Source organism: Xyrauchen texanus, chromosome 8 (genome assembly GCF_025860055.1).
Source record: "Xyrauchen texanus isolate HMW12.3.18 chromosome 8, RBS_HiC_50CHRs, whole genome shotgun sequence".
Classification (NCBI taxonomy): Eukaryota; Metazoa; Chordata; class Actinopteri; order Cypriniformes; family Catostomidae; genus Xyrauchen; species Xyrauchen texanus.
The window spans coordinates 5,489,599-5,633,777 of NC_068283.1; the positions used below are offsets into that span (position 1 = coordinate 5,489,599).

Genomic DNA, 144,179 nt, shown 5'->3' on the forward strand with positions numbered 1-144,179 from the left:
GTTATCTGAGTTACTGTAGACCTTGTCAGCTCGAACCAGTCTGGCCATTCTCTGTTGACCTCTCTCATCAACAAGGTGTTTCCATCAATAGAACTGCCTGTCACTGGATGATTTTTGAGTAAATTGTAGAGACTGTTGTGTGTGAAAATCCCAGAAGATCAGCAGTTACAGAAATACTCAAACCAGCCTGTATGGCACCAACAATCATGCCACTGTTGAAATCATTGAGGTCAAAATTTTCACCATTCTGATGGTTGATGTGAACATTAACTGAAGCTCCTGACCCGTATCTGCATGATTTTATGCACTGCACTGCTGCCACACGATTGGCTGATTAGATAATCACATGAATAACTAGGTGTACAGGTGCTCCTGACTTCCTATCCTTGAAGTCTTGTGAAGATTACAAACAGAACAAAATGAGTTTTTCACTCACAAATCAAATCATATCATTGATACGAATATGTAAACAGCTGTCACAAATGCCTTTTTTCTGTCTCTCTCTTGAATTTTCATAAATCATTGCCAATGCTTTTTCTAGGAATGATACATTTTTCATTTTTCTTACACAGGAAATGAAGGTGTTGATAGAATGTAATTTATCCTCATTCTTCAACAGTTGTCTGCTCCTCTTTTACTGATGTCTTGAGTGATCTACTTTAGTCTGGCTTAAATATAACTCTAATAGATTTTGCTGGGAGTGCAGCACACATACAGTACCCGTTCTTAATAAAATAGAGAGCAGCTGCACGGCTTCACTGCAAAGTGTTCAAATGACTCGTGCTTTAACCGCCACATCTTCAAGAGTTTCATTCACTTTGTTGTTGAATGAATGTATATATGCTCTTTGACAGTTTTGACCAAAAAATATCTTATTTTAGAGAAAGTTCAAGCACAGAATTCAAGCAAAACATTACATAAAAGACAATAGAAATTGTAAAATGATGCCTATAACTCCAGATTGATAAAAGCTATGTTCAAATCGGTCGCAAGCCACATCACTTGGCCATATGCACACTGGGAGTTGGTATATTATATATTATTTTTATTTTAATAACATTGTATAATTTGTAGCGTTCTGTTGCTTTGGATAAAAGCGAATGCTAAATTAATGTTTAGGCATCATGAACATGGGTTGGAGTGGACATAAAATTCTAATCGCTAACGCTAAGATTCGGACACAAGGCGTCCCGACTGTAAGTCTGTTGGGACGTGGGACAAGGTGTGTAAAATCAAGACTGTCCTTTACAAACCTGTAAAAATGTCTTTGTTCTGCTGAACACAAAGGAAGACATTGTGGAGCACCACTGACTTTGAAAACTAGCCATTTCCCCTTTGTCTTTTTCCTTTTTAAATATAAAATGAAACGGTCAACATCATTGTTTAGTGTCAAATCTTTGTACTAACCACCTCCTCAGATTTGTCTTTACGTTTGAATGTCTTCAGGTGGATTCTGGGAATGGAGTGTGTCAGGGGTCGTAATATTCCGGCTGCTCTACGGTGCGCTTTAGAGGAGGAACATTGTGAGGAATCATCTCTGACTCATGGAGTATATCTTCTCACCACCGGTATGCCTGATCAACACATGGTCAGTCAGACACTCAGGGTTTCTTTTCAATTCACATGCAAGACAAAGACTCTGCCAGTGGCACAGGTGATATGGATGACATCGTAGGCTGTCTCATTGACTTTCATGACTCGTGCACTTTACAGCGGACTACTACCCAATGGACAGACAAATTGCCAAGCAGATGCGTGGATGGATGGATGGCCTAATGGATGGATGGATGATTGGATGGACTGATAGAAAAATTGATGGATGGATGGACCTATAGACAAACGGATGGACCTATAGAAAAACAGATGGATGGACGATTGGATGGACTGATAGAAAAATGGATGGATGGATGGATATATGAATTAATGGATGGATGAATGATTAGATTGACCTATAGACAAATGGATGGATGGATGGACCAATAGACAAACAGATAGATGGATGGATTGATGAACGAATGAATGGATGGATGGACCAATAGACAAACAGATCGATGGATGGACCAATAGACAAATGGATGGATGAACTGATAGTCAAACAGAAGAATTAATGGATGAATGGATTGATGAATAGCTGAATTTATTGATTGATTGATGGATAGATGACTTAATGGATGATGATGGACTGATAGAAAAGCAGATGGATGAATGGGTGGATTAATGGTTGGATGGATGGATGGATGGATGGATGGATGGATGGATCATTCAGTTCTAGCCTTATCCAACATTGAATAACATAAAAATGTTTTGAATTAAAGTGCTAGATTACACTTTCAAAGGTTTTGTTCAAAGATCAAATCTTATTTGTTCAGTCTTTCATTCAGTTTTGTTTATCATTGTCTGTCTTTAAAATGGCAGAATACCTATTTGGTAATAGACAGACAGTTCTGCCATCCAGATTTGAGCTCTGTTAGTTTGACGTTTGTAAAATGTCCTGCTGGTTAATTTACTTCTAGTGTTTTGCTGCTTTTTTCTGGCATGTGTACAGCATGTGGTGTCCAGTGAGACTTGTGATTGCACGTCTTGTGTTTGTGTGTGTTTTCATGTGTGTGTTTGTGTGTATGTAATAGTGTGTGCAGTGGAAAATATGACCCTCTGCCTCGTCTTTCCCTGCAGGTGTTGTGGAGAGTGATGACATCACTGCTCTAGTTGAAGAAATGGAGACTGCCGCTAATTATTTTCAGAAGGTGAGATTACAGCAGTGCACGTGGGACGTTTTCTCACGTGACCTGTATTTGACCTGTGTCCATGGTGTCTAAATTATTCATGGGTCACTGAAGAGAAGTTTGAAGCAAAGTTTGATCAGCCATTGATGAGATAAAGGTTCATCCAGGTCCATGAGGTCAAGTCAAGCACTTCAAAAGCAACTGGATTTATTGAAGATAATGAATTAAAATGAAATAGATGTAACAAAAAAAACAACCCTAATACACGTCTGTGATGTTATGATGCATGATTCAACGGTTTATATATTTTCCTTTATTGATGTCATGTATGATTATCTTTTGCTTTATTTTGCATCAGAAAAAGCAACTCATTTGATCTACGCCAGCTTCAGAAAGCCTGTCCGTTTCTATATTTGTCTCAGTCAAATCCTCCTCAAATAGCCGACTGAATGTTGGGTTATTTATGTGACTCGTGCTGTATCAAGGGTTTTCAGAACCAATGTGTCACAGTCTTTTACATTGGAACATGGCAATTTAGGTTGGTGGCATCCTCCCTTTTAATGTATATATATATATATATATATATATATATATATATATATATATACATATAGATATTAATACTAAGAATGTTCATTTCTATAGTTGTGCAATATCTATCTATCTGGGTTATTCACCCAAAAAGGAACATATCTAATACGGAGCAGTGCACATATATTTTATGTGCAAAAGGATGTTTTAAAATCAATGTATCTCCTTTTTTTCTCGAACAGAGCAGGTATTGAGTTTCCGAAGTATCTGGCTCATAAATTGGGCGTTCGATTTAATCAGGCTCCTGACAGCACTGATAAAGCTCTGGTCAGAAAAATGCTGTCAGATCCCTGCAGTGCAGTACATGCATGCTGACTTTACCCTTTTTATTTAAAGCTCAACTGCCTTCTAAAAAACTGCACCTGAAAGGGAAAGACACAACACTTCTTTAAAACGGTTGCATTGCTGGAAGAATGTTTTTGCGAGCTCAATTTCTGCATAGGCATGGGATGCATTGATGGTTGTGTGTCCATAACAAAAGGATCCAGGGCTTCCCAAATTTGATGGGGATGATATGAGGAGACTAGCAGGAGAGACTGAGAAGCATTGAGGTTTGCTGGTGTGAAATGCTTGATGCTATTGTGGGCTCTTTTCTCATTCTGATGACTTGTGTTTTGTTTCTATAGGGAAACCATTTTAAAGTGGAAGAATCCAGAGGAAACATAGACACTGATCTCCAACGCTGTGCACATAATTACACCCATAACAGTCAAATCAAGACCTTTTTTCAACCAAACAAAAATGAAGTGTTATCTTTTATTTTGTAGAAATGTTAAACATCATATCTGGATTGAGTTACACTTTATTTGAACTTTCATTGTGTTATTAACAAGTGTTATAGATCAGGAATTTAGCGTGTTGTTTTCTCAAGCAGGGGTTTTGTATGTTGGTTTCACACATATTCACAACTGTCCTAAATGAAAATGTTTTTGTGAAATCTGTCATCTAACTAAAATAACAAAATCATAATTTTTTTGTAATAGCTGTTGGGTAAACAAGCGAACACAATTGAAGCACACTGGCATACATTCAAGGGTCAAATATGTAATCAAGGTAGATTTGAACAAAAAGGTTGAACTGTGTTCTCAGGACAAGGGAATATTTCATAAAAGTCAGGTTGTGCAAGTTGTTGCATGTTTATGTGTTGTTTCGTATAATTGATTAATAGCAATTTCATTTGGCCAAAGCTATTTAAAATTGTTGTTTATTCCTGCTGTTTTAATGAACTATTGTCACTACATTTACACATTGAATTACTTTATAAGATTACAATATTACATTTTTATTTAATTCATCTTAAAAAATATAAAAAATCCCCTTGGTCTGAGATAAGTTTTTATTCTCAAATCAGGTTCCCACTGTTACGGTTATAATTGTGACAACATGCCTCACTTATGTTCAACGAACTGTATGTTTTTATACTGAAAAAAACCATATATATATATATATATATATATATATATATATATATATATATATATATATATATATATATATTGTAAAACGAACCTAATGAGGCAAGAAAATTAGCAACACCAAGGTCATGTGTTCAATTCTCATGTTACACTAGATACATACATAGCCTGAAGAGTCATTTCAGTATTTGACAAAAGAATGAATGATTCAATGTGTAAATGTAGTGACATTATTCTATCAAAAACAGATTTTAAAATAAAAATTGAGGGAAAAGAAATCATATGAAAATAATTAAACTGAAATATATACATTTCTATAAATACTGCAGTAGTATTATGTATGTTATGATTGATAGATTAAAGATGATTAAAGTACAGCTCAACCAAACGGCATGAAACGCGAGCGCTCATTGGCTGTCGTGATGTTCTTCGCGTCTACTCGGTGTTTTACGGCAGCGCGCTGAGGTGAAGCGCAGGTGATGGACAGGTGCAGATATCAGACACACGAGCGGGATGACGCGCTGTACACACGGCTGACAGAACTCACAATTGACTATCAGGTAAAAGTCCTTTTGATCTCTGTATTTAAAGTTGATCAATTAATTTGTAGGCAACATGAAGATGTATCGAAAGAACAGGGAATTCAATTGTAATGCTATATTTTGTGTCACATTCTGACTAAGTGCATGCAAAATGTATGCAGCCTATTTGCTGTATATATATATATATATATATATATATATATATATATATATATATATATATATATATATATATATATATATACACACACACACACAGTTGAAGTCATTAAAAAATGGTTTAACCACTCAACAGGTTTCATATTTGCAAACTATAGTTTTGCAAGTCGTTTAGGTCATATACTTTGTGCATGACACAAGTAATTTTTCCAACAATTGTTTACAGAGAGATTGTTTCACTTTTATTTGACTATATCACAATTAAAGTGGGTCAAAAGTTTACATACACTAAGTTAACTGTGCCTTTATGCAGCTTGGAAAATTCCAGAAAATTATGTCAAGCTTTTAGATATTTAGCCAATTAGCTTCTGAAAGGCTAATTGGAGTCAGTTAGACATGTACATGAGGATGTATTTTAAGACCTAAATTCACACTCAGTGCCACTTTGCTTGAAATCATTGGAAAATCAAAAGAAATCAGCCATCAGAAAAAATAATTGTGGACCTCCTCAAGTCTGGTTCATCCTTGGGAGCAATTTCCAAATGCCTGAAGGTGCCACGTTCATCTGTACAAACAATATTACACAAGTGTAAACAGCATGGGAGCACGCAGCCATCATACTGCTCAGGTAGGAGACACATTCTGTCTCTTAGAGATGAATTTAGTTTGGTGGGAAAAGTGCAAATCAATCCCAGAACAACAGCAAAGGACCTTGTGAAGATGCTGGAGGACACAGGTAGACAAGTATCTATATCCACAGTAAAATGAGTCCTATATCGACATAACCTGAAAGGCTACTCAGCAAGGAAGAAGCCACTGCTCCAAAACAGCCATAAAAAAGCCAGATTACAGTTTGCAAGTGCACATGGGGAAATGTCCTCTGGTCTGATGAAACAAAAATGTAACTTTTTGGCCAAAGTTACCATCATTATTTTTGGGTGCTTTGCTGCAGGAGGGACTGGTGCACTTCACAAAATAGGTGGCATCATGAGGAAGAAAAATTATGTGGATACTCTTTTACACCAGTTCTGTCTGGAGGAATGTGACAAAATTTCCAGCAACTTATTGTGAAAAGCTTGTGGAAGGCAAACAAAGTTAAACAAATTAAAGGCAATGATACCAAACACTAACAAAGTGTATGTAAACTTCTGACCCACTGGGAATGTGATGAAAGAAATAAAATCTGAAATAAATAATTATCTTCTATTATTCTGACATTTCACATTCTTAAAATAAATTAGTGATCCTAACCGACCAAAGACAGGGAATGTTTTCTATAATTAAATACCAGGAATTGTGAAAAACTGAGTTTAAATGTATTTGACTAAGGTGTATGTAAACTTCTGACTATATAAATTCAGATCTTCATATAAATACACTATAAAAAAAAGTCCTAATTTTACAGAAAATAACTAATAAATGAATTATCTGTAATTAAATATGTAGCTCATTATATAAAGGTTTATGTCTATACTAACAATTTAAAAATGTCTTTGTCATTTTAAGGTAAATCTTATTACTTTTATGTTTATGTGTACTTTAATATTGAAACTCTGTAATTCTGGATACAAATTTAGCTAACTTTTTCATTACATCAAACATAATCCATAGCCTTTTTGAAGGAGTACAATGCTCGAGGTTGAGATTTTCAGTCATATATATATATATATATATATATATATATATATATATATATATATATATATATATATATTTATGTGGTTGGTGCTGTTTTTGGCGGCACAAGGAGGACCTACACAATATTAGGCAGGTGGTTTTAATGTTGTGGCTGATTGGTGTGTATATATATATATATTTATATATATTCAGTACTACAGCAATGTGTATTCAAGCTATGTATTATTTTATGTGGAAATCAAACCCTTGTTGCTTATTTTCTTCCCCCTAAAGTTCATTTTGTAATATTTTCTTTGAGAATTTGTGGCTGGAAATTTGAGACATACATTTTACAGATACATCTCTGCATCCACATAAGAACATAGCATCCTCATAGACTGATTACCAGATTCAAATAATAAAAGAGAGAGACAGAGACAGAGAGAGAGAGAGAGAGAGAGAGAGAGAGAGAGAGAGAGAGAGACTAAAATGCAATACAGTGATCATGAAACTGAAAAGTTACGATCTTAGCTTCATAAGGTTAGAGATGTAAAACTCTCAATAAACTCAAAGTTATTTAGAGAATGAAAGTGAGGAGGACTTCCAGTACGAACAGTAGATCAGATAAACCATCTTCAGCCCAACATGATATACAGAAAATAATGCAGAACTCTAATCAGATGTTTCATGCTGATGCTTCCCTAGCCAAACTATACCTATTGAATCTTAAAGGATCCAAACATGATCAAATAATATCCCACAAGATAAACTGAAATTCCAATAGGATTCATTGATTCTTATCTGATTCGTCGAGTCCTATTAGATATCGTGTTTCTATCAGTGTCTTGCTTGCTACTGGTGAGATTGTGGAAATCACACTCCATGAAGGAGTTTTAAAATCACAATAGTCCTTTTGGGAATTATATGAGCATATTCCTGTTCTTACTCTTATGAATGCCGTGGCCAAAACACCACACTGATTCCTGAGTACTTGAACAAACAGGCATGAGTTTGTGTATGAAGGAATTCTCTTGGATATCTGCTAAAGATGTTCAGTTTAGTTGTGCTACAGTTCAGTTTTGTCACAAGAGGAGAGACTGTAGAGCTGTGCAAACCTACAAGAGGTGAATTTAAAAAAGAGATGCATTTTCTTCAGGATATAGTACAAACGTTTCTTTAAAAGAGACATTTGGACACATGATTATCTTAAGGTTAATATATATTGAATCTATTAAATCTATTGAAGTATTAACTTATGGTTTAAAATGGTAAATGTGTGTTAAATGTAATGTTCTCTTTGTTACAGGTTTATAAAGGGGTTCATTAATGACTTACAAGTCATTAACAAATGCATTATAAATCATTAATATGCGGTTTTCACAACAAATAAAAGTGGGACTTTCATGCAACACCTGATGATTTCTTTACCTCACATGTTATAAATGCTTAATAACACTTAATTAACATTAGTAACATATGAAACTTCATACCTTAAAGTGGACACCTCTGAAGCATTTATTAGGGTTCCTCAACATTAGATACCTGTACAATACATACATGTTTAATAAGGTTTGATGGCTATCAGGCTTTACTGTATGATAAATGCTGTGAATGAAGACATGAGAAGTGTTTTTACAGAGGACTTAATTAACTAATAACTCATTAATACATTCATTTATACAAACACAAAATGACTGAAGTGAAATGACATAATCCCTCTTTTTAATCTCACTATAATAGTCTAGTTTTGCTACATTGTGACAAAAGTAATGAATTAGGGCATTCATTACATACATTTTACATATGTTTCTATACATGCTTATAAATTATTTATAATGCATTTGTAAATGACTTATTAATCATTAACAAATACCTTTATTAACCCTTAACAAAGAGAATATTCATGTAAAGTGTTACTGAAAATGATGGTATTGTAAAAATCTCATGTCTCAAGAATCAGTGAGCAGTTTTCGGTGCCGCTTTCGCAGTGCCTGACCATTGTGTAAGGAAAAGTTTGGCATCAGCTTCTTTACATGGAGAGGTGAATTATGCATTCATTCACTCACTCATAGGCAGATCGGTTTCACAGCGGCCGCTCATTCATTAGTCTCACTGTCTCTGATCTTCCTCAGACTGATGCAGTGGACGCATCTGAACCCAGTGTGCATTATGAAGGAGAACAGGTCCATGTGTCAGGTGGAGCAGTTGCCCTGTGCGTGCCTGCTAGACTCGGCCACTGGCTGCCACCGGCAAACCCACACCACTGGTGCCCCGATGAGATACAGAGCCAACGGTGCGGTCGGCGCCTTGTGCAACAGTCTCAACTGCGCGGTCGCCGCCAGACTGGAGGGCTCCGAGCGGGGTCGGAGTGGGTCAGGGAGGGTACTGGTCACTGGAGGGGCTGGATACTTCGGATTCAGGCTGGGTCGAGCTCTGGCCAGCCAAGGCGTCTCGGTTATACTGCTGGATCTCCACAAGCCACCTTGGGATATCCCAGATGGAGCGGTCTTCCATCAGGTAAAGTGAAATTGGAGAGTGCAGAGGCTGAAGTGGGTTGAGGGGCGTCGGGTTGTTGAGGGGCTGCTGGGCAGTCAGGTGTAACAGAAGCTGGAGGCGAGGCAGGTGCAGAGTACACAAGGTGAAGCAGGACAACAGCCTCAAGTTTCAGAGCAAGTTTTTATGACTCAATGCTGACGTGCTCGGATGTAACTGAGAGACCGTTAGGTCAACAGCCAGGTGAAACTGAACGTGAGAAAGCATTGTTTTGGTGATCTGTTGATCTTATGTAAAGCATTTTCGATATGTGTGCATAGACACCAGATATTTATGAACAAATCATAAGGATTAGCTACTCTTTTTATGTCTTTTGAGACTATGGCTACATGAAAGTGATCATTGATTCTTGCACACTAGGAGAAAACCAGACTGATCTCATGGAAAACTGGCGACTGGAGGTTGAATGTTTTGTCTTCTAACGGGTGTATGCTTTCCAAATTTCCAAACTGACCCTAGCAGTGGCCGAAGCTGGAACTACTGTTGGGACGTACTGCACAAGTGAAAGAACTTACTCCTTTGAATGGGTGTAATGTGAAAGGCAAAGCACGTCCAATTTCTGGAAGCATTTGAGTAGTAATTACATTAATTTACTTGTGACCCAAACCCTAAACCTTACCCTACTGAGACCAAAACAGAATAGAATTAGGCACATTAGGTTTGAAAATGGGTGACAAACATTTAGAACAAACACACTGAACAATACGGGCTACAGAAGAGATACCAAGGAATTTTTTAGGAAAATATGGTCTAAATGTCCAGAGGTATTTCAATTGTTTTGGCGAAACATGGAAGCGCAGCATAGTTCTAGCGGGAAGACTAGCAGCTGTACATCATCACATCATTAGCTGGGTAATTCCTAGCCAATCGCATGTAAGCCATTGCTTTATAAGTCTGCTCACAATGTTTCAGTGTGCTAACACGACAACCTCCACCACCCCACCACCACCAGTTGAGCCCTGTCCCGCACGGGGGTAGGCTCCTCGCCCCTGCCTCCTATCTCCGGCAGGACATGAAAGTTCCGGGTACAACTCCCTCGGACCGCCGGACGGGGCCTACGCCAAAGAGAGAGACATTACTTCCTGTTTTACATTTATCAAATAAATGGCATCTTAAACTTCACTCAAGCCTGCGTGTCTTCCCGATAGAAATACTGCTTCTTTCATGTTCTCATAATGAGTGTTTTCCCTTGCCTTTCACTAAATTTTTGTCAACACCGTCAGCTACCAAAATCATTCATACTGTCTTGACGAATATTTATTATACCCTAAATATGAACCAATCAAATTGTACTATTTGATTAAAAATAAATGGAAAATACAAGATGGTTTCAGAGTTACTTTAAGCTTCATCTGTTAAAGAAAATCTGACGGGGCTGACAGCTTACAGTGTTGACCAAAAAACAAAAAGACATTCTTTCCATATGGACATTAAATGCATAAGTCGGATAATGGTGCATACTGGTACAAAAGGTTTTCACAATGGGTGTGATGGAGTTGACGTTGATTGTTCCAAAGAAGAAGAAAAAAGAAAGAAAGTGGAAATCTTGCTATTTTCAAAAGAAATAGCAGGTTAAAATATGGGAAATGTTTTGTCCTAGATGTCAGAAATCTGTGATATGCAGCAGGAGGATGGAAAACCATCATGAATAGAGAGCAGAAGAGACGAGAGTTACAGTAGCTGGACCGATTATCAAAAAACAGGAACACCAGTCAGGAATAATGTGAAGTTTGGTAGTTCTAGACCAAAAAACTCAAACAAAATTACATGTATGGATTTTAATAATGTTGATTAAGAGGAAACGTGTATATAAACATACATATACATACAGTAAATAAACTGTATTTGTATATGAGATAATACATAATATAACCTTTGCATGGATTTTTTTCTTTAATATTAATTTGATTATATTTCTATTTTATACACATCAATGTGATTGAACAGACATTGTTATGATTCTGTATACGCTTGTGTATTACAGAGTGACATCCGGGATTATGATGCCTTGTGTAAGATCTGTGCAGGTGTGGACGTCATATTTCACACTGCTTCATATGGGATGTCCGGTCCTGAACAGGTAACAGAGACAGTTATGTTTCCTTGCAGCCTCATAAAATGCATAATATGAGAACTCTTGTTCTAGAATCTTTTAAAACATGTAATGAAAATGATAAATGAACATGTATAGCATATTGGCTTATAGCATAAATTAATAAAATTCTACTGATCATAGTACCATTGACTTATTTCAGTCATATTTATTATAATATCATTGCCATATAATTCATTAAATCTGTTCATTAAAACTTGATTTCTCTTTAAATTGTGTTTAGGGTTTGTAAAACAGGCTGTATCACTCAATTCATATTTACTTGGTATACTGTAGTATGCATGTCCAGATCTCAATTAGTCTTGTGGGTGATTATTCAATAAGGGGGAACATCAAAAAATCAGTCCAGCTTTATAGGATTTATTGTATTATAGCTTTAAAGGGCTTTTTCTTATAATTGTTCATAAAAATGGAAAGGTTTCATATGTCAGAATTGTTCAAGTTTAGGCTTGTTGTGAATTCCACGCTTTAATAAATGTAATGAATAAATAAATGTAAATGTCATACAATAATGTGCTGTACTGTATTAGGGCAGGCCAGTCATTACTAGTGTCATTACTACCCATTAGTATTGAGCATTTTAACTTGCTTTAACTTAGAAACAATACTTTTCTTGTTATTTTTAGACATTTTAAGTTAAGAAAGTGATAAATGTCATTACCACACAACATCAACTTCACACCACATTTGACCAAATTACACAATCCACCATGAACAAATCTTTCTGATGTATCATCCATATGCACAACACATTCTGCTGATCGTGTATGGAAACAAACGCACTAACAGACATTTTGAGGGGCAGGAGCTCTAAACCTTTTTGAGGGGTAGTCGCTTCAAAATGATCAGTTGACTTGGGGGTGGTGGTTTGTGAGGGGTTGGGGTGGATTGCTTGAGGGGGTGTACAATCTCTGTCAGACTGGGTGAGTACAATCTTGCCCAAAATTCTGGCTATAGTAAAAGTAAAGTTATGACATCTCTTATACTTATAGATCAGGTGGGGTTCATTCGGGGCCACAGCTCTACTGCTCACTTAAGGCAGGTGCACACTGTACGATTTTGGCCACGATTCTGTCGTCTGAGACAAATTTAGGGAATCCTAAAAAATTTCTCTCGTCGCAGAGCAAAATCGGCAATCTTGCAACGTTCAGTGTGACATGTTCACAGATGGCCGATTAATAGCCTTTGTGATGATCTTCAGACTCTGACGTAATTTGGGCAGTGTCATAAATTTAGCATCGCAGCCGTATAGTGTGACTGCTGTTACGACGGCCAAATGAGATATTCTGCTACTCTCTCGCACCATAATTCTGTTGGAAAGAAACCTGCTCTGTGTTTGCACCATAGCAGCATTTGTGTCCAGTTATCACTCTGTTTTTTCTTCTTTTCATTTCATATAAAAAGTTTTAATAAATAAATAAGCAGAAAATACTGCGATAAAAGTGTAACACGTCAGCAATATGAAGGCATTATTCTCTGAATTAAATACAGATCTTACAAAACGAAAATAAATAATTGCATTTACAACATTATTTTAATTACTATTTTACTTTTAATAAATTTATTTAAACGTCTGTAAACTTCTTTAGTTAAGATTCACACCACTCCAATTTTATTAATAAAGAAATAAATACAAATAAAATAGAAAGATTGAACATTTTATACTGGTAAGTATTTGTGGGATGTTTTAATCCAAATCAGCAAATTCAGTTGATACAATTATAGAAATCTATGTCATGTTTGATTATTCAATTCTGTAATCTATGCATCGAAGTTTGAACATAATATTGATGCATTTTACACCCCTACATACTATTATTAAGTGTAAAACAAATATATATATTTTTACATGGACAGGGGCTCAAGACCTTAAACCCCTTCTGCACATGCTTGATTGCTGTCATTACCTATTGAAGTGAAAACAATGTAATGCTGATCATGTATTTTGTTTTTCTACAGCTAAGGAGGAGGCAGATTGAATCGGTCAATGTTGGCGGCACAAACAATGTCATAAACGGTGAGCTGTCACCATTTGTATTTTAAAGCAAAGTATTTTTACCTAATAATAATCTAATAATAATAATATACTAACTTACCATTATTATCAGGCTGGTTATTCAAGAGTAGTGTGTGAAGTATCTCATACTGGCAGTTGCAGTCTGTGAGGAAAATTTCTGGGGATGTAAATATGTAAATCAGCATTGAAATATCAAAATAATTAAAGATTGCAGTGGGTTGGTGATCTCCTCTCCCTGATACCTTAAAATAAATATTTGTTACTACTGATGTGTAACAATCTTTTTGATCACCAACCCAACACTTCTCAATTCAGTAAATTAATGGAAACTATCACGCAGTGCCATCTACAGACTATGATCAAATATTTATAAATGAATGGAGGGCACCATTCCATGTATAGTAACATCTACTTACATATTACAGTATGTGTAGAGGAACTCAATGCTGCACTGCTTCATTTAATTGAATTTATATATGATGTTAGATATGTTAGATCATCCAATAACGTTTTTTTCATAGATATTCGATTGATTGGTTTGAATGGTTACCTCTAAAAAGGATTGGTTATACATTTGGAAGGAGGCAAATATAATTTTTGCTTCCATCTTTCATTATTCACCCCATTTTGGACAGAAGCAGAGGACATTGCATCATTTAAATATACATTTTTATTGGTCAGTTTACTAATGAAATGAGAGGAGGATTCATGCGTCAGCATTCTCTGGCATTCATAGATTCATACACTCCCTTAGACCTCTGCGCATGAAATTATAGCATGTCATTAGCTTAGCAACATGTTAATGGAAAACTCTATTGGAATCAATTGGGAGGGAGTCGAATCTCCCTTGCGCTTCATATGAGGAGTGCTATTTGTATGATTCAGTTGCGGTAGAGTGTTACAAATTAGTCATTTATGATGCTGTCTTAAGCCCACAACATACTTTGGTTTTGGCGCAAAAGCTTGGCGTGTGCGTACAGTGGAATGCTCCAGCCTTTCAAAATATACTCCATTTGACTGTGCACACATACACAGGCATTTTACGCATAAACACTATGACAACCATTAGATTCAGTACTATTTCTCTGCATCTTTACCACTGAGCTACCAGGCTCCCATAAAGATGCCTTTATAGTCTTTAAGACTTGAGTTATACAAATGCAGGTATCTCATGATCTCCACACACAAGTGTTCTTGATGTATGCACATCAATTTTTGTTGTTTCCACCCTTGTCTCACTTTGTCCCGCCTTTGGCTCACTGTTGTTCGCTTGCATTGACATTGTCTTCTTGCACTTCTTTGTGAAAGCAACAGCCCATCAGTCATTGTTCACCTTGTGGACCCACTAGCTAGTGCAAATTATTATACTTAAGTATACTTTGGGCTTAAAAGGGTAGCTGTTCATGTAAGCAATATGCAGCAAGGCAGCTCGGTAGGTTTTGGATCAGAGTCCATGTGTCTGAGTTTAGACCAGTAAGCTTTTGGTTTGTGTGTTTTAGTCTGTACAGAGCAAGGTATCTCCAGACTGATCTATACCAGCACAGTGAATGTGGCATTTGCAGGCCGGCCCATTGAGGACGGAGATGAAGATTCAGTTCCCTGTGTGCCACTGGACATGGTGAGATGCACATTGAGTATGTTTTGATTTTGCATTCAGCCTATCTCTGAAGCATTGTACATTCAGATTTTGGTACATCAAACGATTTTTATTAAGATGCATTCACATAGGACTCATTCTGCATTAAGCCTATTTATTCCTGCCCAATTTTTAGTCTGCTGTTATGTGTTGAGCACAGTTAAAGGCGCTGTTAACAATTTGAGCCATTCTGGAACTTCCACGAGACTAAGCCATTCGAATTAGACCTGCCCCCTCTTTCCAAAACAAGCCCTCCAAAGATAGCGTTGAGACTGTCACCTAACAGTAGAGCAGCAGTGTGTCTTCTTATGATTGTCAAAAACACCAGTAACAAAATAGAACCCTATTTTCCCAGTTGCCTTGCCTTTGGCCATTGAGGCCCCTCTGCTATCTTCCACAGAGGCCCCTCAGTTCCTTGCTCTGGTAGTCCTGGAGGTAGTTGTGACAGAGGTCCCTCCGATCCCTGCTCTGTTGTAAACCTGAGTCACCAGTTGCCTTGCCCTTGCCTGGGTCCCCAGTTGCCTTATCCTCGCCTGAGTCCCTAGTTGCCTTATCCTAGCTAGAGTTGCCTTATCCTCGCCTGAGTCCCTAGTTGCCTTATCCTAGCTAGACTTGCCTTATCCTCGCCTGAGTCCCTAGTTGCCTTATCCTAGCTAGACTTGCCTTATCCTCGCCTGACTCCCTAGTTGCCTTACCCTAGTTAGAGTTGCCTTATCCTCGCCTGAGTCCCTAGTTGCCTTATCCTAGCTAGAGTTGCCTTATCCTCGCCTGACTCCCTAGTTGCCTTACCCTAGTTAGAGTTGCCTTATTCTCGCCTGTGTCCCTAGTTGCCTTATCCTAGCTAGACTTGCCTTATCCTTGCCTGAGTCCCTAGTTGTCTTATCCTAGCTAGAGTTGCCTTATCCTCACCTGAGTTCCTAGTTGCCTTATCCTCACCAGAGTCCCTAGTTGCCTTATCCTAGCTAGAGTTGCTTTATCTTCCCCAGTCGCCTTGCCCTCACCAGAGTTCCCAGTTATCTCACTCTTGCCGGAGTCCCCTGGCCATCTGCCGCCTCCAGATCCCCCGGTGGTCTCCCACTACAGGTCCTAGAGCCTACACCTTGCCTGCCCTCCCCCTCTTTAAATTTGCCTTTGTTTGGGGGGGGGGGGGTCCATAACATATATGGGACTTCTCTAGCGGCAAGTAAGGGGCACTAGGTTATGTTACACTTTTATTCAAAATATAGTTTTAGGGTTCTTGTGTTGTCTCTATTCCTGGTTCCTTCCCTGATTGCTTTCTATCTGTCTTGTGAACCTTGTTGGTTCTTTTCCTTGTATGGCTGAGTGTTCTCATTTCTTGTTATTTAGCTTTTTAGTTTCTTGTGTTTTGTTTATATTTCAAATACAGCTGCTCTTAGATCTTAAAATCTTCACGTCTTACGACCCCATCTTTACATGTACACATCAGCTTTAATCATCAAAAATCTGATCTCTGTTACAATACTGAGTGTTTTGATCATAGGCATCAGATGTGAATGACTTTCACTAAGGATTAATGTGTCTTGCTGGAGAAAACTAAACCTTTTCTCCTTTGTGCTCCAGTTCACTGTGCTGTAGAACCACAGATTGCAGTTAAGGAAGGTTAATGGATTCAAGTTAGTTCACCCGACACCTCGCTCGCGTGAGGGCTACACAAGTCACCAGCTTTTGTCAACCTTCATACATGAATACATAGCATTTGATGAATCATACAACATTACAGATTAAAAAAAATCACAATTAATTGCATATTTAAACATTTGCTTTAAAAAAATTACATTGAAATTCAAAGACAATGACATACATTTTTCAGAAAATTAAAGTGTTGAAAAGGCAATTCAAAAAGCAAAAAGAGGCTTTAGAAGTCAATATTGTTTGTTGTATTTCCATATCATTGGCATAGAGTTCACAGCTATCCATTTTACAATCCACTTAGTCAATCTATCAGAGGTAGACTCCATTCACACAGAACGTTCTCTTGTATTCTGTCTGTGCTTTTTTTAATTGTTGGTCTATGTAAAACATGCTCTAGAGTGTTGCATCAGTCGTATTTAGGATGACGTGTCAAGTTAAAAACAGTTTAAAAATGCATCTAAAGATCCGGATCTTTGTTCCATTCTATTGCATTCTTTCAGTTTTTAACATAAAAAAATTTGAAAACACGCTTTGCATTTAGGTAGTACTTAAAAGGTTAATTGCTCCGATAGTAGGACAATTCTTTATTTACGTACAAGGCATAATTAAAAGCTTCAATGCGTTTTTGAATGTTATTGTTTTGTATTTTTTGGACATACTATATTGTCTGTGCACAAATTTTAAGAATTGATATCCAATAACGGAATCTAACTTTCGTAAAGTTTTCAGATGATTGTCAGGTCTTTTTGTTTATTGAAAGAATCATTATTTTGTTTTGTCCCAGCACATAGACCATTACTCCAGGACTAAAGCTATTGCCGACCGCATGGTGCTCGCTGCCAACGGACGATCAATGAAAGGTAAGGAAATGGAAACTTGCTGATCACTGAAGTCAATCCTGTTATTGCGTACAAGCGTACAATTTTGTACAAGTGCAAATATTATCATATAACATACATATATCATGTGTGATTAAATGCATGAATGTGTCCAGTGTTGCTGCAGTACTTAGGTAACGGCTACTATGGTAATGACCACAGCCTGCAACTCAACCTAAGCAGACCTACTGACACCATTTTAAATTTAGACCCAACCTTAACAATAAAGCCAAGCACTGTGTGTGTGTGTGTTTGAGAGAGGGAGAGAGAGAGAGTGGGTGTGCTCTGTGCTAATAATTGTTCACCTCCACACAGAACACATAGTGACAAACACTTGTGTCTGTGTTCTTCTGTCAGCAAATAATACTATTTCAATTAGTCTGAGAGCATTTCAATTTTTATTTTACTTGTTTGTTTGGTGAACAATTACTAATTTCTTAAATAGACAGATATAAGGGCCAGGCCAATTTATCTGCCAATATTTGGTAAGTGGTAAATGGTCTGCACTTATATAGCGCCTATTTAAGCCTTAACGGTATTCAAAGCACTTTACACTGCGTCTCATTCACCCATTCACACACCAATGGTGGCAGAGCTGCTATGTAAGGTGCTAGCCTGCCATTGGGAGCAACTTGGGGTTCAGTGTCTTGCCCAAGGACACTTCAGCATGTGGAGTCGTGTGGGCCAGGATTCGAACCACATTAGTGACCGACCCACTCTACCAACTGAACCACAGCCGCCCCATATATTTGTTGTTATTAGCCCGGCCGATAATAAGTATAGCTCTATGTGAGGAACATAGTGGAACTGAAGGTTTGAATTGCTCAAGGTAGTCACATCTCATTCCAAAATATACATCCAAACATTTACACGTCACAATCAGACATAAGGCATGCCAGCTCCAACATGTCAAAGCTGATGTAACGCGTCATCGAGAGATGCTGTTTAAAATTTAGCCTAAAAGTTGAATACGAAATTAGAGTAACATTTCAAATATGGACAAAAGGTGAGGTTTTAAGTGTGCAGACATAAAAATCGCCCAAGAGAAACTTTGTCATGAGAGTGTGTTCGACATACAGTAAGAGTATAGACAATGAGAGTACTATGGATAGCTCAGATTTCATTTCATTTATTGTTTATTTTTACAGGGACAATGCACAATTAAAAGTAATTGCACCAGAATTAGCTAATAGCTAGTTTACATCTGCTGTCCCTGGGCAGGTAAACAAATAAAATAACATACATTACATATACCCCACATAAAACATCACAATACATACATGTACAGACTATAAAATTTAAAACCAGAATATAAAACAGATACAGGTGAAACTCGAAAAATTAGAATATCGTGCAAAAGTTCATTAATTTCAGTAATTCAACTTAAAAGGTGAAACTAATATATTATATAGACTCATTACAAGCAAAGTAAGATATTTCAAGCCTTTATTTGATATAATTTTGATGATTATGGCTTACAGCTTATGAAAACCCCAAATTCAGAATCTCAGAAAATTAGAATATATTATGAAATCAATAAAAAAAAAGGATTTTAAATACAGAAATGTCGGCCCTCTGAAAAGTATAATCATGCATATGTACTCAGTACTTGGTTTGGGCCCCTTTTGCATTAATTACTGCCTCAATGCGGCATGGCATGGATGCTATCAGCCTGTGGCACTGCTGAGGTGTTATGGAAGACCAAGATGCTTCAATAGCGGCCTTCAGCTCTTCTGCATTGTTTAGTCTCATGTCTCTCATCTTTCTCTTAGCAATGCCCCATAGATTCTCTATGGGGTTCAGATCAAGCGAGTTTGCTGGCCAATCAAGCACAGTAATACCATGGTCATTGAACCAGGTTTTGGTACTTTTGGCAGTGTGGGCAGGTGCCAAGTCCTGCTGGAAAATGAAGTCAGCATCTCCATAAAGCTTGTCTGCTGAAGGAAGCATGAAGTGCTCTAAAATGTCCCGGTAGACGGCTGCGTTGACTCTGGACTTAATAAAGCACAGTGGACCAACACCAGCCGATGACATGGCTCCCCAAACCAACACAGACTGTGGAAACTTCACACTGGACTTCAAGCATCTTGGATTGTGTGCCTCTCCATTCTTCCTCCAGACTCTGGGACCTTGGTTTCCAAATGAGATGTAAAATTTGCTCTCATCAGAAAAGAGGACTTTGGACCACTGAGCAACAGACCAGTTCTTTTTTTCTTTAGCCCAGGTAAGACGTTTGACATTTGAAGCCCATGTCCAGGACCCGTCTGTGTGTGGTGGCTCTTGATGCAGTAACTCCAGCCTCAGTCCACTCCTTGTGAAGCTTCCCCACACATTTGAATGGCCTTTTCCTGACAATCCTCTCCAGGCTACGGTCATCCCTGCTGCTTGTGCACCTTTTTCTTCCACACTTTTCCCTTCCACTTAACTTTCTATTAATGTGCTTTGATACAGCACTTTGAGAACATCCAACTTCTTTTGCAATTACCTTTTGAGGCTTTCCCTCCTTGTGGAGGGTGTCAATGATGGTTTTCTGCACAACTGTCAGGTCAGCAGTCTTCCCCATGATTGTGAATTCAACTGAACCAGACTGAGAGACCATTTAAAGGCTCAGGAACCCTTTGCAGGTGTTTAGCTGATTAGAGTGTGACACTTTGAGCCTACAATACTGAACCTTTTCACAATATTCTAATTTTCTGAGATTCTGAATTTGGGGTTTTCATAAGCTGTAAGCCATAATCATCAAAATTATATCAAATAAAGGCTTGAAATATCTTACTTTGCTTGTAATGAGTCTATATAATATATTAGTTTCACCTTTTAAGTTGAATTACTGAAATTAATGAACTTTTGCACGATATTCTAATTTTTCGAGTTTCACCTGTAATGTACAACACAGTCATTAGTGGTTGCAGATCTGTTGTGATAGTAGCCAGTACTTAAGCTTATTTTGAAAAATTAAGAAGCTATTGAGGCTTCGAATGTTTGTAGGTAGGGAATTCCACAACCCCACTACTCTAACTGAAAAAGCTTTTTGCCCAAATGCTGTTTTTCTGTACTGTGGTACCAAATCTCCCCTGGCAGATGCTCTAGTCCTACCTGCACTTCCATTATGGGTCACGCATCCCTGAAGAGGGGGTGGAGCAAGATTATGAATAATTTTGTACATCAGGCACACATCAGTATAAAATACAAAATTATTAATATTTAAAAAATGTAACCTTTTCAAAATAGTACAATGATGGTAGTCCCTTGGTTTTTTATCTAACACTTTCATGACTTGTTTATGAAGGGAGTACACAGGCTTAAGTGTAGTTGCATCTGCTTGTGACCAAGTTGTTATGCAATACGACAAGTGAGGTAGAATCAGAGTATGTACTAAAAGAAGTGCAGCTGATTCAGAGAGCTGGTGCCTGATGCTTTTAAAATTATTCAAATTAAATTTAACATTATTTATAACCCTTTTTACTTGCTTTTTAAAAGACAGGTGTTGGTCTATTATTATTCCTAAATATTCAACATGCGTCACAAATTTGATTGCTTCACCATTAAATATGATATCTGGATTCACAGAGTTTTGTTTTAGTGCAGTGAAATACGTGCATACAGTTTTACTTACATTTAGAGACAAACAAGACTCATTCAACCAATTTGACACTTTCACCATTGCAGATGACAGTTTGTTTGCAACTAGTTCTTTAGTTCTTGCATGAGTAAAAAGCACAGTATCATCCGCATACATTATAACATCTATACCTGGACATACTTGAGGCAGATCATTAATATAAATACTAAATAAAATCGGTCCTAAAATTGACCCCTGAGGAACCCCCGTAGGACAGCTAGCAAATGAAGAGCATTTATCAGCCATTCTTGTGCATTGACTTCTATTACTGAGGTATGATTTCATCCACATCAAGGCAGCATCTGATAAATTAAAATTCTGAGGTTTTGACATTAAACAGTTATGATTCACTGTATCAAATGCCTTTGCTAAATCTAGAAACACAGCTCCAACAACACCACCTTTGTCAAGTTGACTTCTAATTTGTTCGACAAAATAACAATTAGCAGTTTCAGTAGAATATTTGTTTCGAAACCCAAATTGCATTTGGTGTAGATTTACTTCACTTTCGTTTAAATAAGAAACTAATTGATCACAAACTACTCTTTCTGCAATTTTTGATGCTATTGGAAGGATACTTATGGGTCTATAATTTGATGGAAGAGTCCTATCACCTGCTTTAAAAATAGGTGTCACTACTGCCACTTTCCAGCAATTTAGAAAATAGGAATTTGTAATTGACAGATTTGTCAAGTGTGTTAGAGGTTTGCAAAGAATTGATTTATAAGTTTTAAAAAATCGTGCATCAGTATCATAAACATCTTTAGACTTAGATCCTTTTAAATTATCAATTATTTTCAATACAGTAGATTCTGAAACATTTTCAATAGTGAAGACAGGCGTTTCATTGTTTATGGGTTCTATTACTCCAAATCTCGCACCAAATTTCCTAGCCAGACACTGTACAGAGTTCAAGAAGAAGGAATTAAAAATTGTAGCTATTTTTTCTTTATCTTCTATTAATTTCGATTGGTCCTGTATTATCCAATTTTGAACTGATTTATTCTCCTTCTTTGTAATTTTATCAATACTTTTCCAAATTAATTTACAATTTCCTTAAGTCAAGTCAAGTCAAGTCAATTTTATTTGTATAGCGCCTTTCACAACACACATCGTTTCAAAGCAGCTTTACAGAATATTAGCATTAACAGACGATAAGAACTGTAATGTCTATAAAGTCGATTAATCATCATTGTGTAATTTAGATAAAATACGAATTTTAATAGTGTTTATAAATAACTAAATTATAATTGTATTAATAACCCCAGTGAGCAAGCTGTAGGCGACTGTGGCAAGGAACACAAAACTCCATAAGATGTAGATTAATGGAGAAAAATAACCTTGGGAGAAACCAGACTCACTGTGGGGGCCAGTTCCCCTCTGGCTAACATTATGAATGTAATGTAAATATTAATTATGTATAGGTAAAATCATGGTTTAAAATTATTAAACTAAGTGATAAGGGTCATTGATTAAACATAGATTGTGTTTGAACTGTAAGATTAATGACCAAAGTCTTTGAAGTCCATCTTGATTAATTGCAGAAGTTCACATAGATGCAATTGTCCTTGTTAATTGGCTGATGAAGGCTTTTGTTGGCAATTGTTAGTCTATGCATTTCATTTCAGGATCGTAGTCCATAAATAGACCGAGGTGATGCAGGTTGGAGTTGGCATAATTTCATCCTCTGAAGTCCGTCATAATAGATTGAAGTGATGTTTGGCTGGCACGGCTGCATTTAGTCATCATCATTCTGCGACATGTAGCAGTGGAGTCCAACATGAAGCAGGAATGGTGCTGGATCCAGCCGGTTCTGGTGACCTCAGGATAGGAGTCCCGAGGTTGAGACAGGGAAACAAATAAAAAGATGTAAGCGTAGATGCCATTCAATTTATTGCAGAGTAAGAGATCATGCTCAATGTTTCTGGTTTCTGGTTCCGGCAGACCCAACTAAAGCAGCCTAATTGTGGGATAAATTAGGTGTATGCCTGGCTAAATAGATGAGTCTTTAGTCTAGACTTAAACTGAGAGAGTGTGTCTGCATCTCGAACAGTGTTTGGGAGACTATTCCATAGTTTAGGAGCCAAATATGAAAAGGATCTTCCTAATTTAGTGGATTTTGATATTCTAGGAACTATTAATAGGCCAGAATTTTGCGATCTTAATGAACGTGTTGGAATATAGCGTGTTAGAAGATCACTTAAGTACTGCGGAGCTAGACCATTCAAAGCTTTGTATGTAGTTAACAGAATTTTAAAATCAATACGAATTTAACAGGTAGCCAATGTAGCGATGATAAAATGGGGCTAATATGATCATATTTCTTGGTTCTCGTCAGCACTCTGGCTGCTGCATTTTGAACCAATTGAAGTTTATTTATTGATCTTGCTGGACATCCTCCCAGTAATGCATTACAATAATCTAGTCTTGAGGTCATGAACGCATGAATTAGTTTTTAGGCATCAGCAACCGAGAGCATATGCCTTAATTTAGCAATATTTCTTAGGTGGAAGAATGCTGTTCTACAAACATTTGTAATTTGATTTTCAAAGGACAGATTGGTATCAAATATAACACCTAAGTTCTTTGCTGTTGAAGATGATGTAACAGTATATCCATCTAGAGTCAAATTATATTTTAGTGGCTTATTTTTAGAGTTTTTTGGTCCAATAATTAGAACCTCTGTTTTGTCAGAATTGAGTAGAAGGAAATTTCTGGCCATCCAATCTTTTATTTCATTGATACACTCTGCTAATTTTGAGAATTGTGAAATCTCATCAGGTTTTGAAGAAATATAAAGTTGTGTATCGTCAGCATAGCAGTGGAAACTTATTCCACGATTCCTGATAATATCTCCCAGGGAAGCATATACATGGAGAAAAGCAGAGGCCCTAAAACTGATCCCTGTGGCACTCCATACTTTACTTTTGTTTGGTTTGACAATTCCTCATTTAAATAGACAAAGTGGTAGCAGTCTGCTAAATATGACCTAAACCATGCTAATGCCACTCCACAAATTCCAACATAATTCTCCAGCCTATTCAAGAGAATGTTGTGATCTATAGATGTCAGAATGCAGCACTAAGATCTAAAAGCACTAGAAGAGAAATGCAGCCGCGATCAGATGATAAGAGCAAGTCATTTGTAACTCTGATAAGTGCAGTCTCTGTACTGTGATGAGGCCTAAATCCTGATTGAAATTCTTCATATATACTATTTCTCTGTAGAAATGAACATATTTGGGAGGATACTACCTTTTCTAATATTTTTGACATAAACGGGAGATTTGAAATCGGTCTATAATTAGCCAGTTCTCCAGGATCAAGTTGTGGCTTCTTAATTTGCGGTTTGATAATTGCCATTTTAAAGTTTCTTGGTACATGTCCTAAGCATAGCGAGGTGTTAATGATATTAAGAAGAGGTTCTGATATTACAGGAGATACCTCTTTTAAGAGCTTAGTTGGTATAGGATCTAACAAACAAGTTGTGGCTTTTGATGTTTCGATAAGTTTTGTTAGCTCTTCATGACCTATGATAGCGAAGGATTGAAGTTGCACATGAGGGAAATTATTCGACACTGTTTTCTGAGGTGCTATGACAGATGATTGCATAATTCCAATTTTATTTCTGATTATTTCAATTTTATCTGTAAAGAAATTCATGAAGTCATTACTCTTGAGCTGTGGCGTAATATCTGGTTCGGTTGAGGCTTTATTCCTAACCAATTTAGCCACAGTACTGAATAAACATCTAGGATTGTTGTGGTTATTTTCTATGAGTTTACTAAAATATGCTGACCTGGCAGCTTTGAGTGCGTGTTTGTAGCTACAGACACTATCCTTCCATGCACCCTGAAATACTTCTAATTTTGTATTTTTCCACATAAGCTCCATTTTCCGAGCTGCTCTCTTGAGAGCATGAGTGTGATCATTGTACCATGGTGCAGGGCTTATTTCTTTAATTTTCTTTAATCGAAGTGGGGCGACAACATCAAGGGTGCTAGAGAACACTGCATTTAAATTTTTTGTTATTTCATCAAGTTCTTCTGGGCTTTGGGGTTTATTGAGTATATGAGATAGATCTGGAAGAGTATTAGTGAAGTCATCTTTAGTGGTCGAAAGAATAGTTCTACCTGAGCGATAGCGTGGTGTAGATTGAGTAACATTAGCTGATTGCAGCATGCAAGAGACGAGGTAATGATCCGAGATGTCATCGCTCTGCTGCAGAATTTCTATATTATCAACATCAACTCCATATGAAAGAATTAAATCTAGCGTATGATTATGGCGATGAGTTGGTCCTGTTACATTTTGTCTGACTCCAAGAGAGTTGAGAATATCAATAAATGCTAATCCCAATGTATCATTTTCATTATCTATGTGAATGTTGAAGTCACCAACAATTAAGGCTCTATCTACAGTAACTACAAGATCTGATAAAAAATTTGCAAATTCACTAAGGAAATCTGAATAAGGCCGGGTGATCTATACACTGTAGCAAGGGTAAAGGGCGACAGAGATTTTTATTTATATTTGTATTTGACGGTGTCACATTAAGCATTATCAGTTCAAAAGACTTACATTTATATCCTGTCCTCTGAGTAACACCAAAAACTTCACTGTAAATTGTAGCAACACCTCCTCCTCGACCCTTCAGACGAGGTTCATGTTTATAACAATAACCTGGGGGAGTAGATTCATTTAAACTAATATATTCATCCGGTTTAAGCCAGGTTTCAGTCAAACAGAGCGCATCCAATCTATGATCTGTAATCATTTCATTGACAATTAGTGCTTTGGTAGCAAGAGATCCTCAATGAATTTAATAAAATAATTAGCTTTGGCCTGTCTTAATTCTTTTACTACTTTATTTCGCAAATTCTGGAATGTTCTCTTATCATGTGGTAATTTAGATTTAAGAGCAGCCTTTAATGCCAAGTCTCTCTGCTTCATTAGCTTCCAAAGCTGTTCATTTAACCATGGCAGATGTACTTTACTCGAGTAAGATATATTTTTACTAAATTCATTTTTAGTCGTATTAACTCTATCCATCATATTGATAAATGCTTGTTCTGTGTCACCAGACTGCATAATATCATTCCAGTCCAAGTGCTTTAATTTCTCCTCGAATTGGCCGATTAAGGATTTTGGTATAATATTAAAAAAACTTTTGCCTTCTTGTCTGTATAAAAACCTTTTTTTTTGTCAACTTTCTTACGATTAAGGTCAAGTTGTGGTCTGACATACCTGTTACCAAATTAAATGATTTTGTAATTCTTTCAGGTTTATTGGTAAAAATTAAATCTATGTGAGTTTGTGTTGATTGAGTAATCCTTGTTGGGCCAAGGATCATTTGTGTAAGATTCAACTGATCTAATAGGCTTTGATCTGATAATTTGGTCTTGAAAGAATTTAATACAAAATGTTTGAGTTCTGGGGAATGGTACATGAAAAAGTAATGTAGTACCATGGTATTACCATATGACACCATCACTACACCATTGTGACATCACAAAACGATCCTGTCTGCATGGAAATGTGTTGATTATTGAAAAGCACATATTGATTTCCACTAGGCAAGAGTAAAACTTTTGGACATTCATGTTTTAGTTTTTTAAATATGGAGTAAGAAATAAATGGAGACCACTGATAGTTTGCTTGTGTAATTTGGTTGTATATTGTATTGTTGCTATAGGGGGTGGTATTCTCCACACATGTGTGCTGCGTCCGTCTGGGATCTACGGTCCTGAAGAGAGGAGGCATTTACACAGAGTGATGGTAAGTTTCTCTCTCACTCTATTTCACCTTGTACTCTTTCACACACTGATCTCAGACAGTTGTAGTCTTCAGCTACAGCTGTGCCAGTGTGTCCAGAGCTGTGCAATATTAATGGAGTCTGTGAGAAGCTCCCGTTTCAGCCTGTGCTGTCTCATGTATGTGTTGTGAAGAAACTCCTCTCTTTTCTTGCCATCTCATTCCGTCTACTCTTTTCTCATCGTGTCTCTCGTCTTTTTGTTTATTCTTGTCTCCTCTTATTTCTTCTTGTCTTGTATTCTTTCTTCCCATCTCATGTCACCTTATCTCATCTGATCTTGTTTTGTTTCTATTCATCTCACCTTATATTATCTTGTCTCATCTTTTCTCTAAGGTGACATGAGATGTTTCTTTTCATCTCATGTCACCTTATCTCATCTCATCTTGTCTTGTTTCTTTTCATCTCACCTTGTCTCATCTTTTCTTTTCTTGTTTCTTCTCTTGTCATCTCACCTTATCTCGTCTCATCTTTTCTTGTCTGGTTTTATTTTTTCTCTTCTCATATCGTCTCGTCTCTTGTCTTGTCTTGCCTCATCTCATCTCATCTCATCTCATCTTGTTTTGTCTCGTCTCATCTCATCTTGTCTTCTTGTCTTGTTTATTCTTATCTCTTCTCACTTGTGTTGTCTCTTCTTATATCTTTTTGTCCCTCATCTCTTTTTTCTTGTCTTTTCTCATCTTGTCTCTTGTCACTCATCTCTTGTCTCATCTCAACTTGTCTTGTTTCTTTTCATCTCATTTTATTTAGTCTCATCTCGTCATGTCTCATCTTTTCTTGTCTCTTCTCATCTTGTCTCTTGTATATTGTCTTCTGGTTTCTTCTCATTTCTGGACTCATCTCATCTTGTCTCTTGTCTTGTATCTTATCATCTCATCTCACTTAATTTTCTCATCACATCTCGTCTCTCGTCTCATCTCATCTCACTTTATTTTCTCATCACATCTCGTCTCTTGTCTCATCTTGTCTCATCTTTTCTTGTCTCTTCTCATCTTGTCTCTTGTATATTGTCTTCTGGTTTCTTCTCATTTCTGGACTCATCTCATCTTGTCTCTTGTCTTGTATCTTATCATCTCATCTCACTTTATTTTCTCATCACATCTCGTCTCTCGTCTCATCTCATCTTGTCTCATCTTTTCTTGTCTCTTCTCATCTTGTCTCTTGTATATTGTCTTCTGGTTTCTTCTCATTTCTGGACTCATCTCATCTTGTCTCTTGTCTTGTATCTTATCATCTCATCTCACTTAATTTTCTCATCACATCTCGTCTCTCGTCTCATCTCATCTCACTTTATTTTCTCATCACATCACATCTCGTCTCTTGTCTCATCTTGTCTCATCTTTTCTTGTCTCTTCTCATCTTGTCTCTTGTATATTGTCTTCTGGTTTCTTCTCATTTCTGGACTCATCTCATCTTGTCTCTTGTCTTGTATCTTATCATCTCATCTCACTTTATTTTCTCATCACATCTCGTCTCTCGTCTCATCTCATCTTGTCTCATCTTTTCTTGTCTCTTCTCATCTTGTCTCTTGTATATTGTCTTCTGGTTTCTTCTCATTTCTGGACTCATCTCATCTCATCTCACTTTATTTTCTCATCACATCTCGTCTCTTGTCTCATCTCATCTTGTCTCATCTTGTTTCTTCTCATCTCAACTTATCTTGTCTTGTCTTACTTTGTCTTGTTTCATGTTGTCTCCTGTCTCATCTCATCTTGTCTAATTTTTTCTCACCTCACCTTATTTTATCTCACCTTGTCTCATATTTTCTTGACTTATCTCATGTCATCTCTTCTCTCGTCATCTTGTCTCGTCCCTTGTCTTGTCTCTCGTCTTTTTGTTTCTTCTCATCTCTTGCTTCTTTTTAACTTGTCTTTTTGTCTAGTTTCATTTCATCTCATCTGACCTTATCTCATATAATCTTTTCTCATAATTTCTTGTGTTGTCTCTTCTTATATTTTTTTGTCTCTTTTTTGTCTCTCATCTCTTTTTTCTTCTCATCTGTTGTTTCAACTCATCTTGTCTCTTGTCTTGTTTTTTCTCATTTCATCTAATCTTGTCTCTTCTCATCTTGTCTCATTCCTTCTCATCTCACGTTATTTAATTTCATTTTGTCTCGTCTCTTGTCTTCTTGTTTCTTCTAATCTTCCTTTTTTTTACTTGTATTCTTGTCTTGTTTCTTTTCATCTCATCTCACCTTATCTCATCTTGACTTTTAATTTCTTGAGTTGTCTCATGTTGTCTCTTCCTATATCTTTTTGTCTCGTCTTTATTCTCTTGTTTTTCTTCTTGTCTCTAGTCTAATCTCTTGTCTTGTTTTTTCTCATCTAATCTCATCTCTTCTTATTTTGTCTCATCTTTTCTCATCTCTTCTCATCTTGTCTCTCGTCTCTTGTCTCATCTAAAGTCATCTTATCTTATCTCAACTCATCTTGTTTTATCTTTTCTTGTCTTGTTTCATGTTGTCTCTTCTCAACTCGTGTTGTCTCGTCTTTTCATCTCTTGTCTTGTTTCTTCTCTTCTCATCTCACCCTATCTTGTCTTATCTTATATCCTGTCTTAATTCATCTCGTCTAATATTCTCATCTCACTTTATTTAATCTCATCTTGTCGTCTTGTCTTGTTTATTCTTATCTCTTCTCACCTTATCTTGTCACATCTCATCCTGTCTTGCCTTTTCTTGTCTTGTTTCATGTAGTCTCTTCTCATATTGTCACGTCTTCTTTTTTCTTATATCTCTTGTCTTGTTTCTTCTCTAATCATCTCATCTCACCTTATCTTGTCTCATCTTGTCTTGTCTCCTGTCTCATCTCATCTTTTCTCATTTCTTCTCACCTCACCTTATTTCTTCTCATCTTGTCTTTTCTCACTTTTTCTTATCTTATCTCATGTCATCTCTTCTCATCTTGTCTCGTCTCTTGTCTCTCGTCTTCTTGTTTCTTCTAAAATCTTTTTAACTTGTCTTGTTTCTCATCTCATCTCACCTTATCTCATCTTGTCTTGTCTCATATTTTCTTGTATTGTCTCATGTAGTCTCTTCTTATCTCTTTTTGTCTAATCTTTTGTCTCTAGTCTTTGTGTCTTCTCATCTCTTTTCTCATCTCATTTTGTCTCGTGCCTTGTTTATTCTCATCTCACCTAATCTTGTACCGTCTCCTATAATCTTTTCTCGTTTCTTCTCATCTCATCTCTTGTCTTGTCTCTCCTCTTTATTCTCATCTTATCTCACTTTTTTTTATCTCACCTCATCTCTTGTCTCATCTCATCATGTCTCTAGTTTCCTGTTTGTTTGGCTTGTTTCTTTTCTTCTCATCTCATCTCACCTTATCTCATCTCGTCATGTCTAATCTTTTCTCATCTCATCTCTTCTTATCTTGTCTCTCATATTCTTGTTTCTTCTATCTCTTTACTCATCTCAATTTGTCTCTTGTCTCGTTTCTCATCATCTCACCTTGTCTTGTTTCGTTATGTGTTGTCATCTTGTCTAGTTTCTTCTCTTCTCTTATCTCATCACATCACATCTCTTCTCTTTCCTTTTCTTTCTTGTCTCATGTCTCCTCTCGTCTCCTCTCCTCACAGGTGAATGTGGAGAGGAGGTTGTTCAGCTTTTGTTTTGGGGATCCTAATGCGAAGATGAATTGGGTGCATGTGGATAATCTGGTGATGGCTCATGTTTTAGCAGCTAAAGGACTGACTGCAGAGAGAAGATTTGTGGCGGTATTTGTAAAACAACACAGTTACAAATGTTTCATTTGATTGCAATCAGCAGCTTTGAACGCACATTATTTGTGATGTATTAACAAGTTATTTGTGGTTTTCAGAGTGGACAGGCCTACTTTATCAATGATGGGGAGTCTGTCAATGTTTTTGAGTGGTTGAAACCTCTGGTGAGTAGCACTCCAACCAAATTTCTTTAATTAACCAGATTTATATATTTGAAAGTTTCCTCCTTGTATTGCTATTATATTTGTTCTGTTACTGTAAGATACTAAACATCTGTCTCTCTTCAGTTTGAAAGATTGGGCCACAATCGACCATTGATCTACCTTCCTGTATCTCTGGTGTACTCAGCAGGTGGGACCCTCAAATTAAGTTTTAATTAATAATTTAAAGCTGAAGTGTGGAATTTCTGCAGCACTAGTGGCACCATACAAAATAACAAAAAACAATGACTTTTCAAAATGGTTTCCTGGGCATTTCCCCTGTCTTTAAATAGATAATACCATCCCCAACTCACACGATTGCTTAGAGGAATGTTGCTGTGTTGGCTTGTCGTGATGCTCTTAGAAACAGAGCATTACTTTGAAAGTGTATCAGTGTTTACACTTTTTGGGGAAATCAACCTATGAAAGACTTCATTGTAATTGTTACTATATATTAAGTAAGGATAGGAGAAAGTATTTTAACATGTAAAAATATTACATAAAATAAAATGACTTATTCTTTTTAAAAAACATTTATGGTTAAAAAATGAAAACCCTTCTATGGTGCAATAATAATGATTGGAAGAATGTTACTAAAAACAGTATTTCTCAGTTGTTTTTTATATTTCTGTACCTGGAGACATTTAATTTCATGAAATATCTTTTTCATCTACATATCATCTTTAAATGAATGTACTAAATTTAATTTCACATCTTCCCCAGCAATTCTCATGGAGCGATTGCATGTGGCTCTGAGTCCTATAGTGGAAATTCCATTGCTTCTGACAAGAAATGAGGTACATTTTTTCCATTCATCCTTCATTTTGTGGTGTTTGCTAGGCAAGCATCACTACTACCATTGTTTACACTCAGTTGATGATTTGACCAAACAGATAACCCCAAGAATCAAACTTCAGTGCATAATTGCTGCTGTTTGCTCTAATTTCCTTTTCCTAATAAAGTTGTTTTAATGATATTTCTGTATCCCTCCACAATAACAGGTCATTAAATAGCTTTAACAAATTTACAAAAATATGGGACATCCCGGCTAATACAGGAAAGTTAGCAAACCTAGTTCACAATGACCCACCCCATATTTATAGATATATATATATAAACTCAGCAAATAAAGGAAAGTCCCTTTTTAAGGACACTGTGATTTAAAGATAATGTTGTAAAAATCCATATAACTTTAAAGATCTTTATTGTAAAGGTTTTAAACAATGTTTTCCATGCTTGTTCAATGAACCATAAACAATTAATGAACATGTACCTGTGGAACGGTCATTAACACACTAACAGCTTACAGACGGAAGGCAATTAATGTCACAGTTATAAAAACTTAGGACACTAAAGAGACCTTTCTACTGACTCTTAAAAACACCAAAAGAAAAATGCCCAGGATCCCTGCTCATCTGCATGAACGTGCCTTTGTCATGCTGCATGGAGGCATGAGGACTGCAGATGTGGCCAGAGCAATAAATTGCAATGTCAGTACTGTGAGACGCTTAAGACAGCGCTACAGGGAGACAGACTGAGGGCTTGTAGGCCTGTTGTAAGGCAGGTCCTTACCAGACATCACCGGAAACAACGTCACCTATGAGCAAAAACCCACCTTCGCTGGACCAGACAGGACTGGCAAAAAGTGCTCTTCACTGACGAGTCGTGGTTTTGTCTCACCAGGGGTGATGGTCGGACTCGCGTTTATCATTGAAGGAATGAGCGTTACACTGAGGCCTGTACTCTGGAGTGGGATCGATTTGGAGGTTGAGGGTCCGTCATGGTCTGGGGTGGTGTGTCACAGCATCATCGGACTGAGCTTGTTGTCATTGCAGGCAATCTTAATGCTGTGCATTAAAGGGAAGACATCATCCACCCTTATGTGGTACCCTTCCTGCAGGCTCATCCTGACATGACCCTCCAGCATGACAATGCCACCAGCCGTACTGCTCGTTCTGTACATGATTTCCTGCAAGACAGGAATGCCAGTGTTCTGCAATGGCCAGTGAAGAGCCCGGATCTCAATCCCATTGAGCACGTCTGGGAACTGTTGGATCGGAGGGTGAGGGCTAGGGTCATTCTACCCAGCAATGTCCGGGAACTTGCAAGTGGCTTGGTGGAAGAGTGGGGTAACATCTCACAGCAAGAACTGGAAAATCTGTTGCAGTCAATGAGTAGGAGATTCAATGCAGTACTTAATTCAGCTGGTGGCTACACAAGATACTGACTGTTACTTTTGAATTTCAAAGTTTCACCGCTGGATAAACGGTGAGCCAATGTTTTCCCATCTTTTGCTCTGGTGTGCAGACAATAATTACACAAGTTAAATGTTGAATTATTTAAAAATCAAAGCATCCTGAAGTCCTAAAACTTATATATATATATATATATATATATATATATATATATATATATATATATATATATATATTGTCCAGCCATACTGGTAGATATGTGTGTGTGCTGCTCTGCTCTGGTGCTATGGCTACTCTTATAGTGTGGCAGATTAGATTACCATCAATGCCTAGTTACTTTTAAGTCTCCTGTAAAAGTTAAGTTAGTGTAAAATCAGAAAGAGAGAGTTTAGTTAGTAGAGCTGGGTGTGGACTGCCACTGTGTCATACATTATTCATGAGAAACACAAGCCACAGACTGAAGGGGTGATTCTGGTCAGATGGCGGCAGGTTTGATGATTGTTTTCTGAATAAAACATGAGCACCAGCTCCTTGCTGGAACTTTAGGTTGAGACGGACAGGTGAAGTGGCACTGAGGAAAGACACACACAAAATCAGGAAATGAGCCTGTCAATCACACAGGCTCCATCTCAGTTTCAAAATCGTACACTTTTATATCCAATATCCGATACATATTCAAAGTGTGATACATTAAACAGAATGTTGTATGCATTAGGCTATACATATGTGTGTGTTGTAGTGTTCTGTCCACTAGATGGCACAGTCTGTTTTATACAGTGGCAGCTATTTTGATGCAAAGACCCCCAGATATCTTGATGCCTTTGTGAGGGACCCCCTTTCTAAAATATAAAGACAGCTGTTTATATTTTGATGTGTTAAGATACATTTATGTGTGCTAGGCTATTACGCAATATGTTGTTTGCAAAATTACATAATTGGCATTTATATTGTCATTGAACTAAAGTCTACAAAAATAAAGGATTGAAATATTAATCTAGAAAATATTTACTTTATTAGAAGTTATGAGAGGAGTTATTTTATTAAAGGAAGGACTTTTTCTCTGAAATTTTAAACAGACCACCTTGCACCCTCCTGCAGATAATAAGAAATGTCTTTGTAAATATGGGAAACATAGTAATAATGCTGCAAATATTACAATAATATATTACAAAAGTGATCAGATCACTCAAATCACATTTAAAGGTTGTTAGAAATGTATGAAAACACATCACATTTGAGCTGTAAACACTACAACATCCGTCTTGATGCATCCCAAACAGCAGCGAAGCACTGCCCCTCACCAGTCAATCAAACACTGTGCTGGTTTTGAGTGGCTTTAAACTGAAAAAACACCGGATCTCTAAATTTTAAAAAGCTAATTTTTGTACGTGCACAAAAACTGTACATTTCTTCAGTGTGTATGATATCAACATGCAGTGACATTGATGAGAAGCATGCACACTTTAAGCTCAGTTATGCAGGTACACCCCTACACTGTAAAATAAATCCTGTTAAATTTATGGTAAAAAAAAACTGGTAGCTGTGATTGCTAGAAATTCACTGTAAAAAACACAGTAACCACATTTCAGGCTTTACGATATGTCATTTTGTTGCCTGTATATTTTAAGATTCACGGTGCATTACTGTCGTTTATATTGTTAAATGCTAAACTTAATATATTAACCTTCTGAAACTGTAAAAATCTGCATTTTACTATATGTGTTGTTAATCACTGTAATAATATACATGAAGTTCATCAGTAAAGGCTCTTCCAGGAGCAATGACCAATAAACATATAGATGCAGCGCTCAGCGTCACTCACACAAACACATATTACCATCAGGGTAACACGTGTGACATTTAAATAACACAATAAACATTAACTAAACTGCATTAAATATAACACAGAACACCCCAATGTACATAACTGATGTTAAAAACAATAAGAAACATAACTATTCCCATAAAATATAAAACATATGATGGGTCAAGCAGGGAAAGGTTTTAAGATAATTCCTGTGGCCCTGGTGTATTGGTTTAGATAGCAGTGTTTTGGGTCGGGGGGTAAGACAAGACCTGCCCTGGCTCTTGGCTCAGTGGAGATTTTCCATGTAGATACCCAATCTGTAGGCTGGGAAGGGGAGAGAGGCTGTGGCAGCATTGCATCATGCCAGAAGAGCACAAGGATGCAGAGCAGCTTTATGTAAAATTAATGCCAGGTAAAAGGAGGTCATTAAAGCCATTAGTAGATAAAAAAAAAAAAACCTCAGAATGTAATCTGGTGAAGCCAAAACCTGAAGCCAAATCTCTCAGTTGAGTTCACCAAAATAATAATAATAATAATTTACTCACAGGACTCTATTTTCATGACCACACTAAGTGAAGTGCAACACACAACGAACGTGTGATAAATCTTATATTATTTTCATGAGAGCACTAATTCTTAGCACAATTTTTGTGCCAGTGCACAGCACAAATGGGTGTGGGTGTGCCATCTGTGGGTGCATGCGTGCAAATTGCGGGGGTATTGTATGTTAATAAAGTGGTGCAAAGCCTTTATTATTTTTGTGTTTATATTTACAATGATATGTTTCCATTTTGAACATTTGAACAATTTCCAAATAGAGAGGTAGGATCTCAATGACAGATAACAAATTACAACAAGTCTTACAAAGAAAATGAAACAAAAAAAAAAGGTTAATAAATTGAATGTATAGTGTGTGAGTATATAAAATGTCCCAGTCCTACCTCTCCCATAGGATGGTGATACTAAGTCCAGTAGTGAAGATGAGATGATGAAGAGTTGATACCAACTGGAGGAATGTCCACCAGGAGAAGTGCAAATGAGTTCACAGATGATTCACCCAATGAAGAGGGTGTCAATAAAACAGCCTGCATAAATGTACATTTTCATAAAATTACAAGAACAAGAAATTGCTATCTCATTATAAGAGAATAGACATTGGTCAATGGTCGGATTATGAGTAGCAAGGGCCCCGGGGGCCAATTTTCTTTTAGGGCCCTCTTGGTCAAATTATCTTTCAAAGTTAAGATCCGCGCAGTCGATTTTCATTGATTTAAGTCCCTTTTCATACCCGTTCTGTTATTTACTCAGATTAACTCAAACCTACAGCACGGTTGTGGTAAAGAAAGCGCTCAACTGAAACAGATTTGCTGTACAGCCACTGTTCTTAAAGAGACTGTAACATTTTAATGTTTGTTATACATAATGTAAACTCAGTGTATTTGTAAATAATAAAAATTATGCATACAAAAAACCAAGAATGTTACAAAATATTAAACGAATGTGTAAACATGCATATATTTAAAGGGGCAATAATACATTATGACTAGGGCTGTCAATCGATTACAATTTTTAATCAAATTAATTACATGATGTCCCGATTAATTAATCGCATATAAAAACATTTGCTGAGAAAGCCCCTCATATAACAATAATTCAATAATTAATAATGAAATAATTATACATAGTTATCTTTAAATACATTCTTGTAGCAGGAGAGTTAATCATTGATAAGACAATACAAAAAGCGGCTTTAGAATACAATGTATTGTTTACTATCATATTACTGATCATAAGTCAATCATTGACATACAATTCACAGCAATCCATTTCACAAGTGAATCTGTCAATCAGTTGGAGATTTATTATGAGGGCTTGTTTAAGGACCCGTCAATTTCAACATGCATCAGACATGCTTGTGTAGTGTATCGGGTGCGTTGTATCATAAACATAAAATGTTTAGTTCAGTGTGTCAAGTTAAATATATTTTAATACTCAATCTTTAAACACATCTTGAGATCCCTTAGTTCGGATTTGCGCTCCTTCAAGTGTTTTAAACGCAAGAACGTAACGAATGCCTGTGTTGTGCTGCTGGATGGTTGTTTTCTTCACTGCACGTTGCTCATACAGCTGAAATTTCCCATTGCGATTGTTTGCGTTCATTTTTTTAACACATTATTTTTTGTTACATTTATTGCACTGAATTAACGCGTTAAATCAACAGCCCTAATTATGACATATTTTTACTTCATCAAACATTTTAAATATAAAGAATTTAACAAATTGACACCTATGGCATGTACAGTACATATGGGTTTGGTGAAACTTGGCAAAGAGTTCAGGCAGTTCTGGCTCATGCTGTTATATGTTTTCTAACTCATCTGAATGATGGGGTGCGTTCCATTCAGAAGTGATCATCCCTACACCCTATTTCCTTTAAAGACTTTACCCTCCATTGTGAGAGCTTTGAAGGGCTGAAAGGTGTGGGGCTCAAAAATAACGGTCATTTGGTCATTTTATTGTAAATTCTTCAGTTTAGCCTTCAATACCATCATGCCTGATCTTCTCTCAACCAAACTGACCCAGCTCTCCATGCCCACCCCAATCTTTCGACGGACCACCAGCTTTCTGACAGATAGGCAGCAGCTAGTGAGACTGGGGAAACTCACATCCAGGACCCTCACTATTCACACTGGTGCTCCTCAGTAATGCGTTCTTTCTCTACTGCTCTTCTCCCTGTACATGAATGACTGCAGTGCAAAGGACCCCACTGTCAAGCTCCTGAGGTTTGTAGATGACACCACGGTCATTGGCCTCATCCGCGACGGTGACTAGTCTGCATACAGACGAGAGGTTGAACAGCTGGCTGTTTGTCGTGGTCACAACAACCTTGAGCTAAACATGCTCAAAACAGTGGAGATGATAGTGGGCTTCAGGAGAAATCCCCCCGCATTCCCCCACCCCCTCACCATCCTGAACAGCACTGTGGCAGTCATTCAGGTTCCTGGGCTCTACCATCTGTCAGGACCTGATGCGGTATACCCACATAGACTCCATTGTAGATCCAATAGATCCAAGATGGCGGCGCGGTAGCACGCAGCGGCCACTCCGGATCCACAACGGTGCTATTTTTGTTAAAAAAGCCCGACTTTTGCAACACATGGACATCGGAGCAACCAGTGTTCGTGTCTACCATCGCCAGACACTACTCAAATATAAGAATCATGCAAAAACCAAGCTGCATGATGACCTGCAGGAGGCGCTCACGCTGCACTCGGCTTGCTGCGGAGACCAGGCCTCCAGCCCTCGGCGTCGCCTGATGCTGGTGGCGGGGAGAGGACGTCGTAGCGGTGTCGCGAAAGCGAAGCGGAAAGAGGGCGGGGTCCATGCTAGGCTAAAACAAACCCTAGCCGGCCGGCTCTCCCGTCTATCCTGCTCTCAAATGTTTGCTCCCTGGACAATAAACTGGACTATATCCGACTCCAGCAGGCTACGCAGCGTGAGTTTAGAGACTGCTGCGTCTTTGTTTTCACGGAGGCGTGGCTCAGCGACAGAGTTCGGATGCCGCCATTCAGCTAGACGGGCTGCGCCTCGTTTCGTGCCGACAGAAATACAGCTCTCTCGCGGTAAGACTCGCGGTGGTGGCTTGTGTGTTTACATCAACACGGAATGGTGCAAGAACTCTATGTTAGTCTCTAGTTACTGTTCATCGCTGTTGGAGCTTGTGACTGTTAGATGCAGACCTTTTTATCTACCACGGAATTCACCACTGTTTGCATAACCGAGTTTACATTCCCCCAGCCTAATGCTAAGGAAGCGCTCTGTGAACTGTATGGGGCTATGAGCTGAACTGCAGAACGCTCACCCCGACGGACTGTTTATTGTCGCGGAGATTTCAACCATGCAAATCTCAAGACAGTGCTCCCTAAATTCCATCAGTATGTGGACTTTGCAACGAGAGGGGCGAGCAGCTTGATCTTGTTTACACAAACATCCCAGGCGCGTGCAGGCGGAGCCCCGCCCCCACCTCGGCTACTCAGACCACATCTCTGTTATGTTAATTCCAGCATACAGACCGCTAGTCAGACGCACAAAACCGCTTCAGAAGCAGGTGAAAACCTGGCCAGCAGGAGCCATCTCTGCTCTTCAGGACTGTTTTGAGTGTACTGACTGGCACATGTTCAGGGAGGCTGCAACATATGGCGATTCTACCAACTTGGAGGAATACACAGCATCAGTGACCAGCTACATCAGCAAGTGCATTGATGATGTCACTTTCTCCAAGACCATCACCACACGCTCCAACCAGAAGCCGTGGATGACTGCGGAGGTGCGCACGCTGCTGAGGTCCCGAGACTCCGCCTTCAGAGCAGGCGATAAGGCAGCCCTAAGAACAGCTAGGGCCAAACTGTCACGGGCAATCAGAGAGGCAAAGCGCGCGCACGCCCAGAGAATCCACAGTCACTTCCAGGACAGCGGTGACACGCGGCGCATGTGGCAGGGCATCCAGGCCATCACCAACTACAGGACAACATCAGTTGCCTGTGACAAAGATGCCTCCCTTCCAGATGCGCTGAGCGACTTCTACGCTCGGTTTGAAGTGCAGAACGACGTGATGGCGAGGAAGTCCACCCCTCCTCCCAACGACCAGGTGCTCTGTCTTACCACGGCAGATGTGAGGAAAACTCTATGTAGAGTCAACCCACGGAAGGCTGCTGGACCAGACAACATTCCTGGCAGAGTGCTCAGAGGATGTGCAGACCAGCTAGCAGATGTTCTTACCGACATCTTTAACATCTCTCTGAGCAGCGCCGTTGTTCCAACGTGCTTCAAGGCCACCACCATCATCCCCATGCCAAAGAAGTCTTCAGTGTCCTGCCTCAATGACTACCGTCCCGTCGCACTTACACCCATCATCATGAAGTGCTTCGAGAGGCTCGTCATGAGGCAGATTAAGACCCAGCTGCCCCCTCACTAGACCCACTGCAGTTTGCGTGATCGTTCAAACCGTTCAACGGACGATGCCATCACCACAACCCTCCATCTGGCCCTCACCCACCTAGACAATAAGGACTCATACGTTCGAATGCTGTTCATAGATTTCAGCTCAGCATTCAACACAATCATTCCCCAGCACCTGATTGGAAAGCTGAACCTGCTGGGCCTGGACACCTCCCTCTGCAACTGGATCCTGGACTTCCTGACTGGGAGACCTCAGTCAGTCCGGATCGGGAACAGCATCTCCACCACCACCACACTGAGCACTGGGGCCCCCAGGGCTGTGTGCTCAGTCCACTGCTGTTCACTCTGCTGACTCACGACTGTGCAGCAATGCACAGCTCGAATCACATCATCAAGTTCGCCGATGACACGACCGTGGTGGGTCTCATCAGCAAGAACAACGAGTCAGCATACAGAGAGGAGGTGCAGAGGCTGACGAACTGGTGTAGAGCCAACAACCTGTCCCTGAATGTCGACAAAACAAAAGAGATGGTTGTTGACTTTAGGAGAGCACAAGGTGAACACACTCAGCTGAACATCGACGGCTCCTCTGTGGAGATCGTCAAGAGCACCAAATTTCTTGGTGTTCACCTGGCGGAGAACCTCACCTGGTCCCTCAACACCAGCTCTATCACCAAGAAAGCCCAGCAGCGTCTCTACTTTCTTCGAAGGCTGAGGAAAGCACATCTCCCAACCCCCATCCTCACTACATTCTATAGAGGGACTATTGAGAGCATCCTGAGCAGCTGCATCACTGCCTGGTTTGGGACTTGCACCGTTTCGGACCGCAAAGCCCTGCAGAGGATAGTGAGGACAGCTGAGAAGATCAATGGGGTCTCTCTTCCCTCCATCAAAGACATTTACAAAAAACACTGTATCCATAAAGCAACCAGCATTGTGGATGACCCCACACACCCCTCACACAAACTCTTTACCCTCCTCCCGTCTGGCAAGAGGTACCGAAGCATTCGGGCCCTCACGGCCAGACTGTGTAACAGCTTCTTCCCCAAGCCATCAGACTTCTCAATACTCAGAGACTGGTTTGACACACACGTGTCCTGAGTTGCACTTTAATAACTGTCACTTTATAACCGTCTGCTACCTCAATAACTGCTATGTGCATAGAACATTATCTCATAGTATGTTATGTTTACATTTTTAGAAACTGTCATCTTTTTGCACTACTGAGTACTGGTCGGCGCTGCACTGTCTATTGTCCTGTTCATTGTCAGTAATTTGTTGTACTGTCCCGTACTTTTTGCACATGTTTGCACGTGCACTTTATATAGGTAGTTTATATAGGTATTTTATTTCGTTGTGTAGTCTCATGTGGTCCTATGTTGGTCCTTTGTTGTTTTTATGTAGCACCATGGTCCTGGAGGAACGTTGTCTCGTTTTGCTGTGTACTGTACTAACTGTATATGGTTGAAACGACAATAAAAACCACTTGACTTGACTTGACTTGACTTGTGAAGAAGGCTCAGCCGAGTTTGTACTTCCTTCACCAGCTGAGGAAGTTCAACCTGCCACAGGAGCTGTTGACACAGTTCTACATGGCCATTAACTAAAACGGATAGTCAGGACTGCTGAGAGGATTATTGGTGCCCCTCTGCCCACCCTCCAAGACATGTACATCTGCAGAGTGAGGAAACGTGCTGGTAGAATACTCTGGACCCCACACACCCTTCTCACTTCCTCTTTGAACTGTTGCCCTCTGGCTGGCGCTACAGAGCACTCAGTGCCAGGACATCCAGGCATAAGAACAGTTTTTAACCTCAGGCCATTTTCCTCATTAGCAATTAAACTGCCTCAGGACTCCCTCATAGTGCAATAATGTAAATAAATATGTCATGTAAATTCACACATTTAATTAAATAACTGTACATACCCCTAACTTATGCATACATTACAACTTGCACATGTACATACTCAAACAATACTAAAGGGGTAATCCAAGAACATAATTCCAATAAACATGCAGTAGATCATAACATGAAGCAGAACGAGATAGCAACAGATAAACGCTTGGTAAGGCAGGTGAACTGGCAATACTTCGCAAGGTGTGAGTGAGTGTGCATGGCTTAAATACAGAGCAAACATGAAGTGACATAGCAGGAACTGATGTGGCAGGAAACAGGAAGTGACAGAGTTCAGTATTCAGGTGAGGGCTCCCTCTGGTGGATGGGAGGCCGCTCAGATGTTACAATAACAATTTGACGAGTTAAAATAACATGGCAATGTGATAAAGGAGATGTTAAATTGGTGAGGCAATCATGTCATGGTATATAAGGAGCCTCCAAAAACAGTCTAGTCCTTCAAGAGCAAGGATAATTCGAGACTTGTCAATTTGCCAACAGATGCTTCAGCAAATAATCCAGCACTTTGAGAACAATGTTCCCCCAAAGACAAATTGGATTGGCATTTTACCCTCTACAGTGCACAATATAGTTAAAAGATTCAAAAAATCTGGTCAAATCTCAGTGTGTAAAGGGCAAGACGTAAACCACTTCTGAATGCACGTGATCTCTGATCCCTCAGACGTCACTGTCTTAAAAAACATAATTCATCTGTAATGATATCATGAACATGGGTTTGGGATTACTTTAGTAAACCTTTGATGGTCAACACCATTCGTCGCTGCATCCACAGATGCAAGTTAAGACTTTACTATGTAAAGGAGAATCCATACATCAACACTGTCCAGAAGCGCTGCCGACTTCTCTGGGGTCGGTCTCCTCTTAGATGGCTAGTGGAACTGTGTTTTTTGGTCCGAAGAGTCCACATGTCAAAATGTTTTTGAAATACACAGCCGTCATGTTCTCCGAGCCAAAGAGGAAAAGGGCCATCCAAGCTGTTATCAGCGTCAGGTTCTAAAGCCAGTGTCTGTATAGGCCAGGGGTGTCAACAGGGGTGTAAAAAGTACTCTGAAATTATAGTTAAGTGAAAGTATGGATACTGAGTGAAAATTGTATTCAATTAAAAGCCCAAGTATCTAGCTACAAACATACTTAAGTAAAAAAGTATTCACATTAAATTGTACTTGAGTATTAATAAAGTAAAAAGTACGATAAGTAAGGTAGGGAGGTCGGATTTGTTGATTTAAAACTCAATCGAGCATTAGTAGAATAAACATCAGATTGTAATGTTAATTCAATACCATTAATGTTCACACATCAACGTTGACTTAACATTGTTTCAATGCTTGTTTGCTGTCCTGGTGATCAGTGTTCTCCATTCCTGACACAGCATGTGACCTCTGCATCTCTCTCAGGTGAGAAACATTGCTGTCAGTCACACCTTTAAGATTGAGAAGGCACGGCGAGACCTTGGCTTCTGCCCTCTGAAGTACAGCCTGACCGACTCAGTGGATCACTACCTTTGGAACCGCCCGCCGCGCTCCGCTGCAACTCTTCTGAACACACAATACCTCTTCCTGCTGATCCTGCTGCTTCTGATCGGATTCATCACGCTCATGATCTGCTCTGCCAGGTGGGATTACTAAACCTCTTCAATCTGGATGTTCTGTCATAAATCAGTCATAAAGTCAATGTGAAATGGCATTCAAAACCTATTTTACTTCATTAATATGATGCGCTTCTGACTGAAAGCGGGAATTCGACCTGAAAAAGCAGAACTGATATGGATGGACAGGTGTGAGCAATGCAGTGAAATCTCATCTAGACAATTGAGGGAATTTACTTTTATTCAAAGTGACTCACAGTTCACTTATTATAGATTGAGATTAAGTGTCTTGATTAAGGACACTGTCAAAATGTTCAAGGATTAATTCTTGTTGTAACTGAATCAGGGCTGGGTGATATTGAATACTCACAATGATTTTGCTGGTGATATAAAACTAAGCAACATTGTGAATATAATCATGACTTGAATGCACTTTTTAATTTTTAATTTCATCTCAGATTTGAACTTCAGTAGCAAAAACGGTTCATTTCCAAGAATCCATTCAATCTGTCCATTTTAATGAATCGATTCAAAATTCTGATTGAACAAAAAATGTCTCTGCATGGTATTTGATCTATTTAGTAAAAACAGTGTGGAAAACATCCATCCTTCCATTTTCTATACATCTTATAGGGACCAACCCCATCTCATGGCAAGTTGTAATAATAGGAGATGGCACATTTGTAAGAAATCATATGAGTTGGCTCGTAAAGAGACGTATGGCTTGTTCTCCCACAGAGAAAAATAAACGAACAACAAACTAACTATGGTATTATGATTTTTCCTAAGTTTAACCCCTTACCCAAAGCCTAAACCTAATCATGATTTTAATAGGAACATACATTTTGTGTACCACGGCAGAACGAAAACATCAGGGTTTGGAACAAGTATTCAGTCGTTTTTATTGCAGAGATGAATATCGACCGAGGCTACGTCTACATTAATCCGGATACATTTAAAAATGGCGTTTTCGTTTTAAAATAGCTCTCCGTCCACACTAACATTTTCAAGCGTTTTCCAAAAGTTGCTCGTCCACACTGAAACGTATGAAAATGCTTAAATCGTGTCACCGCTGCATGTACGGTCTGAAAAGCAATTGTCCTCGTGTTCCGTCGCCGGACACCAATTCCGAGTAAACTTCCCTTCGCCTTTGAAGAAATGCAACGTGAAGGTTGTACAAAGTGACATTTATTTTTTAACAACGCTATCAAAGTGAGTATCAGGTACAACAGCGGCGCGATAACACAGGCCGCCATCTTGATTGTTTTTGTTGGATAGATCACATGACTAAAAATGTGTCATTGTTTTCAAAAGCATCCGTTTTCACAGTCTACAATACGACACGAAAGCGCCATTTTCAAATGTATCCACTTTGGAGTGCATTTTCAAAAAGCTCCTTTTTTGCGGACAAAACGCCATTTCAGTGTGGACGGAAGGCCAAAACAGAGAGAAAAACATGCGTTTTCAAACAAAAACGTATGAGGACCAGGCCTCCAGTAACCAAGTTAATTTCTGAAAATAAGGTGTTGGATAGGAGACTAGTAAAAATTTGATGCCTGTATTGGATCGATTTGAAGTTTAGTTTGTTTTTGGTTGGTCTTTGTGTGGATTAAGTTGTAACTAATTCGTACGAGCCAAGTCGTATGATTGGTAGGGTCGCGGGTGTGGAAACATGCCTTGGCGACAATAACTGCTTGGCTGAATGATGGTTCCTCTGATTGGAAAAAAAAAATCTTAATTTTATCCTTTTCGGAGTAAATTAATAAATACTGAGATGTTTATTAAAGATCGTCAAAAAACTGGAAAAATATCAAAATATATATATTTTTTATTGATATTGCCCATCCTTAATTTGACCCTACAACCTTTCAGCATATTTAATGGCAGTGCCACTCCACCTGATCTTGTACATTGTTTATGTGCTTCTAGATCTGAGTCAGATTGAAAGCTAGAGAATGATTTTGGTTTATGATTTAATGCGATTTTGAAATATTAACCTGTACAGCTGATTGTGGCATTTCAGTATTTGACTGTGACTTGTAGCCGCAAACTGCAACTAACATATGTTTTAAAATTGAGCTATTTAATTCTAAGTTTAGGTTTCATTTATTTGTAGCTTTGTTTTTCTTTTACTTTTTGGATGTTATGTCTAGAGCCCATTTTATTTTGTGATAAGCAAGACTTCATTTATGTCTTCTGATTCTGTTTTTGTTTCTTTTACTTCGTTCCCAATTGATAGCATTGTTTGCACATGGTCTTCCATAAAAGAAATGTATTTATCATTGTACTTCCTGAATGTGTGTTTCAGTCAGAATGTAAATGTGCATTGAATAAGGAGTGCTTTGTCCATTGTAGCTCACAAGATATTTTCAATTTGTAATCATATGTATGATCGTGTTATCAGATTTTAGTCTGTTTACCCAGTATAAAGGGCTTTTGTCTCTACCTCACTAAGAATGTTCAAATAAGGTAAATATATTCATATTTTCAGAATTAAAAACAGCTTTTGCAAGTATACAGTATGAAATAAAGAAGTATTAATACAGAAAGACATATATTTAAACATACATACTGTAAAGAAAATGTCACAGTGTTGTTCAAAGATCTTTGTCTCTGGTATTACTTGATGGGCATTATAATGTGTGTTGTGGGAATGAGATGTCCAAAAGTATTGCATTTGTGTCATATGTGTTCAACATGTTTATTGAAACACAAGCAACATAAACGCAGATGACATGTAATATAGCATGTGTAGGAAAAACTAAAATGTTGAAAACAATGTAAGTAAAGCATTTTCCCTAGTACCCATTTTTGCATTTAAAGCATTTAAGCAGTATATATGCACTCACCTAAAGGATTATTAGGAACACCATACTAATACTGTGTTTGACCCCTTTCGCCTTCAGAACTGCCTTAATTCTACATGGCATTGATTCAACAAAGTGCTGAAAGCATTCTTTAGAAATGTTGGCCCATATTGATAGGATAGCATCTTGCAGTTGATGGAGATTTGTGGGATGCACATCCAGGGCACGAAGCTCCCGTTCCACCACATCCCAAAGATGCTCTATTGGGTTGAGATCTGGTGACTGTGGGGGCCATTTTAGTACAGTGAACTCATTGTCATGTTCAAGAAACCAATTTGAAATGATTCAAGCTTTGTGACATGGTGCATTATCCTGCTGGAAGTAGACATCAGAGGATGGGTACATGGTGGCCATAAAGGGATGGACATGGTCAGAAACAATGCTCAGGTAGGCCGTGGCATTTAAACGATGCCCAATTGGCACTAAGGGGCCTAAAGTGTGCCAAGAAATCATCCCCCACACCATTACACCACCACCACCAGCCTGCACAGTGGTAACAAGGCATGATGGATCCATGTTCTCATTCTGTTTACACCAAATTCTGACTCTACCATCTGAATGTCTCACACAGAAATCGAGACTCATCAGACCAGGCAACATTTTTCCAGTCTTCAACTGTCCAATTTTGGTGAGCTCTTGCAAATTGTAGCCTCTTTTTCCTATTTGTAGTGGAGATGAGTGGTACCCGGTGGGGTCTTCTGCTGTTGTAGCCCATCCGCCTCAAGGTTGTGCGTGTTGTGGCTTCACAAATGCTTTGCTGCATACCTCGGTTGTAACGAGTGATTATTTCAGGCAAAGTTGCTCTTCTATCAGCTTGAATCAGTCGCCCATTCTCCTCTGACCTTCTAGCATCAACAAGGCATTTTCAGCCCACAGGACTGCCGCATACTGGATGTTTTTCCATTTTCACACCATTCTTTGTAATCCCTAGAAATGGTTGTGCGTGAAAATCCCAGTAACTGAGCAGATTGTGAAATACTCAGACCGGCCCGTCTGGCACCAACAACCATGCCACGCTCAAAATTGCTTAAATCACCTTTCTTTCCCATTCTGACATTCAGTTTGGAGTTCAGGAGATTGTCTTGACCAGGACCACACCCCTAAATGCATTGAAACAACTGCCATGTGATTGGTTGATTAGATAATTGCATTAATGAGAAATTGAACAGGTGTTCCTAATAATCCTTTAGGTGAGTGTATTTCATGTGAACACCAATGAAATGTTTTGTATGTTACTGGCAAATGTAGACTGAAATTATCTTTAATTTCGCTGTGTACTTAATTGAATAGGATTGTGCACAGCTTTGTGAAATTTACTTTTTCCATAAATTGTATCTTGTTAGGTTTGCGACATGTCATGTAAACTAAAAGTTTTCAGCAGTTCTAAAGAAGACAATAAAATGTGCTGTGAATCCTCTTGATCAGACCGTTAATTACCAGAGGTCTTATGTATAAAGCCGCTTGGAGTAAAATTTGAGTCTGGAGTGTGTTACAGTTCTAAGAATAACATAATTTTGCTCTTATTCCTAGACTTAGGAATAAGTAGGATTATTAAAATTTTCTCCCCAATTTGGAATGACAAATTCCCAATGCGCTCTTAGTCCTCATGGTGGCGTAGTGACTCACCTCAATCCGCGCATCTTATCACGTGGCTTGTTGAGCACGTTACCGTGGAGACCTAGGGCGTGTGGAGGCTTCACGCTATTCTCTGCACCATCCACACACAACTCAACTCACCACACGCCCCTCTGAGAGTGAGAACCACATTATAGTGATGTAACCGGGCCAATTTGGTTGCTTAGGAGACCTGGCTGGAGTCACTCAGCACACCCTGGATTCAAACTCAGCGTCAAAAGTCAGCGTCAATACTCGCTGAGCTACCCAGGCCCCAATAAGTGTGATTATTAAATGTTCATTTGTGTTAAGACATGGTCTCAGCTCTTAAATTATTTAAGAGTGCTATAAATGTATTCTAACCAAAATAAATATATTTTTTAAACTAACAAATAAATATACAAATACATATTTTAAACAATAGAATTATAGCCACAGGGATACCAGGATAAATATACAGTGTTTGACCTATAATCACTAATGTATAAATCTATAATCAAATAGTAAAAATTTATTTTTTAAAGTTTATGTTTAAATTAAAGTTTAAATGTTGCCTTTCAGAATAAACAAATACAAATGAATACTTTTTTTGGAAAAATGTCATTGTATTTTCATATTTTCTAGAACAAAGACATTTAAAGGTGCACTCAGTGATTTTTATGTATTTTTGTTAATTACTAAACTTTTAAATAGAAAGAAATGGTAGTACTAATAGTAGAACAGTATTTTTAAAACAATGTAAAAAGACTCATCAGCCTCAGAGAAAAAGCTGCTTTATTCTACATATGGTGTTGGGTGCTACCTGATATTCATGAAATATATGACATTTTGTAAGGGAAAATGTACAGTCAGCCAGTTATGGACATAAAATATCACTAAACAGCTGAAATACACCTTGCAGTTCTGTTGGTGTTTATTTTGTGATTAATGGCCGTCTAACTCCAGCATAACGTTATCCATCTTATTAGTAGTTTACTTGCCAAATAAATAAATAAATGCAAATGAAACTTGTATTTGAGTTTATTATTATTTTATTAGCTTACTTGTAGAGATCACATAGGTGATCCATGAAGCAGGAAAGATGACTCAAGATACCTGGATGAACAGTCTGATATGTGGATGTGTGGTTGTTACTGATAAATATCAGACCTCTAGATGGCGCCATTGAACAATCAGAATCAGGTGTTCCAGAGAGCTGCGTAACAAAACGAATACACCTTTGTCTTGAGAACGTAATTCAAACTATTCAATAAAATCTACCTTCATTATATAGTTGACCCTTGCCTGAGTGTATGCCAGTGTGGTTTTAATGCGTTCACAAGTTTAAAAATATGATTTTGAAATGTTACTTTGGAGAATAAAATTCACAAAACATGTATTCAAATATAAGGGGGTTTTGAACCTGCTGTTTCAATCCAATAACTGTTAAATAATACACACATTTGTGTAATTTGATTTGACTCCTTTGAAACCCCATAATTATTGAGATATAGCTTTTGTAGCCCTGGTCTCGCCTACAGCTAATATTGCTTTCTCATAACTGGATATATCATCATGAAATAAAGACAGAACACAATTATTGATTTATCCATACATCTTTATGTACTGGTTGTTATTAGTTATTTTACCACAGTAAAATGTTAGTCATGCCATTAATTACGGATCATAGATTACTGCTTTTCCAAGGGCAGTTGCAAATTCAGCACCAGTAATTATCAGATTATTCATTCCTTCACTAAACACACGCACACATTTTATCATTTGCATTTGACAACATTCATAAATTATCTAGATTACTGAAAGTCTTTGACTTAAAACAATGATCTCCAGCGTAACACAAGATTGTAGCTTGAAGAATCACCTCAGGACAGACGACTTAACTGAATCCATTTAATACATTCTCAAACCATCATAAATATAATCTTTCTATTATTCTCACAAATAACTGATTGTTTTACCGGTGAGGTATTCTGATGATAATCATTTACCCACAGACAAGATATTTGGTCTGCATTTAATACTAATATTGGTAATTGCATTTATTTTTTTCTTTAATTTTATTTTGATACAAATTTTACTACTTTATCTTAAGCAAATGATCTAAATCTTTCTGCCGTACACTAATCTAACCTCTGATCATGCACATCGTAGCCCTCTAACACAATACTGGCCAAAAAGCATATCATTCTGCAAAGGTTTATACAGGATATAATGGGGGAAAAAAAGAAAAAGGGGAATTTATGCTGGAAAAACACATTTTTGTAGCTGATGAATGGCTGCTATACAATAGCACTGCTTTCCTTGACAATAAGTAATAATAAAAAATTATGCAAAAACTCCATGATATATTGTGCTCCCTATAGACAGCTTTGCTTTTTACTTTTTTATTTTTACACCAACTATTGCATCTTCCAACAGCAAATCCTTCTTCTCTGATTTTCGGTCACTATACAATACCATGTCCCATTAAAGTCTGCTTATACTGCCATTTCCAACTCAAGGCAACAGCATTTAACAGCTTCAGAAACATTACAAAACATGAATTATGTTGTGGTTTTATGTATGTAGCACATGGATTATGTTATGAAACACACATTACCCAACACATAAACCAACAATAATTAGGCATTTTCAGATTAGCTTTTACACACTGAACAGAGAACTACTCACAACTTACATAACACATTATGAACATGGTCTACATTGTGCTGTAACATTTAGGCAACACAATCCAAGCAACTCACACAACATTCAGGGGGGGAGGGGTCGAATACAGAGAATAAACACCAAAGGAGAAAATAAAACAAATAAAACCTCTTGACTACATCATGGAATGAAATAACTAAAAATGTAAAAAAATTAATAAACCAAAACTAAACTGACCATAGGTCTGCCTAAAGTGCATGGCTTCACAGTTGTGTTCACATGAACGTCAAAAGTGCTGAGAATTCAAGCGAGAGCGTCTGCCTCGACACTCAAAACAACATTTAACTACAACTTGCTCTAATGAACTATTCACAGTCACAGCACCGCATCATTTACAAGCTTGATGTAGCTATTTTGCAAGCACGCCAACGCGGTGAGGTAAGCGCAAAGACCGTTTATAAATGTAACAAACAATATCGTGAAAGTATAAGAAATCTTGGTTTAGCAATGTCTTCAAAATCACGTCTTTTTAAATCGAGAGGGAAAGAGCTTTCATATTGCTTCTGCGATTTCAAGACACTTCGAATATATGGCTAAGATAGTGGCTACTGTTTTTTGGTCTTTTGTTTTTACTGTTTATTAACAAAGTATCACAAAAATATGTCGAGTTTGCATTTCACTCAAAAAAAAAAAGGTATTTTGCATGAAAAAAATTATATTTCGTTTTAAGACCAGTAAGATTTTGCTGCATTGTTACATTAAATGTATGACATTTCCCCCAAAGTTTCAGACATTTTCAGAGTTTTCTGGCATTTTTGATTCAAGTATTTTTATAGATTGTTCTTCTTATTCTTTGCTGTACAGTATATTTGACTGTATTACAATCATCATAAATTAAAACACAGTGCAACAAATACAACCATGTAGAAATACTGTACATCACAATTTAAATAATATTAGAATTTATGTAAAAATAATAATTATTATAATTTATTTGTATATTTTATTTATTACATTTTTTGCATTACAGTAAGGGGAAATGTGCTTAATTGTCCTGAAAATAATCACAATGTAAACAGTCTTTATGGTCCTAAAATAGGCCTAATTTCTTTGAGGAAAAAAATAAGCAATTTTTATAGATTATTTTTTAAGCGTGACCTGTACATGCTATAATATATTAAGTTACTTCCTAAGCCATGTTAGTTGTTAATAACAATACTTTAAATCTACCCTCTTTCTTCTACAAACACTTGATTCTACGAAATTAAGAGTTACTTGCAAACCCAAAGAAGAGATGCAATCATGTATGGCTATATCTTCGAGGTCCACACATTTCATATGCAGCAATCAACAGAATTAAACCTATAAAAGTACAGTACAAAACAATTCATTTAAGACCTACTGTCCATCTACGCTTGCATTTAGTGATTTATAAAGTGGACGGCCTGGTGTTGCAAAGGCACAGGTGTTATAGTGCAATCAACAAATAAATAGCAGCACCTTTAAAATGTCTAATATGTCAAGGCGCAGTCTCTCAGCATGTCCTTCATCAAGTTACAATAGCAGAAGACAGAGGAAGTGCAAAGCCTCAGACTAAAGATGTATAATACTGCCAACCCCAATTCAGATGACATATAAAAGGAGTATTTCACCAAACAATACACTTTTGTCATCAAGTACTCACCCTCTAAAAAGTGGGTTGGCTAAAAAGCATACACAAGTGGGTTGGGAACGACAGCAGGGTAAATAAATGAAAACAGATTTTTCATTTTTAGATGATCAATTTCATTAAACTCACTGAGACTGATTCTGCCCAGCCCTATTCTCACTCAGGTCCTCTTTGGTTTTCTGAATGCAGGTGAAGATCTCTTTAAACAGGGCTATGTATTCTGGCTGATGGAGCTCATCTGCGGGGCAGATGGAGTTTGTTGTTGTTGTTGCCGTTGCGGTCTTTATCAGACTCCTGCGCCGTTGCGCGTTGACGTTGGCCGTTTGCACACCCTTGTGGCTGAACTTGTCCGCCCCCTGGTGGCAGCGACGGAGCAGCTCGTCGTACTTCATCTGCAGCGCGCTATACTGCGCATCAACCTCATTCAGCAGCGAGATTCCGCGCTGCTTCACCGCCTGAGCTCGCCGGATGCACGTGCGCTCGTGTCCGCGCCGGATATCCTCGGCTCGAGCCCCTCGGACGTAGCTCTCACTTATGCAACGACGCCTCCCCTGCTGAAACTCTACCTCTAGCTCTTCCTCGTCCTCTGGCCCCACCATTTCCTCAGCGGAAAAGAAAACATTTTCAGGCAGCAGAGCGTCTGTTGGTTTTGCGCTGGATGACTCGGAGCGCCACAGCTGCTGTAGCTCCTCCACCTCAGCTTCTAGCTCTGCCTGGCGACGGCGTGTTCCCTCCAGCAGACTCAGACGCTGTTCTAGCATGCTGTTTTCTTGCACCGTCAGCTCGGTCTCCTGCTCTGCCTCCACCCGTCGGGCACGCTCTGCTGCCAGCTGTGCCTTCAGGGTGTGGAGAGTGTGTTGCAGGGTTGAGTTCTCCTCCTCCACCTGTCTGTCATCCGGGGCAGGGTAGGACTTCTCACGTAGGTTCTCCAAGCTCAGATACCTACAAGAAACAGAACCTTGAGTTATGTGCCATTTTTGCACAAGGAGGTTTAAAATACCTGGAAAGAGTGCTAGCTTTCCTGTTAATCTCAATGGCAGTTGTTCAGCTGGCACAAAAAGCCCTGGAAAAATGTGCCCGACTTTTTTTTAGCAAATCGTCTGAGCCGTAAATGCAATGTGGCTGATTGCAGGAGACTGGAAAATGACAAGATTACAATAATACAATTAAAATTTTGTGAGTTATACGCTGCTTGCAAGGAAATACAATTTTGACAGAATGCATGGCTACTTTTGAAAGGCCGTCAATGAAGAAACCATTGCTATTGTCTTCCAAAATGGTGTAGATACAGCATCTACCTGCAGGGGTTAAATGATGTCCCTGAAAAGTGTAAACACTGTTTGTTTGAACATTCCGACCAGCCCGACACATCAACTCTGACTTAACCAATGGCGTGAGTTTGGTGCGGGACTATCTTTTTGTTCGACCAATGGCAGTAGGGCTTAGAAACAAAATTAGAGTTTTTCAATTAAATATTACCAAATTCAAATGAAAATACATGTCAAACGATCACCAGATTTTTAAATTGTCCAGAAGAGGGCGCAATAAATACATGTAATCCAAACAGCTAATTTTTTATTGCAAAGAACATCCCTTAAAAATGCATACCATTAAAAACAAAAGTACATAAAATTATTCAAAATTTTTATTTTTAAAATTGCATATTCTCAAATCTCAAGTAAAACAAAAAAGAAACACTTAAATAGACAGTTCTATGGTAACTTAAAGGGTTAGTTCACCCAAAAATGAAAATGATCCCATAATTTACTCACCCTCAAGCCATCCAAGTTGTATATGACTTTCTTCTTTCACAATCAGAGTTATATAAAAAACAATACCATGGCTCTTCCTTGTTTTATAACAGAAGTGAATGGTACCTTAGACTTAGGCACCATAGGAGCGCAGACCACAGTTACCGGAAGCCAGTGGTTATGGTTTATAAAGTTATAAATATGGATATTTTTCTTACAAAAATGCATCGCTTTGCTTCAGAAGGCCATTATTAACCCCCTGGAGCCGTATGGATAACTTTTTTGGGCTTCAAATTCTAAGGTACCATTCACTCCCATTATAAAGCTTGGAAGAGTCAGGATATTTTTTTATATATCTCCGATTGTGTTTGGAAGAAAGATGAAAGTCATACACAACTAGGATGGCTTGAGGGTGAGTAAATTATGGGATAATTTTCATTTTTGGGTGAGACTGATAAAACTGAAGAAAAAGGGTTTTTCAACAGGGAATTTGTTTTTACAATATTTTGAAGCAAATTCAATGACATTCATCTCGCCTTCTAAATATGCTTCTCATCGGACACGTCCAGCTATGTTTCACGTGATTATCTAGCTCTCTTATATCTGGAGCACAAATGGGAAGCCTGCTGGACTAGCACACACTTGCATGGAGGAGAGCGCAGAGCAGTTATCACTCAGAACAGGAGGGGATATCGAGATGCACTTTTCCAAATTGAACTCCTTTTTAACTTAAGTGTTTTAAACTTGTGCGGCTCCTTGTCAACATGTAGGGATGTTGTATTTTGTCTTCGCTATATGCAATGCATAATATAAATTAATTTAACTGACTGTATACGGTTCACAACACTCTACACTGTAACTTAAGGGTTAAACTTCTGGTGCATAGCATCACGTGACGCAGCAGCATGGTGTTGATTTCCGCTAAGTGTTTCTAGGGGCGTAGCGCCAACAAAAGTGCTTGGTAACAAACCTCAAATTTTTTTATTAAAACTTGTTTGAGTGTAAAGAGTAGCATCTCTAGTTTTGTTTGATATGCCGCTTTAAAATAAATCATTTGATAATCAGTACATAGATTCAGAATTTTATAATGCTACATTTTATTTTATCATGGTTGTCTGTGATTGGATGATGCTGGCCGTTAACTTTTAACAGAATTGTTTGTTTATAACGTCTCACAAAACCAACACTCCTGAAAACATAGTAAAAAAAGAAGACTTTTTATAGCTTGGTATTATTTAAGATTTCACAAGTTAGTCCCGCTCTCCACATATGTGGACATGCATTTTTAGGAAACCCATTCACTCCAGGAAAAAAAAAGGCTTTTTTTTGTGTTCGTTTATTAAGTGCTACTAGTTACAAATCAAAAGGGGAAGTGGAAAATGTACACAGCAGTCACACTCTGATCTCAGGTGGGGGCCGTTCAGATAGATCAAATTCTCGCACTAAAAAAGCTAGCTTGATGCACTTTTTACCTTAAACATGTAACATCATGTCACATGTAAAGTGGGTTTTTACATGGAAGTCTTAAGAACGAAACATACTTTATGCAAGTACGTATGTGTCAGACCGCAATTCATAGCACAAGTTTGCGTTGCATTCTCAACATGAACACTAGGGTTGCTATAGCAGTCTACTTCAACAGTTCTCTTTTTCACACCAGATATCATGTGGTTAGCTGTAAGGCGGCGCAACAGTTTGACGAGACAATCTTCCAGTCAATAAGGTCAAGTCAAAATGTTTTACTTACCTGAATAATAAAACTGTTTAAATGGCACAAACTTTTGTTACTGAAATGCCCGAGGATTGTTGCCACCACAGTAATGCAAAACATACATTATGTATATTCCACCGGACCACACATTGGCAATGCGCTGGCCAAGCACTCGCATCTGCAGAAGTGTACTTGGGTAAAGTACTGTATGTTTCTGGCTTAGAGGTCGGCCGATAGTGGATTTTGCAGATACGATAACAATGGTGGTGGAAAATGCTGATGGCCAATTAATCGGACGATAGTTTCTTAAATCGATTTGGAGGATAATTTATAAAAAAAATCTTAATCTTTTCTTATTAAACAGACACAGATGCAACAAGAGTCAAAAATAAATAAAATTCCAGATGTAGTTTATTGTTCAACCAAAATCCCAATAATACTACGAAAAAAATAAATAAAGTAAAATAAAGATTTGGTGCGTAATGTGGGACTTTTAACAAGCCAGAAACACACCAGGGACTCTTATTTTGCAATGCTATTCACAAGATGTGACGTTTCCATATAGTCAAATTTATCATTGCATATATTTTTGTAGATAACCGATAGTTCCAAAAAACACAGATTAATTTGTAAAAACCGATATATCGGTATACCTCTATTCAGGATTTAAAGGCACAGCAACAAAAAAAACTGGCCATTTAATTCTATTGGTCAGAAAGAAAGTAGAAAATATGGCAAAAACTAACATTATAAGTGGACATCAGGGGGGAAAAAAAATATCATATAACCTGTTTAAATACACTTTATTTTCTTTTCTAAGGAATCTGTTGTCAGCTGCATTATTAGGCTTGAAGTACACTGTTTACTTGTAGTTTCATGTTGTTTGCCTCTCCAGCAGAGATTGATTAGATCCAGGATTAGTGGATTACAGTAGCAAGGCCTGGCCAGATTATGTCTGGTTTTGAAGGACCATAAGATGTCCAGTCAGCATGTACTGTAAGTGGGGCGATTACACAGATCAGAGAGGTCACCCTCGAGCTGGCCGTGGGGGGGTTGTCCACGTTACTTTAACAGTCAAACATTTCTAGTACAATCACTATAGCCACCTCAAAGTCCCTGAAACTGGTTTGACAAACAATGTTCTGTCCTTTGCGAACATATTGTCCGAATCGTGAACAAATGACTCTTTTGAATCGGGTCTTTATAATGAATCACATGACAAGAGCTAGTTTGAACTCAAAAGCCCAGGTTAGCAATTTGAGTCACTTTCTCAACGTATCAGCCATCAGTGAGTTCACAACTGGGAGCTCAGATATTACAACTATATCAATGTTATACTTTACGATTAATGAGCCATCAGCTGTCTTTCCTTCTGTTTCAGTTTAGGAGCCAATGGCTCCTTATTCATTTTTTTAGTCAGGAGCCTTGCATGGACTAAAAGCCCCAAAACATCAAATGAGCTTTTCCTGGGTCTAAAGATATTTACGTCTGAACACTTTCAGCAACTCTTCATCTTGATTACAAACTGTTTCTCTGCATGCAAAGAGCTTTTGCACAAAGTCGGTCAAGCAAACAAACATGTTGAGTGTATGATTGTTTACGTGAGGTTGATGTGATCAATATGTTTGACTCACTTGACTTGTTGAAGATCATAGATTTCTTTTAGGCAGGACATGCTCTGGGCTCCGAGACAGCAGCGTGCATCTGCAAGGTCTCTCTTTGACTGGGACATCTTCAGATCGTCCACCTGCTTCTGCAGACCGTCCATATGAGTCTGTAATCCATCTATGGTCTCAGTCAGACTGCAGATCATGATAAATAAAGAGATGTATGTCTTGACATGTTGTCCTTGGGAGAACTGGAGTTGGCCAAGGTTAGTATTGTAACACAAACTATTACAAAGACAAAAACTAGCAGTGCAAATCTATTTTTCATTGGCTAAAGAAATATGAGTTTGCAAAAGAATAAAACATTAAACTGAAACTATAAATATGCACAAAAACACAGATTACAGAGTACAGTATTTTGTCAAAAAGAACAACTCATTTAGGCAAGAACTGACTGACATGTAAACAACCATGCACAGTTCACTTGTTGCATTTTCTCAGAAAGTGTTGCTAAAGACAGAACAATTTATTCAGTTTTGTCCCCCATTTTAGGGGAACATTCAATGTAATTTCCCAAAGACACAAATTAAATATAAAAAATAAAGCTAAACTGAAATTGAAAATCGAAATTCAAAACTGAAAACTGTGACATTTGCAAAACCCTGGACTTATCCTCACCCCTGGATTTTTTGTTGGGCTGTGCGGTTCTCCAGCACCAGTCTTTGGTTGCTTTTCTCCAGGTCTCGTGCAGCCAGGTCCAGCTGCTCATATACTTTGGCGTGCTGGTCGTTCATCTGCCGCAGGAGATCCACCTGCTTTGTTAGGTACTGTGTGAGGTCACACAGAAAACAATGTATTTAGAGGCAATACAATCCATTCAAATAAATAACTACCGTAACCACCATAAACATTGAGAAGGACACGTCCCTCCTTGGGCTGGGTGATCAAATATTTTCGATGATTGTTACGGGCAATATGAAATAAAGCAAAATTGTGAATATTACAATGATTTTAACAGGGACTAAAAACAAAATGTTTTTTATTTTGAGTAGTACGGAGCAAAAACAGTATTTTGTTTGTTCTGGTTCCGGCGTTCCGCAGCCTACTTTCCAAATGGTACCCAGTTAGAACGAAATACAAGAACGGTTAATAACGTGTCCTTCAGAATCAAAGCACATGCTCATTTTCTACTTAAAATATAGATGCCTAATTTTTTTCTGAAAATGTACTACTGTACCATTTGGAACCCTCTGGTCTTAGGTTTTATGAAAACATTGTTGTAACAAAAGTCACCGGTTACAACATTTAAAAATAACGTTTTCACTCCTGAAAAACTGGAAGGGATTTTGTTCCATTTTCGGCAAAAGATTTTGTTCATTTTCATTCCTTGAAATATTTTAAGTCCCTAGAAGTTACCATAATATTTATTTTTAACAAGAAGCAACTGAAACATTTTTACTTGTACTTATTAATGTTGGTTAAATGTTAATTTCAACATACTTTTTTTTTATTAAATTTTAAAATGTTAACATTAGTTAGCCTAATGGATCTAAGATGAATGAACAATTGTAGTTTTTAAATTAAACCAAGAATAAATGCTGTCAAAATATTTTTCATTGTCAATTCAAGATACCGAATACATTAACTAATGTTAACAAAAAGAACCATATTGTAAAGAACCCTCCATGTTATAAAGTACATCACGTATATCAATGAGAGCTCTTAAGATGTTTTGCAAACACTGGCCCAAATACTGCGCAATATTTCACAAGTTCCAAGGACATGTCACAACCAAATGTAACTGTGTACAAAAGAACAGTGTTATGTTGACAAAACCACAATCATTTTGGTTTCAATGCAAGCGACGGAAATGTTACTTCATCAAATTATGTTGCAATAAAAAAATACTTCCTATTGCTATTTTTTTTTTGACAAGAAAACAAACTGAAGACTATTTAAATGGTGAAATATCTTTAAACCCATTTGCATATAACAACATGCAAACCAATTATAAAGGCATCATGAATCACCAGCTCTTCTCCATAAAGCCACACAGTCACACTTCCTGTAAGACAGTGATGCTAATTAATGCTAATAATTAAGTCTGCTTGAGCTCCAAGATGGAATTACCTCCTGCACACTATATACTGTATAATGGTCTGCACTTTTATTGCATCTTTTTTAACATTAGAGGTTACCAAAGCGCTTTACACTGTGTCCCATTCACACTCATACACCAATGGCTGCAGAGCTGCCATGCAAGGCGCTAGCCTGCCATTGGGAGCAACTTTAGTTCAGTGTCTTGCCCAAGGACACTTCGGCATGTGGAGTCGTGTGAGCTGGGAATCGAACCACCAACCCTGCGATTAGCAGCTGATCCGCTCTACCACCTGAGCCACAGCCGCTCCATTATGGCTACAATACAATAAAGTATGTGAACCAGTATGTATTATGCAACAATCAACATTTCGAACAGAAGTATGGTGCATTGTTGGTGCATGATCTAATCACGTTGCATGAGAGTTGCTCCCAAAAACATGAATAAAATGTCATGTTGCTGCTAGTACTCACAGTTGCACTCACGGCGATGACGCAAACATACAATGTGAAAAGAGTTTGGTGGGGGCTAAAGCAAGCAGAGGTAGATCACCCAATATCCATTCCAAAAAGCAACTGCCGGCACAGTTTAATCGGTAAAAAAAAAATATCGGTTATAGTGTTTTACCGATACATCGGTTGTAATCCGTTTTTACAGGTATATCGGTCGTAATCCGTTTTTACAGGTATATCGGTTGTAATTCGTTTTTACAGGTATATCAGTTGTACCGATTAATCATGCCGACAGTTGATTTCTGGAAAGTTATTGGCAAAAATGTAGCCTGACATTTTTATTCCTGCCGGGGGATTCTACAGATAAAACGGTTTAGTTCTACATTTTAACAGCGCCTCTAGAGGTGAAATAAAAACAATCATGTGGGGACTTCTTGTATGTAAATCGGTCAGTATTAACATTATTCACCCATATTTATTTTTTTAAATTATGATTAGGTAATCAAGTGTTTTAAATGAATGTGAAGGCATGCAATGGAAAATGCGTCTATATGTAAACGCCTCGTCAGCACATGCACCTCATCTGGTGAAATATGTGCCGTATATATACAAAACCCTTCATCAGGTACAATACAAGCTATAAAAAGTTACATTTGGTAAATACTTCATTTTAGAGCATTGTAACAGGGCCAAATCTACATTTCAATATAAGAGTCCTTTTGGCTTGTTTTAATTAAACGTCCCAGGTAATGCACCACATTTTTAGTATTTTTTCCCTGGTTATTTTGGGGATTATGGTTGAACAATAAACTACATCGGGATTTTATTAATTTTGGACTATGTAGCCTCTACTCTATGTAGAGATGTCTGTGCCCGTCATAAGGAAAGACAAATATGTATATATATATATATTCTTATTTTTTTCATTCTTTAAATTGGATTTAAAAATGATAGGCTGATTAATCGGTTATGGGCCTATTCCACCAACTTAGTTATCAATGTCTGCAAAATCCTCTATCGGTCGACCTCAAAAGGGAAGTGGAATGAAATCTAATTTGGGTTCAAGACCATTCAAACCAAGTGTGAAAACAGCCTTAGAAAAAGAGTTACATCAGACTGTATCGCATTGCCAGGCCATTAGCCAAACAAGACACCATAAACACGTTTTAAACGTAAAGTCTTATCTCATGATTGGTCTGACGCCAGACACATTTACACTGTCAGAAAAAGCAGAAGTACTATTTCTCAACATTCTACCTGCCTGGAGGAACGAAGACCAAACAGGAAATCGTTTTAGGTTTACAAATTTCCTGCCAAGAGCAAGATTAGCCAAGATCAACAAGTGACAGTGAGCCTACCAGCCAAATTTCTGATACAGTGGCCTCAAAGAATTTAGACACTTAAGCTATACTTAAAGTTGTCTGGAAGTCTTTACATTACAAAATATCAAAGCAAGTGGTATCTACAAACAAATAATCCTAGAGCTTTTCTCTTGACTTTGTGGAGTAATTGAAAAAGAGGTATTTGCTTTGCCACAAGGGAAGAGTTCAACAAAACAGATGTGTGTGTTGGATATTTGGGAGCTTTGGGGGAATTGTCACCTCAATCTCCTGCAGCTGCTCCTGATTGGTGGAGTACATCTGCTGAAGGCCTTGCTCCAGCTCATGGTTCCTGTCCAACAGAGTCTTGCCCAACTCAGCGGCCAAATGCAGATCTGTCTCAAACACACACACACACAGAGAGAGAGAGAGAGAGAGAGAGACAGAACGGTAAACATTAGTGGACGTTTACGAAGATCCTGTCAATCCAGCAATAGGAACGCTCAGAAAAGAGCAGAAACACAAGCCCAAACAGAGTCCAAGTGAGCGAGACACAGAAGAGCTGCCCATTTCAACAAGTTTCTCACAACGGCGTCATTTTATGGGAACATTCAAGTGGACTTATGAATATAGAACGAGTGGCGGATACAAAGCGGGTTGACTTTGACTCGTGTTTGATGCCCCTGATTTAGAGTGTGCCTCGGCTTGAACCGTAGATAGGTATTGGACGGGGAGTTTAGACCATGTGACCCAAAAAACGAGTTGCAGTCAAATTTGTCTGACCATTGGAAATGAATGGGTGAGACTAAAACACAGCAATGTTTGGGGGGAATTTATCAAATAAAACACAGGGACAGAAATGAAGGGGTGAGACTATTAGGCTTCAGACTGCAGGCAAATCAGATATTTTCAGGTAGAATGTCCGCACTATTAATTGCAAGCGATCAAATAAGATTTGCGTGTTCAGACATAAACAACCTATCTGCATGGGTTGCTTTGCTAACGACGTAGGCGTACCCACGTGACGATGCTTTCAAAACAGATGCGGGAAAAATGGAGGTGTATCATCTCGCTCTCCAAATAAGCGCCCCGTCCAGTCGTGGTGCAGAAATCCTCCGTCACACAAGACAAATTTAACGACGGAGGAGACTTGTAATTATTGTGATGTTCCGTGCTGCAGTCACAGATGTTTGACGTCATCATTGTGTGTCGCGTTAAGAGTGATGCAAAAGACTATTTGAAATCCGAATTGAGCAGCCAGAGGGTTCGGACTGAGACGCATCTGAATAAAATCAGATTTCAAATCGCATTTGAAACCAAATTTTTCAAAAAAATCTGATTTATTGTGGTTTTTTGCTGTCCAGACTATCAAAACTCATCTGGATATGCAAAAAATCTGATTTTTAGTGGCAGTCTGAACATAGCCCAACACATCCAAAAAGCAGAACACACACACACACACACACCAAACTCAGAATGGCCTACTTCCATCCTACTCTACCACTACTATTTCTACCATAAACAGAAATACAGCGTGCTACCATGTTCAAATGATAGCAAAACCAGTTTAACTTCTGAACAGCATTCTGTTGTAAACAAATCAAGCTGGACTTCCGGCTGTATCGCTTCAGTTCTCGTGTGAACATGCCAACATGCTTATGTGAACAGATTCCCCTCATGAATGCACAAACAATTATAGTGAAAAGGACTCAAATATTGATTGTTTCTCACCCAAAGTGATCGAATTGCTTAAGAAGACATTCATTTAACCACCGGAGTGGAACTGATTACTTTTACTACGACTATCTTTGCTTTTTGGATCTTTAAAGGTCTGGTCACTATCCACTTGTATTGTATGGACCTACAGAGCGGAGATATTCTTAAAAATCTTCATTTGTGTTCTGCAGAAAAAAGTAAATCATTCACATCGGGGATAGCATGAGGGTGAGTAATGATGTGAGAATTTTCATTTTTGGGTGAACGATCCCTTTAAGGGCAAGTCCAGATCACTACTATTTTTTCCCTACAATTATAAACGTTATAGTTCATGGACATAAAACTATAGAATGTTTTCTATGTTTTATTAGGAAACAAATAATAACAAATAAAAATGAAACACGGAAAGAAAGAAAATACTAAAATCAGAGTAAGATACTTACAATTAAATTGCCCAGTAAAAACAAAACGTTCCCCTAACATTGGTGTATGGTTCCCGTTTGGTTACTTTTTTGGGAACCAATTCCTAACGTTCTAAGAATGTTCTCTTCAGGCTCTTTATTTTATAACCATAAACAAACATTCCCAGAATGTTGCAGGTTGGTTTTTGTGGGATAAACTAAAAATAACTTATAAAAATTGTTCAATTATGGTTTTATATTTACTAATATATATATATATATATATATATATATATATATATATATATATACACACACACACACCTTTAAGGGCACTGCGAGAAGAGGAACTCGAAATGTCGTCCCCAATCATAGTAAGAAAATATATTTTCCACGAAGGGCCTTTCCACAAGACTGCTATTGAGGAGTACAATCATACAGTGATGCCATGCTCCCTTCAGAGAGCCCATATCAAGAGCTGAGGGAATAGGGCATAGGGAGGATCACTTTCGATTGGACATCGCCCTTGATCTATATAAATCTGCACACTGAATTATCACTGACTGACATTCATTTGTTGATTTCCTCAATAAATAATTGCTTCTAGATGTGAGATTAAATAAATAAGGTATTGATTTGATCAATTAAATGTGATAAGTGTTTTAAATTAAACAATGGATCAACAAAGACTTTGACTGTGGGCTGATTATTTATATAGACTGATTGTTTTATTTATGATTAATGATGTATGAATGCATGAATATGTAAATATAAATGATGAAGAAAACTGAAGTTAGGGGAACGTTAATAGAACGTTAGGGGAACATTCTGCAAACCTAAAAAGAATGCTCCGTTTCCGTAAAGAGAACTTTCCTGGCTAACCAAAAACAAACCTTAAAAATGTATGTCCTGGGAACCAACAACTAACATTCCCAGAACGTTCTGGGAACCAAAAATGTTTAGTTGGGTGGGGCCAGTCCATAAAGATTAAAATACACACGGTTTGGGAGGGCCTGGGTATCTCAGCGAGTATTGATGCTGACTACCACCCCTGGAGTAGCAAGTTCGAATCCAGGGTGTGCTGAGTGACTCCAGCCAGGTCTCCTAAGAAACCAAATTGGCACGGATGCTAGGGAGGGTAGAGTCACATGGGGTAACCTCCTCATTGTAGCGATTAGTGGTTATCGCTCTCAATGGGGCAGGTGGTGAGTAGCATGAGGCTCCACATGCTGCGAGTCTCTGCGTTGTCATGCACAGAGAGTCACGTGATAAAATGCACGGATTGACGGTCACAGAAGCGGAGGCAACGGAGACTTGTCCTCCCGGATTAAGGCGAGTAACACCACCAACACAAGGAATACTAGTGAATATGATTTTTTTTTTTTTTTAAATTTGCAAAGATTTCAAACAAACTTCTTTCACGTTGTCATTATGGAGTATTGTGTGTAGAATTTTGAGGACATACATACATACATACATACACACATACACACATACACACACACCCACACACGGCTTCAAAAGTATTGGCACAAGATGTAAACATTATACATGTTAACATGATTTTAGTGTGATGTTAGTAAGTGATATCATACTAAAATCATGTTAACACGTAGAATGTTTACATGGTGCGACTACACTTTTGAAACAGTGAATATTTTAGCATTCATTGACAGGCTCCATTCACTTCCATTGTAAGCACCTCACTGTAATCTAGATTTTGCTGTTTTTTTTTTTTTAAATAATCAAGTAACAAGTCGAAATAATTTTTGCTAATCGACATTATGCCCAGTGATGAATAGAATGCATTACAAAGTAATAAATTACTTTTTCATTGGAAAAGTAAGGGATTACTCTACATTTTTCCGTAATTTAATAACAATTACTTCTGATGTATTTGCGTTAAGTACTGTATAGACTATAGAACAATTCTATATAAAACAATAGTGAATTTAAAATCGAAATTTAACGTCTAATATTAAAATATCTATTTTCTAATTTAATTCTGCCCCCTTAAATTCTTTGGCCAGTTCATGAATAATTTATTTGATATGATTTATTTGAAAGAATTAAAAGAACAGTTTCATGTCTATCCTTGTATTTTTCATCAGGTCAAGGTTGATCAGGGTTTTAGAAAGTAATTAGTAATAAGTAATGCAATTACTTTTCAGACAGAGTAATTAGTACAGTAATATAATTACACTGTATAAGACGTAATTAGTAGTTACTAATTACTTTTTTTAAAGTAGTTTACCAACACTGATTATGCCCACAAACGCTGTCGATTATTGAACCCAGAATATTCCTTTAAAAACATAAGCTGACTGCTCTCAAACACAGATCATTATTCAATACGATTTTCCCAGTACATCGGGAGGGACATCATAATTATAGAAGTGAAAACAATAAAAGGTTTCACCAGTTTGACGTCACAGTGCGCATTTAAAAGGTTTATATGGGCGTGACCTTCAGTTAGACGTCATAAACACTGCTGCATTATCACCTGTATTAACCACTCATCCGCATATTTCTCATTCTTTTCACTCATCCTAATGAAACAATATAATTTCCCCTTAATGTCACATCACATGTTGTTTATATATATGTATATTCGTCTTACCATGTTCCAAATCTTTCCTGCTGTACCACAACTCCTCCTCACTGTGTTCAAATTCCTCCTCTACTATCACGTCCGTCAGCATCTTATCACCTGTTAAAGCTTCCGAACGACAGAAATCATCCGTTTAGTTTCTTTTCCCGTTTATCCTAAGACATTTGACTTTGTCTGATGGATAAATGCTTAGTGAGCAGTCTTCCAACACTACAATCCCCAGCGGTGCTAACCGGTGTCTACAGCAACGTGGCAGACTCCGCGCTGAAGAATTTACGGGATAAAAACAAGAACGGATCTCCCTGTTGACCAATTGAGAGCCAGGGGCGGGGCTTTGGCAGAGTTTTGTCCAATTATAGCTTACGTAGGGAAAGATTTGCGTACCAGCCGCGTCTACTTCGAAAGAGCAGGAAGTGAATGTCAGAACGTTCTGTATGGGGAAATGCGGTGATATTAGTTCAAAAGTACATCTTTGTTTAGAGTTTCGCTGTCCTAATAACCTGCGATTGCATGAGGTTTTTAGTTTATCATTTCGTTTCCCGTTGCTTTTTACTTGTCCTTTGTGGACAACATTATATTTCCAGCATGAGGCGCTTTGCTCATCCAGCAGCCTTGGCTTACTGCATGACAACACTTGGTGCTGGCATGATGAACAGCATTTTTAGTTTCTACTATGTTAAACTGTTCTTAAACAGGTACAGAATATCTGAAGTAGCCTTCCACAAGTCACAGGTGAGTTTTTTCAGATGTTAATAGATATTCTGACTTGATTAATACCTCCTGTCTCTGACAGCACTAGACTCCGTAAACAACAAAGAGCATCGAGGCTGGTCCTCTGTTCGCAGCCAATCAGAAACGCTCTCTGCCTGTCAATCATTTATTTGCTTACACCGGGTTGGCTGACGTGTTCGGAGGGTGGGGTTTGGGAGAAACAGCGTCTGGTTGAAGCGAGGCGGTCTTTTTGTCGTTAGCCAAAATCAGAGAAAATCGTTTACAGCACCTGTAAGAATCACAATTGCTGCATTAAGGAACATAAATTCGCATATAATTTTTTCTTATCTATGTTTTGACAGTAACGGAGTAACGATATTTGGGCATTTTGATATCAATTAATCAGTCAATTGTGACTGCTCATGCCATCCCAGATGTGTTTGACTTTCTTTCTTTTGCAGAACACAAATGAAGTTGTTTTTCAAGAATATTTCAGCTCTGTTGATCCATACAATGCCAGTGAATGGTGACTAGACCTTTGAAGCTCCAAAAAGCACATAAGGGCAGCATAAAAAAAGCATTTTCATTTGTCAGAATCAGAATAAGTTTTAAGGAATTTGTCACGGTGACCGAAGCTTCCAGTGCAAGAGAATGCAATGTACACTCACCTAAAGGATTATTAGGAACACCATACTAATACTGTGTTTGATCCCCTTTCGCCTTCAGAACTGCCTTAATTCTACATGGCATTGATTCAACAAGGTGCTGAAAGCATTCTTTAGAAATGTTGGCCCATATTGATAGGATAGCATCTTGCAGTTGATGGAGATTTGTGGGATGCACATCCAGGGCATGAAGCTCCCGTTCCACCACATCCCAAAGATGCTCTATTGGGTTGAGATCTGGTGACTGTGGGGGCCATTTTAGTACAGTGAACTCATTGTCATGTTCAAGAAACCAATTTGAAATGATTCAAGCTTTGTGACATGGTGCATTATCCTGCTGGAAGTAGCCATCAGAGGATGGGTACATGGTGGCCATAAAGGGATGGACATGGTCAGAAACAATGCTCAGGTAGGCCGTGGCATTTAAACGATGCCCAACTGGCACTAAGGGGCCTAAAGTGTGCCAAGAAATCATCCCCCACACCATTACACCACCACCACCAGCCTGCACAGTGGTAACAAGGCATGATGGATCCATGTTCTCATTCTGTTTACGCCAAATTCTGACTCTACCATCTGAATGTCTCAACAGAAATCGAGACTCATCAGACCAGGCAACATTTTTCCAGTCTTCAACTGTCCAATTTTGATGAGCTCTTGCAAATTGTAGCCTCTTTTTCCTATTTGTAGTGGAGATGAGTGGTACCCGGTGGGGTCTTCTGCTGTTGTAGCCCATCCGCCTCAAGGTTGTGCGTGTTGTGGCTTCACAAATGCTTTGCTGCATACCTCGGTTGTAACGAGTGGTTATTTCAGGCAAAGTTGCTCTTCTATCAGCTTGAATCAGTCGGCCCATTCTCCTCTGACCTCTAGCATCAACAAGGCATTTTCAGCCCACAGGACTGCCGCATACTGGATGTTTTTCCTTTTCACACCATTCTTTGTAAACCCTAGAAATGTTTGTGCGTGAAAATCCCAGTAACTGAGCAGATTGTGAAATACTCAGACCGGCCCGTCTGGCACCAACAACCATGCCACGCTCAAAATTGCTTAAATCACCTTTCTTTCCCATTCTGACATTCAGTTTGGAGTTCAGGAGATTGTCTTGACCAGGACCACACCCCTAAATGCATTGAAGCAACTGCCATGTGATTGGTTGATTAGATAATTGCATTAATGAGAAATTGAACAGGTGTTCCTAATAATCCTTTAGGTGAGTGTATATACATACATACATACAAACATACATTTAAACATATATACATATTTATATCATATACATATATTGACAAGGTTTTTAGTGAGAGGTGCTACTATTTCCCATTGTTATTATTTCTCTACACCATTCTAAGACCTACACAAAATGCTAGAACCTTTCACTGCCCATGCTAGAACCTTACATTAAATCAAATGCATCTTGTCTGAAAATACAATTACAAAGGTGTTGGGATATTTTGATATATACTTTAATACCCTGTCATCAAACACACTCTATGAAGCAATTTAACTTGCATTTGAACCAATAAAGTGTCCATCGTTATTGTCTCCACAGGTGGTCTTTATGATCTGGAACGCACTGAACGACCCCTTGTTTGGCTATTTGCAAGACAACTCACGCATGGAGTGCTGCTCACGACGGCGGCTCTCGATTTTATATGGAGCCCCGCTGTACTGTCTGGCTTTCTTGCTTGCTTGGTTCCCGTGGAGGACGTATGAGCCAGGCGACTGGCTGAGTGGCGTTCACCTCATGGTTACTCTGTGTGCTTTTGATGGCATGCTCACATTCGTGCTGTTAGCCCAGTGTGCACTGTTTGCAGAAATCTCAGGAAAACATCAGAACAGACTGAGACTGATCAAATACAGCCAGGTGGCGTCTCTGGTGGGATCTTCTAGTGTGCTCTTCAGTGGTCTCATCTCCAGGAACATGGACGACTTTGCAGCCTTCCAGGGCTTTACTGTCCTGGTCGCCGTGCTGGCATGTTGTTGTATGCTGTACACGGGCTTCCATAGTGAAAGTCGATTTGATAGTAAAAGTTCTGAGCAGAGTTCCCCGGGTCCTCAGAAACCTCCGCTCTCCATGTCTTCTGTGCTCTCCATGACCTGGCAGATCCTCACCAACCGAAACTTCCAGGTCTTTGTCATCATGAACTTCTTCCAAGTGTTCATGGTGGCATTCTGCAACAACTTCACCATGATATTTGCAGAGCACCTCATCCCTCCAGATGTCCTGCCGTCGCTGGCAAAGAGCTTCATGTATGGAGCTGGATTCATCTGCCCGCAGGTGCATCATCATTATTTGTGGTGTTAACTAAAGCATTCATCCCTATTACTTGTGGTTAGTGATTTGAACCTTAATTCGAAATAATGTACTTCTCTGTGTAACTACCATTTCAGTTATGACATCTCTCGTATTAAGATTTAAAGTGTTACAATAAAAAAATAAAAAAAAGGCACCTGAGCCATATCAAGAGATCAGGTTATCATAGACCCTGTTTCTACCTGGTATTAAAGCAATATTCTGGGTTCAAATTAAGATCAATCCAGAGAAATGTATTTCGACTCGTCCCTCCTTTTCTTTAAAAAAAAAAAACGTAAAAATCGAGATTACAGTGAGGCATTTACAATTGAAGCACTTTAATTATTCTGTTAAAACTTTTGTATTATTTGAGCAGTAAATTGTCATTTTTACAGTCGTTTTAGGATTTGTTGACATTACATCGTCATGGTAATGAAGTTGTAAAATTGGTTCTAACTTTACATAGAATCACTTAATAACCTTTTCTATCACACTAAAATCATGTTTCCGTACATATTGTTTACGTCTTGTGTCTATACTTGTGAAACGGTGAGGATTTTGATGTTTTCGGATTGGCCTCCATTCACTTCCATTGGAAGTGCCTCACTAGAACACAGATTTATGGGACGAGTTGAAATACAATTTTGTGGTAATTATCATTATGCCACAAAAGCTGATGATTGAGCTTAACGTGTATTGAACCCGGAATATTCCTTTAAGTTGCATTTTTTGGTGATCTAATCACATGTGGTCAGCAGTAAATACAGGTAAAAACTGGGTTATTCAGATATTTATGGATAATTCTTCTCTAAATATTGTTTCTTTGTCTGTTATGACTTTTGTTTGCAGTTTTATTGTCATGCAGTAACAATCTGACAGATTGATTGATGTTGTCATGAAATCAGAGACCCTCCGCTTAAAATCCGAACAGTCACAGGAGACCCATTTGAGATGCATGTTAATACCAGGTGGAAAAAGGGCTTAGGGTTGGTGTGTTTTGACCTTGGCCGGTAGGCAACCACCCATAGCAACCACCTGGCATTGCACTAAATACACTCAAAAAACATTAAAGTAAGTTCGACTGACTTTACTTACGTATTTTGATTTCTGAGTGAAATGACTTATCGAACTAGAATACATTTGAGTTTATCCATTGGTTGTTGATTGGATTGTGAAAATATGGGCATTGCATAGCCCAACGGCTTTAGCCGTTGAAAAACTAGTGAGTAAAAGATAACCATATTTTAACGTTTTGAATCACAATACACTAAATGTAAAAGGGGAAAAAAACACATACTCGTGCTGTGCATCCCAAGATAAAGGCATTCAAAAATATAAATAAACTCCAGAGGCATCTGAAGCATTGTACTCATTAGTGATCACCTCAGCAATCCAGACGTGAAATGTCTCAAACACAACCGCAAATTTCAAGCCAGCTGGCCCGTAACCAAGGACGTTTGGGTTAAGGAACGATACTTTTGAAGGAAAACAGACGAAAATACACCTTGCCATCTTCCCCAACAAGCGACCGACGCTTCGTTCAACTCTATGCAGGGTTGTGGTATTTATAAGAAAGAGGCGGGGTTTAAACAGACTAAATGATGGGAGAAGTTCTGCATACATCACCAGAGAGAATTCAGATGTTTCAACGAAAGATCAAGTTATGAAGTTTTGATTAAATATTACGAGATCAAAAAAATAAAACGTGCATGGATGAATCGTTCACAATAAGATCAATAACATGCATTTAGAAAATTGATAGGGTGAATTCTCATTTCATGCAGACTTTAAAACCATATAATAACTCCCTGGCAACCACCCAGAATACCCTAACAACTGCATAGCAATGCGCTAGAAACCACTTGGAACCCCCTCAAGAACCACCCAGAGCACTTCAGCAACTGCATTTTATTTTATGATTCTCATTGAGATCAGCTAAATCAAGATGAAGACAATAACTGACACAGAGAGGTCTTAAACGATCTGTTCTCTATGTTTTCTCTACAGTTGTTGGTGTTGTGCAGCCAGAATCTTCTTCACAAGTTTGGCTACTACAGACTCATTCTGGTCACCTTCTATGTGGAGGCTGGGGCTGCTGTCATCATGCTTCTGCTGGGTCCAAAAAACTACTATTTCCTTGCATTGTTCCTTACTGTCAACATGTAAGAACTCAAACAATGTTGTTCCACTAATTATTTTCTATCTGTCATGAAACACTGAAAGACATGATGTCCAAGATGCTCTTTTCCATACAACAAAAGTGAATTGTGACTTATAGTGCCAAACCATACAAAAGCTTTGTGTGAAGAACAGACAGAAATTGTAGTTCTTATTCACTACACATATTCACATAAGCATTATTTGGAATTATAGTGAATAATCTTAGGCCGCTTACAGTGTGTTTTCTGCTGATTAGTGTACAATGCAGTCTTTCATGCTGTGTCTTGTGTCCCTGATGGTGAATTAGGGTCTTGGTTCAAGCAGCCTTCAGTCTTTTCAATTTGCCGCTGGCTGATATTATTGACTCTGACCTACAGAAATACAAACGCAGGTAAAACATATGGACTGGAATATGTCTCAACATTTCTCAGCATTTTTACAATATTCAGTATGTATTTTGTTCATTTAAATATATATATTTTTAATCAAGAACCATCATTTTAACCAAACGGCCATTGTTGCCTTATAGATTCTAAATGTTATGTACAAGACATACAATATGCAGCACAAATCTAGTTTAAACAGAATCATTACGACAATAACCATATTGTTATAATGTTTATTACCAAATAAACATTATTCACCTACATATATTTCACAAAAACAAATCATGAGTGACAAACAAATCATTAATCATCACAATTTTCCTGATGTTATATATCTTTATATCAGCATAAAAATAATATTTCAAGAACACTCAACATATCACTCATCCCTAGTTTATAGTTAACTACATCTTTAAACCTCAAAATCCTGCTTCATAAAGGGACAGTTCACCCAAAAATGAAAAATCTCTCATCATTTTCTCACCCTCATGCCATCCCAGAAATGTATAACTTTCTTCTGCAGAACATAAATGAAGATTTGTAATGCAAGTGAATGGTGACCAGAACTAAAGGTAAAAAAAAGCACATAAAGTCAGCATAAATGTAAGTAATAAGACTCCAGTGGTTTAATCCATGTCTTCAGAAGTGATATGATAGGTGTATGTGAGAAACGGATCAAAATTGAAGTCCCTTTTTACTATAAATTCTCCCCGACCAGTAGGTTGCGATATGAACAAAGAATGCGAATCACCAAGAAATTGAAAGAGTAGATTCTCACTAAAAAAGGAGTTTGACTGTTTCTCACACACATCTATCATATCACTTCTGAAGACATGAATTAAACCACTGGAGTTTTACGAATTACTTATGTGCTGCATTTATGTGCTTTTTGGAGCTTCAAAGTTCTGTTCACCATTCACTTGCATTGTTTGGATCTACAGTGCTGAGATATTCTTCTAAAAATCTTCATTTGTGTTCTGCTGAGGAAAGAGTAAATTGCACTAATTTTTTATTTTATTTCTTTCTAAGATTTATGCATTTTAATTTAATAACATTTCATCAAATTTAATTGTGTAATGCTAAACAAAGTAAATGAATGTGATTTCAAATATTTAGGGTTGTTTAATATTATTTTATTAAAGATTCTTTTGATGGAATTTTGCTATTCAATCAAAATGCGTAAATCGTAAAATAATTTTTTGTGTATTTCACTGTAAACTATTGTTAAAATTGCGGTGAAAATCAATAATTGGGCATATCCAAATGTTCTTGCGTGACCCATCACATTTCACTGTATTTTATTTAAACATTTAAGTTTATTCTGATTTAACATTATAAGATTTAACGATAGACACGGTAGTATGTTGTAAAATATGTAGGAACTAAAATAACATCCCGTAATGCCTGAAACATGGTCACTGTATTTTTTACAATTAATATATTTTTATTACCATAAAGTAAACAGGATTCATTAATGGTGAATGCTGCTTTGTTCACTGACTTTCTTAATGCCAGTTTGACTTGCGCAGACATCATTGATTTTAGTTTATAATGTCAATGTTTCCAGCTCTCCTCTCTCATCTATGGTTTTTGGGACCAATGCTCTTTTCACAAAGCCGGCGCAGTCTCTGGCCCCGATGCTGGTTGTGTCCGTCCTCAACCAGTATGGCTATGAGGAAATGAAAGATGTCGGGAGATCTGCGGACTCAAGGTAAGGCAAATGAAATATTCAAACACAGTTCATCGAAACGTAACCCTACAGGTATGTTTTTTCACTATCCTTCATCATGCCTTCTGTATAAAGGCATAAAATGCTTACTGTAATTACCAGTGTGCCGTTTCCTCCTCTAGTGGTGGAAAATGAGCATTGCATTCAAGAAAACATTTTCTCTCTCTCTTTCTCAATGTAGTGCTCTTCAGTCTCTGCACAGCACCATGTTTTACCTGGTTTGTGTGGTACCGATGTGTGTCACAGTCTTGCAGGTGCTGGCATGGAGGCCGTTCTCCATACGGGACAGTCATACACTGGACTCCAAATACATAGATGGATGAATTATAGCTTGTTTTATTATGTGTATGTGTGCGTTCGTGTACAGCACTTTATGATCTGATTTTGACTGTTAAACTCCAGAAAGAAAGGCAATATAGATACATCAAGTGTCAGGGGTCTATTTTACAGGGAAACAGGTGTGATGTGTTTATGGTGTTGGTGCTTAGGATATATATATACTTGTTTACAGCAAGAAAGTGTGGAGATTATTAAAGGCCCAGTAATAAGATTTGATGAAATGTTGTAAACTGTAATAGAGTAGGCCTATGATGCAATGCAGAGAGTGTTATCACACAGCTACTTTCTGAGTAAATAATAAAGGGACATGAAGTTTTGATTTTACATTAAATTATTGTATCATGTGAGAAAATAAAATACTGTCACATATAAGTTTGTATGTGACTCTCTATACTGTAAACACAATAGTGCCACTGTGCTTGTCTTTAAGCTGTTGGAATGATACATATTGATTTGTGATAGTTATGATAGATTGTACTCTCAAGTCTTTTTTTTTTTTTTTTGCATATTTTTAAGATTTACGCATTTGAATTGAATAAAAAATCCATCAAATTTAATTGCGTAATCTTTAAAAACAAACAAACAAAAAAAACATGAATATTTTTTATTATTATTTAATATTGGTTTGTTATTCTTTTTTACATTTTTTTTTAAAGATTTACGCAATAACATTTTATGGAATTTTGTTATGAAAATATAATGCGTACATCTTAAAAATTGGCTAAAATATATTTTTTTTTGGCTACTTTCGCAGGAAAAGAAGTTAAAAATTTTGTTTATTAAATAACCTGTAAATTTGTTCAGTTTAAAAGTTATTAGCAGTATAATGATTGTAGTGTTTTACAAAAGTTCTTGGTATTTTATTATTTAAATAAATGTTTTATTTGAAATGCATTTCTTGGTGCCTTTCCTGATGTCTCCCCTCAGAACACTATTAGATTTGTATTTTAGGGGTGTTATTTTATTGACTGATTGTTATTATTTTTCTATATCAATAAATTTGGCCTCATGCTGAAACACTGATATGACTGTGATGCATCATATTTATGTTGAGCACATTATTTTATTTATTTATATTAAATTTTCTCCCAATTTGGAATGCCCACTTCCATTGCACTCTAAGTCCTTCTGGTAGTAGTAGTAGTCCTTTATTGTCACATAGTAAACCAGTGAAATTGGCCATCGACCTGTCCATACAAACATACATATGACAAGGGGATAGACAGGACAGGAAGACAGGGAATTAGAAGAAATACAGCATGACATGAGGAGAGGAGAGGAGAAAAAAAAGGCAGCCCCCAGACTATGCTCCTTAAGAAGTACAGTGTGGGAACAGGGAAAAAAACACCTCAGCAACATTAGCACATAATCAGTACACTCTACAACATGAACAAGACTTGCAACAGGGGAGGGATTGGGGGTGGAGGTGGCCCAGCACAGGCCAGCAGCCATCCGGACCTGCAGCCATGTTCGGCGCTGGTCACAGACCCGCCTGTCAGACTGGGGGTACAAAGCGCGAAGGCGAGGGATAGGGTATCGGGCGGATGATTGCATATCTGTATATATGTGTAAGAGTTCATGTGTGTGTAGGCCTGGAGAGTCGCTATGCCAGCATCTAATCTAGGTGCCTCAGTCCGCAGGGTTGTCATAGCGATACACAGCAAGTTGCCATGGAGACAACCTTGATCAGGTCCCAGACATAGTCAACAATCACCAGGTGTCTGGGGAGTCGGGGAAGGAACGCAAGAGTGGCTCACTGCAGTGCTCTTCCGGGGGAGTTGTTGTTCCAACAGCGGCCTTGGCCAAGGCCAGTGCTGGTTGAGGGTGGCCGAAACAGATAAGATTGGGATTGTTTGGTCTTAAGGAGAGTAGCCGCATTCTAATTTACACGGCTATTCTCCTGGTCCATTTTGGTCTCTGAAACGATCCATTTGCCTTTGCAAAGCTGTGAGCTTCTCCATGATGTTATCCGTATTTTGGTTCATAGACCAGAATCCCAGTCTGAGTGCAGACAGCTCTGCCCACTGTTTCAATCATGACGGGCAGCCTTGTGAGGCTTTGGACAGCTGTCACCGTCTTCTTAACTCCTCGATAAACCAGGGCAATGCCTAATCCAATCAGCAGAAGACCTGTTATCATGGTACCGAATAGGTAGATATCTTCGTCCTCCACGGAAAGACGGTGGCGTAGTGAATCGCCTCAATCCGGGTGGCGGAGGACAAATCTCAGTTGCCTCCGCGTCTGAGACCGTCAATCCACACATCAAATCACATGTTAATGCGGAGACCTAGTGAGTGTGGAGGCTTCACACTATTCTCCACGGCATCCACGCACAACTCACCACGTGCCGCACCGCGAGTTAGAACCACATTAAAGCGACCACTAGGAGGTTACCCCATGTGACTTTACCCACCCTAGCAACCAAGCCAATTTGCTTGCTTAGGAGACCTGGATGGAATAACTCAGCACACCCTGGATTCGAACTCGCGCGACTCCAGGTGTGGTAGTCAGTGGCTTTGTCTCATTTCGAAGGCTGCGTGCTAGGTAGGATGCGTACTTTGAAGGCTGCAGTATACCGATCGTCCTCCTTTAAGCAAGCTTTGTTTAAAAGAGATGGCCTTCCTAGGAAAAACGGAATGTAACATGGTTGCTATGACAGCATGCCGTGAATGCTTTGAGTGAAAACTGAAACAAAGTCCCTTATATTAATATAATTATACCTATTATATCCTCTGCACCCATCTACTGAGGTACTTCAACTTGAGAATTAACATTACTTGCGTTTGAACATCATATTTATGGGCAAATTGGCGTCATTTGTTTTTAGACATTTCCGTTGAAGCAAAGAATTGTGGGTTGTGAGTGCCCACGAAGGATACATCTAATGCATCCTACAAATTCCCGTGAAAGAAGGTCGCATTCGAAGGCTGCATTAAAAGTGTCCTACTCGCTTTTCTGAAACGAGACAGCCTCGATGACGTATGCAGCAGACAAACGCGACAGAGTAAATCGCAGAGCTAACCAGGCCCCTGGTATGCACATTATTGAGAAAAATAAAATAAGATAATTTCATTTGTTTTAAGAAACATAAAGCAAATGACCTGCCAAGTGCACAAGCTTCTTCACAATAAAAAACAAAACAAAACTAATTAAATTTTTTAATTGCAAGCCCACAACAAGGGGATCTTTAAAACCGCATACACCATCATTAAGCACCATTAAAACACTAGTAGGGTTATAGGGAATCTTAATTATTAAAAAAATATGCATGACATATTTTTTCATATTCATTTTCATAGTAATTTAGAATTAGTTGAATATTGTTATTTTAATTTAAAAATACTACACATATCTTTTTTTATATAATTATTTTATACTTTTTTATGTATATCTATTAAATTTAGGATGCTCAAAACCACTGAACTGTGCTCGCAATGAAAGCTTTTATTTTGAAAACTCTTTTATTATCTTCCGGTCGCCCTGTTATCCGGATTCACACAGTTCAATAAGTGAACTGCCTTGTCCTGTTGTCGTCAGTAATAGTACACGTTTATATAGCCAATCAATATAAATTTTAGACCAAATTAATTTTGATAAGATATTCTTGCCTTTGGTGATATGTCCAGTAACTCTGGATAGTTAACGGACGCTTTATTTCTCTGGTAAGTGTTTTGCAGCTTTAGTTTCAGTGAAAGTGAATCAGTATGAATTGACTTCATTAATATCAATCAATAGATCAGAATAAAGCTCTGCATGACCTGCTGTTACAGTGGCGTATATAGATTTACTTCTGCTGGGTTTGTGTTGAAATCATCTTATGTTGCAGGATACATTTGTGAGAAGAGATTGATACACCTGTTTTCAAATTAGTTTGTCAGTTTGTTGGAGTATAAATAGAAGAAAAAAAAGATAAATAAGTTTGTGTTTTTTTTTTAAATATGTCTATTTATTATTTATTGCAAATTTGTGACAAAGTTTCAGTACTGTTAATGTTTGGGGTGAATCTCAAGAAACCTGTAAAATCCGGGTGTCCTATTTAATCCCAAAAAAAATATTAATTCATTAAAAATCTTATGTATTGTGTTCTTTTATAAAATGAAAAATATTTTTAGGACAATTATGATTAATTTATTTATTCCTTTGTGACATTTTTCATACATTTCCATGACAATTAAGCAGATTTTTCCTGTTACTCTTCTAGAATAAAAGTCATTCTCATTACAGTATTGCAGTAATGAAAATTACAATAAAGTGCTGCATAAATAAAATTCAGTAAAACAAACACATTGGACGCATTACTGTAATGAGTATTCTGCGTGATATGTGCTTAAAGGGCAATTCACCCAAATATTCCGTCATCGTTTATTCACCCTATCGTTGTTTTAAATCCTTTCTTTTTATGTGAATCACAAAGGGAGATGTTATGCAGAATGTTAGGGACTGACAGCCTCAGTCACCATTCATTTTCATTGGATCTTTTTTCAAACAATGAAAGTGAATGGTGACTTACATCTCTTTGTGTGTTCCATGGAAGAAATACAGTCAGGAGTTTGGAACAATATGAGGTTAAGTAAATGATGACAGAATTTATTTTGAGTGATTTAATTGTCATGAAAATAATATTACAATGTAGAAAGTCTGAAAGGTGCACTCAGAATTTGTTTTGAATATGTCATCTTGGACTTGTGCTGACACCTAGGGGTGTGGATGCAGCATCATTCAAACGCAAAAGTTTTTAGTTACAAATGCTTTTGTTGAAATTCACCATTCATAGTTAGCCAGGTTTAATTTAATTCACAAGCGAAAGTGTCCAATAACAGGGCAATTACTGAGATTAAGAGAGAAGTATTTGAATGGTCATGTGATTCTAAAATGGCCGCCCCCATAAGGGGACCCTCTCGATGTACAATAAAAATATTCGTATAAAGTTACTGATATGACTGGAGTTGTCATCTCATGTGAGTGGAATGAGGAAACAAATTATTGAGTGTACCTTTTAATTTCCTCTTTTTTTCACAATATAATTGCTTATTTTTTCTCTTTCGATTTCACAGTGAAATGTGAACTGGATTAGGGATGCACTGATACCACTTTTTTTTCTCTCCCGATTCCGAAACCTGAACTTTCTGTATCGGCAGGTGCCAGTCCCGATCTAATACCAGTGTTGTTTTTTTATTAGTCATTTTACAATATCTTTATCTCACTGTGTGGAATTGATTGAGTTGTACTAATTTACTGTATATGTAAAGAAACTAAACATCTAACTACACATTATTTCAATATAACTTGTATACAAAAATTAAATTTGTAAACAAATAGTAATTACAATAATCATTTATTATTGTTATTATTAATATTATTATCTTTTACAATTTTATTATAAAGTAGTAATGTATTTTAGTCGTTAGGGCTGCAACTAATGATTATTTTGATAATCGTGTAATCTAACGATTATTCGTTGATTATTGCAACGATTAATCATTAGCTCTTAACCGATTATTCTGCTTGTGTCCTGACTTAAAAGGTTGTAATAAACGTGCTTACTAACAATAAAGAGGAAAAATCATCTTTTAAAAATACCTCTAAATGACATTCACTGAATTAATGAAAAAAAAACTTTTTATAAGTTTAATTTAGTATAGAAATTCTCTGCAAGAAATTCTATTGTTATCAAGTGTTTTGGTTTCGTTTCCATTAAAATCCTTAAAACAAGATACATTTATTTGACAAACAACATATAATATATTTAGATTTGCTTTAAGAGAATGCATCTTAAATAGAAGTGTATTTTTCACTTGGTTATACTTCTGCGAGTGCAGTAAAGACAAAATATATTTATATTCAAGATCTATTCTCTAAAAGCAAGTATAAATATCGTATATGCTGCTTCTCAGTTGAATGCAACATTTTCTATAGGATTTTTAGATATTTTAACATTTTTGTATTTTTAAAATTATATTCAGCTTTCTGAGATATTTGTTATTTTATTTTGCAGTATAGCTGCTAAAAAACATTATGTTGTTTTAAAAGAGTTTTAAATATTTATATTGGAAAACAAGCCAAAACAAATCAAAGCAAACATGTGTTTTGTTGCAGTGTGTAATTGGGCGAAGACTACCTCTCGTCTTTCTGTTCACTTCAATCCATCTTTAACTCACAAAAAAACAAACTCTCGCTTATCAAAAATTGTGTATTGCCAATTTTCTTCACAATATGAAATGCACAGTGGCATATATTGATTCAATAAGTCACGAGCAATCACGTTATAATCTAGCTGCAGCAAGTGTGCGCGCTCGAGGGACACGTTGCGACAGAGTGTGTGTCAGCCGGATGCAGTTTCATTCTCTCCCCCTTAGATCAGGACATTCGCGCAACTCGTAGAGGAGGCACTGACCACGTAGAAAAATGCACGTTTCAGAGTTTGTAGTTATTTACATGATCTGCTTCTGTATTATTTGAACTTTAACACATTCAATATTACTGCATTTAAGATGTAACGCGGGGGTGTTTCCTTTAAAGTTGCTCGACACGTACGTTTTGCTTCAGCGGGGCGGCAGCTCTAGCTCCGCGTATTCCACAACAAGAGTGCTTCTGTATTTACTTACTTTGTATTTTTGCATTATTATTCCCTCATACTTTGCATTGCTGCTCTTATCATTAGAGTTTAAAGTGATCTCATGTTACAGTATATTAGATCAAATGACTATTTGGACAACAGAAATTTTTGTTGACAATTTTTTATTGTAATTGTTATTATAATCTTTTCAGCCCTATTAGTCATAGATGTTTTTATTTTAAAACCCTCTGGATTATATTTTGGTGGAACACTTCAGAAAGACCATGTCTGTGTGTAGGCTAGTTCACAGTTGTTAAATTAGCTTCTTATTCAAAATCTAGTGAAATGCTCCATCGGTGCGATTTTCAATGCATGGTATTAGCGAACCAAACTATCGAGCACTATCGAGAACTATCTTCATCCAAGACATATGGAGGACTCTCATATTGCGCACTGAAACAGCTGCACATTATGAGAGCCCCGCATATGCTATAAGTGTGTGTCAACAGAGCAGAGCGCATTAATTGAAACGTGCTTCACATGCATACTACATATATTTACTTATTAAACACAGCCTTTTGCGATTCACAGAGCTATATGAAGAGTCTTCAAGAGACTTTGAAAAAAATGCATGAGTCATATGAACTACTTTAATGATGCTTTCATGGTTCTTTTTGGTGCTTGACAGTAATAGCCATGACTACACACAGTATTGGAATTGGATCAGGCTTGTCAGACCATTACCCAGTCTATCTAATACATCTGCATCTAGGATCGGCGCATCCCTATTCTGGGCATGTTATTGTGAAAATATCCAGTTTAATGATGATTTCTCCTTATTAACACTATTAACCTATTGTAATGTTCCAGGAAAGTCAAACTATCTTGTTGGCCTGTTTGATCATATTATTGACTTGTTAAAATCTTGGTTCTTTCAGTTATGGAGTCTATAAACCAGGTCAATGTCATGCACCTTCAGGAGTCTCATTCCACAGCTCTGGATCTGTCGGGGGGTTGCAGAGTCCTTTAAAGACAAACCCAATGGAGGCTTTGGACCTTATCAACCCCAACTGGCATGCCATTACCTCAGGAAATAAGGTTAACATCTCAGAATCACAGTCAGGTAGGTACAACATCACTCAGCCTTGCAAACCGAATCCACCTGATCACCCAGAACCAGCATCAAAGCATTGTGGGTCAAGAGCTTGTGGCGTGTCCTCCCATGGCCCCTGCTCTCTGCCTTTACCACAGATCAATGGACTGCCCTCTGTGGCTCAGATACTGTCTCAATGCCCACCTACAGGCTGCATGTTTGATGATGATTGCCATGTGGAAATGGATGGCATGTTGACGCAAAAACGTAAGAAAGCAGATTCCTTGTTAGAAAACAGCACATTAGGAGATCGGATAGCACACAATGGATTAGAGACACTTCCACAAGAAATGTACTTGAATGACTCTCTATCGTTCATGTCACCAACTAAGGGATCATCGTATTTATCTCAGGACGCCAACGCTGCTGCATACACACTACATTCCACCAGCTCTGCACTTGCAAAAACTGCAGTTGAAACTCTGGCGTACGAAAGTACAGATGCCATCAAAAGATCTCCATGCTCAGATGAATACATCTCTAGTAACGATGAGAGTGACATTGTTGAGGTGCCGATAGCCAACACAGAATGCAAGACACCTCCACATTGTAGCTCCCAATCTGGAAGTGTTATAGTTCATGAGATACGCCATGAAAGAGGAAATTCTTCCTCCGCAAGGCAGGAAGTTGCCGGGTATAGTCAAATGGGCTGCTCTCCAGAAAATGTGTACAATTTCCATGTCCTGGATGAACCTGCTTTGGAAAATGAGGTTATTTATGACTCCAAATCCTTGCTGTCATGGATTGAATCGGTCTCGATACCACTCATCCCGCAAGACAGTGATCAAGACACAAATTTTGCTTTTCCCAAAATCTTCCCATCTACCTTGGATGCAGACAACCCAAGCGTCTTGAAGCCTTCACCAAGTGGGACATCATCTTCGCTGCCCAGCCGTCCACGGAAAACTCTGGCCTCAAAGAGTAGGAAACGAACCAAACCTAGGCCCAAAACGAGTACCTCAAAGAAGCGGGTGAGAGCTTTAACAGGGAACAAATCGAAAGCAAGAACAACCAAGAGAAGATGCAGAAAACCTCGGTCATCAATGACTTCATCCATGTTTTCTCCTCAAGAGCTGGAGATCAACCTAAAATATGCTAACCAAAAAGACAACAAGAAAGATGCCAAATCAGACAGCTTTGCTCCCTACATTCAAATGAAGTTCTCATCTTGCACCATCATCAACTTTAGGGAAGAGGATGATGCTTCAATGAAGAAAGGTTCACCGCAGCTGACGGTCTCTGGTGTTATTCCAAAGACTTTGTGTTTGCAACTGGGCCGTGTTGGGTGCAATGCCAGGTTTCACCACAAGCATCTCTGTTGCTTGTGTGGAAGGGCTCCAAATGGTGAAGGCCTCGGGGACTTGTATGGACCGTACTACCCCAGTGGAGCTCAGCCCTTGTGTAAGAGTGACAATAGCCCACCCACTCGGAGGCAAGACCCCAACTGCAGTGACTTGGACTCTGTCTACAGTTTGGAAGATGATGGAAGCCAGTCCATCATAGAAGCAGATCTTTTGGAAATCGGAGCTAAACAGTCGAGGAATGAGAACTGTGTGGAGATTGTTGAGAAGTCTGGTGTCTGTAGTGAACGCTGGATACATGAGGACTGTAGCATTTGGACGGCAGGTGTCTTTTTGGTTAAAGGGAGACTCTACGGATTGGAAGAAGCCATCTGGCTTGCGCAAGAAATGGTAAGGAAAGCTTCGTTTTTATATTTCTTGTCTGGGTGATTCTCACAAAAAAATGTCTGATGTCTTATTTCACCCCAAAATCAATATTGCAAGTCGTCTTTCCTATTTTTCATATCACTCTATGATCTCATTAAGTAAGATAATGAAATAATCTTAATGAGTAGTCAGACGGTTGTTTTTGCAAATAATCACCTAAATGACTCCGAAGCAAACTGGAAGTAAAATTCTTTTTTCATTTCTGTGATTTCTTTATTCTCACATAATAACATAATTTCAACTCAGATGACTATTTTATGTCCATTTATTTATTTAGTTGGTAGCTGTGTTATAAGCCGGATAATTTACAGTCAGCTTCGTTCCAGTGTACTGATCACCCTATCAGGGTTTATTTTGCAACAACTACTGGCTGACTACATTATCCCTTAGACTACAAATAAGGGTTTCTTCATGCCAATTTTGTGTCTCAGGGGTTGATTTTTATTCAAATAAACAGATTTAAACTTTTTTTCTTTTTGTTATTTTATTACCAGGCCTTCATCATTTATTTTTGGTACTTTTCAAATCCCTTTTATATATTGATTTTATTGTTTTAGCCTTGTCCCAGACCAAGACTTTCAATATTAAATAATGAAAATCAATTATAAAAATACAAATGAATTTGTAAAACTATGATAATCTAAACAAATAGTGGAAAATATAAACCATTTCAGTATTTAATGTAATTATTGTGTGAATGATTCCCCCACAGTTGAGTCACCCAAAGTGCATTACCACCACACCAAACAATTTGACCCCTAATAAAATTTTCTCCCCACAAATAGAAGTTTGTGTACTTGTCAACCAAGTGGACTAAAGTGTCAGTGAAGAGCATGCTTGAGATGAAATATGAGACAAGTGATGTTTGAAGAAAATAAAGAAAATCAAGACAACTATCACTTGTGAGCAGGATATTTTCATTGGGTGTCATTTAGTCAAATTGTAATTTTGCCAAAATGTGTGAAAATATTATTTATTGTTTTTGTTTTAGGATACATGGTGTTAGCTATGAAATTATCCGTCACAAGCAAAGGAGTCATTTTATTTCAAAAGTGTTAAAAATGTCATTTCCATCAGTGTCATTTCCAGCACAGAATTCTATTAAACACAATACTGAATTTGAGGTGTGCTAGAAACCACAGTGGTAGGAATATTTATGACTTACAAAAATGCCATAACTCTCCTGTTATAATTGTATATACATAGTTGGCCATTGTTTGTAGAAAAATGACACGAGTAATAGTGTGAAAAATTTTAACAGGATTTTACATTGTAGAAATTCATAAGGCTGAAAGTGCTTAATTGTCACAACTAATGTCATATTGCATAAAATCTTAATTGTCCCAAAAATAGCCTTTATTTCCTTTTATTCAAATATATTGTTTATCGTTTCGGCTAATCGCACAGTACCTCGTTAGACGATACCATGTTGCTACTATGTTATTGGATCCTTAATGTTTCCGGAATGTGCTTTTCCTTTCCTTTCCTAGACTCCAGGAAATACCAGAGTTTGCTCCCTTGCTTCTTGCTGATGTTCTCTGAATGCAACTCCTATCCTAGCACAATGCATCTATATGAACTTCAAAGACATTAGTCATTAATTATAATCATAACAGTTACTTAATTAACACTTACATAGTTTAATAATTTTAAACCATGACTTGCACTGCACATAAATAACTAATATTGGCATTATATTCATGTTGTTTTGTCAGAGGGGAACTGGCCCCCACAGTGAGTCTGTTTTCTTCCAAGGTTATTTTTCTCCATTAATCTACATCTTATGGAGTTTTGTGTTCCTTGCCACAGTCGCCTTCAGCTTGCTCACTGGGTTTCTGAATACAATTATTATTTAAATATTTTTATACACACTTCATAATCATATTTAATCAATTTACACAATTATGACTAAGACTTTTTAGATATTACAGTTCGATTTTTTTTGTTAATGCATGATCTTCCGTAAAGCTATTTTGTACAAATAAAAATGGCTCGACCTTCCTCCTTAAAGACCATTACATAAATTCTTGCAAATAGTTTGATATTTATTTGTTTTTTGACATGAAATTTCGACAGGTTTCATGAGATTCCCATGTCTACATTGTCATAAAATACTTACAAAATCTGTGACTTTGTCTTTGAATCCCTTGAAGCTGTAAGGTAATGATCTGTTTGGTTGTTTGCAGGTGTGCTCATACTGTCACAGAGTTGGTGCCACTTTGGGTTGTTTCTTTAAAGACTGCCCCAATAAATACCACTTTCCCTGTGCCCTGCAATCGGGTAAGAGTCATAATTTTGCCTGTGCCAAAAGTTTTGAATAATGTACAGATTTTGATCTTATGGGAAAAAAACAAAGTGGCATTCAACTGATCACAATGTAAAGTCAGAGGTTACAGTCATGTGAAAAATTACTATTACAATTTGAAAAAAAAAAAAAAAATGTTCAGAACTTCTTAAACTACTACAAAGAGTTCTCATCAAATAATCCTACACGTGCAGCAATGACAGTTTTGCAGATTCTTGGCATTCTAGCGGTCAGTTTGTCCAGATACTCTGGTGACATTTCACCCCACACTTCCTGTAGCACTTGCCATGTGTTTGTCTTGTCTGGCACTTCTCACACACCTTACAGTCTAGCTGATCCCACAAAAGCTCAATGGGGTTAATATCATAACACTCTTTTCCAATTATCTGTTGTCCAATGTCTGTGTTTGTTTGCCCACTCTAACCTTTTCTTTTTGTTTTTCTGTTTCAAAAGTGGCTTTTTCTTTGCAATTCTTCCCAAAAGCCTGCACACCTGAGTCTTCTCTTTACTGTTGTACATGAAACTGGTGTTGAGCATCTATTTCTCAAACTAGAGCCTCTGATGTACTTATCCTCTTGTTTATTTGTACATCTGGTCTCCGGATCTCTTTCTGTCCTTGTCAGAGCCAGTTGTCCTTTGTCTTTGAAGACTGTAGTGTACACCTTTGTATGAAATCTTCAGATTTTGGCAATTTCATGCATTGTATAGCCTTTATTCCTCAAAACAATGATTGACTGACGAGTTTCTAGAGAAAGCTATTTATTTAAGCTAATATTGACCTTAAGACATGCCAGTCTATCGCATACTGTGGCAACTCAAAAACAAACAAAAATACAATGTTAAGCTTCATTTAATGAACCAAATAGCTTTCAGCTGTGTTTGATATAATGGCAAGTGATTTTCTAGTAACAAATTAGCAATTTAGCATGATTACTCAAGGATAAGGGGTTGGAGTCTAGATTTGATCAAAACATTTTTTTACGGGGGGCCTGGGTAGCTCAGCAAGTAAAGACACTGACTACCACTGGAGTAGCAAGTTCGAATCCAGGGTGTGCTGAGTGACTCCAGTCAGGTCTCCTAAGCAACCAAATTGGCCTGGTTGCTAGGGATGGTAGAGTCACATGCGGTAACCTCCTCGTGGTCACAATAATGTGGTTCGGTCTCGGTGGGGCGAGTGGTGAGTTGCGCGTGGATGCCGCGGTGAATAGTGTGAAACCTCCACGCGCTATGTCTCCGCGGTAACGCGCTCAACAAGCCACGTGATAAGATGCGTGGATTGACGGTCTCAGATGCGGAGGCAACTGAGATTCGTCCTCTGCCACCCGGATTGTGGTCACTATGCCACCATGAGGACTTGGAGCGCATTGGGAATTGGCCATTCCAAATTGGGGAGAAAAAGTGGAGAGAAAAAATACTTTTCAAATAGTGATGGTGCTGTTTGTTACATCAGTAATGTCCTGAATATACCTTGTGATCAGTTGAATGCCACTTGGGTTTATTAAAGTACCAATTTCCTTCCATAATTACAAAATCTGTACATTATTCCAAACTTTTGGCTGCCTGTTTATATATAATAGTTCATTATGTCATCTGATTTGACAGTTGTAATAAAAACAATTATATATTGTAAATGTTTAGAGGAAAGTTGAATCTTCCATGATGGATCATTTTGCTTTCCATTCCTTGTCTTCATTCCTGTTTTGTTGCATTGGCTCTTTTTTTTTTATCTTCACAGACAGTGCACTCAATGAGGAGAACTTCACTATAAGATGCCCAAAGCATAAGGTGACTCGGAGATATTGCTTTAACTTATCGTTCACAGAAACATACAGAGTTTGAGTTCTGAAGGAGGATGAGATGAGTTTGGAGTGTAATAGAGAGCCGCAGTGAATCTCAGATGTATTGTCTTCCTCTGGCATGATCTTCTCTGATGATAATCATCACTCTTGTGTTTGTTCTCTCAGAACAAAGCATCCAGAATGAGTGTTAGCAGGGTGAAGAACAGATGACGTTTGGGAGGCATTGAAATACCATGGAAAGTATTTTACAGCATTTTCACACTTCTTGTTTCCTTTATCAAGGCTTAGAAATGTACTTTTAATTAGAATGTGTGAGCAAAATGGGCTTAATTGTCAATAACAATACTTAACAGTACTAACATGTGGAGTGGTAGTGTAGCGGTTTGCGCGCTGCGCTATGAACAACCCGAGTTCGATTCCCGCTCATGGCCAACAGCAGTGACGATTATCTGAACCGGTGCGGTGTGTAAAAAACATCGCCACTGGGGAGACAAAGGCGGTCCGGCGTGGTGCTGGCCACCCACCCCCTTGTGTACCGTTCCGGCCTTCATAGGTGCTCGCTAACAGCACTTGCCCCTAAAGTCTGTTAAGGCTAAATGGGGGATCTTTGTCTTTGTATATATATATATAAATATATATTTTAGCAAGAGTGCGATTATTGCCCTACATCAGCACTGTGGCCGTGTGCCATAGGTAATCTCAGCAGTGCTGATTTAGGGTCATATAACATGATTCAACAGTTCAATGAACAAGTAAATAAAAACAAAAGTGGAAGAGTACGGTCATAAAAATGCATTTGTGCATGGAAATACTTTGTTCCGCTGCGGATCAGAATCTGCTGTTGCTGGTTCAAACCAAATGATGCGTCCAAGCCTCCGTTAGTAATTCAAAAAGTTCACTTCAGAAATAGTATCACAGCTGGTGCTGTTTCTAGCAAACTATTGGATCAAGATGAATGGATGGGTGTGTGTGTGAGATGTCATGGGTGTGTGTGTGAAGAGTCTGCGATCACGTGTTGCCACACTCAAGCAAAGATGCTGTCAGCTTTCTGAAGATCAGCTTTCTCAGTGGGAAAAATAGCATCCAAGCGGGAGGTATACCGCTCTATTTCGCGATAGCCGGTGCACAAGAGTTGATCACTATAGAAACCGCAATGTCCTCCGCCAGTTTGTGTAATTAATCAGCCTGTTGTGTCTCTCTTGAGCCTTAATGCTGAAGTTGTTTGTTTAAAGCCATTTAAAGCTATTTCTTAGCTTTAGTAGTAGTACAAGCAATCACAAAGAGGTGTTGTATGTAAATGGCTGAAGCGTCTTCACTTCACCTAACTGGCTTGTATTAAAAAATGTTTTTATCTTTTGCCACCACCTGCCGGCTAACATATGTAATGTAAAAAAAAAATAGATGTAAAAAGAGACACATAGCCTACATTAGCTCTTAACACATATGCACTGCTCTTACACTTTAGTTTAGGATGACGAACACAAGCGGAGTGATACACAAACAGTGAAGCATCCGAGTGCTGATTTTGTCAGACCATCAGTGCTCATGGAATGTCTCTCATCCAATCAGATTTGAAGAACGAAACTAACTGTTATATACATATACAGGGACGGATTACCGACCAGGCCCTTAACTACCAGGGGGCCCTTGACTGCCCGAGGGTGCCCTGGGCTTTAAGGCTGCGCGATGTAGTTTGGTGATCCCCAGCATGAAAACTCTTTTGGGCATGAACAACAAACACCCCCATATATATATATATATATATATATATATATATATATATATATATATATATATATATATATATATATATATATATATACATACATACATACACATAAACACCGATCAGCAACAACATTAAAACCACCTGCCTAATATTGTGTATGAGTCCCCCTCTTGCAAAACAGCACCAACACACATCTCAGAATAGCATTCTGATATGATATTCTTCTCACCACAATTGTACAAAGCAGTTATCTGAGTTACTGTAGACTTTGTCAGTTGAAACCAATCTGTCTGTGTTGACCTCTAATTAACAAGACATTTCTGGACACTTGATGTTTTTTGTTTTTGACACCATTTAATTCTAGAGACTGTTGTGTGTGAGTATTTCTGTAACTGCTGATCTGAGATTTTCAAACCAGCCTGTATGGCACCAACAATCATCCATGGTCCAAATCACTGAGATCACATTCTGATTGTTGATGTGAACATTAACTGAAGCTCCTGACCTGTATCTGCATGTAGTGCATGATTTATGCACTGCAGCCACACGATTGGCTGATTAAGTTGCTCTGATAATTTGGCCCTTGTCAAAGTTGCTCAGATCCTTACGCTTGTTGATGAGAGAGGTCAACAGGGAATGGCCAGACTGGTTGAACTGATAAAGTCTAAGTAACTCAGATAACCGCTCTGTACAATTGTGTTGAGAAGAATATAATCTCAGAATGCTATTCTTAGATGTGGGTTGGCTGCATGAGGGGGGCCTACATAGTATTATGCAGGTGGTTTTAATAAAAACACCATATATCTAAATTACAATAATGTGTATATATATATATATTTGGGGAAATTATGACATGTTGCTAACAATATCTATCACCTGTTTCACGTATTCAAGACAAAAGTAATACAATGTCAAATAAAACAATACTGCATTAGTATTGTAATAGATGTACACAAACATTTATTTTTTTCTCTTTTTTTTCCCCACATAACTACTGTAATTGCTGTCAGTTCACACATGCAATTTTAATTTGAACTATTTATGATTAAAACCTTTATTAACTCTCACTAAAAAAAGCAAGGTTTAACTGTGAAATACTTCTTTTTTTATTATCTTTTGCAGGAAGACTTTGTAGGACATTTGGTAATCAGTGGTATCTGGCTGTGAAATCATCGCTAATGTGTTTACAGATTGTTCCATCTGGCATATTTGAGCATTTACATTTGCTCACAGGCGGATGAATGTTCAGAGGTGGATGGCCACTGCCTGATACAAGTGGTACCCTCGGACAATGCTGGATGAATTTCTCTGCATTCCTCTGATCACATATGATGAATTTAACCACTGCTGGTTATTAAAATAATGATTTATGTCCAGTTCACTGCAGTTTACACAAGGCCAGTTATCTCCATCTGCTACAGGTTGAATCATATAAAACCCATTGCAACATTGTGCAGAATAAAAGAGCTTCACCTGACTAGAGTTAAAGAGAGTTTTATTCATTTGAAAGAACAATACAACCATCATAAAGACACAGTAGAGCTTTTTCCTTCATTTTCACTCTTTCATGAACTCCTGCCAGTAACTTTTCATTTAAATTCTGTCATTTTCTCACTCTCTTCTTTCTCTCTTTTGTGTAACACAACAAAGTTGTTGAATGATGACATCATTAATTTACATAACATATTTAACATGAACTGTACATTCTGAAACAATAGTGTCATTATGACATAAGACTGCTGGTATTGTATAGTATGCACTATTATGTGAACATATTTATTTATGTTTAATGCATATGTGTGTATTTATTTGCCAATGAACAGCATCATTTGAGAAGACGGAGTGTGTTTTAGCACCTTTTATAAATGCAGTGAAGTTTTCATTTGATGTTTTTGATGTGTCATGGGATTTTCCATTTCACCTGCTGCCTTGTGATGTCTCAAGTTCTCTTTTAATAAATGCTTTTACAGTACGTCCCATCCAACCATGTCATTGTGTGACTGTTCGCTGATTTTGACTGATGGTGGTGCTAGAACAACTTCAAAGCACCAGGCAATCATAATCGGATAATACTGTAAAGCCACCTGTGTAATGCATAAATCAAAGCAGTTGTGCCTTTTTTCAAGAGTTTAAATGCTGCCATCAATGTGTTAAGGACCCTTGTTTTAAAAATAATTATATTAATTATTTTATTTTTTTGGCTGAATAACTGATTTTTATTACATAGTTTATGTCTTTCTGTGTTATGTCTTTCAGTTATGGTTTTTCCACAAATATTATGGTTAAAATGTGGCTTGGTAAAGGTATTGCGAGGGAACACAAAACTATTTCTGAAAATAAGGAGGGACTCGGTACAAAAGAGCCAACCCTGAAGTCTCTGTGATTCTGGTCCCTCTAATGTATTTTCATATATCCCATTTTCATCAAGTTCCATTGCGCAAATGGTGCCGGATGTTATGTAGCAAAGTTTAATATTTAGGATTATTAATATTTAGGTTCTTGTACTCCCAACTGTGTTGAAACACAGGGCTTGATCCATAGATCTTGAAATGTCTTTATGTATCCTCTGTGTCACTGCATGTAGACTATAGTCACATCTGAAGCCAATCACCTTTCAGATACAGACATCGCCTGTCAATCAACTCGAGAATACGCATGTGCATTAGCAAAACAAACTGGTAAAATAGGATTTTTCAATGTAATCTAAGGGAATGAAGCATAATTTATGATACCAGTGTTGTTTTATTTTACTGCTGATTTAAAAAAAAAAAATGTAATTGTAATCTTGACCAACCATTTTTGAGATTTCTGTTTTTTAGATTTTAGTGTTCCCCCATTTAAGTAGATAGGAGCTGCACTGGCATGACTGGAAATAGCCACCCGAGAGCATTCCAAAGATGGCCGACAGTGGACTTACTTGCTAGAAAGACTTTGACTAAACACTATTGTGTAATCGATTGAATTAAAGGAATGTTCTGGATTCAATACCAGTTAAGCTTATCGACAACATTTGTGGCATTATATGCATTACCACAAAAATGAATTAATTTGCCTTTGTACAACATTCACATTACTTTGCTTCAAAGTAACATTTATCTTTAACAACGCTATTCGCCTTATTCACATGGTGGCCATTTTGAAAACTTGAACGCCGTTGAGGGGTACACAAACCCGGAAATTTGACTCCGATGCAGCAGCACCAGCAATGGAAACTCCAGTGTGGACCACCAATCTTTCCTGTCTGCCCGAATTAACAGTACAAAATGTGGAGCAGTGGGCCAGTACCGACTGCAACATCCCCCGGGCTGTGTTAATTAAGGGATACAGTAACTGGATCGAAGGATTTATCCACGACATTGAAGGTATGAATGGACGCTAATTTACCTCAGTTTCTGCTAGCTTGTAGCAGCTAGGTGTAAGTTAATGTTAGTAAGCTGTAAGTGATGTGGAGTTGTTGACTCTGTGTACTATGTTAGATTTTATTTAACACTTAACATGTCTTTAATCGACAGTCAATAGGAGCCCATCACACATATTTGTGAAGGCTAGGTCTTTTCCCTTAATTAACCAGCCCGGGGGATGTTGCAGTCGGTACTGGCCCACTGCTCCACATTTTGTACTGTTAATTCGGGCAGACAGGAAAGATTGAATGGCGTTCGAGTTTTCAAAATTAAAATTTCCAGGTGAATAAGGCAAAATAAAGTGAAAATCATGCACCACAGTGCCACTATAGCTCGGGCCGCCATCTTGATTGCTTTGGTTAAATGGATCACATGACAACAAATACATAATCGTTTTCAGATATCTCAGTTTTCCCTGTCCACACTACAACACGAAGAAGACCTTTTCAGATATATCCACCTGGGAGAGCATTTTCAAAAAGCTGCCAAAAACGCTGTCTCAGTGTGGGAGGAAGGCTACAAACGTAGAGATATAGATGCGTTGTCCAACAAAAACGCATTACGGTGCGTTCACGTACAACGCAAATACAATTTTCGCCTTGCTTTGTTTGCGCGAGTTTGACAGCATACAACGCGAAGCTCGCGTGAGACAGGAGGAGGGGCTTCTACGACAACAACTCTTTCCGCCATCAACCATGGCCGATATCACAACTACTGCTGCTTTGTATCTGTTGTTGAAGTTCCAGATACATCAGTGACATCCGGACAATCTCAATACTGATAGGCTTTTGCAACAATGTGTCATGCAGATTTTTCGCTCGAGTTCTATTTGCGTCTTTGCATTGACTTTGTTCGTAATCACGGCGTGAAAAAAGCTTGATTCGCGTTGTATGTGAACGCACCATTAGTATTGACATGGCCCAAGTCTCCGGTTCATTTCACATGAGGCACACCAATGACTTGCTGCCTTTGAAGATCATTCCAAATCAGTCAATTATGATGTTATGTAGGCAGTAGACATGGCAGCACTCTAGGTTTTGAAACAGAACTGTTTTCGATGTTTTCATAGTATAATGGACTTTTTTTTAATAACTGATTCCTTTTATGTAATCTGTAGTGTTGTTCATACAGCTTGTCCAACATCTGGTTGGTTTTAATTTTCTTTCTCAAAAATACGAACTTAATAAATTAATGTTAGCCTTTCCATTCCTGAAGTGTCTGGATAATAGTGTGGAAATGTAATGATGGCCTCACTTTTCAAGCACAGCATCTATCTGTGATGACTAATCTGCCCTGCTTATCTTCAAGATTAACCACAATAAGATAAAAGAGAGAAATACACAGTCTGTCACGCCTGTATAATGTTGTTTTATGGCTAATGTTGCCTGCAGCTAATGTCTAGTGTCTCTCTCTCGCTCCTCTCGCTCTCTCTCTCTCTCTCTCTCTCTCTCTCTCTCTCTCTCTCTCTCTCTCATTGGCTCTGGGTGTTAATATTATCTCAGCACCCAGAAATCACACAGTCTAATTTGGTTTGAGCCTATATCATAATCAACTGCTCAGTCCAAAGGCTTGACCTCCATATTCTCTTTTAATGCTGCACTTTACACTGTGTGAGAGTTAAGTTAAAACAGGCCTGGCTCCACAGGGAGGCTGGGTGGGCCTTGTCCCAGTCATGTCATGAGCTTGGCCCACCTTGGTGACCACACCCCCTCCCAACCCTCCAACTCTATTTGCCCACCCAGATGGTCCTATGGCCCAACATACATCTTAGAGCTGGAGCTGAGTTAAAAATTAATGACAATGTTATTCTTGTTCATTGTCAATAGTCGTATGTAGTACGAAGCACCACCTACACAGAGGTCACTGCCAAACCAAGCACCTTCCGATTGGTCAACTCAAACAATTAGCCTGTCAAAGTTCACCAAACTTGAGCACACAAAATCCATGATGGGAAATTGTGAACAGGAAGAGGGCGGGCTAATCAGCCGAGGAGAGGGATAAAGCCAAGCCGGATATGACAGTTCTGGAGAGAAAGAGCCACCCGCAGCTTCTCTGTGTTTATGTTTGTGTCTTTTAAACCCCTACAGCATTGTAATGCTTTTGTATTGGAGAAGAAACTTCGTTGAAGATCTGTCATGGTGTGTTTTGTTAATTTCCCTAGTGGGAAAAACAGCTTATGCTGGTAGCTGTGTTTTGGAACATGGTAGCTGGTTTAAACTGGTCATAAGCTAGTCAAAGCTAGTCATTAGCTGGTCCAAGCTGGTCATGAGCTGTTTATAAATTGGTCGAACAGCTACCATCTTCCAAAAACCATCTTGACCAACTTGAGTTAGTATGGCCAGAAGGTGACCAGCTTGGACCAGCTCATGACCAGCTTCGGACCAGTTTAAATCAGCTACCATGTTCCAAAACACAACTAGCAGCTTAACATGGTTTTTCCACCAGGGTATTGTTATCTCTAGTCAACATGTGATGTTCACAATGCATTGCAGATGAAATAAAACAGGGATATCAGTTGATAAGATGTGATCTTTTGATTCTTTGATGGCAATCAAAGAAAAAATCAAAGGATTATCTACTTAACTTGAATGTTATACCAAGTCAAAAAGACAGAACACTTGAATGACATTATGCTGGATCACATTATTTGTTAATTTGGCAGCATCAAATACTGTTTATATAATTACAGCAGTACCTTGAAAGAGAATCTGACCTACAGTGAGACAATAAATAATAAAAAAATAAAATAAAATGAGAACAGACAATTGTGTTCATTTGTTTCATTTTCTATCTGTTATAACAATGTTTTTAATCAATATGGTGCTGACAATTTTTGTTAAAGATTATTTTCTAGAAAAAGCTATAATAACACACAAGCGGTCTTTACTGTGGTAATACTGGTTATTATTTATGGTTACAAGATTACTCGGGAGACTGATTTGCTGCTTGAAGTAATAGGGGAAATGGTTCTGCTATGGCTTAATACATATCCAGATGCTTTAGATTTCATTGGCGGGGACTTTAATATTGTCCTTGACAATATCCTTGATAGACTACCACCCAGACACTCTGCCCAAATTAAAAATATTTATGGACAAGTTTGATATCATTGATATTTGGAGAGAGAAATCTCAGAATATAAAAGCATACACTTGGAGTAACGAATGCCGTTCTAGACCGTTCTACTGGCTTATATCACAATGTGTTAAGGACTTTAATGTTTCAGTTAGCATTCTTCCTACCCCTTTAACTGATCATAAGACATAATTTAACTGATTCTTCAGTCTCCTCTATCTCTGGTCCATCTCTGTACAGGTCTTAGAGCTTCTTATTGGAAACTTAATTCTTCTTTGCTAAAGCATGACAATTTTAGGGAAAGTATTTCCTTTTTGATGAAGTTAGTAAGTGTGCTAGGAATTTTGACAGTCAGTTAGCTAAACTTAAAAGATACGAAGAGGAGACTGTAATTTCTAAAATAACGACTGTCCACGAAATAGAAAAGGATGGCTTGTCGGATGCAGAAATGATAGAAATGGCTGGACTGCAAACTCAATTAGACTCATTGTATAAGTATAGGGCAGATGTTTCCTTTATTCGCTCAAGAAGAAGATGGCTAGAGCAAGGAGAGAAAAGTTCACCATATTTCTTTAGGATGGAGAATCATAATGCTAAGAACTTAACGGTTAAATCAATGTCACATCTGATTCTAAAGAAATTGGTTCTTTTTGTGCAAACTTCTATTCTAATCTCTATAAATCTACATTTTGTAAGGACTCAGCTTCTCTATTTTTCCAATCTTTAAAGGACATTAAGACATTGTCTAATGCTGAAAAGAGCTTGTGTTAACAATATATCTATTGTTGAAATATTTGAGCCTAACGATGCTCTTAAGAACAATAAGTCTCCAGGTACGGAGGGGCTCAAGAAGTAGCACCTATCTTGCTTGAGACTTATTTAGAGAGTATTGATTCTGAAATACTCCCAACTACATTATCGTAGGGGTTACTTGCTTTAATACCTAAACCTAAGAAAGATACTCTCTTGATAGATAATTGGCACCCAGTCTGTCTTTTAAACAATGATTATAAGTTATTAGCTCTAATAAAGGCTAAAAGACTCAAACGTGTTCTGGGCAGAATTATAGATGAAGCTCAGTCTGGTTTTAACCCAAAAGATATATCACTAACAATATACACCTTGTTCTAGATTAGCAAGACTATGATGAGCTGATTACAGAAGAAAGCTTTATTCTCTTTTTAGATTTGACAAAGCTTTTGATTCCCTTGCATACAAATTCCTTTTTCAATCCCTTCAAATTTGGCTTTGGTGATCCTTTCTGTAAAATGATTCGAACGCTATATAAAAATGGCAATTAATCAATTAAAAATAATTCTGGTACTTCTTCTAGTTTCGGAGTGTTTAGAGGAGTTCATCAGGGCTGCCCTGTCTCGTCTTACATGTTCTTAATAGCTGCTCAACTTCTCACGTCTTTTCTGCTGAATAGCCAATTACAAAGAATGAATATACCTGATAAACATATACTTATAAGCCAACTAGCTGACGACACCACTCTTTTTTAAAAGATGTTTTACAGATACCTGTTGCTATTAGTTAAATTAAGGTGTTTTCCAATGCTTCTGGTCTAACTTTGAATTTCGATAAATGTGAATTGCTCCCTAATAAAATCTTGTTCTGCCTCATCCCTGTATAATATTCCTGTAAAGTCTCAAGTGAGTTATTTAGGTGGAACCACTTGCAGAGATGATAGAATGAGAGGTAGGTTAAACTATGATCCAGTGGTTGCAAAAGCTAAGAAGAAATTGAATTCCTAGCTACAAAGGGATTTGTCACTAAGAGGAAGGTCTCTTCTCTCTAAAGCTGAGGGTATCTCTAGATTGACATACCGTGTTCTTTCAATGCATGTGGATATATCTGTCTGTACAGAGATTGACCGAATGCTTTTTAATTTCTTATGAAGACACAAAAGACACTACATAAACAAATCTGTTGTTATAAATAGCTATGAACACGGGGGCCTACATTTTCTTGACTTTTCTTTTTTTAACTATACATTTAAAATAAATTGGTTAAGGCAATTGTTAAATGACCCTGAATCTATGTGGAATGCCAATCCCAAATATATTTCCTCCAAAATGGGTGGTCTCTCCTTTTTGTTCTTATGCGATTATAGTATTTCCAATTTATAGTATTACCTATTAAAATGTCAAATTCCCATATGCAGGTACACTCGGACTGGCATTTAATTTACAAACATAATTTTAGTCCCCACCATTATTTTATTTGGAATAATCAGGATATTCGATAAAAATAAGAATTTTTCCTGATTTGTTCAATATTCTTTTGGTTTCTGAACTTATAAATACAAATGGTATTTTGCGTTCTTATTCTGAGTTTTTGGCAAAGAACTGTAGTCCGCTCACTCCTGGGGATTTTGCAATTGTTATGGATGCTATTCCTTGCGGTGCTTTAGAACTTTTAAAAGGCTCAAGTGGACCTTCTTTTACATCTTTAACCTCAGTAGGGAATATTTGTTTTTTCTCCAATCCGGCTCTCAAAAATAGAAAGATTAGACACTTTTCCAGAAAGATATATGTACTGTCCCCTCATTAGTTTCTTATTAGAATAGGTATCATGAAGACATTCCCTGGATGAAAGTATGGTCTTTGCCTCACAAATATTTAATTACCAACAAGTTTAAGGAGGTGTCCTTTAAACTGCTACACCGATTTTACCCAGTCAATCTTTATTTAAGAAACAAGTTCCTTGATAAAGATCCTCTTTGCTCCTTGTGTGGAGCTGTGGATGAATCTGCCCCTCAGCTTTTTTTGGAATGTGTCCATGTTGTATTATTTTGGAGAAAATTCTCTTTGTTTGTACGCACCTCTATTTTAGCTAGTATTTTTTGATAAATCTGTTTATTTTTCTTGCTACTTTTTTTATACGTAAATGTCAATTTCTATCTGTAAAGCCCCTATTTACACTTTTTTGTAAAGACTTGAAATATTATTGAAATACGCTTTGACCTCCGGCAACTCCAAAGCTTTGAAACCCATTACACTGTGTAGTGAATATGATGTCTTTGCAAATTGCCTGGCTTGTTTAGCTTGTTTCTAATACAAGTAAAAAATAAATAAAAAAACTATTAATGGGCAATATATGCACTGCCTGAGTAGAAATCCTTCAAAATTGTTTTATGATGTATGTGGATATAACTTTGTAAATACGACTTTTAATGACTTTTAAACCATGAGTTACACGTAATCGTACATGACACACTAAAGTTATAGATTGTGAAATTAAAGATAGATTTTTGTTTGTGCTTTTCAGTTAACCTCAACTTCAATGACATGCTATCACAATAACATAATAGGTTTTTGCTCAGGCATTACAAACGTTTATCCCATGGGGACTCGATTTACTGGGCAGACTCAATTTATCATGACAATGGATCCTTTTTAATTTTTTGTTTTTATAAACAACAACATTATACACTTTGTATAATTACACATATTAAATGTACAACAAGGAGTATATGAGAGAGAGAGAGAGAGAGAGAGAGAGAGAGAGAGAATTCACACTCCTTTATTAAAACATATTTTCAAAACAATCACCTTATGACAACAGATCAAAATTCATAAAAATTCAAAACTTAGGTGATAAAAAAACATTTCATTCTTCAATTAAAAACCATCCATAAAAAAAACTAAGATTACAAAATTAAAACTGAATTGTTTTCTTCATAAACTGTACATAAAATTCCACCAATACCCCAAATTAATTAAAGAGAGAGAGAGACTTGGACACTGAATATTTTTAATAATACATTACTTTACATTTTGCCACATAGAAATCAAATGAACACAATGCCAAAATAAATGTAAAACAGTTTCTTCGTGGTCATTACAGAACTCACAGTTGCATTTATATCTTTCTTGAATTTCAGTAAATACTGATTTGTTAGATAGAATCTGTGTAAAAGTTTAAATGAAACCTCTTTCACCTTGTTGCTGATATGAAACGTCATGGTTAGGGAAGGGAAGGAACAGGATGTTGTGTCGAATGAAGTGACACAAGGGGTCTTCCTGGGACGCCAAATGTACCTCTGAATCTGAGAAAAGGCCAATGACAAGTTGGCAGACAGAATTTGCATGCCTTGCCCTGGACATACGGGTATAAAGGGAAGCGGGGCAGTGAGTGCCAGTCAGGATTTTACACTGAGGATTCGAAAATAAGGTATGGCCATTTACAGTGGTAGGTCTAGTGCTGTGGCAGGAGAGACACAACGTCTCATTCCTTCCCTCGGGGAACGGAGGTTACAACAGTAACCATGATGTTCCCCTACTGTCACTCACTCAAAGTTGTGTCGAATGAAGTGACACAAGGGGTCACATATAAAATGCCACGCACTGACCGTGTTACGTGAACTGCAGAGACAGGTGCAAGCAGGCTACTGCATGCTAGAGGCAACTGTGTCGGCTGCACGTAGCCCTCCCCAACGCCCCCAAAGAGGTGTCACATACAGACCTTAGGTTCCCCGCACCCCGGGGGGGCAGGCGCTACATGACTAGCATGGGAGCAAGCCCGGCAGCCGCGCCTTTTCTCTCACTATGTCTCTCACATAGGACATGAAGCAGCTGGGGCTATCTTAATGCTATGAAATGCATTGGGGAAGTGCTTCGGAGTTCAGGAGTGCTTCGGAGCTTTCCTGGTCCTGGAAAATGGAGGCGTACGCTGCCTGCGAGGTGCTCGATGCTGGGGCTGAGAGCTGGGCCCGGTTGTTTAGCCGCAGGGGGACGCCCTAGGTGAGCAGGTGGGGCGCGCTGGTTTGGCGGCGCCGCGGCAAGATGTGCCATCTGCTTCTTCACCGCCGAAAACTGCTGGGCGAAGTCGTCGACGGTTCGCCGAAGAGTTGAGAAAGCATGCCTTGTCAACGTTGCGCATCTCAACCATGTTCAGCCAGAGGTGACGCTCCTTGACCACGAGGGTGGCCATCATCCACCCGAGTGCCTGTGCTGTGACCTTCGTGGCTCTGAGAGCCAGGTTGGTGGAAGAGCACAGTTCCTACAGTACGTCAGGGTCGGAACTACCCAGGGGCAGATCTTTGAGTGCCTTGGCTTGGTGAACTTGGAGAAGAGCCATGGCATGCAGGGCGGAGGCGGCCTGTCCGGTGGCGCTGTAGACTTTCGAGGTCAGTGATGACATCATTCTACAGCAGGGGTGCCCAATACGTCGATCGCGTTCTACCAGTCGATCGCAAAGGCAATGCTGGTAGATCGCACAAAATTTAAATGTACTTTCGTTAAATTTTAATAAAAATAAATATAACGTTTTTCCTTTTTTTAGTTTCTGTCTGACTTGCACTTGACGAGTAAATATTGACCAGGCGAGGGTTTGTTTATTCAGTTGCCATGACAACTAGGTTTGCGCATACGCGCCTTCCAAGGACTTCTGAGAACAGAGCGCGAAATTGCGATGCTACTGCCCGGATTAGGCAAAACTGTCTGATTCGATTAATCCTCAAATTGTGCTTATAAATTAAAGACCAAGACAAAAGTGCTTGTTTGTGAAAAGCTGATCATTTTGCTGGAATTGTATCTATATTGTAGAATAGAATATTTATAATAGAACAAAATTAAAATCACCAATGTTTGACCACCAATGTGTGAAAAAAGGTTCCAGATAGACGTGTTTCTTTTTTACATGGTGCTGAACCCTCCTGTTATCCTCAAATTTACAAACATCTTTAACATCTTTAAAATTGACCCCTGCAAATGAAACCTCCAGAATATGTTTTTTTACCCAAGTTTATGTGTCAGGTACTTTATGTTTCTTTGTTGACTACCTAAATAGCCTTAGACGACACATAGACGACAGTGGCTCTGCCAGTGAAGGCAAACACTGAAGATGTTACCTTCCTGTTCTTCATCCCAAGAAGCTCAGAAGGAAGCTCCGGTTAAGGCCACCGTTTTCATATGTATTCATAACTACAGATTTTCTGACATAATATGTTCGATTTTTCCATAAAAAAAATTAAAGAGTATCTGATCAATCACTTTGCTATTTTCTTTGTCAAGAAACAGAGATAATGCGGTATATGTTAATCTGGCTATACCCTCTGCCTTTGTAAGCAGAACTCTACCTTTTAACGAAAGATCTCTTTGGAGCCATAGATTCAGTTTCCTTATTGTTTTATCAATTATGGCATCAAAATTAAGAGAGCATCTTTTCAACTGATCTTTAACAATAATCATTCCTAAATATGTGACTTTGTCTCTTACTGGCATATTATATACTAGGCAAATCACAGTCTTTGACAGCCATAAGCTCACATTTATTCATATTAAGATATAGACCAGATGCAGTAGAAAAATTGTTAATAATATTAGTTGCAACTGGAATTTAATTACTATCATTTAAGAAAAGAGATGTGTCATCAGCTAGCTGGCTAATAGTTATTTATTTGTCTGCAATCAAAATACCTTTAAGATTACTCATATACAGTAATAATTTAATTGTATTTAGGAAAAGATAGGGGGAGATGGGTCAGCCCTGTCTAATTCCTCTTTGAAATCAAATCTAGATGCGGTTACGAGTTCAAGATTGATTGAGGAGTATGCATTATTATATAAAGTTTGAATTGCTGTACAAAAGAAGTCACCAAAATCGAAAACTTTTAGAGAGGACAAAAGAAACCCATGTTCAATAGTGTCGAAAGCTTTGTGGAAATGCAAAAATAAAATAAAAATATTTGTGTTAATGAAATGAGATTAATCTAATATATCTAAGACTAATCTTATGTTGTTGGAAATATGTTTATTTTTCATAAAGCCTGATTGGGGTTTCATCAATAGAATCAAGAAACTATTTTTATTCTTTTAGCAAAAATAGAAGTGATCAATTTATAATCCTTATTCAAAAGACTTATAGGACTCCAGTTTTCTATAAAAAGTAGATATTTTTTAGGTTTGAGAATCAAGGTAATTAATCCTTGAGTCATAGATGATGGGAGGCTAGTACTCTATATATAGTCTCATAAAACAAATTGGAGGAAAGGGGCTAGTTGATCAGCAAATAACTTATAGAATTCAAATGTTAGGCCATCAGTTTCTGTGGACTTTTTTCTTTTTTTTTTTTTTAAATGTGAATTGAATACATTATTTCTTTTAAATGAATGGGTTGATCACACATGACTTTTCTAAGTTACTTATCTTCCTAAACACTCTTAATTCATAAAAAAAACAATACATGCATTTTTATTTAAATGAGATATATATAAGATACTGTAAAAATTGGAACAATATTTCGAAATCTCTTTTCAGTCATTTGTGATGTTCCCATTCATATTTATTTTTTGGATGGTATTTAACTTAGCTTGAACCTTTTCTAATCTAAAAAAAAAAAAATAGGAAGAATTCTGTTCTCCTTCCTCTAGCCATCTTTTCCTTGATCTCACATTCAGCCTTTCTTTTATATATGTTATCTAACTTATTTTGTAAATCAACCATATTTAATTGATCTTCATCTGTAAAGTTATTTGACCCTTAATTAAGAAGTGAAGTAATTCCAAGTATGATTTAGTTTTCTTTTGGCAACTGCCAACATTTCTAAAATATTTTGAAGCTTCAAATTTGAAAAGTTCCCAGTTAGGACAATATAATTTTTCTCTGTTAGCCTTCTTAAAATTTTTTATTAATCAAATAAGTAATCTCTGTCTTAACAGCCTCAAATTTCAATAGAGAGTTGTTAAGTTTCCAATAGGATGGTTTTGGGATGTTATAGTAAGAAGAAATGTGTAAACTAAGATAAATAGCTTTGTCAGTAAGAGAGGTTGGAAAAATATTAATAGAAATATTCTGTACATCGACAATTATAAGCTAAAGGTCGATTCTTGACTCTCTGGAATAATCATTATTACTCCAGGTGTAAATTTTACTGTGTGGAGCGGAGGGGGGTGGGGTCGGGTTGGAATATCGCGCCCGGTCCCCAATCGGCCTGATGAGGCGCGCGAGGGATAAAGGCGGCCAGTGACGATTGTTCGAGAGAGAGAGAATTACGGGCATGTCCGCATGTGTGTTTGTTTATGTTGTGTTTTAAGTTTCTGATTAAATTATTATTTATGTTGACAAGCCGGTTCTCGCCTCCTCCTTGCCCATCCTTTAACTGTTTTACATACTGTTTGGATATTTTTGTCTCAAAATGTCTATTATATAAAATTTCTCCATAAAAGTTTTCAATGGAGAGTTAATAGGTGTGGAAATTGTATACGATCAAGCATATTATCTGGAGCAATATTAAAATCTCATCCCACACAAATGATAACAGAGAGGTATTTATCCAGCCAAAAATCAATCTTTTCTTCAATTAAATCAAACAAAGCTTGATTTTCACAGAAAGATTTGTAACCACAAATATTCATCAGAAAGATAAAGATATTATTGATTGATATAATCATGAATATCTGATGACCATGGGGGTCGCAGACTCGCAGTAACAATGTAAGACATTACCAGCAAATTTATTCTTAAGCACTAAGAATAAAACAAGCATCACCTCCCCATTGTGATTTCCAAAAATTGCAATCATTCGTAGTTGAGTGTGACTCTTGAAAAAAAAAAAAAAACCTGTGTTGTATTTTTTAGTAACGCTTTAGATTACAGCCTTCGATTTACCGAAAAAAGTTATCAGTCAGCAGAGCTACAAAAAAGTGTCTTAACAAGCCACCATCTTAAATCACACACACACACATACACACATGTTGGGTTTCCATGTTTTATGAGGACTTTCCATAGACATAATGGTTTTTATACTGTACAAACGATATATTCTATCCCCTAACCCTAAACCTTACCCTCACAGAAAGATTTCTGCATTTTTACATTTTCCAAAAACACAATTTAGTATGATTTAAAGCTGTTTTCCTTATGGGGGACCAACAAATTGTCCCCACAACGTCAAAAAATTTGGGTTTGAAAAAAATCCTTTTGGGGACATTTCCCCCACAAAATGATAAATACACACACACACACGTATATATATATATACACACACACTGGTGGCCAAAGGTTTGGAATTTTGTACAGATTTTGCTCTTATGGAACTAAATTAGTACTTTTATTCACCAAAGTGGCATTCAACTGATCACAGTGTATAGTCAGGACATTAATAATGTTGAAAAACATTACAATTGGAAAAAAAAAAATTCAGAACTTCTTAAATGACAAATTCTTCCATGTGCAGCAATGACAGCTCGCAGAGCCTTGACATTCTAGCTGTCAGTTTGTCCAGATACTCAGCTGACATTTCACCCCACACTTCCTGTAACACTTGCCATAGATGTGACTGTCTGGTTGGGTCTTCCACATTTCTTTCTGTCCTTATTAGAGCCAGTTATTCTTTGTCTTTGAAGACTGTATTGTACACCTTTGTATGAAATCTTCAGTTCCCTATCTGTCACTCACTCGACGTTGTGTCGATTAGTTGACACTAGGGGTCGCTCCTGTGGAGCCCAGACATCTCTGATCTTGAGAAAAGGCCAATGGAAATTGGTGTGTGGAATTTGCATGCCACACCCCTGGACATACGGGTATAAAAGAGGTGACGCTGCAAACACACATCAGATATCTTCTTCGGAGCTGAGCGAGCAAGTTCACAGAGCTGAATTCCTCTGCCACCTCCATTCATCTCTCTACGCTGTTGTATCTACGGCGCATTCCAGCAGTCCTCCCCCTCGCACACCACGGTTGTGCTGAGCAGAAAACTAAGGAGTGAACAACTTTGTATATATATATATATATATATATATAAAAATACATAAAAGAGTTTAATTTCCTCTAAAAGAGTGGCGCAAATGAAAAACGTCTTTATCAAGATGCTTTTTTCATTTGTGTATGTTTCCTGGTTGCAATCGTTACCTCTCCGCTTCCCACTATCGCTGCCTCTCGTGTTGGGCACTGCCCACTCAGGGAAATCTAAAATCTTTTGGCTCGGCTCCTCAGTGCAATACCTGATGTGTGTTTGCAGCGTCACTCCTTTTATGCCCGTATGTCCGGGGGAGTGGCATGCAAATTCCACACGGCAATTTCCATTGGCCTTTTCTCAAGATCAGAGATGTCTGGGCTCCGCAGGAGCGAACCCTAGTGTCAACTCATCAACACAAGGACGTTTTGTTTTGACAATTTCAAGCATTGTGTAGCCTTCATTCCTCAAAACAATGATTGACTGATGAGTTTCTAGAGAAAGACATTTCTTTTTTGCCATTTTTTACCTAATATTGACATGATATATATATATATATATATATATATATATATATATATATATATATATCATATGATATATATATATATCATCCAAGGCTCCAATCTTCCCTTTTTTAGGAGCAGGTTTTATCGGGGTGTCAGGGAGTGGAACATTTATATGTGTTTATAAATATATGTTTTATTAGCCTATGGCTTTACAAAAGATGTCTTTTTAAAGATGTAGTTCCATAAGTGTTCTTCATGTGAGCTGCATATCCCACCATCATATGAGCATGAGAGCTATGTTCATGCAGAAGCAGCTCTCGTGGCGACAGACTGCCCTCACTGCGAGGGCATGAGGGGTTACGCTATAGAATCACCCTCGTTCTGAGGGATGATTCAGCCTCCAGCACCCTCCCACCCACCTCCTCTGTCTTAGATCTTGAGGGACCACATGAGGGGGCACGGCAGGGCCGCGAGGTGGAGTTGGATCAATTCAAGGGGGAACATGTGATGGCGCAAGCCCTCTGATTTAGTGTCCTCGCCAGTACAATATGTGCACGATGAGCTCCGGACCTCTGTTGGAGCGCACAGCCTGATCACGTTTGGCGGTTCTGGTCATTGGGATAACTCCTTGTCCATTGCAGCATCAAATATGACTGGTCCACAGAGAATGTGCCATCCCTTCCCCCAGTGAGGGTGAGGAGCATGTTCATACCACTGATATAGAGCTGATTCGCGTCCTCTCGCGGTCAGTTTTAGAGCTCAGTTTACAGTGATCTCCTCCAGCAAAGTCTGAAAGATAGATCTGGCATTTGTGATCACTCGTCTTGACTAAGTCATGAATGTGATGCAAAACGCACACAGTTACAAGATGTTGTGCTTCTTCAAGAAACAGAAATGCGCTTGCTGCTCGTGACGTGCACGTTTGCACATTACTCATCCTCAACGTGAACGCTGGGATGGTAGATAGATGTGTTTCTGTGTTGTGCTCTCACAAGAAACAGGAATGCACTCGCTGTCCTTTCGCACACCCGGCCCCTAATTAGGCTGATGAAGCCCAAGAGGGATCAAGGTGACCGAAGACTGCAGTGCGACAGAGAGAGAGTTGCGTGCAGCTGCCTGACACCTGTGTGTATTTGTCTTTTTGTTTCAGTTTGCCTCCTCCTTTACACTGAACTATGTTACAATTGTGTTGTGTAAATCTGATGTTTATTGTAAACTGGTATATGTCTCATTACTGTCATGACTGTTATGTTGCTCGGAACTTTACCTTTCACCCACTGTTGCACTTGTGTATATGGTTGAGTGACAATAAAGTGATTTGATTTGATTTGATTTGATTCTAGGTGTCACGATCCCCTCTTGTCTGCCCTGTGTTTCTCACTTGTCATCTGTCCCGGACTTCCCATAATTCCCTGCCCTCATCACTGCCAGCTTGATTGTTTTTACCTGTGTGTCATTATCCTTGTGTATTTAAACCCCATTGTTTTATCATTCGGTGTCAGTTGTTAAATGTAATATATGTCCTTGACTGTGTTCCTGCCTGTGCCCTCCGTGGATGTTTCTCTTGTTTATATTTTTGTTTTCCCCTCGTGGATGTTTAATTTGTTCCCTGTGTTTTCAGTTACCCTGTTCATCTTTTGTTTTTCCATTATAACTGCATGTAGATCCTCACTCCTCGTCTGGTTCGTTACACTAGGTTCAAGAACGTCAAAGCCAGCTGTATAATAGGGGTACTCATCTATGGGCATTTACACAGGAAGATAAAGTCCTTGTATTACTACCGACATCAAGCTCTAAATTACTCACAAATTGGCAAGGGTCGTTTATAAAGTTAAATGAATGGATAGTGGCAGAGCATGGCAACTTTACCACCTCAACCTTATAAAATCGTGAAGGGAGGTGGCTTTGCCGACAGTGGTTCCATAGAGTGAGGAGCTCGGGCCGGAGGTGAACATAAAAGCCAATCGAGGCACCCCTGTCATCTGCGGAGACCACCTCTCAGCATCGTAAGTCACAGACGTGGCCCAGTTGCGTAGAGAATTCTTAGACGTGTTCTCGCCCCTTCCCAGTTGTACGAACCTCATAAAACACCATTTTGAAACAATCCCAGGGGTAGGGGTACACATTCATCCCTACCAATTACCCGAGCACAAAAAAAGTGGTTCAGGAAGAATTAAAGGCCATGCTTGATATGGGGGTTTTAGAAGAATCCCACAGTGACTGGGTGGTGATGAGTCAGAAGAGCGATGGCTTGCTCTAATTCTGTGTAGATTATAATAAATTCAATGCAGTGTCTAAATTTGATGCCTATCCAATGCCACGTATTGATGAACTGCTTGATTGGTTGGGCATGGCTTGCTTTTTTTCAACACTGATTTTATCGAAGGGTTATTGGCAGATCCCCTTAACACAAATGTCCTGTGAGAAAACAGCCTTCTCCACACCTTTTGGCCAATTTGTGACCCTTCACTTCGGTTTGTTTTGGGCCCAGGCTACATTTAAGTGCCTTATGGACCGATTCCTCAGTCTGCACTCTGCGAGTTGGTGAGAGAGGTGAGGTACAGCACCATTGAGAAGGAGTGTCTGGCCATCAAGTGGGTGATTCCCCCCTGCTATGGTGCTGACTTGGGACCTAAATCTAGTGCAGAAGGCATTCATGAGCCCACAATTCGAGCCATTGGAATCTGCCGAGTTGCGAGTGGTTTAATTAAAGACCACACGTCTGTTGACAGCTCATGTCTGGAATTCAGACCAGATCTTTGGAAGGACACAATAAAATCTAGAAAAGGCTTAGTGCATAAGGTTTTATCAATGCCCTTCAGGGCTCAGGTGGTCCGTCTGTTCAGATGAAGAGCAGTTTATGCATTTGTATATGCCCTGTGCGTGCATTACACACATATGCCAATCGCACCCACCAGTTTCAACTGTCGGATCAGTTCTTAATTATTTTTATGGAGGTTGCACGAAAGGCATGTCTGTTTCCAAACAAAGGTTCTCTCACTGGATTGTTGATGTGATTGCCCTTGCTCACGAATCACAGGGTATGAATTGCCCTGTTGGAGTAAAAGTGCATTCAACTAGAGGCATGGCCTCTTCATGGGTGTGGACAAATGGTGTGTCTTTACAAGACATATGTCTGTCAGTTGGCTGGTCTACACATTTGCGAGGTTTTGCAATCTGGACATGGCATCTATCTGTTCATAAGACCTTTCTGTTTAGAGCACTTTTTATGTATCCAACGGGTATGCCAAAACTCTCTGTTATGGGTCAGCTACCAGTTATAAATAATACAGCCACCAATATGTAAGCTGTACAATACCCCCTCTGAAGTCTCAAGCACTCCCTGCAAAAATAAAACCTACAATGCAAACCAGGGTTGCGAAAGGGTTATAATCACACTGTGTGATATATATAGATTCCCAGACTATATTAGCACCCAACTGGTATTACCTATGTGGGGTTATTCATTATTTAAATATACTTAAGGCATATCTACAAGTCATTGGCCTGCAGGCTTGTAAATACACTTTATATATGTCCGTATTTAAGTGTTTTACTGCTGGGGGTGTGACGTCACATAGTACAGCGGGATGGTATTCTGTTCCCCATAGCAATGTCAATGTGAACTGAATCGAAAGGGAACATCGCTGGTTATGCATGTATCCTCTGTGTCCTGAGATGAAGGGAACGAGACACTGAAGAATGATGCTTGAGTGCCCGCTTATATATGTCTGATGCATGCCTAAATGGGCGGGGCTCAAACATAATTGCCAATCAGAAAATTGCCGTTATTGTACAAGGGTTTCAATTAGGTCTTCAAGGAAAGTATTTTTCCATAGCAGTGTCTCGTTCCCTTCATCTCAGGGAACTGAGGTTACATGCGTAACCGGAGACTTAGACTTAGACTTGATCCGATATTCTATGGCTCATAATTTATTTATTCATTAATAGTTAAAAGCCCTGTCACATTCCTCCCTTGTTCTTACAGGCGGGGAGCCCAGAAGGCATCTCCTCCGCCCCTGGCAGCGGCCCTGACCGTTGGGGTGGATGGTAGTGGTGAGGACTCTACTATGGTGCATCCCTACTCCTTCCCGGATTTCGGCACCAGTGTAAAGGGATTAATGGAAAGGAGGAGGTCGAGAACCAACTTGATGATATAAATAATATTTTAATGAAGAACTGAAACAAAAAGACAAACACACAAATGTGTCAGACAGCTGCCAGTTAATCTCTCTCTCTGTCCCACTGCAGTCTCCAGTCGGCCTTTATCCCAGTCTGAGGCTTGATTAGCCTGATTAGGGGCCGGGTGTGTAGCATCACGACCTGGCCCCACCCTCCGCCCTGTCACAGAGACTTTTACATTACAAAAAAATAAATCAGAAAAAGTAAATGGTCTGCACTGCACTTATATAGTGCCTTTTTAACCTTAACGGTATTCAAAGCGCTTTACACTGTGAATCATTCACCCATTCACACACACACACACACACACACACACAGAGTTGCCATGCAAGATGCTTGCCTGCCATTGGGAGCAACTTGTGTCTTGCCCAAGGACCCTTCAGCATGTGGAGTCGTGTGGGCCGGGATTCGAACCACCAACCCTGCGATCCAGTGGGCATTAAAGGCTAGCAAAGCTGAAGCTAACGTATTAACATTTGATGTCATATGAGCTGTCCAGTTCTGATTATGGAATGGTCTCTTTGCATTTTCTGTTGTACAGTAATAATATAATATATAAAAACACTGACACAAACCTTATTTCACAGAATAAATCCTCTAATTTTTCTGCGATGAGAAACACTCACTCCTGAAGACGATCCAAAAAGCCAGTGTCGGGTAACTCATCAGCTGGGTTTTTCTGACGCCCCCGCTGGGTTGTCGCATTGGGGTGGGGGGAGGGGTGTACTGTATAGTTTCAACAACCAGTGAGAATGACCCAGCCATTAACCCAGTGGCTGGGTTGAACAAAAACTACCCAACTTAGAAACTAACCCAATAAAATGACCCAACAGGCCCAACCCAGCTTAAAAGTGTAAGCTTTTAACGTCTTTGTGTGTAAAAGTATAAAACCCAATCTAAAGCATTTAGAATTGAAGTCCATTAGCTCTCTCTGATCCATTCACAATGTGTCCCTAATAAGCTATAAACATCATGTATGTGTATGTGAACATGACGAGCAATAATATTGATGTGTGCCTTAGGAAACTCCTCTAATATGCTGCAGAGTTCTTGTTTCATTTAATGGCACTCAGTTAAGGACACCAATCTGTATGCTGCACCATGTGTTCAATGTGGCTCACTTTAAAACTCATGCCACGCACATATAATATTTTCATAATTATCTGATAAATAGCTGAATAATTGCATTGCAATTCACCATATCTAAGCTTTTAAAAAGGCAGACGCTAAGATCTTGGAGTTCCATTTTAAGCTTTGGGCATTGAAATCCAATCAAAAGATGGGTCATTCTGTTCTGACTGCCTGTGCCAGACTTTATTTCACTGCCTCCAACTTATAAATGCCGACAATAAATATAATCTCCTCTTCATATGCATACTGTTTAAATCCACCTTGTACAAGAACAACCACTGAGTCACCTATATAGATTTCCAAAAAAGCACTGTGGTCTTGTCATTTTCTCAAAATCATGTTGCTAAATCGAGCCTGCCATTGAGGTGCGAAAGAGGAGGAATGGTAATCAGGTGGGAGTTTGATAAATTAGAACAAAATGTACAACATAGCTGTTGTTTTGTTTTCCATGTTCCGTCTTTCAGTCTGAGCCATCCAGATGGCAGGATATCAAGAGCTGGTACATTGCAAAGTGATAATTCACCCAAAAATGAAATTTCTGTCACTGTTTCCTTGCCTCATGTTCTTCCTGTATGACTTTCTTCTGCAGAACACAAAAGGGAGATGCTAGGTAGAATGCCAGGAACTGATGACTTGGGTGAACAATCCCTCAGAAAAATTTAAGCAAAATAGATAGTCTCATTAAACTTTCATTCCCTTTCATGTTTGGTTTGATGAAAAAAAGGGAAAAGTGTTACATTTTTAGAGAAGCATGGACCAACATGCCCAATCCCCCAGGGGTCTTCCCCATACATCACTTCTTTGATTCTCATTAGCATGCCATAATTAGTGACCTCATGTTCCTCACCTTACCTCATTTACCTAATTCATGTAAATGAATTGGTTGGCACTTGCCCCTACAGCAGCTCTCTGATGCATGCCACAGAGTCCCTAAATGCCAGAAAAACACTCAATGTGAGTATGCAAACCCTGACCGTTAATGCATTACAGTTTTTTACAGTCGCTAGGACACATTTCTCAATACTTAGGTCACTTTTCAAAACTCTTCACACAGTGAGCACAACAGAAGTATATGTGGGCTAAACTGTGGATCAATTATCATTGCTTTGGCACAAAATGCTTTCAATGACTACATCTTTCAAATTACATTAATTCTTTTCTCACTTCGACACAACAACTGCCAAAACTCTGTGTACCGACAGGCCAATGTGCACATGCTCACATACTAAACTGTTAAACTTATGTTCAAAACAATAACATAATACAAAACTGAATAAGACAGCAATTTGCTACTTTTCTACAGTAATATTTTAATGAAATATATTTTACATCTTAAAATTAAATGCTATAAAAATAATTGGACAATTGGACCAACCAGGTGTTACTCTTTCAATTTCATTACAAAAGGAGACAACTGCTAAATAGTTTTGTATTGTAATGTAAACATGGACCCAGCCAGAAATAGAGAAGTGGCTGAAAGAGGAAGAAGAGTGGCTGGGAGGGGGCAAGGAATACGTATGCGTGGTGGAAGAAGAATAAGAGGAAGACCAAGAGTTGTAGTCTCAGATGAGATCAGAGCTACTGTAATTGATCATGTAGTAAATCATGGTCTCTCAATGAGAGAGGCTGGTCAGAGAGTGCAGCCAAATCTGCAATGATCAACAGTGGCATCTATTGTTAGTGTTTTCCGGCAAACCAACAGGTAACTTGTATTCTGCAAGGGCAATAGACTGAGTTGCACATTACAGAAGTAAATAGACTTGTATGTAATTGCTTTTGCATTTCTGCTTAGGACTCAACGGTTACCTCACACAGGTGGGAGAGGAAGGATGCTCACTAATGTGCAGGAAACTGCCATTGTTGATATGGTCATCAGAAACAATGGCATAAAAATCACTGAGATTCGAGACAGGGTCTTGGCAGACAACATTACTTTTGCAAATATTCACAATGTAAGCATAACAACTATTTCTAGAGTCCTGAAAAAACATCAGGTAAGGATGAAACAGTTGTACACTGTGCCTTTTGAGAGGAACTCTGAACATGTCAAGCAACTCAGGAACCAATATGTCCAGGTAAGATCACAATAAAATACAGAACTGTTTTTGTTGTTTTAGGTAATGTTTACTCCTGTAACAGCTTATGTTGCCTTGTGGATTTATTTTAGAGAGTCATGGAGATTGAAGGCAGGCTAACACCCCACATTTTCATCTTTGTGGATGAGGCGCTTTTCAACCTGGCCAAAACACGGCGATGAGAAAGGAATGTGATTGGGAAGAGAGCCACAGTGGATGTCCCGGGCCAGAGGGGTGCCAACATCACAATGTGCGCAGCAATATCCACTGATGGACTGCTGTTACACAAACCACTAATTGGGCCATACAACACTGAACGTCTCCTTGCATTCCTGCATGATCTCTATGGAAGGGTTGTGCTAGGTGAGGAAAGGGATGCAGAGAGAAGAAATCCGCCAACATTTATAATTGTATGGGACAATGTGGCATTTCACCACTCCCGTGCAGTCACCCAGTGGTTTGCAGCCCATCCCAGAATGGTGTCACTTTTCCTCCCACCTTACTCTCCATTCCTCAACCCAATAGAGAAATTCTTTTCCTCATGGAGGTGGAAGGTTTATGACCACCATCCACATGATCAAATGTCCCTCCTGGACGCAATGAATAGTGGATGCCAGGACATATCAGCAGAAGATTGCCAGGGATGGATCAGGCATGCCAGAAGATTCTTTCCTAGGTGTATTGCCCTAGATGACATAAGATGTGATGTGGATGAGAACCTGTGGCCAAATGGAGAAGACCGAGTAGATTAGCATTACTATTGTATCTGTATCAGTGTATACAAATTCTTGTATTTTGGAATTACTCAGTGCAAAAAAATAAAAATAAAAATAAAAGACAAAAAATATATTGAAGCATTCTTCATCATGTCTGATTCATTCCAGTAACCTCTATTGCAGTGAATTATAAACAGAGATTGTATAATGCTACATGTTGTTAGTGTTTTTTAGGTCATTGTTTTGTGGGTGACAAAGTGTCTTTGTTGGCTGTCAACCTTTGCTAGTGTTATGGAAGAATGTGTTGATTTGAGACATGAATAAAGTGTTTTGGTAGTTTTAGTGCATTTTGAATTTGAAATTAACTGCTGTGCTGAGCTGAAAGTTGGTTAGGAGAACTGTGTGAAGAGTTTTGAACAAGTGACCTAAGTATTGAGAAATGTGTCCTAGCGACTGTAAAAAACTGTAATGCCAATGCATTGCAGCATACGGTCCCATCCCAGTACTCAAGGGAGCGATAGAGTTGCCTTCAGATGTCTGCAATTGTTCAGGTAGCTGTTTATAAGATATTACATTCTCCGCAAGATTCTCTTTAATATCTTGCTATCCCTATTTTCTATAACGTGTCTTGAAGCAATGCTAAAAATGCAAATCAATCTTGCATTATGTTATGAACGGTGCTCTGACAAATTTCAAAAGACAATGACACATGAAATTCAGCTTCTGTAACTAAATGCGTTTGCTCTCATGTACTTGCATAAAGTATGTCTCAAACCAGCCCATCTGGCACCTACAATCATCCATGCAATTATCTAATCAGCCAATCGTGTGGCAGTCTCTAGAATTTACTCAGAATGGTGCCAAAAACAAAAAACATCCAGTTTGTGTTGTATTTGAGCAGCTTCCCTGCTTTTATATTTACAACCACTGACGTGCGGTCTGGGTAGGCAAACTAGGCACTGCCTACCCTGCCAAAATTCAAAAATAAAATGTTTATTAAATAATAAACTTGTATTTGGATTTTTACTTTTTATTCTTGTGATTTATATATGCAATATGTGTGTTATTCCAATTGTTTAGACGTTATGATGACAAATGTAGCAGTTACGCATAATCAACTAAAAACAAATGGTAGAATAAGCAGTGCTTTTACGGTCCATTCATTGCAGACGACAAGCGGAAAACCCATGTTGCGCATGCGCACTTCAATCCTGTATTCATTAACATGTACGGCAAAAAGCACAAATCTGCTGTGCCTTTTGACGTAAATATGTTATGCCCGTAATCATCTCCGTTACGTATCAGACATGGACCAATTAAAATCGAGATATTCCTGGACATTTGCGTAGCTAACGTCATTACACCACAGCTAGCGTACATGCCTAATCCCCGCCAAATTCAAAATCAAAATGACAGCACCGGCCGTAATCACGGAATTAAGATTTTTTTCCAAGCTCGATTTTAATTCCAAATAGGAGTAATTGCAAGAGGGAGGTCTACGCCAGCCTTAGATGGACTAGTACAGCAAAAGGGCCCAAAAATTATCCGATCATTTCAAACTGATTGGTATGTAAGAAAAGATTGGCTATGTGGCTGTGCTAACAATCAGCGGCTGTACTGCTATCCCTGCCTGCTTTTTTCAACCAGTCAGACTGTTTGGACTTCAGCGGGATATTGTGATTTGAACAACCTGCCCGCAGCTTTAACCAAGCATGAAAAGTCGTCAGCTCACATCCAGTGTCAAATTACACTGAAAACCTTTGGAAAATCTCTGATCGACCTTGCACTTGACGAGCAAAGGAAGCTGAATATAACCTACCACAATGAAAAGGTAAAGGATTGTTGTATTGTATCTTCTGTTATAAAGATGAAGATTGCACATAAAAAAATAAGCACATAATGTTGTAAAAAATAAACAACTTATGTTCTGTTATATGTTCTGTGTTTTGACTACTGAATTTTGTATAATAATATCTAATGAAGATATATTAACAAAATCGTATATATTATATATAAAATACATACATTTCTTGATATACCGCGTTCACTGTGTGTGTGTGTGTGTGTGTCTGTGATAGAGAGAGAGAGTACACGATATACATCCTGATTTTTTTTTATTTATTTTTTTTTATTGACAAATAATTCATCCTGATTTGTACATTTCTTGATATGCCGCGCATGTGTGTAACGTTCACTGTTATTACGTATAGCTTAAACAATAAATCAGGTAATCTGGCTTTCATAACTCAGTGCCTAGCCTCTTTAAGACATCACCGCACGTCACTGTTTACAACTGTATATTCTGATTGGATGAGCTGATGGTCTGAACATCCTTACTCTCTCTTCTACCTTGCTGCCACTCTCCTTACCTCTCCTTTCATCCATCCATCCACATTTGAACTCTCTCTGCCATATACAGTAAATGTGGAAGCACTAATTTATCCTGGTGTTTCACTCATCTGGGGCCTCTATTCCTGCAATGACTTGTTTCATGTTACTGCAATTTATGCCACAAATCTTTGAAATGTAATTTTGTTGCTCTTAAAATGTCTGGAACGAGATTATTGAGTGAATATGTATCCTTGTGTTTTAATATTTGACAGTTATATTTGCATTTGATTGTCTTACATAACTAAAAATAGTTAATGGGTATGGACATGTGGATTGATTTACATTTGCCTGCTAATTACAGATTGGTGGAACAGGCATACCTGGTCATTACAAGGCATACAAATTCTGAATGTATCATTTAGACGTAATACAATTGGGGGAAAAAAAATACACATTAACTCAGTGGCTCCATGTTAGAGAAATTATCATTAATCCTTGTGCAGATGAACTAATAAAGTGGAAAATGAACTACAATTGCAGGTTAGACAATCTGTGCAATCACATATTCAGTGAATATGTACATCAACCTCCAGATCCTAAACGGTTTGTAAAGTTGTCTTCATGATGTAATAATTGGTGGCAATATTTCAGGTTGCGGCTGCAGATTTCAGTTACCAGTACCACCAGACAGTCGACTCTTCCTGCTTCACCATCGAGCTTTCACACCATGACAACATGCTCAGACAACACTTCCACTTTCATTTCTTTTCTTTTTTTTATAGAACAGCTTAAAGAGAGGCTGTTTTGGATAGTGAATGCTTGGTATGAGACATAGAGAGCAAGCGCCAGTCTACAGACTAAAACTCTGATGGATGCAATAATTAAGAAATATCACACAAGCTAGAATGCGATATGGCCCTACATCAGCACTGCTGTGATTATACGGCACACGGCCTGTGGATTTAGGGCCATATAGCATGATTGTGAATGTGATATTGCTTAGTTCAACGAACAAGTACTTTTAAAAAAATTAGGAAAAACTGAGTACGGTCATAAAAAGATCATTTGTGCATGGAACTACTTTCTTACAAGACCGATCAGAATCTGCCGTTGCTGGATCAAAACAAATGATGCGTCCAAGCCTTCATTAGTAATTCAAAAATGTCACTTCAGAAATAATGTCCCAGCTTGTGCTGTTTCTAACAAGTTACTGGATAAACAAGGATGGATGTAAGTGAGTGTGTGTTGTAGGGAGAGAGAGAGAGAGAGAGAGCGAGAGGGAGAGAGAGAGACGGAGCATGTGTGATCACGTGTTGCCACACCCAAGCAGAGATGCTGTCAGCTTTCTGAAGATCAGCTTTCTCAGTGGAAAAATAGCATCCAAGCAGGGGTATTTCTTCCTATTTCACGGTAGCCGGTGAAAGAGTCTTTCACTATAGAAACCGCAAGATCCTCCACCATTTTGAACAGTACTTTTTCTCCTATGTGGAAACTCCAGTAAGAGGTAAGTAATGAGTAAATTAATCTGTCTGTTTTGTCTCTGAGCTTTGATGAGTCATAATGCTGAAGTTGTTAGTCTAAAGCCATTTAAAGCTATTTTCTAGCTGTAGTTGTGTAGTAGTAATATGAGCGATTACGGAGCACTGTTGTATGTAAACAATGACACAAAAATGATCTTTTGCCACCACCTGCTGGCTAACATATGTAATGTCAAAAATAAAGACAGTAACTCCTAACAGATATGCACTGCTCTTACACCTTAGTTTAGAATGGCACAAACACAAGCGGAGTGATACACACACAGTGAAGCGTCCGAGTGCTGATGGTGTCAGACCATTAGTGCTCATGGAACGTCTCTCATTCAATCAGATTCGAGGACCGGAACTAACTGTTGTATATTGGTTGTTAGAAAACAGATCCAGGATGTTGATTGGTCAATATGGTATTCCAGCTGTGATAAAAGACACAATTTTGTAACAATTATGATGTGAAATGCATGTTTACCTAGTGCCCTGCAAGGCACTATATCGTCTAGCTGAAGTGTGGTCCTTTGTTAATTTAAATAAAAAAAATTACAATTTATTTAACATTTTGGTAACCTTAATTTTGCATTTTGGACCATATACACAGATCAGACACAACATTAAAACCACCTGTCTAATTTTGCGTAGGTTTCCTCATGCCACCAAAACAGTGCCAACACACATCTCAGAAAAGCATGGATATTACAGAGTCATTGCTATAACATTGTACAGAGTGAGTTACTGTAGACTTTGTCAATTCAAACCAGCCTGGCCAATCTCTGTTGACCTCTCTCATCAACAATGCATTTTCATCCACAGAACTGCCGCTCACTAGATGTGAGAAAATACCAGGAGATCAGCAGTTCCAGAAATATTCAAACCAGCCCATCTGGCACCAACAATCATCCATGTGATTATATAATCAGCAGCAGTGTAGTGCATAAAATCATGCAGATACGGGTCAGAAGCTTCAAAAACTATTTGCCCCTTCTTTATTTGTTCTATTTTTGTGTCTTTTTATACTAAATTGTTTATATCTTCAAACAACATATAACATAAAATAAAGACATCCTTAATAAACACAAAATACAGTTTTCAAATATATGTATTTTTTTTATTGAATCAAAAAACTTATCCAACATAATATCACCCATGTGAAATACTAACTGCCTCCTGAAACTTAATAGCTGGTTGTGCCACCTTTAGCAGCAACAGTTGCAGTTTCACAACGCTGTGGTGGAATTCTGGCCCACTCTTCTTTGCAGAACTGCTTTAGTTCAGCCACACCGAAAGGATTTTTGAGCATGAACTGCCCGTTTAAGGTCCTGTCACAGCATCTCAATCGGGTTCAAGTCAGGACTTTGACTAAGCCACTCCAAAACTTTAATTTTGCATCTTTTGAGCCATCCAGAGGTGGACTCCTTCCACCTTGCTTGACCACATGTATGATGTTATATTTGTGGAATTCTGTGTTTGATTTACGCCAGATGTAACGGGACACCTGTCTTCCATTTTCGACTTATCAGTCCACAGAACATTCTCCCAAAAGCTTTGAGGATCATCAAGGTGTGTTTTGTCAAAATTCAGATGAACCTTAATGTTCTTCTGGATTAGCAGTGGTTTTTGCCTCGCCACCAGAGGCATTTCCAGCATTGAAGGACATCCGGGGCTTAGCCCAGACCATTTTATGCAAATACAGGGATCACTGGAAGAGTTTTTATTTTTTACAGTAACACTTTGCTTTCAGTCAAAGTACATCTTAATTGTGTGAGACTTTAATAGAACATAATATGAACTGTTGTGTATTGGTATATTACATTTTAAGTCAACAAAACAACTGTCATAGAGAGTTCAGTTAATCTCTGTTCACCTGCTCCTGTCGCTCTCCCTTCTCATCAAGTGTTGCTGTCTTTTTCTCTCTCCTTCCACCAGAAAGCTACCAGAGAGACAAAAGGTGTTTAATGTTAACATTAGTTTAACATTATGTACACACACATACACACACTCTCTCTCTCTCTCACACACACACACACACACATTCAACATACAACATATACTATTCACCTCTTGCTGTCTATCTGGTGTCCTTCTCATTACTTGTGGTTATATTTCACTCTCTCATCACTTGCTGTTGTCTCTCTCATCAATTAATGTTGTCTCTCTCATCACTTAATGTTGTCTCTCTCATTGAGAGATTGCTGTGGTAGTAGTAGTCATTTCTGTGAGGCACTTTAACAATGCTGGCAGATTTGTAATCACAGCAGTGACTGATATGAACTGGCATGCCCATCGCGTCTTCGAGAGCTGAACAAGCTCACTCTTCACTAAGCCCAAGGCTTTTTGCATGTCAGATAAAGACTGATGATTAACTAAAGACACACTGAAGAAACAGTACACACTCTCCATTGTGTTGAAGATATCTATGGCTTCTGGCACAGCCCTACAAGTGTGACAAAGCACCAAATTCAGTTCATGTGCATAGCAGTACACATAAACTGCTTCTGGATGCTTCACACGGAATTGAGCCTGAACACCCCGAACAGCACCGTTCATGACGGATGCCCCATCATAAGCCTGAGCAACACATCACAAGTCTTGCAAGCCTTTGGATTTGAGAACTTCTTCAATGGCCTCTGTGATGGAACGCGCATCGAAAGACTTTAGACTTGTAAGTTCCAGAAAACGTTCTTTGACAGTGTTGTCATATCCCACATGACGAACACACACAGCAAGCTGTTCCACGTGACCATCTCGAGCCTTATCAGCCATCACTGCATACATTTTTGAATGCTTCATCTCTTCAATAATGGATGCAGTAACTTCCACTCCATCATTTCATTCTGTGATCCTGAAGAGAGATAAGTGGAATGGGCGGGAGATGTGTAGCTTTGGAGAAAGGGGTTGAATTCCTCCAGAAATTTCATCATCTCTAAGAAATTTCCCTGATTGTCAGAGGACTCTTTCTCATCATGGCCACGGAATGTGAGGCCTTGCTTTCCCAAAAAGCTAATGACAGCAATGATACGACGGAGGTATTCTCTTCTTTCAATTATCTGATCAACATTGGCCACATGCATTCTCTCAACAACACTGCCTTGTGTTAAACTGGCTTTGTAATTCTTCCAAGCAAGCATTGAAGCTTTGTGTCCTGAACTAGTATCGTGCTCCCTAAAGCTGTCCAAAGCTCGTTTCCAGTTTGAAAATCCAACAGAGCTGGTAATCATATCTTTGTTTACTTGAGACACTTGTTTCCCAAAGAGCCTGCATGAGAAGCAGAAGGCTAGCTGAGTACTCTAACCACTCAAAAGAGTCAAACCATTTTTGCTGAAAGGCCCTTCTCTGTAGTCCAAAGCTGGTGAGAGGGTATTCTTTGAGTTTTGCTCTGGCTGGGCCTGTTTCTACAGTTCCTAAATCTTCCACTCTAGTATTACACTCAACAGCCTCTCTCCTCCCTGAATCATCTGTGATGCAAAAGAACAGATACAGCACATAACTTATTGCAAATCAGCTTCAAACAACTAATTCATCGAGTGCTACATATTTCAAATTGTAGACCAATACCATTGAAGAAAATGTATTGGGAAGAGCAGATCAGTGGGATTGCCCTAATATTTATCATGATTCTTGAATTGTCATGTACATTACCATAAAGTCATCACAAAAGAGTTATATTATAGTGAGTAAAGTGAGGTAAACAAATTATTTAATATAAATAATTTTTTTTTTTTACATAAATAGTCAAAATGATGTATAAGATCCTAAGTTAAAGAAATACATGAATGACTTTAGTCTAAGTTCATTGACACACCATGGCATCGAACTGTATATAATTCTCCATGTTCATCTGTCAAAATCCTTTCATTAGGATCATTAAGAGCATTGAAACAATGTTTCACTTTTAACTTTCACTAAAGTAAAGTGACTGATTAATTGTTACCAGTTTCCATGCCTGATTCTGGCACAGCTGCTGCTCCTCAGTCAGTAGCTCATCTTTCATACCCTCTACAAAACCATTTAATCAAATCAAAGTGTATATTTACTACAAACTAATATCACAAAACAAGTCACACATACATTTTATGTTAATGCTTATTGGTTATCCTTAGAGAATACAACACCTGATAAACAAGGAATGTATTCAGTGCAGTGGAATACAATTAGTGTTCCTGGCTACCTACTGCATGAACAATAGCAAGGTTATGTAGCCTACACTTTTCTAGAAATGGGCACACTTATCTTGAAATGTGTAGTCGTTGTTTATCTTCAAATGTGATCGATGATAAGCATGCTAGTCCAAGTGCTAACGTAGCCTATGGTAGTAACTATCCTACTGTGGGTGAAAGCCAGCCAGATGATGATCTTCAGACTTTAAGGACCAAAAAAAATTTAATTCTTACCCACTGACTTCTTTCGGAAAAATCCCCAAAGCCCCATTTGCTTAATTTTTGCTGTCTTTCCTGCTAACTGCTGTTAACTCGCCACTAAGTAACGTTAGTTAATGTCAACGACTGTGCTAGCTCCTCCCCTACCTGCTGCATATGTAGCGGTGTTTAATCTGCGTTGTGTTGTTGTCATATAAAATAAACTTCAGACTCAGAAATTGTTGTCTTTTGTCTTCTTTTAATGCCTGTTCAAACACATGAACAAACTTTGAGTGCCTCTGCAGCACTTACATCACTCTCTGTGAGAAACAAAAAGAATGTGCATAAAAAAATAAATAAAAACTGATTTAAAGCAAAAAATAATAACATAACAAAATACATTACCATAAACTCATTGTCTTAAACAAAGAGTTGCCCAGAGAGTTATTCATTAAATTAAAAATATAATTAACTAATTGACCACCCTTCACATGCGACCTACCTCTATGAGAGTTCACGCAAACTGGGAAGCAGCAGAGTGCGCAAACTCCCCTTAGTCTACGTAGAGTCCACAGAATAAGAGGAAGTCTATATATGGTCATGACAAGTGGAATCACTAAATCATAATATTCAATTATATGCTCGTTACATTCTCCCCTGCTGACGTCCACTTGTACATGACAAAATAAATATAAAAAAAACAAAAGAGCAAGATGCTACTAGAAAGTCACTCAAAAAAAGAAATGTTTGATACTAAATTACTATTAATAGAACAAATACTTAAAAAAATAATAATTACATCTCAGAACCATAACACCAAATACAATACTGTATATTGACATGAAACACTGAATCTTCCAATCACAGGACTATTCTTTTTAGAATTAGTAATGATATAGGGTTGCAAGTCCCCTAAACATTCATAGGAATAACATGCCTGTTACATGTTACATACTTTCAGTGAAATCATTTACATACAACATTACATACTTCAGTTTCACAATGTGTTACAGTGCATCAATCAAAATCAGCATCTACTCTTTAATATGTCTCAGGTATAGACAGTAATAAAGAATATTCCATAATAAATTCACAAAAATAACACCCCTTGATAGTAGATCAAACGAAAAAAACAAAAAAACACAAAACCTTTTTTACAAACCTGACAAAACCTTCTGATGCATATTTTGAATCAGTCTAATGACTGGCTTAACCACCCTCCCACATCTGGTTCTGACATTCAATGATCCATTCTGAGTAAAGTTTGCACTACCTCGTGATAACTGGTCCGTAGTCAAAGAATTTGCTACACCAAAAGCAGTACACAAATCTGTGTCAGCAACATTAACATTATCACCAAGAGCAATATGATTTACACCACTCAAGGAATCACGTTCAGGTTCAGCAAAATCTTGCTTCTTTATGCTTATTTTGGTAGATGATGCAGTCACAGAATGTTGCTCATCTACAGTCACCTGAACAGAATCATCTTCAGCCACACTCATTTCTTCAGATGCTGGAAGTTCTGAAACCCATGTCACAGTTCTGTCATCCAGAGTTGTCGCAAGCAAAACTGGCTCAACCTCATCATTCACAGATTGACTTGATCCTCTGGAGATAACACCTTCACAAGAGTCCACCTCACAAGTCTCATCTTGAAGAGGCAAGAAGTTCACTGGCATTATCAAATTCCTATGAACAACTTTCTCAGCACCTGTGGAACAGTTTCTGATTCGAAACGTATGGATTTTATCATTCATCCCCGTTACCATGAAAATATGTCCCTCCCATCAATCAGCAAGCTTTCTCTTGCCACGTTCACCTTTATTGGCCAACAGTACTCTGTCACCAATACTCAGCGGATCTCCTTTGACCTTTTTATTGTAATATTGCACCTGTCTCTGCTGCTGTTTCGAAGCAGAACTCTGAGCAATTCGCATTGCTTCGGCCATATCAGCTTTGAGTGAACACACATACTCATCATAGTCAATCACTTGATCATGAAACAGCACAGATTCAAACATCATGTCAACTGGTAATCTAGGAGTCCTCCCAAACATCAGGTGAAATGGTGGAAACTTGGTCATTTCATGAACTGTCGCATTGTAACAGAAAGTGAGAGATTTCAACATCTGCGGCCATCTGTGTTTCGCTTTTGGCGGCAGTGCACGAATCATATTACCTAAAGTACGATTAAACCTCTCAACATTCCCATTACCCATTGGGTGGTAAGGTGATGTATGAGATTTTTCAACACCTGCAAGTTGAAGCATCTCTGAAATTAACCTACTCTCAAAATTGGCACCCTGATCAGAATGCAACCGCTCTGGGAAACCATAAATACAAAAAAAGTTATCCCAAAGTTGTTTTGCAACCACTTTTGCAGACTGATTAGGACAAAGGTATGCTTGTGCCAATTTAGTAAAATGGTCTGTCACAACCAAAACATCAAGTGTCTTATTTGATGAATCTTCGGCAGACCAAAAATCAACACAAACCAACTCAAGCGGTCTGGTCGTCACAATACTCTCAAGTGGAGCTCTCGCTTCAGGTTCTGGTGATTTACTAACCACACACCTCTTGCAACATCTGACATCTGCTCCTTTACATCCTTTTCTATCCCTTGCCAGTAGAATCTGCATCTAGCAAGATAGAGAGTTCTTTGTTGCCCCTGGTGTCCTGCGTCATCATGTACTCCCTTAAGCACCCTCTCACGAAGAGCACTAGGCACTACAAGCTGGAAAGTCTTCTTCCTTGTGATCACATCTCTAGAAGTCCGATACAACAAACCCATTCTCACTGACAGCTTTTCCCAGTGTCTCAGAAAACGAATCACACCAGGAGATTCCTTAATCCGTTCTCTTCTAGAAGGTCTACGTTTACACTCCACAAAAAAACAACACTCTGCTCAAACAAGGATCTGCACATTGCAATTCCATCAGGTCCTGTCTTGACAACTTTGGAACATCAAGCAACTGCAACGGCAACATCTTATTGTTACGAATGAGGTCGGAGTCAGACAAGGGATGAGGATCCAAATGCAGGTTTATTGATAAAAAGGAAACAAACAGGCATGAACAAACAAAACTACCACGATGGGCAAAATGAAAACAAAACACGAAAACACAGGAACTGGAAACACGGGAACACAGGCATGGGAGCGAGCATAAACCACGCACAACAACATTCAACGATAGACAAGGACTGAAACAAAAACCAGGATATATATACATGAACACAGAACTAAGGGGTCAATGAACAAACAGAACACCAAACAACAAAACGAGGGAAGAAACAGAGGCAAGTGGCAAGTTAACGAGGGACAGGTGAAAGCAATAAACAGTGAACACGAGGGCTGACAGGAAGACTATGGAGGTACAAGGGTGACAAAAGTGAAAACTAAGGAATAACAAAAGTGACAAAATTACAAACAAAGGGCAACAGTGAGACAAGACAGGGTAACCGTTACATAGCCCCCCCCCCCCTCAAGGATCGGATACCAGACGATCAACAAAAACAAAAACGGGAAGAACAAATGACCAATGACTGGGGGCACAAAGGGCAGACAGGCAGTCCGGGGGGCAACGAGGGGCAGACAGGCAGTCCAGGGAGCAACGAGGGGCAGACAGGCAGTCCACGGGGGGCACAAGGGACACGGAGACAGACCAAGGAGGGCGAGAGGGCAGATAAGCAGTCTCTGGGGGTGTGTGCTGGGAACCAGGTCGGGTGGCCTGGGGAGCTTCCACCGGGTAGGGGCGGGTTTAGGTGGACTGGGAGATGGCCGTAGAGTAGGGGCCGGTTCGGGGGGCCTGGGAGGTGGCCACAGGACAGAGGCCGGTTTAGATGGCCCGGGAGCTGGCCACTTGGCAAGGACAGAGACCGGGTCAGGGGGCCTGGGAGGAGGCCACTGGACAAGGACTGGGTCAGGGGGCCTGGGAAGAGGCCACAGTACTGGGACCGGGTCAGGAGGCCTGGGAGGCGGCCACAGGATGGGAACAGGGTCAGGAGGCCTGGGAGGAGGCCACAGGACGGGAACAGGGTCAGGAGGCCCGGGAGGAGGCCACAGGACAGGGACAGGTCTAGGAGGCCTGGGAGGCAGCCTCAGGACAGGGACAGGTCCCGGAGGCGGAGCTGAGAGGGGCTCTGGAGACGAAGCTGTGGGAGGTTCTGGAGGCCCAGGAGGCGGAGCCAAGGGAGGCGGACCCATGGAAAGCTCAGGAGGAGCAGGAGGCAGAGCTGAGGGAGGCTCTGGAGGCTCAGGAGGCGGAGCTGAGGGAGGCTCGGGAGGCCCAGGAGGTGGAGCCAAGGGAGGCGGAGCTGAGGGAGGCTCTGGAGGCTCAAGAGGCGGAGCCGTAGGAGGCTCAGGAGACGGAGCTGAGGAAGGCTCGGGGAGAAGAGCCGTAGGACGCTCTAGAGGCAGATCCCTAGAAGGCTCTGGAGTCTCTGGGAGCAGAGCCGTAGGAGGCTCAGGAGGCGGAGCCGTAGGAGGCTCGAGAGGCGGAGCCGCAGGAGGCTCGGGAGGCGGAGCCGTAGGAGGCTCTGGAGGCGGAGCCGTAGGAGGCTCTGGAGGCAGAGCCGTAGGAGGCTCGGGGAGAAGAGCCCTAGGAGGCTCAGGAGGCGGAGTCGTAGGAGGCTCTGGAGGCAGAGCCGTGGGTGGCTCGAGAGACTTGAGGGGTGGAGCCCTGGGAGGCTCGAGAGGCTTGAGGGGCGGAGCCATGGAAGGCTTGAGGGGCGGAGCCCTGGAAGGCTCGAGAGGCTTGAGGGGCGGAGCCCTGGAAGGCTCGAGAGGCTTGAGGGGCGGAGCCCTGGAAGGCTCGAGAGGCTTGAGAGGCGGAGCTCTGGGAAGCTCGGAGGGCGGAGCTCTGGAAAGCTCAGGAAGCTCGGAAGGCGGAGCTCTGGAAAGCTCGGGAAACTCAGAAGGCGGAGCTCTGGAAACCTCAGGAAGCTCGGAAGGCGGAGCTCTGGAAACTCGGAAGGCGGAGCTCTGGAAAGCTCGGGAAACTCGGAAGGCGGAGCTCTGGAAAGCTCGGGAAACTCGGAAGGCGGAGCTCTGGAAAGCTCAGGAAACTCGGAAGGTGGAGCTCTGGAAAGCTCGGGAGGAGGAGCCCTAGAAGACTCGAGAGACTTGAGAGACTTGGGAGGTGGAGCCCTGGAAGGCTCGAGAGGCTTGAGAGGCGGAGCCCTAGGAGGCTCGAGAGACTTGAGAGGCAGAGCCCTGGAAGACTCGGGAGGAGGAGCCCTGGAAGGCTCGAGAGGCTTGAGAGGCGCTGGCTCTAGGACGGGCACGACCACTGGCGCTGGCTCTTGGGCAGTCCTGGCTCCTGGCGCTGGCTCTTGGACGGTCACGGCCACTGGCGCTGGCTCTTGGACGGTCACGGCTACTGGCGCTGGCTCTTGGACGGTCACGGCTACTGGCGCTGGCTCTTGGACGGTCGTGGCTACTGGTACTGGCTCTTGGACGGTCACGGCTACTGGTACTGGCTCTTGGACGGTCGAGGCTTCAGGCGTTGGCTCAGGGACGGTCGAGGCTAAAGGCGCTGGCTCAGGGACGGTCGAGGCTAAAGGCGCTGGCTCAGGGACGGTCGAGGCTACAGGCGCTGGCTCAGGGACGGTCGAGGCTACAGGTGCTGGCTCAGGGACGGTCGAGGCTACAGGCGCTGGCTCAGGGACGGTCGAGGCTACAGGCGCTGGCTCAGGGACGGTCGAGGCTACAGGCACTGGCTCACTGACGTCTGAGGCGACAGGCACTGGCTCACTGACGTCTGAGGCGACAGGCACTGGCTCACTGACGTCTGAGGTGACAGGCTCGCTCACAGTGACATGCGTTGGCGCAGGCTCGCTCACAGTAACATGCGTAGGCGCAGGCTCGCTCACGGTGACATGTGTAGGCGCAGGCTCGCTCACAGTGACATGCGTAGGCGCAGGCTCGCTCACAGTGACATGCGTAGGCGCTGGCTCGCTCACCGTGGAAAGCGTGGGCGCTGGCTCGCTGACCGTGGAAGGCGTGGGCACAGGCTCGCTGACCGTGGAAGGCGTGGGCTCTGGCTCGAAGACCGGGACAGGCGTGGGCCGGAAGGCGGAAGCCCGTCTTCTCTCCCTCCTCCGGGCAGACGAAGAGGGCCGTGCTGGCTCGTGGAAGGCGACTGACGTGAGGGTGACCTCGTTGACAGGTGGAGTTGGTGTTACAGGGGGCGCCGGGGGTGGCTGAAGAGACACCACTGTGGACGGTGAGGCAGGGTCCTTCTCAGCAACATCCACCGCGAGCGGTGAGTCGCACACCAGTAGGGTCGCCACCAGGAAGTCGCGGAGGGTCCAGTCACGCGTCGCCTGTGGCAGCCGCTCCTTCAGTGCAGGGTGCATATTGCCCCTGAAGAAGACCACCAGAGTGTAGTCCGGGAAATCCGAAATACTCGCCAGCTTAAGGAAGTCGTGGATGTGGTCCTCTATAGGCCGGTCTTCTTGCCTCAAGCAGAGCAGGTGGTAATTTGCTTGTTGAACCGCTGGATCCATGGTGGTCTATCGTTCTGTTACGAATGAGGTCGGAGTCAGACAAGGGATGAGGATCCAAATGCGGGTTTATTGATAAAAAGGAAACAAACAGGCATGAACAAACAAAACTACCACGATGGGCAAAATGAAAACAAAACACGAAAACACAGGAACTGGAAACACGGGAACACAGGCATGGGAGCGAGCATAAACTACGCACAACAACATTCAACGATAGACAAGGACTGAAACAAAAACCAGGATATATATACATGAACATAGAACTAAGGGGCCAATGAACAAACAGAACACCAAACAAGAAAACGAGGGAAGAAACAGAGGCAAGTGGCAAGTTAACGAGGGACAGGTGAAAGCAATAAACAGTGAACACAAGGGCTGACAGGAAGACTATGGAGGTACAAGGGTGACAAAAGTGAAAACTAAGGAATAACAAAAGTGACAAAATTACAAACAAAGGGCAACAGTGAGGCAAGACAGGGTAACCGTTACACTTATCAAGTAACTGTGGAAGCATGTACCTATACAGTTGAACGTGACTCTCTTGTTGCTTACTACTATTCAGGATAGCAGAAACTTCCTCCTGAGAAACACAAGAATTCCTAGATATCAAGGAGTGATTCATCTCAACATCAGAACACGGTATGTCCAGTGCTGTCTTTTCAAAAGGATGGCAAGACCAACAGAAAACATCCTGAACATACCCTAAGTTTAACATTTGTGACTCTTCCAAAAGAGCGTCATAAGGTACTCTGGTGAGTTTATGAAACACACAAGGTTTCACAAACGGTTCACGACTAAGTGCATCAGCAATGACATTTTTAGATCCAGGAATGTATTTGATATCAAAATCAAATGGTGCAAGCTTTGCCACCCACCTTTGCTCACAAGCATCCAATTTGGGCTTTGTTAGAATATATGTCAGCGGATTGTTGTCAGTCCATACTGTGAATTGATGACCTCTTAGCCAGTGACTAAATTTGTCACACACAGCCCATTTCAATGCGAAGAACACCAACCTGTGTGCAGGATATCATGATTGAGCATAAGTTAGAGACTTGCTAGCAAAGGCTATGGGGCGAGCGACCTCCACTCTCTCTTGCACTTGAGAAAGTACAGCTCCAAGCCCATGACTAGAAGCATCTACAGACAACAAAAAAGGCTTGCTAAAATCTGGATGTGCCAATACAACCCTCTCTAATAATGACAGTTTCAAAGCATTAAAAGCAGTCTTACACTCTGGTGTCCAATCAGCAGAAGTAAGCTGTTTTACCAAGACAGTTCTTTTTCATCCTTTAACATGTCTAGGTCTCATTGTACCTGCTGTCAATACAAAAAGTGGCTTTCCAATGCTTGAGTAATTCTCAATGTATTGTTGATAAAAGACCACCATGCCCAAAAATGACCTTATTTTCATCCGTGAAGGAATATCAGTTCCATCTTCCATAAGATCATGTTCTGTTATGTTAACAATACTCGTAATCTTATCAGGGTCAGTAGCTATACCTTCTTCACTGACAATGTGTCCAAGGAACCTGACAGATGACTTCATGAAATGACACTTCCTCTGTGACAACTTCAAATTATGAGCTTGCAGTCTTCGAAATAACATCTCCAGCCGCCGTAAAGCAAGCTGTTCATCAGGCGCAAAGACAAGAATGTCATCAAGATAACAAAGCATACTCATGAAATTCTGATCTCTGAATATACTCATCATCATCCTCATAAATGTCGCAGGACTGTTACACAAGCCCTGTGGGAGACGGTTATATTCGTAAAGACCAAAAGGTGTAGTAAATGCAGTAAAACGCTTATCGTCCTCATGTACCTCTACATTATAGTAACCTGATGTCAAATCCATAGTGGAAAAGAATGCATTACCCCCAAGAGCTGCCAGCGCATCCGCTTGATGTGGAAGAGGATGTGCATCCTTAATGGTGCGTCCGTTCAACCAACGGAAGTCTGTACACAGTCACAAGTCACCATTTCTCTTCCAAACTAACACCAAAGGCAACGCATAATCACTCATGGACTTTCTGATTATGTCACACTCTTCCATGTCATCCAAAGCTTCTCTCAACTTCTCATAATGTGAAGGAGACAATCTCCTGTAAGGCAATCTGAAAGGTTTAGTGTCACTCAAACAGATACGGTGAAAAAACCTTCAACTTTACCACAGTCAAGTCCATGACGTGAAAAAATTGACTCATATTCGACCAACAGACCAACTAATTTCTTTTTTCAGTATGGACTCAGGGAATTTGAATCAACATCAACGTCTTGAAGTCCCAAATCAGACAACAAAGAATTTGTGAGACCCTGTGATGCAAAGTTTGATTTCACAGAGCCACACTGTACACTACTATCGTCAGTTAGTCTGTCAGTCCTTGAAACATTACACTCCAAACTAGCAATTTTTTTTTGAAGACATGTCAAAACAGCCAACATCAAAATCTTCAAGAGCAATGCAAGTGTATACACCGCCAACTTACAGTTGCGCTTCAGACAAACAGGTTTGTTGGATGGGTTCAAAACTCTTACTGCCATCCAACCATCTCCCCATAAAGGCACAACAATTCTGCCCACCAACACAGTTCTTGGAGCTGTGCGTGCTGTTCTAGGCTCCACAATGACGGTACTGGCCTCCGATAAACATTTATCACTGACTATTTTACCCCACACTAAATGTTCTGTCAAAGGCTCTAGAGTGACAGCATGTTTAAGTTTCACGAAACCCACTTTATCAGGTGGGTCAGACCCTTTCCAAGATTCAACATTGCACAACAGTTGAAGCAATGCTACATCAGGGCCATCACTGCTAGAGTCTGACAGTCTACTCCAGAAATTACCTGAAATTTTCATTTCATGAATTAGGTGTTTAATCACATTACTCCCTAAAATTAAATCGCACTCTGACCATCAACAATGAGGGTAGGTACAGAAAAGGCGCAATCAAACACTGTCATTTTTAAATCACAAACTCCCACTGGAGCTGTTTTCAGACCACCACAACCAATTAATATGAGCGATGTAGGAGATACTTCATCAAGGGTAAGTTGTTTAGAGTTTGTGAGCTCATCCAATGCCTGTTTACTCAAAGTGCAAGCCATTGACCCACTGTCAAGCATGCCACGAAACAAAACGGTGTATTTTACCAAAACATCAGTAAAGAAAAGCTCATTATCTGTTTTCAGTTCTTGTACATTCTGAAAAATCACTTTTGTATTATCGTCAACTGTGTCACAAAACTCAGCATAAAGTGACGCTGCATCTTCATCCATACTTGGGGACATTACACAAGGCCCTCCACAAGTCCCATCCTCATGTGGGCCAATTAGTTTCCCTGTTTTACCAGAAGCAGCATCATCCTGTCGGACATGCATGTTTCGAGCCAACGTCACAGAACAATCTGCTGCTCTGTGATCAGAGGAATAACACTTAAAGCAAAGTCGATGCATGCGACAGTGCGATGTAGTGTCATGATTTCTATCATCACACAATTCACATGCCTCTAAGATTCTTGTTACACCACCCTTTGCTTTCTGATGCTGATAAGAACCTTGTTCCAAAACTTGTTCCAATAATTGAATCACACGACTCAAAAGACTTATCCTGAGTACCTTTTTCTACATTTTGAGGTGACGTAGCAGGAGTGACTTTCTCCAAACTCACCCTAATACTACCAGAAATGTCTTCAGACTGACAATGAGCCCTACTGTCACTCATGGGAGTGCTATACTGACGATGTCGAAGTTTATAATCCCTCTGATACTCGTCCAGCCGCACCTGTACATCAGTTGCAGTCCATTCGTCCAAAGGTTTGCATTTGAAAATCAGCACTATATCTGGATCTGGACAGTGACGTATGAATATCACAGTAATTTCACATAAAGGGTTGTCAAGAGCCTTGCCCTGTCTCTTTAAGCCCTCCCCAGCTATATCAATGGTCTTGTGAAGCCTAATCCAATAGTCAAATGGCTGCTCATTCCGTATTGGCAAACTGGCATAAAAGTCAGCCAAGGGCATACATGAACTCACATTGTCACTACAATGCTGCTTGAGCAGGTCAAAAACTGGTGTAGGACCCTTACTGAGATCAATCGATGAGTTACTTCTCAGTCCTACTTTCACAATGTCACGAGCTTTCCCTTGTAATTTCTGTAATACTTCATCTGCCTGATCCTTCAAAGGCACTTCTCATTTCTTTAAGTACACTTTGATTGTTTCTATCCATTCATCAACCAAAATTGTATCGTCTCCATTACCTCTGAAGTATTGGGGCTCCGTAACCTCCTGCTTAATAAAACTGATCCTTGACAGTTCACTCACATCAACAAGTGACCCACTTTCTTTGTTTTGACTAAAAATCCCAGATTCGAGACAGGTAATAATGTTCTGGCCAATACTACTGCCTATCTGTTTCACTATATCACTGATCACATTTGTTGATGCAGCATTGAGATTCTGGAGGAAGCCGTACGACTCGCGGAGGACCACATGGCGGCGATTCCAAGGGCGGATGAGCCATCTCTCTCTTTCTCCCCTTCCCCTGTGTCTTCCCCTGTTTTTTTCCCCTCCCCTCTTCCCCCTCGCTCTGCTCTCTCCCCAGGGTCCGTGCCTGCCCCCCGCAGGCGTAGAGGATTTGTGAGACCAACTTCCCGGCCGTGGGAGAAACCGCCTACCCCTTCCACGTCCCTCAGCCGCTCTCCTCCTCAGGTGGGGCGCCCGCCAGCACGGGTGCGGCTGTGGCGCCTGGGCCGGTCTGCTGCAGGTGCGGAGACCCGGACCACTTCCGGGATCAGTGTCCGCTGATGGAAATAGGGACGGTGGTGCGGGTCTCCGACTTCCCGCAGGCTGCCCCCGATCTGGCTGGAGCGTACTGTATTCCGGTAAGGATCCAAGGGGGTACATACCAAGCATTGTTGGATACCGGCTGTAACCAGACCACCATCCACCAACGCTTGGTTCAACCCGGGGCTTTGGGTTTAGCTAAACTGGTGAGGGTGAGGTGTGTGCATGGGGATGTTCACAAGTATCCCATGGTGACTTTGACGATTAAATTCAGATAAAAAAACCATAGTGTGGAGGCAGCGGTTAGTTCCCGCCTCACCCATCCGCTAATCTTGGGTACTGATTGGCCGAATTTCAAAGATATTTTAGAGGGTATTTGTGCCGATGGGTCCTGCATAAAGAGGTGTGCGGTGTGCGATGCTTTGGCAGGGGAGGCGGAGCCGGGGCCGTCCTCGGCTGCTCGGAATGACGAGGGAAGGGGGACTTCCCTCTAGAGCAGTCGCGGGACGAAACCCTTAAACATGCTCTTGACCAAGTGAAAGTAATTGATGGTCAACAGCTCTGGCCGGGCATCGCCATTGCATACCCATATTTTTCGCTTATTAAAGATCGGTTGTACAGAGTGACGCAGGACGCTCAAACAAAGGAGGAAGTGACACAATTGTTGATTCCACGAAGCCGCCGGGAAATGGTTTTCCAGGCGGCTCACTATAATCCTATGGCCGGTCACCTAGGGGAAAGAAAGACACTTCTCCGTCTAATAGCCCGTTTCTATTGGCCGGGCATTGGCAGCGACGTCCGCAGGTGGTGTGCGGCGTGCCGCGAATGTCAACTCGTAAACCCACCGGCCACCCCAAAAGCGCCATTGCGCCCCCTTCCATTGATCGAGGTTCCCTCCAAAGAATTGGAATGGACCTTGTCGGGCCATTAGCACGAACGGCACGCGGACATCACTTTGTGTTAGTCCTGATGGATTACGCAACGCGATATCCGGAAGCAGTGCCTTTGAGCAACATCTCAGCACGTAGTGTTGCAGGGGCACTCTTCAAGATAATCTCCCGGGTGGGGGTTCCGAAAGTAATCCTCACCGACCAAGGCACTACTTTTATGTCACGAACACTTCGCGAACTTTACGAACTTTTGGGCATTAAGTCGATTCGCACTAGCGTGTACCATCCTCAGGCAGATGGACTGGTGGAACGATTTAATAAGACGCTCAAAAATATGATTCGTAAATTCGTGCACGAAGACGCTAGGAATTGGGATAAGTGGCTGGACCCTCTGTTATTCGCAGTACGAGAGGTCCCGCAAGCCTCCACGGGGTTCTCCCCATTTGAACTGTTGTACGGGCGACGCCCACGCGGGGTCCTCAACGTCATCCGCGAAGCTTGGGAGGAGGGACCTTCCAATAGTAAAAATGAAATTCAATACGTTCTTGATCTTAGAGCAAAACTCCACATACTGGGGAAATTAACACAAGAGAATTTGCTCCAGGCTCAAGAACGCCAACACCGGCTGTATGACAGGGGTGCTCAGCTACGGGAATTTGCACCGGGAGATAAAGTGCTTGTATTACTCCCAACATCGAGCTCTAAATTACTCGCCAAGTGGCAAGGACCTTTTGAGGTCACACAACGAGTAGGGGATCTCGATTATGAGGTTAAACGTACCGATAGAGGGGGCGCGCGGCAAATATATCACCTCAACCTCCTGAAATTGTGGAGAGAAGAGGCAGCCTCTGTGACATTGGCCATGGTAGTTCCGGAGAGGGCGGAACTCGGACCGGAGGTAAACGAAGCCCGCAATCTCAACATCCCGGTTCCTTGTGGAGACCACCTCTCACCGCGCCAACTCGCAGAGGTTTCCGAATTACAAAAGGAGTTTGCGGACGTGTTTTCTCCTCTACCGGGCCGCACAAACATCATACATCACCATATCGAGACCGAGCCGGGCGTGGTGGTACGTTGCCACCCCTATCGCTTGCCCGAACATAAAAAGAAAGTAGTTCGAGAAGAATGCTTGAGATGGGAGTAATAGAAGAATCCCACAGCGATTGGTCCAGCCCGGTCGTCCTTGTTCCCAAGAGCGACGGGTCTGTACGATTCTGTGTGGATTATAGAAAAGTCAACGCGGTGTCTAAATTTGACGCGTACCCAATGCCCCGTGTTGATGAACTGCTCGATCGGTTAGGTACGGCTCGATTTTACTCGACCTTGGATCTAACGAAGGGTTATTGGCAGATCCCCTTGACACCAATATCCCGTGAAAAAACGGCCTTCACCACGCCGTTCGGATTACACCAATTCGTGACGCTTCCTTTCGGTTTGTTCGGGGCACCGGCCACGTTTCAGCGTCTCATGGATAGGATCCTCAGACCGCATACTGCTTACGCCGCTGCCTATCTAGACGACATCATTATTTATAGTAATGTTTGGCAACAGCACATGCAACATCTGAGGGCCGTCCTGAGATCACTGCGGCGGGCGGGGCTCACGGCAAACCCAAAAAATTGCGTGGTTGGACGTGTGGAGGTACGGTATCTGGGGTTCCACTTGGGTCATGGCCAGGTGCGTCCCCAAATTGACAAGACCGCGGCGATTGCGACTTGCCCTAGACCCAAGACCAAAAAGGGGGTGAGGCAGTTCCTGGGGCTGGCTGGCTATTACAGAAGATTTGTGCCTAACTATTCGGATATCACCAGCCCGCTGACTGACCTCACTAAAAAGGGGGCTCCAGATCCGGTCCAATGGTCAGAGCAGTGCCAACAGGCGTTTACACAGATTAAAGCTGCACTTTGTGGGGGGCCGCTTTTGCATGCACCTGACTTCTCTCTCCCTTTTGTATTGCAGACGGACGCTTCAGACAGAGGGCTGGGGGCCGTACTCTCGCAGGTGGTGGAGGGAGAGGAGCGCCCGGTACTGTACATTAGCCGGAAGCTCTCCTTGAGGAAGACTAGGTACAGCACCGTAGAGAAGGAGTGTCTGGCCATCAAGTGGGCGGTCCTCACCCTCCGATACTACCTGCTGGGGCGGGCCTTCACCCTCTGCTCGGATCATGCCCCACTGCAGTGGCTCCACCGCATGAAAGATACTAACGCCCGGATCACCCGTTGGTATCTGGCCCTCCAGCCTTTTAAGTTCAAGGTGATCCACAGACCAGGGGTGCAGATGGCTGCCGCTGACTTCCTCTCCAGAAATGGGGGGGGAGTGGTAGGCAGGCCGGATGACGCCCCGGCCTGAGTCGGGCGGTGGGGGTATGTGGCAGCGGGGTGTGGTCAAGCGCCCGTCCGGGAGAGAAAAGCGGTAAGGGTGCTCACACCTGAGCTAAATTATGTCTAACACCTGTCTCTAATTGCAATAGCGTGAGGAGAGCGGATAAAAGCCAGCAGCCACAGAGCATCCGGAAGCTGACAACACAGCAGAGATTACGTGTGTGTGTGAAAATTAAATTAATTAAACTGAAAAAATAAAGCTTACCCCTTAAGCTGACGTCTGTTCCCGTCCCTTCCTTGGTCCGCTTTACATCATAATATTCAATTATATGCTCGTTACACATATTCAACAGACAGGAAGAAACGGAGTAGCCCTTAGACTACCGACAGCAAAGAAACTTATTCTATAGGCTAGATTATTTTTAAGACCTATGACTATTTTTATAGGCTGTATGCAGTATGTGCAAAACCAAAGCACAATGAAATAAGGCAACTTATGATTTCGGGGGTTTACATAGCCTATTGTCCGGTTTCATATTTGTCAGTCAACACTCAAAACATTCAGGGCTGAAGCCCCGGCAAAATCGTCTGACGCCGAGTCTGCTCGCCACTCTTCCATGGATGCCATTTTTGGTCAGTGTCTTTCTGATAGTGGAGTCATGAACAGTGAACTTTATTGATGCGAGAGAGAGGTCTGCAGTTCCTTGGATTTTGTCCTTGGCTTTTTGTGACTTGTTGCTGTGCTCCTGGAGGAATTTTGGAAGGTCGACCACTTCTGGGAAGGTTCACTACTGTGCCACAAGTTTTCTCCATTTGGAGATAATGGCTCACAATGTGGTTCTTTGGAGTCCCAGAGCCTTTGATATAGCTTTGTAACCCTTCCCAGACTGATGTATTTCAATCACATTTTCTGGAATTTCTTTCAACCTTGGCGTAGTGTGCTAAGGAGTGGAACCTTTTAACCAACTTCATGCTGCTGAAAAAGTTCTATTTAGTTGTTGATTGGATTGAACAGTGCTGGCAGTAATCAATCCTGGGTGTGTCAAGTCCAGCTGAACCCAATTATGAATGCAGTCATAGATTTGTGGATTTAGTAACTAAGGGCAAATACTTTTTCACACAGGCCCAGTTGGTATTTAATAAAGTTTTTGCTTCAATAAATAACAATATAATTTAAAATATGTATTTTGTGTTTACTTTGGTTGCCTTTTTTTATGTTAGATTTTGTTAGAATTATTTTAACAATTTAGTATCAGATATACACAAAAACATAAGAAATCATGATGGGGCAAATACTTTTTCAGAGCACTGTATGTGTGTGTGTGTATATATATATATATTATTCTGTAATTACACACTTGTGATTGAAAAGCAGCTGACTGTTATAATGCTTCAGAAAAGACACACACTGCATTCAATACTTTCAGTGTTTATTTCTACAATGTTTCTCCAGAGTAATATTAATTCATGCAAATATTTCTGGAAAACACAACACATTAAGATGACTAGTTTTACTTTTGTTCTCTTGAAGAAAGGTTTTAATAATTTTTGCAGGTTAAAATGTTTCTCAGTGCAGCGCTGAACTTCTACATTAGTTTTATATCAGCGCAAAAATTAAATAAATAAATAAAACAAAAATACTTTATGCACTGCACTTTACATGACTGTTTGCCTACAATGAGGTGCACATTCAGCACATGAAGTATTAAAAAAACATTTTTTTTATTTTCTTTTGGACTCCATTGATAATTATGTAAAATGTTGTAAACTTGTGCTACTTGAAAGTATGACTACACAATCATTTTCACAACTCTAAATGATAGTACAGATACAACCTCCTTTTACATAAGACTTTCTGTAATATCCATGCAAAATGACAAAGTTCCCTTTCTAAGATTTGATTACACCTTTTTATTTTTTTTATTTTATAAGGTCAAAATGACCTTTGCTATCTGTCTTGGAACAAGAGTACGACATTGAAGAAATGTCATCATAAATTAAATAAAGATTTTAACAATGAAAACCTCTTAAATTGCACAAGAACTTGTTCTGGACCAGGGGGTACATGTCACTTCATTGGCATTTTTGAATTATTTGAGCTAAATGTAAAGTATTCAAGGTTTAGCAGCAGGTAAAATGTATATGTAATCAAGGGCCCTAATAAAAGGATAATGTGCAGATACACTAGAGGAAGTTCATTCCCTGGCCCAAAGCAGCACTTCTATTTGTCATGGAGCACAAATATGACATCATTCAACAGCAAACTCGACTACGCTTGATTTTTACACTTCAACTGAGTAATCAAGGTGATCTCATTCGTATTCATACATAAAGTGTAAACGTACATTTGGATAAACACTGAAATGTAAAATATCCATGTATTGACACCATCTAAAATGTAAACCCTTTTAAGCATGTACAACTTTAGGGAGGTATAAATCTTTATTCCGAGTCCTCTGAAGACTGGTCTGAACTGGAACTGCCAGAACATTTTCTATGGTACCACTGCAGATGAGTGAAATATGCAATCCCATCTTGTTTATAAATTTAGATATTGGAAATATCTAAACATTTACAATATTTTAAATAAAACCTGTGAATTCAATATTCTGTGAAATTCAACAGAATTGTTTTTTTTTCTTCTTTTTCTTTTAATCCCCCTTTTCTCACCCAATTCCAACTACTTAGTAGGTCCTCTTGGTGGCGCAGTTACCTCAATCTGGGTGGTGGAGGACAAGTCTCAGTTGAGACCGTCAATCTGCGGATCTTATCACATGGCTCGTCGTGCATGACACCGCAGAGACTCACAGCATGTGGAGGCTCATGCTACACTCCACTATCCACACACAACTTACCACACGCCCCATTGAGAGCGAGAACCTCTAATCGCGAACCACGAGGAGGTTACCCCATGTGACTCTACCCTCCCTAGCAACCGGGCCAATTTGGTTGCTTAGGAGACCTGGCTGGAGTCTCTCAGCACACCCTGGATTCAAACTCGCGACTCTAGGGGTGGTAGTCAGTGTCAATACTTGCTGAGCTTCCCACGCCCCAACAGAATTGTTAACATTGTATGTCTCTAAAGTTTTACATTTTAGATTCTGTCAGTATATTGCTATTGTACGTTTAAGTGTCATTCCAACTGTTTGAAAATGTACATGTGCAAGATCCACACTTTTCATACGAATACCAGCAAATAATAATAACATCACGGTGGAGTAGTAAAAGTGAGTGTTAAACATTACACAGTGAATGGTATACCTGAGAAATCCATAAACACTCAGTAGCAAACGTACGTCACCGAAACATCTGTGAAAGAGCGTATCATCTGAAAAGCACTGCGTTCTACTTTAAGCATCATATTTGTGAACAAACATCCAGTTAACATTTTATTAATATACTCAGAAAACATGTAAGAACATGTTCGGAAAACATCTACTAAATATTGTAACATTTTAGCATCTCTGTGACATGTCTAGACTTTCTTCTTTTAGATGAAACCGAAAACTCAAATGTCTTGCCAACGCCAATGTACTATCAGGGATCAATCTATCAATGGTGCTCAAAAAGAATGCCAGACGAAAAGAAATAAGCAGTATATTATACCTGTATATTCTTTTCATAAATGTGTTAGCATGAAATGGCTGAAGAGTTTTTGAACTGTGTTTCTAGGAGCAATGTTTCAAATATCACCCTTGATCTTCTCACTGCTAAATTATAGGATAAAATAGGCATACCATTTGGGACATGTTCATTGCAGCTAAAATGGGATATTTGGCAACTCTAATTACTATGTTACCTTGAACAGATTTATGCGCATCTAGCATTCAAAACTTACTAACAGGCTTCTGGAATTAGTTGACATTTTGTTGTACATGTCGGTTTTGGTTTTATAGTGAGCAAACTGAGTTTTGACAATGCAGTTTCATTGCAAATGATTCAACTTTGTTATTTTACAATATTAAATAAATAATGCAAATGTTAGAGGGTAAAAGAACCAAAAATAAATAGTAAAACACTTAAAAAGTAACATAAGATTCCAAAGTCCTATCCACTGACCACAGGGATACACAAGCACGAAACAATAGCACCACAGTTAACACTGTGCTTCCGAAACAATGTTAGTCTCCACTAATAACTGTTTTTGCCATGTTTCACATATGAAAAATCTGATTGTTTTAAAATCTCTTCTGAGTTCAATAATTTTCTTCGCCAAACATTCAATATATTGCTTGAAATTTTCACAGAAGAGGTTCTCCTATTCTTCAGAATCTTCTTTCATTTTAGACTGATTATATGTGGAAAAATTGGTCGAGATACAATTGTCAGATTTTGGTGATTGTCTTTCACATTCCCTCTGAAACACTCGTCAGAAGGAATAGTTTCAAGATTTCAACTATTCTTGGGATACTCTTAGCACACTTGCGCCGAACATCAGCTACAGAATTTCCTTCTCAAGCATTTGCTCCTCAAGAACTTGAGTCCCTCCTTTTATCTAGTCATCCCAAGTCTATGTGCAAGGTGGGTTTGTGCCGGTTACCTCTCTACACGCATATTTCAATTGGCGTCGCCGCTAGGATGCGACTGCTGTTGCCATTGTTGTCACGGGGGCCGCGCTCATAGCCAACAGTAGAGGAAGGAGAGCTGTTTGTAGATGTTGATGAGTAGTGTGCTGTCAATGGGTCCATGACAATGCCCCCTTTAGCTACCCCACACCCTTGTGACAAGCTCTGCTGCTTCAAGCGGTCCACCAACTCATCTTCTTCTGAAGAAGAGGAGCTAAGCTCAGCCTGACATCCATTTATGACCGCGCCACTGTTGCTGTTACTCGTGCAAGTGTGGGTTGTGTTGCCGTTCTCTGTGTCGAGCATCCAGCAGTGGTTGAAGGAGCTGAAGACCTCCTTGATGGAGCATCGGCGGTCCTGCTCGATAGATAGCAGGCGCCGGAACATGCGGAGTGCCTCATCGGTAAAACGGCGCCACTGTGAAGGCACGGCGCTTGTCCGCCTCCGCCGCTGTTGCCAGCGCACAAACTCCTCGTAGAAGGTGTCGGATGGCAGAGCCTTTTCCCAGGGAAAGTTTCCAGTGAGCATGCAGAAAAGAAGGACACCGAAGGCCCAGACGTCCGTGCTGTAGTCTACACATAAGCCCTCTTGCCGCCCGGGGTCACACAGTTCTGGTGCAGTATACGGGATGGTTCCGCTCACCCGCTTCATTGGAGAGCCGGCCCGGCGTGTCATGCCAAAATCTGACAGTTTCACCTTCCGGCACTCCTTGTCAAAGATGAGGACATTCTCTGGCTTTATGTCACGGTGTACCAGCTTCTTGCAGTGCAGGTAGTCCAGTGCAATCCCCACCTGGTGCACGCAACGCTTGGCCACACTCTCAGGCAATCCCACCTATGTACAGGAGAGTGGAGAGAATGTGGAATTAGATGCAAAACCATTACATAATGGAGATTTTCAGAATTCACACAGACAGCCAAATCAGGAGCATTTTAAGCCCCCGCAGAAGAAAACCTGATCAGCCTTAAAGCCAACTGAAGTCTTATTGTAGCTCCGCAACAAGTTTGCAGGGAACATAAAGTCCTCATTGATTTCCATGAGACACTTGAAACTGTCAAAAGACCAACTGTGAATTTCACTTTTTAGCTGTGGGTATTACAGTCCGAACAGAAAGGAAGAAGCTTAATTGTGAAAGTATTATTGGTGGTGTTTGCTAAGGCAAGCGTCATTATAATTATTGCTCATACTTTTTGCTCACACCTTTGCCAGATGTGATGTGTTAAAGTTACAGGCAATAAAAACTATCCCTTTCATTTACTGTAAATCTGAGATTTTGTCTTAACCTGATGCAACAATGGCCCTGTTAATACAAGGTGTTTCGATTATTTATTTTTAAAGCCATAAAAAGTCGAAAGAATGAGCATTTACACCCCAATGTGGTCACATGCACTTTCAACCACTATTGACAACCTCCGAATATGGTTTAATAGGACAAATCTTAGACCCTGTTTACTCCTGTCTTTAGCTTCGTCCCATTTCAAACAGATTGCCCAAATACTTAATATCAGGTCTAAACAGGGCCAGTGACAAGTGACAAGTAACAAGATATTTTGTCAGTCACTTGGTTTCTATTTCTGCAGCGTCACCCTCACTGTACTCTCCTTGGTCCAAAATCCTGCTCCTCATAACTGTACATTAAACATCAAACATGATCTAATGGACTTGGGTCACATCACGCAGCATTTTCATTTTCAGACAGATAAATTACTTGTTGCTGGAACATTATCACACCATGCCTGGTTCTGACATCGAAACAAAACCTTAACTCAATGCAATTGAACTTTGAATGTGAATGACACCTCAAATTGTGTGGCTTAATGTGTATCACTTGTGATAACTATTTGAAAAATAAGTGATCAGACTTACAAATTTGCCTTGTGTCCTAAAAGTCCTTAAAATATCTGATAGATTTATATTAAAGATCTGAGACATATTTAGGGAATGGAATGCCATATAGACAAGTTGGTGGGCTCTTTTGACTTCAACCATCCAGAATACCCTAGCAACCACACAGCAACGCACTAACAACCACTCAGAACACCTTTGCATGGTATTATAAACAATCAGTTAATCCAGTGTTTTCAAACCACTGTGCCACGGCAAAGAATGTTCAGCTGTGGAAAATTATAAATTCCACAAAATAAATCAATAAATGCATAAATAAAAAATCTAATAAAAAATATTCGGGGGTCGGACTCCCGTTTGATTGATTTCAGCAGTAGTCAATTGCGTGATTGCAACCACAGTCCTACCGTGGCTGATCGTTTGATTGGTTACATCTATGGCCAATCGCATGCTTGGCTACAGCAGCGTGTGCACTGTGTCCGACAGGAATGTTGCTTGAACTCTGAAGAAGAGGCACTCGTGAAACTTCTCATTTGTAATGGGCAGAAG

The 144,179-nt window shown here is 39.4% G+C and overlaps 5 protein-coding genes across 6 annotated transcripts in view; 3 read left to right on the forward strand and 2 right to left on the reverse strand.

Annotated features, from left to right (window-relative positions):
• The first annotated feature begins 5,209 nt into the window (after positions 1-5,209).
• LOC127647546 (putative short-chain dehydrogenase/reductase family 42E member 2) lies at positions 5,210-43,935 on the forward strand. The gene is made up of 12 exons (XM_052131840.1): positions 5,210-5,289; positions 9,180-9,564; positions 11,585-11,680; positions 13,673-13,730; positions 15,230-15,348; positions 17,804-17,879; positions 27,214-27,296; positions 30,907-31,044; positions 31,149-31,214; positions 31,338-31,401; positions 31,974-32,047; positions 43,522-43,935. The coding sequence occupies exons 2-12, from the start codon at positions 9,184-9,186 to the stop codon at positions 43,750-43,752; spliced, it is 1,386 nt and encodes a 461-aa protein (XP_051987800.1). The 5' UTR covers positions 5,210-5,289; positions 9,180-9,183; the 3' UTR covers positions 43,753-43,935.
• Positions 43,936-49,786: 5,851 nt separating this feature from the next.
• Positions 49,787-66,418, reverse strand: LOC127647545 (cerebellar degeneration-related protein 2-like). Its single transcript, XM_052131839.1, has 5 exons — positions 66,184-66,418; positions 61,729-61,841; positions 58,256-58,404; positions 57,605-57,772; positions 49,787-53,450 (listed from the first exon to the last, which is right to left on the reverse strand). The coding sequence occupies exons 1-5, from the start codon at positions 66,263-66,265 to the stop codon at positions 52,634-52,636; spliced, it is 1,329 nt and encodes a 442-aa protein (XP_051987799.1). The 5' UTR covers positions 66,266-66,418; the 3' UTR covers positions 49,787-52,633.
• Positions 66,419-66,587: 169 nt separating this feature from the next.
• Positions 66,588-74,973, forward strand: LOC127647544 (transmembrane protein 180-like). Of its 2 annotated transcripts, none has more exons than XM_052131837.1 (6): positions 66,588-66,906; positions 69,100-69,828; positions 71,851-72,005; positions 72,311-72,394; positions 73,957-74,100; positions 74,300-74,973. In XM_052131837.1, the coding sequence occupies exons 1-6, from the start codon at positions 66,685-66,687 to the stop codon at positions 74,439-74,441; spliced, it is 1,476 nt and encodes a 491-aa protein (XP_051987797.1). In that variant the 5' UTR covers positions 66,588-66,684; the 3' UTR covers positions 74,442-74,973. The 2 variants fall into 2 exon arrangements, with proteins under 2 accessions (XP_051987797.1, XP_051987798.1); XM_052131838.1 differs by lacking the exon at positions 66,588-66,906 and adding an exon at positions 68,587-68,760.
• A 2,986-nt stretch (positions 74,974-77,959) lies between these two features.
• LOC127647916 (transcription factor 20-like) lies at positions 77,960-91,698 on the forward strand. Its single transcript, XM_052132441.1, has 6 exons — positions 77,960-78,119; positions 81,952-83,857; positions 86,080-86,173; positions 87,934-87,983; positions 88,163-88,237; positions 90,853-91,698. The coding sequence occupies exons 2-5, from the start codon at positions 82,055-82,057 to the stop codon at positions 88,205-88,207; spliced, it is 1,992 nt and encodes a 663-aa protein (XP_051988401.1). The 5' UTR covers positions 77,960-78,119; positions 81,952-82,054; the 3' UTR covers positions 88,208-88,237; positions 90,853-91,698.
• A 46,956-nt stretch (positions 91,699-138,654) lies between these two features.
• The window catches only part of LOC127647917 (serine/threonine-protein kinase SBK1-like), a 19,143-nt gene continuing 13,618 nt past the window's right edge, over positions 138,655-144,179 (reverse strand). The window contains exon 4 of the mRNA XM_052132442.1: positions 138,655-142,619. Coding sequence (XP_051988402.1) covers positions 141,765-142,619 — 855 coding nt within the window. The 3' untranslated portion in view covers positions 138,655-141,764. The remainder of the gene's footprint in view (positions 142,620-144,179) is intronic.

What these genes read in the sequence shown, in the direction of transcription:
- LOC127647544 (XM_052131837.1), top strand. Translation starts at nt 66,685, where the DNA reads ATGAGGTTTTTAGTTTATCATTTCGTTTCCCGTTGCTTTTTACTTGTC. An exon ending in TAGCCTTCCACAAGTCACAG is followed by an intron (nt 66,907 to 69,099) that starts GTGAGTTTTTTC and finishes TTGTCTCCACAG; the next exon opens with GTGGTCTTTATGATCTGGAA. An exon ending in CTACAGAAATACAAACGCAG is followed by an intron (nt 72,395 to 73,956) that starts GTAAAACATATG and finishes CAATGTTTCCAG; the next exon opens with CTCTCCTCTCTCATCTATGG.
- LOC127647546 (XM_052131840.1), top strand. Translation starts at nt 9,184, where the DNA reads ATGCAGTGGACGCATCTGAACCCAGTGTGCATTATGAAGGAGAACAGG. An exon ending in ATGGAGCGGTCTTCCATCAG is followed by an intron (nt 9,565 to 11,584) that starts GTAAAGTGAAAT and finishes TGTGTATTACAG; the next exon opens with AGTGACATCCGGGATTATGA. An exon ending in GGATGTCCGGTCCTGAACAG is followed by an intron (nt 11,681 to 13,672) that starts GTAACAGAGACA and finishes GTTTTTCTACAG; the next exon opens with CTAAGGAGGAGGCAGATTGA.
- LOC127647545 (XM_052131839.1), bottom strand. Translation starts at nt 66,265, where the DNA reads ATGCTGACGGACGTGATAGTAGAGGAGGAATTTGAACACAGTGAGGAG. An exon ending in CAGGAAAGATTTGGAACATG is followed by an intron (nt 61,842 to 66,183) that starts GTAAGACGAATA and finishes TGTTTGAGACAG; the next exon opens with ATCTGCATTTGGCCGCTGAG. An exon ending in AGCAGCTGCAGGAGATTGAG is followed by an intron (nt 58,405 to 61,728) that starts GTGACAATTCCC and finishes GACCTCACACAG; the next exon opens with TACCTAACAAAGCAGGTGGA.
- LOC127647916 (XM_052132441.1), top strand. Translation starts at nt 82,055, where the DNA reads ATGGAGGCTTTGGACCTTATCAACCCCAACTGGCATGCCATTACCTCA. An exon ending in TCCCTGTGCCCTGCAATCGG is followed by an intron (nt 86,174 to 87,933) that starts GTAAGAGTCATA and finishes TTATCTTCACAG; the next exon opens with ACAGTGCACTCAATGAGGAG. An exon ending in TAAGATGCCCAAAGCATAAG is followed by an intron (nt 87,984 to 88,162) that starts GTGACTCGGAGA and finishes TTGTTCTCTCAG; the next exon opens with AACAAAGCATCCAGAATGAG.